Genomic DNA, 144,179 nt, shown 5'->3' with positions numbered 1-144,179 from the left:
AAGCAATGGCTTTTTTCTGGCCACTCTTCCATGTAGCCCAGCTCTGTGGAGTGTACGGCTTAAAGTGGTCCTATGGACAGATACTCCAATCTCCGCTGTGGAGCTTTGCAGCTTCTTCAGGGTTATCTTTGGTCTCTTTGTTGCATCTCTGATTAATGCCCTCCTTGCCTGGTCCATTAGTTTTGGTTGGCAGCCCTCTCTTGGCAGGTTTGCTGTGGTGCCATATCCTTTCAATTTTTTTATTATGGATTTAATAGTGCTAAATATACACGCACCACTTTTCCGAATTTTTTTAAAATTTCACTTCCCAATTTGGACTATTTTGTGTATGTCCATTACATGAAATCCAAATAAAATCAATTTAACCTGTTTAGGATAGGGGGCAGTATTTTCACGTCCGGATAAAAAACGTACCTGATTTAATCTGGTTATTACTCCTGCCCAGAAACTAGAATATTCATATAATTGTTTGATTTGGATAGAAAACACCCTAAAGTTTCTAAAACTGTTTGAATGGTGTCTGTGAGTATAACAGAACTCATATGGCAGGCCAAAACCTGAGAAGATTGCATACAGGAAGTGCCCTCTCTGACCATTTCTTGGCCTTCTATAGCCTTTTATGGAAAATAGAGGATCTCTGCTGTAACGTGACATTTTCTAAGGCTCCCATAGGCTCTCAGAAGGCGCCAGAACGGGGAATGATGACTCTGCAGTCCCTGGGAGAAAAACAGTAGCGCATTTGGATAGTGGTCGATCTGAGAACAATGAAACGGGTGCGCGCGTGCACATGAAGAGTCCATTTTACATTTTCAGTCTTTGAACGAAAACAACGTCTCCTGGTCGGAATATTATCGCTATTTTACGAGAAAAATCGCATAAAAATTGATTTTAAACAGTGTTTGACATGCTTCAAAGTACGGTAATGGCATATTTTGAATTTTTTTGTCACGATACGCGCCGGCGCGCACCCTTCGGATAGTGTCTTGAACGCAAGAACAAAACGCCGCTATTTGGATATAACTATGGATTATTTGGAACCAAAACAACATTGGGTGTAAAGTACAAGTCCTGGGAGTGCATTCTGATGAAGAACAGCTAAGGTAATCCAATTTCTCTTATAGTAAATCTGAGTTTGGTGAGGGCCAAACTTGGTGGGTGTCAAAATAGCTAGCCATGTTGGCCGGGCTATCTACTCAGAATATTGCAAAACGTGCTTTCACCGAAAAGCTATTTTAAAATCGGGCACCGCGATTGCATAAAGGAGTTCTGTATCTATAATTCTTAAAATAATTGTTATGTTTTTTGTGAACGTTTATCGTGAGTAATTTAGTGAATTCACCGGAAGTTTCAGTGGGTATGCTAGTTCTGAACGTCACATGCTAATGTAAAAAGCTGGTTTTTGATATAAATATGAACTTCATTAAACAAAACATGCATGTATTGTATAACATAATGTCCTAGGAGTGTCATCTGATGAAGATCATCAAAGGTTAGTGCTGCATTTAGCTGTGGTTTTGGTTTTTGCGACATTATATGCTAGCTTGAAAAATGGGTGTGTGATTATTTCTGGCTGGGTACTCTCCTGACATAATCTAATGTTTTTCTTTTGTTGTAAAGCCTTTTTGAAATCGGACAATGTGGTTAGATAAAGGAGAGTCTTGTCTTTAAAATAGTGTAAAATAGTCATATGTTTGTAAAATTGAAGTTTTGGGATTTTTGAGGAGTTTGTAATTCGCGCCACGCCCTATCATTGGATATTGGAGCGGTGTTCCGCTAGCAGAGCATCTAGATGTAAGTTAAATTACAGGTTGTAATGCAACAAAATAGGAAAAACGCCAAGGGGGATGAATACTTTTGCACTGTACACAGAGAGCTAACATTAATAATATGCATGTCAGTCTCTCCTGGCTCAAAGTGGAGGAGAGATTGACTTCATCACTACTTGTATTTGTGAGAGGTATTGACATGTTGAATGCACCAAGCTGTCTGAACTACTGGCACACAGCTCGGACACCCATGCATACCCCACAAGACATACCACCAGAGGTCTCTTCACAGTCCCCAAGTCCAGAACAGACTATGGCACAGTACTACATAGAGCCATGACTACATGGAACTCTATTCCACATGAAGTAACACATGCAACCAGTAAAATTACATTAAAAAAAAAGACAAAAATACACCTTATGGAACAGTGGGGACTGTGAACCAACACAAACAGATGATAACATATGCACTTTACACACGGATTTTGTGTTGTAGATATGTGGTGGTAGAGTAGAGGCCTGAGGGCACACACTTAATATGTTGTGAAATCTTTTGTGAATGTATTGTAATGTTTTTAAAATTGTATAACTGCCTTCATTTTGCTGGACCGCAGGAAGAGTAGCTCGGGATGGGGACTCATAATAAGTACAAATAGTGTACTCCCATTACCTAATTGTATCACTTTATTTACTTAGCCAGGAGTAACACTTGTCACTGTTTTCCAGGGAGTATACCTCATCCTCCGATCCATATTATTGAAACCCATTCTGTCAAAAATGTACTGTATGTTAGTGTATTTCAGAGAACATGTCCTCATACTGTCAACAAGTGGAAAGAATATTGCACATCATTACTGTCCCTCTGCCCACCTCATTGCCTCTCTCCCCAGCCTAGCCCAGCCGAGACCATCCCAGCCCAGCACAGAAGAGTTTGGAGCCCCGGGGATATTGCCCTACACTCTGCTTCTTCACAGACATCTGCTGACAACACCACCAAGATTAACTCTGAGAAACCCTGTAAAAAATATGCTCTCGTCGGTAATAGAAAAGGGAATGTCATGCAAAGAATTGTGTATTCACAAATAAATCAGCTGGCATAAAGACATCAAACCAAAATATCCTAAAATGAATAAAAATCAAATCTAAATGTTATTTCATTTATTAATTAACTCAAATGTATAAGAAATCTCTGTCTCTGTTTTAGTAGGTGAGCAACAACAATGCCTTTGTCTTACAATAAAAGTAAATGTTCTATTGAGTTCAGTCCCAAAATCCCCCTCCCCAAAAAATCCAGGTGCAAGAAATGAAATAAGGAGTGATCTTATCAGTTCAGCTGTTCCCCTGTGTAATAATCCAAAGGAAAGTAGTCCACAAAGGTTAATGGGTGGCGCCATTGAGGACTCTCACCATTTTGAAGTATAGTCAACTGGGTGGGACTTCCTATGGGTTAAGGAAGGATCACATAATTCCATTTTGGTCATCAGGAGGGATTAGCCAATGAATTATACTTGTGAGCAAACATTCCATAACTGCTTGGCTTTATACCTGTTCAAACAAAACACTCCAGGTGGCAGTTTGCACCCTTTCAGTTTATTTACCAACTCATAGAAGAAGAAAATTGACTACCTGAAAATGGAGATGGCCTCAATGGCATTGTCCAATCTCACAGACGCCTTAATAGGACAGATATAAAGATGAGTAGTCTATCTAAGTCTATAGAATGTTCTCGTCCTGTATGGCGTGAGGAAACAATGGGTCTATACTGGGTCTATACTGGGTCCTACCTGAGGTTTAGACCTTTGGTTTAAAATGTCTAGCTGCCTACTTTTCTCATTGGCAAACCTGGCACAATTAGCCGTCAAACATGTAGAAGGATTATATGTTTACATTCTTCGCTACATCATTAAAAAAGATGAAGATGATGGTGGTCTTGTTAAATAGCTGTATTTTATTAGGTTTGAAGTTTGTGGGATGTGACAGCTGTGAGTTCAAATCCCATTTTGGCCAAAGTTTTTTTTAAGGAAATTATGCTCCACTGCTGGGCGAAGATTCACAAAACACTTCTTACACAAAAACTTAAGAAGCTTCTTAAGATAAAAAATAAGAAGTTCATAAGATAGTTCGTAAGTGCAATTCCTAAACAATATCTTAAGATTTAATGATTTTCTTACGAACTTCTCAAATATCTTCTTACAAATCTTCATAAGGTGTTTGATGCTAGGCAACCGTTTTAGCTAGCTATTTAGCTAGCAGTGGCAATCATGTTAGCATATTTCTTACTGATATTACTGTTCTGAAACATGTTCTTGGGTTTAAAATAATCAATACTGAAACTTTCAGATTAAGTTTGTGAGTGAATAAAAATGTATATATTGCTTTCATGAGCATTTTCTCTCACTGTCCTGAGTTTAAGGCAAGGGTTTAGCTGTCTTAGAATTAAGAACATTTCCAATAAATGTATTTTTAAAAATCTAATTTTGTTTTTACTTTTTGCGTAAGGAGGAACATAAGAAATACTGCAAAAACATTTCCAAAAACCTTTTTGGAGGAAAAGCAAATTCGCTTTACTTTCTTCTTAAGTCTATAGTTAAGGAAAAATGGCAGTTAAGAAGAAATTTCTTCTTAAGAAGGTTTTGTGAATCTGGGCACTGGTCCTCATGTCAAATAACGCATATGTCACGAAGTAGATCATTATAAAAATACACATAAATCGTTGTAGGACTTTATTTAGGTGTACATATCCATGTAATGTAATATACATTTTAGGCCCTTGTAGTGTGTTCGTCTACAAGGCTGAAGATTTACAGTACCAGTAGAAATTTGACACATCTACTCATTCATGGGTTTTTCTTTATTTTTATTATTTTCTACAATGTAGAATAATAGTGAAGACATCAACACTATGAAATAACACATATGGAATCATGTAGTAACCAAAAAAGTGTTAAGCAAATCAAACTATATTTTATATTCTTCAAAGTAGCCACCCTTTGCCTTGATGACAACTATAAACACTCTTGGCATTCTCTCAACCAGCTTCACCTGGAATGCTTTTCCAACAGTCTTGAAGGAGTTCCCACATATGCTGAGTACTTGTTGGTTGCGTGTCCGCTCTGCGGTCCAACTCATCCCAAACCATCTCAACTGGGTTGAGGTCGGGTGATTGTGGAAGCCAGGTCATCTCATGCAGCACTCCATCACTCTCCTTCTTGGTCAAATAAACCTTTGACAGTATGGAGGTGTGTTGAAAAAAAAATGAGGTGTGTTGAAAAACCAATGATAGTCCCACTAAGTGCAAACCAAATTGGATGGGGTATCGCTGCAGAATGCTGTGGTAGCCATGCTGGTTAAGTGTTCCTTGAATTCTAAATAAATCACTGACAGTGTCACCAGCAAAGCACCCCCACACCAGCACACCTCCTCCTCCATGCTTCACGGTGGGAACCACACATGCAGAGATCGTCCGTTCACTTACTCTGTGTCTCACAAAGACACGGCGGTTGGAACGAAAAATCTCAAATTTGGACTCATCAGACCAAAGCACAGATTTCCACCGGTCTAATGTCCATTGCTCGTGTTTGTTGGCCCAAGCAAGTCTCTTCTTATTGGTGTCCTTTAGTAGTGGTTTCTTTGCATCAATTCGACCATGAAGATCTGATTCACACAGTCTCCTCTGAACTGTTGATGTTGATATGGGTCTGTTACTTGAACTCTGTGAAGCATTTATTTGGGCTGCAATTTCTGAGGCTGGTAACTCTAATGTACTTGTACTCTGCAGCAGAGGCAACTCTGGGTCTTCTTTTCCTGTGGCGGTCCTCATGAGAGCCAGTTTCAATCATAGCGCTTGAGGATTTTTGCGACTGCCTTAGAAGAATCTTTCAAAGTTCTTGAAATGTTCCGGATTGACTGACCTTCATGTCTTAAAGTAATGATGGACTGTCATTTCTCTTTGTTTATTTGATCTGTTCTTGCCATAATATGGACTTGGTCTTTTACCAAATAGGGCTATATTCTGTATATCACCCCTACATTGTCGCAACACAACTGATTGGCTCTAACACATTGAGAAGGAAAGAAATTCCACAAATGAACTTTTACCAAAGGCACACCTGTTAATTGAAATGCATTCCAGGTGACTACCTCATGAATCTGGTTGAGAGAATGCCAAGAGTGTGCAAAGCTGTCATCAAGGCAAAAGGTGGCTACTTTGAAGAATCTCAAATCTAAACTTTTTTGGTTACTACATGATTCCATATGTGTAATTTCATAGTTTTGAAGTCTTCACTATTATTCTACAATGTAGAAAATAGTCAAACTAAAGAAAAACCCTGGAATGAGTAAGTGTGTCTAAACTTTTTACTGGTACAGTAGGTCCTTATTAAATTAATTCTTAATCTTAGATTATATAGTATTTTGTATTTATTAGGGAGCCAAGGCAGCAGCTAGTCTTCCTGGGTTCCAAACACATTAAAGCACTTACATCACACGTCAAGTTGTTGTCTGCACCCTTCTCAACACACTGGCTGTGTCTGAAATCTAGCTTGGCTACTACTCATTGTACTATATACTATTTAGAAAGTTGTAACGATGTGTGCTGAGAGTCGGGAAGCAAGTTCAGGGATAATACAAAATAAGAAACATGAACAACGCACAGACATGACACAAGAACAGAAACAATGACGCCTGGGGAAGGAACCAAAGGGGATGACATATATAGGGCAGGTAATCAAGGAAATTATGGAGTCCAGGTGAGTCTGATGACACACAGGTGCGCGTAATGATGGTGACAGGTGTGCGCCATAACGAGCAGCTTGGTGACCTCGAGGCCGGGGAGGGAGCACACGTGACAAAAGTACTGTTTAGTAAAAAGAAATACAGTAAGCAACAAATATCAGCATACTAGGCTTATCCTACTGAGAATGAGTAATCTAATGTGCAATTTCCTTGATTCCCTACATTAATACATTTTGGTACAGCGTGTCCCCCAGCTGATTATCAGCTGTTGTCAGTTACTCCTGGGTCTCTAAATAGGATTCTCTTCCTCAATAGTGTGCAGCAAATTCTACTACATGACAAGGCAAAATGTGTATGATATCCTGCCATTTAAAGCATACTCAATTTTCGATTTTTTTTCACATACCCAGAATGCCTACTATTTAGAACGCAAGTTTGGCTATTTGGACACGGCCACTAACACAATTAAAGTGCTTCTACATTTCAAAGAAAAGGGGATAAGGGCCTTGGTCAGGGAGGTGACCAAGAACCCGATGTCACTCTAACAGAGCTCCAGAGTTCCTCTGTGGAGATGGGAGAACCTTCCAGAAGCACAACCATCTCTGCAGCATTACACCATTCAGGCCTTTACGGTAGACGGAAGCCACTCCTCAGTAAAAGGCACATGAAAACCCGCTTGGAGTTTGCCAAAAGGCACCTAACAGAATCTCAGGCCATGAGAAAACGATTCTCTGGTCTGATGAAACCAAGATTGAACTATTTGGCCTGAATGCGAAGCACACAGCCAAGACAACGTAGGAGTGGCTTTGGGACAAGTCTCTGAATGTCCTTGAGTGGCCAACTTAGAGCCCTAATTTGAACCCAATCGAACATCTCTGGAGAGACCTGAAAATAGCTGTGCAGCAACGCTCCCCATTCAACCTAATAGAGCTTGAGAGGATCTGCAGAGAAGAATGGGAGAAACTCCCCAAATACAGGTGTGCCAAGCTTGTAGCATCATACCCAAGAAGACTCGAGGCTGTAATCGCTGCCAAAGGTGCTTCAACAAAGTACTGAGTAAAGGGTCTGAATACTCATATAAATGTGATATTTCAGTTTTTTATTTATGTCCTTACCAGGTATTTTGTGTAGATTGATGAGGAAGAAATAAGGCTGTAACGTAACAAAATGTGGAAAAATTCAAGGGGTCTGAATACTTTTCCCAAATGCACTGTAGACCCTGGGCTTTTAAATTATGATCAGTTTTCTAGTTACGAAAGATTTCTATTTTACCAGGAAATGACTGGGTGTGGCTAGCCAGTGACCAGGGTGGAGCCCACAGCCTATACACATGAAAAATACATAGAACTGTAACGGCCATCGTTGAAGAGAGTAGACCAAGGCGCAGCGTGGTTAGTGCTCATCATTAATTTATTAAAGATAGAACACTTTAAACAAAAAAACAAGAAACCGACAGCCAAACAGTTCTGTCAGGTGCAAAACACTAAACCGAAATGAACTACCCACAAAACCCAAAGGAAAACAGGCTGCCTAAGTATGGCTCCCAATCAGCAACAACGATATACAGCTGTCCCTGATTGAGAGCCATACCAAACAAAGAAATACCAAACATAGAAAAAAGGACATAGAATGCCCACCCCAACTCACGCCCTGACCAACCAAAATAGAGACATAAAAGGATCTCTAAGGTCAGGGCGTGACAAGAACCTTGTGGGTCACAAAGTATCTAACTGTGTGAAACATTTGAAATCTTTAGTCTGTTACATCCTATCACCGAATAGAATGAGGGTAAATATTTTTTAACACCATAGTGTTTTTAGGACATATCTACACCAACTGGGAGAAAAAAATTAAACATTCCAAGTAAACGCCTACAAAAACTTTCAGCTGAAAGGAGCCGGGTATAACACAAACCACTGCAAAGAGGATGTAGATAGAACACCCCCTGTATACTTCAATCAATGTGGAAGAGCTGTAACCACCCACAGAGGGGTTTGGCTGGGAGACAGTTTGCCATTAGCGATGGACACATATTTATCAGCTTGGTGATAGATGGAGGGATCAGGATAAAGAAATGGATGGATGTGTTAAAGAGAGAGAGAGAGAAATACGAGATGACGTTAAAAGAGTTTTGACAAGATGCCTCAGCTACTGCTGTGGTAGGTAACACACACACACGCACACGCATGCGCACGCGCACAAACACACTTCAGCTGCCGTAAGTGTTAGGTTTGACACAGTGGAAGTGTTATTGATGTGTTGGAGGGCGGATGCGAGATGCTTTTTGTAGCGCTTCGCTAAACTGTTAGCCTATTTGCCGATTTTAACAGCGTTTGGCTTGACAGTGTGCTATTCAATTAGTCTAATGAAGGTTGGCTAACACACACACGCTTTGTCTCTCCCATTACGCATCATAACGCTGCGTCAAATTAAACACCATTTGATAAGAGCATCTGAGTGTTTAATTATTGTAATGATCTCATAGCACATCAATCAGCTTTTCACCATCCAACGTTGCCGTCAGAGACAGATTATTATTAAAAGCCCTAGCTCTCTGATGGTCTTTTTGCTCTCTCTCTATCTCTTTCTTTTTCTTCTCTGCACATTCTGTTCTCTGCTTCATATCTCTGATTAACAAAACACAAAGACAAAATCAAAGCGTAACATTTTGAAATGTACTTTTAGAAATTTAGAGTTCTAAGAAAAGCATTTTTGAAAAAAAGTCTCTAGAATTCATATCATGTGACAGAAATTCTTACAGGTTTTTCAGAACAAAGTCATCCTCATTTCACCTCATCTTACCTGGCTCAACAAAAAGCCTGATCACAGACAAGTTAAGTGATATAACCTTTCAGACTTTTCAGGGATGGTGCGAGATTTTGGAAGTCTTTCTTTTTCTACTTACCCAAAGTCAGATGAACTCGTGGATATTATTTGTATGTCTCTGCGTCCAGTATGTCTAGGTATTAGCTCTGGCCTCAGACATGTGTCTTCAGGACACAAACACAAAAATGTTCCCTAGAGATCTCAGCAGCTGTTGTGAACAGGTGTTTTGGCCTGTGTTCCAGATGAGGAGTTTGGCTTGTAATTGGAGGCCTGGAGCAGGAAGACCCTACACCAACACACACACACTGAGGGCCAGCACTGGGTGGCCAATCATTTTTACAGCATGTTACAATCAGTAGTGTTGTGTGGGTAAAATCAATGAGGAAGCCAATCCAGTAAAAAGCCATACTACAACGTATGTTATGAAAATTGCAGGGTTTGCTCTATAACCCATTCATTCATACGTCACGTGATATACAACAAGGCCGTGACAACAGAAATACAACAGTCACACAGCGGCGGAGTTAGTTCAACTACACGTACGTTTGTTTCATCACAAAACCGAGAGCAACGTCTGTCTGGTGAAGTCCTCATAGCAAATATTGCATAAAAATAGTTATCACCAACAGCATAGTCAAGCAAGTTAATGTTTTCAACAGTTTACTAAACAACTACTGATTTAGAACCATGGAGTTACTGCAAGTCAGTACAAGGACAACAGGAGCACTACTATCCCAGCACCATTTCAATTTAAACATCATCAAATCAACAAGGCTAAATTTGCTTACTTTAATACACTGAAAACAAACTTAAAGATACCAAAAGCAATTTAGACCAATCGATGTTGTTAAATGTCATGTGATGTCCATGGTATTCATTTCTGTGTATGTATGTATGTAGGTGTGGGCATCCGTGCGTGTGCATGCAAGTAAAACTTTTTTTTTACTCACCCTACTTATAGACTAGTTGAATGCCAATGTCATCCTCTTCTCTTTCATGTCGGCAAAACGGTCTATGGCTCTGTCATACAGTACAGTTCTAGTTTTGGTTTTCATAAGCTGCCTAGCTAAAATGCTTTCTAGCCTGACTTCCTTGCATGGGCAACAATGAACCAACTTAGCTAGCTAGTTAACGTGAGCCTACTAGGCTACATATTGAACTTCAAATTGTCTCAGGCCAGTGGCACAACATATTCCTTTATGGTTAGATCAGAATCACTGTCATAATCATTGGCCTGCAAGAGAATTAAGTCTAAGCTACAAGTCCAAATCCACATCTCCATCCATGGTTTAGGAGAGGGCAGATTTAGCAAGCTAGCAACCACAGCACGTCAACACAAGCAGACCAGAAACAGACACGTTTTTCTGAAAATGATGTTTTTCAAAGGAAGTGATTTGATTGGTTTGCCAAAGCCAAATCCAAACTGGCCTCTCTTGGGGGGCTTTTGATGCACCAGGACAACCCACAGTTGAGCTCAGCTCAACACTGATTCAAGGGAGGCCAAATGCTTGCTGGCATCAATCAATAAAATGCTAAGGCGGCAACATGTTATACTCCTTTGATCAAGACAGCATCAGAGACATCTATCACATACTGAGATAGAGGGGCGCTGTTTCCATTGACGTACAATTATGAAAACACAGAGAGAGACAAAATAAATATTTGGGGAAGCCTGGCTTCCCTTCGCATCCATGAATACACACCACTGGTTATAATATGTAACTTGTTGATGATAGAAGATGTTCTTCTATTAAGGGCCGGGGGGCTATCTGGTCCAATTGTAATAACCCTCCCACTCTGTCTGCCGAATTCTTTCTCTTTGCTCTTGTTTTCCTTAATAGGATGTCTGTGGGCGGAGTCACTGTTGTAATAAAAATAAAAATTATAGAAGATATCCATTTGTTAAACTATCCTTTAGTGAAAGGAGAGGGTCGTCAGCGAATTGGGACACATCTGGGCCCGGGTGTGTTCCGGGATAAATACACCGTTTTCCCATTCATTGAGGAGACTCTCTCCATGCAAACACACTGTTTGATTTTGGCTGTGGCATTTTTGTAGCCGGTTTGTTTGCTTTGGCATGGTTCAACACTCCTCATTATCCCATCTATACACGCAACCACTCACTTACACTACTGATTACTGACTACACACACACCATAGTTAATTTTATATAGGTTACCTCAGTTAATCAATATATTTATGTTATTCCTTATCTCCACATTGTCTCTGTCACGACTTCCACCGAAGGTGGCTCCTCTCCCTGTTCGGTGGTGCTCGGCTATCGTCGTCGCCGGCCTACTAGCTGCCACCGATCCATTTTTCCTTTTTGTTTGTGTCTGTCTGTTTTGTTCACACCTGTGTCCTATTAGTTGATTTCGGTGGGTTTATTTACCTCCGCTGCCTGCTAGTCTTTGTGCGGGATTGTTTGCTGTGGTTACTCTGTTAGGGGTGCGTGTCTGCACCACAGGGTTTTCTTTTCTCACAGTCGTGTTGTACCGTTTTGGTATGTGTTTAGGAGTAGAGGTTTCTCCTCTGTGTGTTGCGTTTACTTCCCTGTGTGTGGCAACTTCGTTTGGGCGTGTTTCCCCCCATGTTGTTGTTGAGTTGGGACTCCTTAATAAACGATTGTGCCACTGGGACTTCCTAGCTCTCCTGCTCCTGATTCCTGCACCTCCCTCCTCTTAGGAGGCAGGTAACAGTCTCCCTCTTTGTTACGGGTTACGAGCCAATTCGTGACACAATGCAGATCTTTCTACATGTTCTAGTCAATAACAGTCTCCGGAGATTCCAGTTATTCCCCAATAATCAGATTTTCTGCTTGCTGATAATAGATACATTTGATTATAAGACTTTAGTTTGAATGGACTTAATAAACCATCTGAAAGATTGGGATGCCCATGACATAGTACTTAATGGCCCTATCTCAATTCATCCTCAATTCCTAACATCCAATTAATTCCCTCCCCTCAGACCTTCTCCACAAATGTGTTTTGAGGAGGCGATGAGAGAGGATGTGGAGGAATCAAGGCTTTCCTGAATTGAGAAAGAGACAAAGTAACAACAGAACATCAATCTCACGCAGCTTTGTAGTTGTGAAAAAATAGGTGGGTAAACTCTGATCACCGGTTGCAGTGAAAATAAGTAATGCTCCCTATATTTTCAATGCTTTTTTTTCTGCAAAAAAACTCTTGCGCAAACCAAAAAAGTGGGTAAACTACACTACTGATCTCACCTTAAACTGCTGTTAATATGATTCACACTGCATTGCTTTTACATTTTACTTTTACATTTACACTTCAAGTGTTGTTCACCGTGCTAAAATTTGAAATAAGAGCGCATGATTCTGAAGTGTATGTAGACCATCTTTATCCATCGCTTGTGTGTGTGTGTGTGCGTGTGTGTTTGTTTGTTTGTTTGATGGCAGGCGCACTCCAAACTCTCCTCGGCAACTAAATGCCAATTTTCTAAGGTAGATAACACCCAGACAAGGCCAAACACACCTTTCAAAATATATCAACAACAGCCTTTCTACATACAGTAATCAGTCAAGTCCAGACTGATTGAAGCTCATGGAAAAACTTGGCTGTAATTTTTGTCTGTTCCCGCCCTTTTGCCTTCTCCAAACACCTATTAATCTTTAGAACTTTAACTCAGAAGACATCAATGGAACGCTCAGGTCTACTTGATTTTATAGCAGTTTAAGCAACAGAAGACCTATCTGATGATAGAGCCTGCACTTTGTTTAAAGTGCTGTTTAGATGTTCAAGAAGGTGTTGGAAGGCCAGAAGAAGAATACATATTAGATGGATAACTTGGGTTTATGTATTCGCATACCCACCTTGAAAAAGTTACAGAACTTTACAATGTCAATGAAGTCTGTAATATGAATATGTGTAAACATACTGAATTGTAATTGGATGCATTTTACCGCTATATCATACTGCGCTATGATTGGTTAAGACCACCCAGGTGGTGAGGTCATCTCCTGTTGATCATGGTAGGAGACATGTGAACATGCCAGTCATAGCTAACTAATAAAGAGCTGCGCTCAGAAATATCCTGTCGTACTGGATTTTATTATTTTGTACAAAGCGTGCAAAACAAGACATGGTGTCAGAGTAAAAGGATTAAAAGATGGAGTTCCTTCACCTCGAATGGACTGGGAGTCTACAGACTTACTCGATGCATGGCGTAAGTTCAAAGAGCATGTGGAGCTAATGTTCACGGGTCCTCTGATGGACAGAGGAGAAGAGGAAAAGCGCAGCTACCTGCTCCTCTGGATCGGTGAAAAAGGGAGAGATATTTACAACACATGGACACTTACCGAGGCTGAATCAAAGTTACTGAAAACATACTACGATCGTTTTGAAGCGTATGTTATGCCGAAGATCAATAGGATTTTCGCTAGGTACAAATTCCATGAGAAAGTACAGGGAGCTAGCGAATTGTTTGAACAGTTTGTGACTGAGATACGTCTGCTTGTGAAAGACTGACTATGCAAACAAGGATGAGTCAGGGACCGTATTGCATTTGGAATACACTCACCGCGAGTGAGAGAGAAACTTCTGAATGTTGGGTCTGAGCTGACGCAGGACAAAGCTATCGACATAGCCAGATCTCACGAGCTAGCACAGGTTCAAATGAAAACCATTTTCCGCTGTAGCATGAGCGCATCACGTGAACAAGCAGTGCACGCAGTCAGGTAGACATCAAAGCACACCTCCGGTGGCTAGAGAGCGCGCTTCAGAACTGTGAGAGACAGACTCAAAACGCCCCAAAACATGTGGATATTGTGGATACAAAGTACATGGCAAACAGGGAAATTGCCCAGCTAAAGGCAAACAATGTACTACATGTGGGAAATGGAATTACTTTGCAAAAGTGTGCAGAGCTTACCATGAAAAAACAATACACGCAATGAGTGAAGATAAAATGTCAATCAAAGAGTAAAATGTTGAGATTGCATTATTCCTCTGAATAAGTACCGCAGCTTGACATCTGAGTGCGAGCTACAGTCCACCACGCGCAGACTGACTGACTGGTTATGGTGGTGAACAGCTCCCATTAAAAGGCACATGCACTTTCAAATGCAAATACAAGGAAGGTGACATGATGTTGGACTTTTACATTGTTGACACTCGAGCACCTGCAGTGCTAGGTCTTAAAGCATGTTTAGACATGGACCTCATCAAGCTAGTTGTATTAGTGACAGCACCAGTAGAGACAGAAAATGTAATGGCGGAGTTTTCTGATGTTTTTACAGGAATAGGACTATTCCCAGGAGAATGTACCATTCACTTTGACCCAGACGCAACCCCTGCGGTCTACCCACAGAGAAAGATTCCCCTTGCTCTCCGTGTCCGTCTGAAGAAAGAGCTGGATAGCATGGAGATATCTGACATAGTCACCAAGGTTAGAGAACCGACAGATTGGGTAAACGCGTTAGTGGTGGTGGAGAGTACCACGCACAGGCAAGCTCAGAGTATGTCTCGACCCAAGAGACTTGAACAAGGCTATCAAACACCCCCATTACCCTTTACCGACGCTAGATGGCATCACACACAAGCTAGCGGGAGCACGCTACTTCAGTGTCATGGACGCCAGATCTAAGCTCACAACGTTCAACACACTATTTGGACGCTACAGGTTTCGTCGCCTGACTTTTGAGATTATCTCAGCCCAAGACGAGTTTCAGGAAAGGATCAACGAAGTGTACGAAGGCCTCTACTGAGTTGTGGCAATTGTGGACGACATCCTTGTCTATGGTCGAACCAAAGAGGAACACGACAAAAACCTTTGCGCAATGCTGCAATGGTCCCGCGAGAGAGGAGTCCGGCTCAACCCCGAGAAGAGCAGTCTGTGCTACAGAGGTCAGCTACATTGGACATCTTCTCACAGCGAATGGAATCAAGCCAGATCCACAGAAGGTCTCAGCCATAAAAGAAATGGAGCCACCAAAGAACCGTTCAGAGCTGGAAACAGTGCTTGGCATGGTCAACTACTTATCCAAGTTCACACCCAGCCTCTTCAATGCTAATGCACCCCTGCGTCAGCTGCTAAAGCAGTCCAGTGAGTTCCTCTGGGACAAGCAACAAGACATTGCTTTCCAGAGAGTGAAAGACTTGATCACAAGAGAACCAGGACCAATCATTTCCTACTACGACCCCAACAAAGAGCTCAGACGCCAAGTGGACGCGTCAAAATATGGTGTAGGTGCAGTGCTACTGCAAGGAGGAAAGCCCATCGGCTAGCACTTCCAAATTTCTCACAGACTGTGAAATCAACTACGCTCAAATCGAAAAGGAGCAGTACGCCCCTCTGTTCGGATGTAAGCGTTTCCATCAGTACGTATATGGACGACAAGTCATTGTGGAATCCGACCACAAGGCCCTCGAGTCAATCATAAGGAAACCACTAGCCGCAAGCCCTGCCAAAGCTACAGAGAATGATCCTTCAACTACAAAAATACGACTTCATAATCCCTCACCGTCCAGGCAAAGACATCCCTGTCGCAGACACACTCTCCAGGAGGTTTCTTACCTACAAGGACAGCAGCCTCGGTGAAGGCATGGACATGCAAGTGCACACTGTGTCCAGCAACTTACCAGTTAGTGACACAAAACTGAAGGAGATCTGAGCAGAAACAGAAAAGGACACACAACTCACACAGCTGAGGAAAGTCATACAGGATGGATGGCCTGAGGAGAGGAGAAAATTCCCTTTGAGTGTCTCAAAGTTATGGAACCATCGTGATGAACTATCACAGATCAACTGAATTATTTTCAATGGAGAGACAATCATCATTCCTACCAGTCTCAGAGAAGAGATTTTGACAAAGATCCATGCTGGACACATGGGCATGGAAAAGTGTAAACAGCAAGCACAGGACATTTTGTTTTCGCCCAGAATGTGAAAACAAATAGAGGAGATTGTTGGTAAATGCCCCACCTGTCTTGAACAACGCCCCTCAAACACCAAAGAGCCAATGTTACCTCACTGTATCCCAGACCGACCCTGGCAGGTTGTGGCAGCCGATCTGTTCACCTGGAACAACGAGGATTACATCGTAACAGTGGACTACTACATCAGATACTTCGAACTTGACAAGCTTCACAGCACCACATCTGCAGCTGTGATACACAATCCTGGAAGCAATCTTTGCTAGGCATGGCATTGTAGATACTTTAATGTCTGACAATGGCCCCTGTTACAAATCAAATGAGTTTGAATCCTTCACAAAAGCATGGGAGTTCACACGTCACCACAAGCCCACATTACCCTCAAAGTAATGGCCTTGCTAAAAAATCTGTGCAGATTGCTAAATCACTCATGGACAAAGCAAAAGCAGACAAGAGAGACCCCTACCTCAGTCTCCTTGAATACCGCAACACTCCAGTTGACAACTTCAAATCACCAGCCCAGCTGTTGATGAGCCGCAGACTTCGCTCCATCCTTCCCAGCACCAACCAGCAGCTGCAGCCGGAGGTTGTCAGCTACAAGGAAATGCATGAAAAACGTGCACAGAGACAACAACAACAAAAACGATACTACAACAGGTCAGCTAGACCACTGAACAACGGAGAGTCAGTTAGAATCTAGGAGCATGGCCACTGGAAGCCAGCAGTCGTCATACAGCCAGCTGACACTGAACGTTCATATCACGTCCGCACCGCAGAAGGAGCGGTGTACCGCCGCAATCGTCGTCACCTACTGAACACAAAAGAACAATACACCGTCGAGATGAACCATTCCCCTGAAAGAGAATGTGATGAACTAAGCACACACACAACATACACCATACTTACCTGCAACACCACAAGAACTGTTGACTGACACAGAAGCATGCTCAGCATCATATCTCACAAGGTCAGGAAGAGAGGTCAAGCCCAGTGCTGTCCTAGACCTGTGAAATGTCAAAGGCTGTAGGCGGATCACTGCCCTAAAAGAGTTCTGGATTGTAAACTTGTTATTGAAAAGCTAACTTGAAATGCTTTGGTATTGTATTTGTTTGAAATGTTAAGATGTCATTGCTAGAGTGAAAGCTGAGTTGCTGAGAATTCTTCGTTCTAAAAGTAACAGTATGCTGAATCATTGTTTCAGAGTCTGTTATGTTGATTTAGTTGGTGCAGTATGCAGTATAAATGGTTACTTACCTTGAGTTCAAACTACAGAGCATGTATTCAAAAGAAACACTTAGAATATGTAAAAAAATATATATTTTTGTTTTAAAAGAAGGGGGGTGTATTATTCATAAGTGTAAACATACTGAATTGTAATTGGATGCATTTTACCGCCACATCATACTGCGCTATGATTGGTTAAGACCAACCAGGTGGTGAGGTCATCTTCGGTTGGTCATGGTATGAGACACGTAAACATGCCCGTTATAGCTAGCTAATAAAGAGCTACGTTAAGAAATATCCTGTCGTACTGCATTTTATTATTTTGTACAAGGCGTGCAAAACAAGACAGAGTCCATAAGCATCAGTGAACTGAAGCTCAGTACAATAAACAAGTCATTGTATCCATAATCAGCTCTAGCTGCAAAAAATCCAATTGGAGAAAAACAATTACAAGGCGCTATAGATCTAGATGCTCTCCTGACCCTTGTTGATGACTGTAAATGCCACCGCCACCCCTCACGGCCTGCGCCATTTGACCGCGGCTCCATATTGATCCACGTAGCCTAGAGGAGAGAAATTGCCTGGGATTACAGGTATCAAGTAACAAACGAAATCCTCCAGAAATACGCTAAACAAATATAATAATATCCTCCAATAGTCCTCCAGTAAACAATTAGTCTGCTCCATAAGAGTATCCCTATAGGGCAGGACAATAAAGACCTTAAAGTATGAAAGGTATATTTTCATTCCCCCGACCGGGAGGCACAATCACAGTAGAGTGGGACACTTTATTGACCAAACGGAGGGGAAAATAAAGAGAGGGAGAGGTTATTGCCATTGATTCAGCGGAGGCAGCGGTGGAAGAGTAGTGTAGAGGGAGGCGGTCGTGGGAGTTCATTTTTATTTGGAGACTCGGAGGTAGGACATCGATCCCACTGCTGACACCAATAATGACACTGGTGCCACCCACTCTGCAGGGTCTATCTCCAGCACTCCTTGGCATCTCGCCTGTCTGGGACTGTCTGCCAGCACTGTGGCACAAAATGACACCGAGAGAGTAATCATACTGTATCAGGGGTTGACAACAGGTGGCCCACGGGAAAAAAAACATCCCGCAAGTGATTGAACCCCCAAAGTGTTTTGTCAAATAATATAAACTCAGCAAAAAAAGAAATGTCCCTTTTTGAAGACCCTGTCTTTCAAAGATAATTTGTAAAAATCCAAATAACTTCACAGATTTTCACTGTAAAGGGTTTAAACACTGTTTCCCATGCTTGTTCAATGAACCATAAACAATTAATGAACATGCACCTGTGGGATGGTCATTAAGACACAAACAGCTTACAGATGGTAGGCAATTAAGGTTACAGTTATGACACTAAAGAGGCCTTTCTACTGACTCTGAAAAACACTAAAAGAAAGATACCCGGGGTCCCTGCTCATCTGCGTGAACGTGCCTTACACATGCTGCAAGGAGGTGGCCAGGGCAATAAATTGCAATGTCTGTACTATGAGATGCCTAAGACAGCACTACAGGGAGACAGGACGGGCAGCTGATCGTCCTCACAGTGGCAGCCCACATGTAACAACACCTGCACAGGATCGGTACATCCGAACATCACACCTGCGGGACAGGTACAGGATGGCAACAACAATTGCCAGAGTTACACTAGGAACGCACAATCCCTCCATCAGTGCTCAGACTGTCCGCAATAGGCTGAGAGAGGCTGGACTGAGGGCTTGTAGGCCTGTTGTAAGGCAGGTCCTCACCAGACATCACCGGTAACAACGTCGCCTATGGGCACAAACCGACCGTCGCTGGACCAGACAGGGCTGGCAAAAAGTGCTCTTCACTGACGAGTTGCGGTTTTGTCTCACCAGGGGTGATGGTCGGATTCGCGTTTATTGTCGAAGGAATGAGCGTTACACCGAGGCCTGTACTCTGGAGTGGAATCGATTTGAAGGTGAAGGGTCCGTCATGGTCTGTGGCGGTGTGTCACAGCATCATCGGACTGAGCTTGTTGTCATTGCAGGCAATCTCAACGCTGTGCGTTACAGGGAAGACATCCTCCTCCCTCATGTGGTACCCTTCCTGCAGGTTCATCCTGACATGACCCTCCAGCATGACAATGCCACCAGCCATACTGCTCGTTCTGTGCGTGATTTCCTGCAAGACAGGAATGTCAGGGTTCTGCCATGGCCAGCGAAGAGCCCGGATTTCAATCCCATTGAGCATGTCTGACACATGTTGGATCGGAGGGTGAGGGCTAGGGACCCCCCCCCCCCCCCAGAAATGTCCGGGAACTTGCAGAAGCCTTGGTGGAAGAGTTGGTTAACATCTCACAGCAAGAACTGGCAAATATGGTGCAGTCCATGAGGAGGAGATGCACTGCAGTACTTAATGCAGCTAGCTGGTGGCTACACCAGATACTGACTGTTATTTTAGATTTTGACCCCCCGCCATTTGTTCAGGGACACATTATTCAATTTCTGTTAGCCACATGTCTGTGGAACTTGTTCAGTTTATGTCTCAGTTGTTGAATCTTGTTATGTTCACACAAATATTTACACATGTTAAGTTTGCTGAAAATAAAAGCAGTTGACAGTGAGAGGACGTTTCTTTTTTTGCTGAGTTTATATACAGTACCAGTCAAAAGATTGTAACCACCTACTCATTGCAGGGTTTTTCTTTATTTTTGCTATTTTCTACATTGTAGAATAATAGTGAAGACATCAAAACTATGAAATAACACATATGGAATCATGTAGTAACCAAAAAATTGTTAAACAATTAAAAATATATTTGATATTTGAGATTCTTCAAAGTAGCCACCCTTGGTCTTGATGACAGCGTTAAACACTCTTGGAATTCTCTTAACCAGCTTCATGAGGTAGTCACCTGGAATGCATTTCAATTAACAGGTGTGCCTTGGTAAAAGTTCATTTGTGGAATTTATTTCCTTCTTAATGTGTTTGTGCCAATTAGTTGTGTTGTGACAAGGTAGGGGTGGTATACAGAAGATATCACTATTTGGGAAAATACCATATTAGTCCATACTGTGGAAAGAACTGCTCAAATATGCAAAGAGAAATGACAGTCCGTCATTACTTTAAGACATGAAGGTCAGTCAATCCGGAACATTTCAAGAACTTTGAAAGTTTCTTCAAGTGCAGTCGCAAAAATCCTCAAGCGCTATGATGAAACTGGCTCTCATGAGGACCGCCACAGAAATGAAGACCCAGAGTTACCTCTGCTGCAGAGGATAAGTTCATTAGAGTTACCAGCCTCCAGCCCAAATAAATGTTTCCCAGAGTTCAAGTAACAGACACATCTCAACATCAACTGTACAGAGGAGACTTTGTGAATCAGCCCTTCATTGTCAAATTGCTGCAAAGAAACCACTACTAAAGGACACCAATAATTAGAGACATACTTGGGCCTATCTATATAGGCAGTTGTTTGTCAAAAAAATACTATAAAATCACCAGGAATACAGCAAAAAATGTAGTTAATTAAGGAAATCTGTTCCCAAGTATTCCCACAAATAAAAAAGAGACTTTTATGATCATGTCTCAATGTAATTAAGGTATGACATTATTATTTTGAAATCTATTTTGGGCTTTTTTTAGATCAATTTGCAGTGTAAAAATTGCCCTCGGCTGAATCTTGTTGCATACCCTCTATATTTTCCAAGTTTACAGTTTGCTAACTTAGTTGTTGACCCCTTTGTTTTTTGGAAACTGGGGGAAAATATATCTAAAACAGAACATCATTGATCACATCATCCAACTCATTTGCGACACTTTGAATCATTTCCTTCTCTTTGTACATTGATAGGCGATCTTAGAAACTGTTGTGTAACTCCGATTGTGCCTGTTTGGAGCACAAAGGTTCAAGTCTTACTAAATATATCTAGCCTAGCACATGGTTTAAGCTTCTAAAAAAGCAAAAGGAATCTAAACAAACATGGGTAAAAATAGCTCTCAAGCTCACCTCTGTGCTTCCACGTCAAGCATTTCGTAACTAGAAACGAACCAATTTTGCCAGTCATTCATGAATCACAAATTGGAAAAGGCTTGAACAACAAAATACAGAGTCAGCATTTTCATAAACATATATCTGAAATTCAATGTAAAGCAAGAGTACATTCCTCTGCTGGATTTTTGAAGCTTTATGTTGCTGCCTCTCCTCTTGAGAAGCTTCCAGTACGCCTCTACGTGGTTGGTCTTATGTGACCTCCTGTTATATTAAGAGCGCTTGTGTCAGGCCCGTCTAATGTGTGCAGTGGATGAGATGATTCATAACGTCATAAAGGACCACATCCAGCAATTACTCCATTATTAGCCAGCAGATAAAAGAGGGGGAGGAAGGAAAGGAGGGACGGATGGAGGGAAGGAGAAAGTGAGGGTGGTGTAAATCTCTCCTACAAAGTGTCATGAGGGTTTACATAAAGTGTTTAATTCAATTTGAAAGAAGCATCGCATCCATTCAAGAAGCCCTAAATCTTTTCCCTCCAACCGGCTTGGAAGAACTTCAGAACAACTTGACCCTGTATATGTTGAGAGGTCAAACAAGTCTTTTGATGGTTATCACTACCAGGGTCATTCAAAGGTCAAGAAATGTCATTGAAGATAATTCATTTTTTAATTGTGCTCATCTTTGAATACCTAATGTATAAATCTAATGGTTTAATAGGACTTGTCTGATGTGGCTCCTTGAAAAGCCCATTAACAATACTGTAGCTCTACGCTAGATCAGCCCAATCTATCCTTATTTGTCTTTCTCGTAAGGAGAATATAGATACTTTATTGCATTATGTCTAGTCTTTTTGTTTGACTATGGCCCGTTACAAAGTTTTTTTACATGTTTAGTATAAGTATATCATTTGTATTTTACTTTTTCCCACTAATCTTTGAATGATCCGTATTCAGCGATTCATGTCATACTTAGATGATTTGCAGATTAGTCGTGCCTTCTGTGAGTGAATGCCCATTAATAGATTATCTCAGTGATCCATTCTACCTTTTGTAATATGAAAATATCTTACTTTTTATTGCTTATGCAGCGGAGTGACACACAACTATTTTCATAGATTACTATAATCATGCCACAGTTGTTTCTGAAGATATTGGAGATGGCAAAGTGGATATGAAGAAATGCTTAACAATTTTTATTCTATTTTTTTGTGAAAGAAAACTGCCTGCCTGGCGGCTGATTATTTCCTTAGGACAAGCAATACATCTATAAGAGACAATTCAATTTTCAGGCTGGTAATAAATGTCACAGAAGATAACAAACAGCTGACGGAGAATTACAATTTGTTTTGTTTTCCCTCCTTGGTGGTGTGTGTGTGTGTGTGTGTGTGTGTGTGTGTGTATTTCCTTTCATGAAGTCAGTGCAGACATTATGTCTTCATATAAAAACATTAATGAGAGGAGAATCCTTGATGTTTTAAAACCAATTAAATCTGAAAATAAATCATGTGTATATAATTCCACACTTATAGTGGTGATACCATATCCTTCAATCTGTTCCACTTATGTTCCAATGGAGACAAACCTCAGACAAACTGGTAGAAAAAGGGCATATTTATTTAAAGCACTTTGTCCCCGACATAGAAAAATATGATTGATTTGAGTTGACAATAATAAATAGAGTGCCTGACTATCCTCAGGCCCCATTGGTAACGTACAGTAGTACAATCAATATCCAGTTTCACAATACAGCAAAGGCACTAGCATTTACTGCAATCAGAACAGTCGACAGGGGTTGTGGGAGGCATGGAAGGTGGCAGGGAGAGGTGATGTCTGGATCCATTCCTTGGTAGCCAATTCAATGGCAGCTGTGTATATACCTAGCCCATAGTAATGATGCAGGGTATGTGCCCATCCCATAGTTATGTTGTATGTGCCGACCCCATAGTGGCATTATATGTAACCATTCAGTCATTACAAAGTCATTACAGTAGCAAATAGGCTTGAACACTTGTGCCGTTTCTCGTAACTTTAGGCGTATACCTAATATTTGGCATTTGGAGTAGTAGGTTCATTGGGGTTGAAAGGTTGATTTGTTACTGCCCGGTTGTCCCATGGATTATGTGTACTATAGAGTGCAAAACAGTAGTAGTAGCATAGAGATTTAGGAAGGGGTTGGGATTAGAGAAAGAAGGGATGGTTTGTGAGAACAGGTGTGGGTTTCAGGATGGTATACAAAAAAAACAAGGAATGGGTCAATAGAAAAAGGAATTAAGTTTTAAAGAAAAGGGGAAAGGTTCACTGTAAAAGGAGAAAGGTTTGTTTGGTAGATGACAAGGTTTGTTACAGTAGATGGCACATAGCATACAGCGTATCACTCATCTAGACATGGCACTGGTAATGCTCCAATCGCTCATGGCATGGAATTTCAGTAGTGATTGTTAACAATTCAACAACAGGCTGTTTATTTGCAGCCATTGCATTTCTAGCGAGATGCTTTGCGGTGTTCCCAATCAGTGTTGACTTGTATTTCTGGCTGAATTTGGGTGCATATTTGGCTTAGAGGGGATAAATATATGCAGAAGGAAAAACAAGAATCTTAATATTAACACCTATATAGTACAAGTCAAAAGATTGGACACACCTACTCATTCAAGGGTTTTTCTTTATTTTACTATTTTCTACATTGTAGAATGATAGTGAAGACATCAAAACTATGAAATAACACATATGAAATGATGAACTAAACAAAAAAGTGTTAAGCAAATCAAAATATATTTTAGATTTTAGATTCTTCAAAGTTGGCACCCTTTGGCTTGATGACAGCTTTGCACACTTGGCATTCTCTCAACCGGCTTCACCTGGAATGCTTTTCCAACAGTCTTGAAGGAGTTCCCACATATGCTGAGCACTTGTTGGCTGCTTTTCACTCTGCGGTCCAACTCATCCCGAACCATCTCAAATGGGTTGAGGTCGGGTGATTGTGGAGGCCAGGTCATCTGATGCAGCACTCCATCACTCTTCTTCTTGGTCAAATAACCCTTACACAGCCTGGAGGTGTGATAGGTCATTGTCCTATTGCAAAAGAAATGAAAGCACAAACCAGATGGGATGGCGTATCGCTATAAAATTCTGTGGTAGCCATGCTGGTTAAGTGTGCCTTGAATTCTAAATAAATCTGAGTGTCACCAGCAAAGCACCCTCACACCATCACACCTCCTCCTCCATGCTTCACGATGGGAACCACATATGCAGAGATCATCCGTTCACCTACTCTGCATCTCAAAGACACAGCTTTGGAACTAAAAAAAACAAAGGACAGATTTCCACTGGTCTAATGTCCATTGCTCGTGTTTCTTGGCCTAAGCAAGTCTCATGTTCTTATTGGTGTCCTTTAGTAATGGTTTCTTTACAGAAATTCGACCACGAAGGTCTGATTCATGCAGTCTCCACTGAACAGTTGATGTTGAAATGTGTCTATTACTTGAACTCTGTGAAGCGTTTATTTGGGCTGCAATTTCTGAGGCTGTTAACTCTAATGAACTTATCCTGTGCAGCAGAGGTAACTCTGAGTTTTCCTTTCCTGTGGCGGTCCTCATGAGAGCCGTTTCATCATAGCGCTTGATGTTTGTTGCGACTGCACTTGAAGAAACGTTCAAATCTCTTGACATATTCCCGATTGACTGACCTTCATATCTTAAAGTAATGATGGACTGTTGTTTCTCTTTGCTTATTTGAGCTGTTCTTGCCATAATATGGACTTTTACCAAATAGGGCTATCTTCTGTATACCACCCCTACCATGTCACAAGACAACTGATTGGCTCAAACGCATTAAGAAAATAAATTCCACAAATTAGGTACACCTAAATTATTTGAAATGCATTCCAAGTGACTACCTCATGAAACTGGTTGAGAGAATGCCAAGAGTGTGCAAAGCTGTCATCAAGGCAAAGGGTGGCTACTTTGAAGAATCTGAAATATCAAATATATTTTGATTTGTTTAACACTTGTTTGGTTACTACATGATTCCATATGTGCTATTTCATAGTTTTAATGTCTTCACTATTATTCTACTACGTAGAACATAGTCAAAATAAAGAAAAACCCTTGAATGAATAGGTGTGGCCAAACGTTTGACTGATACTGTGTGTGTGTATATATATATATTCTTTAGATGCAGGATGATAAATGCAGGTTATTAATATGATGTAGAGGAAAGAGCAAATGATATGACACTATGACATTGAGTGGTAAGAATGTAGTATGACATAGCATGGTGACTTAGTGAGCAGCTCATTTAGTCAGTGAGTGCACACACATACACAATGTCCGGTTTGACCGTGATGCCTGGCTATTCTCTCCGCCCAATCCTTCAGAAGCTTTCAAACAAGGACATACTCTTTCCTTTCAGGGAGCCCAAAAATAGAGAAAGGAAAAATAATGTAATCATTATGCAACATCATAATCAAAACATATATATGCCATATTTGTTTGTTATTAATTGCTAATCATTTACATTGAGAAAAAAACTGATATCATTCAATATCTTATTAAATATAATGGAAAATTATAAGGCTTAAATGTTTCTCCAGTTCGATTGGTCACTCCGAACGTGATTCCGATTCGTCCCCTTGAAGAGACCAGGGAAGATGCAACTTCCTTTTCTTTCAGTTCTGTATTTCCCAAATATCCTGTCCTTGAGTTCCAGGTCCAGGTATCCCATGTAGACATATTGGTTTGAAATGTATTTTCCTCAGAAAAGGCCCTGATTGTCAGAACAAATTATGATAATTGTCACTTACTCCCAGACTTAAAGCAGTCAACCACTCATCCCTCTCAGAGGAATTTCTTCCCAGTGAGCCCAACATCTTGTGACAACTATCATGTCTGTTCTGTTTGTTTCATTGTTTTTATTCCAGTTTGGGCCATAATCCATTATAGCATAGTTGGGTGGGTCATCCCAGCCTAAACCACCCCAGAAAGTTTAACACAACTCCAGAAATTTCTACAAGACTTTAAAGCTCCATCTTGATATCCAAGATTAGTAGTGATATTGGCTGATAGTAGCCAATATTCCCAAACCCCTTCAGACTTGCTAGGGAGCAGCATGGGGGCCAGTGGGGCCCTAGATATGGAGCCCAGTGGCCCTTGGGAGTCCTGGTTTAGATGTTCCTCTGAGCAGTGAGGTACTTGAGGGCGGCTGCGCCGTACTTCCGGGACAGGTCTTGGTGGAACTCTTCTTTTAGGGTCTGCAGGCAGTAGCGGTAGCCCGGGCTGGAGCGAAACTTGGAGATGTCGAAGCTGGGTGCGTGTGGCATGTGGATCATGAACGCATTGGGCAGAACCATCAGGTCGTACTCCTGGGGGGTGGGAAAGGGGTGAAAATGTGTTTTATTTTATTTGTTTATTGGACACGGTCCGTGTACAACAGGCACCACATTTTAGCTACGTAGCTAATACTCATCTGCAGTCCCGGCTGTGACTGAATAGTTTAAGACTCGAGAAACAAAGTCACGTTCGTTGCTCTGAGGTGCTGAACACTGAAATGTCACGGCTTGACTTTGATTTATGGGCCATTACAATAGCTATTATTCCTGACTTAGCGAAAGCATTAAACCTAATAACAGAGGTCTACTGCGAATCAAATCTGTTCTAATCATTAGCATAACCTTAACTGAATTCCAAAGATGAGTTGAGGTTTTGAATAAAATGTAAATTATAAGGAGTTATTATGTGCAGATTATTTGGGAGTAGAGTCTGAGGATAAAATGTGAACAATAACTTTAACAACCATTTTTCTTCTCAACAAGCCATAAACAGATGAGGATATGCAGACTTTAACTTCATCTCTTTGTCTGCCCGTCTCGTTTGCTATGGTTGTTTGGTCTACCCAATGTGTGCAAATGTACTGTGGTGTGATAATGTGTCCTGGAGGAAAATAAATATATTATATTTTAACTCCCCACCATTATCCTCCATACTGTACCTGTGCATCCAGCTCCATGATATGGGAGACCTTGTTCCAGCCAAAGCCCACAAAGCGCTGGTCATACTCAGGGCAGTCCCGCTTCACCACCACATAGGGCTCAAAGTCTGCCTCCCACTCCACCTTATAGGGCGTGGTGGCTGTCCGCCACTTGGCGTAGTTGGTAGGAGCATGGCCCTTGGTCCAAACGTGATACCTGGGGAAGGCAAGGAGAAAGAGAAGTGTACAGGTGTGTTAATAATAGTTTTGAACAAGATTGCATTAAGTGCATTCGTGAAAGTATTCAGACCGCTTGACTTGTTCCACATTTTGTTACGTTACAGTCTTATTCTAAAATGGATTAAATCTTTAGTTTTTTTTTTCATCAATCTACACACAATACCTCATAATGACAAAGCAAAAACATGTTTGCTTTGGCATTTACACAAGTAATCAGACCCTTTAAAAACAGTACTTTGTTGAAGCACCTTTGGCAGTGATTACAGCATCGAGTCTTCTTGGGTATGACGCTACAAGCTTGGAACACCTGTATTTGGGGAGTTTCTCCCATTATTCTCCGCAGATCCTCTCAAGCTCTGTCAGGTTGGATGGGGAGCAACGCTGCACAGCAATTTTCAGATCTCTCCAGAGATGTTAGATCGGGTTCAAGTCTGGGCACTTGCTGGGACATTCAGAGACTTGTCCCGAAGCCACTCCTGAGTTGTCTTGGCTGTGTGCTTAGAGTCGTTGTCCTGTTGGAAGGTGAACCTTTGCCCCAATCTAAGGTCCTGAGTGCTCTGGAGCAAGTTTTTATCAAGGATCTCTCTGTACTTTGCTCTGTTAATGTCTCCTAGTCCCTGCCACTGAAAAACATCCCCACAGCATGATGCTGCCACCACCATGCTTCACCGTAGGGATAGTGCCAGGTTTCCTCCAGACGTGACGCTTGATATTCAGGCCAAAGAGTTCAATTTTGGTTTCATCAGACAAGAGAATCTTCTTCCTCATGGTCTGAGAGTCCTTTAGCTGCCTTTTGGCAAACTCCAAGTGGGCTGTCAAGTGGCTTTTACTGAGGAGTGGCTTCTGTCTGGCCACTCTAAAATAAAGGCCTGAATGGTGGAGTGCTGCAGAGATGGTTGTCCTTCTGGAAGGTTCTCCAATCTCCACAGAGATTGTACTTGGTCACCTCCCTGACCAAGGCCCTTCTCACCCGATTGCTCAGTTTGGCCAGCTCTAGGAAGAGTGTTAGGGGTTCCAATCTTCTTCCATTTAAGAATGATGGAGGCCACTGTGTTCTTGGGGACCTTCAATGCTGCAGAAATGTTTTGGTACCCTTCCCCAGGTCTGTGCCTTGACACAATTCTATCTTGGAGCTCTACGGACACTTCCTTCGACCTCATGGCTTGCTTTTTGCTCTGACATGCACTGTCAACTGTGGGACTTTATATAGACAGACTATTTTACACCATTTTAAAGACAAGACTCTCGTTAATCTAACCACATTGTCCGATTTCAAAAAGGCTTTACAGCGAAAGCAAAACATTAGATTATGTCAGGAGAGTACCCTGCCAAAAAGAATCACACAGTCATTTTCAAAGCAAGCATATATGTCACAAAAACCAAAACCACAGCTAAATGCAGCACTAACCTTTGATGATCTTCATCAGATGACACTCCTAGGACATTATGTTATACAATACATGCATGTTTTGTTCAATCAAGTTCATATTTATATCAAAAAACAGCTTTTTACATTAGCATGTGATGTTCAGAACTAGCATACCCACCGCAAACTTCCGGTGAATTTACTAAATTACTCATGATTAATGTTCACATAAAACATAACAATTATTTAAAGAATTATAGATACAGAACTCCTTTATGCAATCGCGGTGTCAGATTTTAAAATAGCTTTTCGGCGAAAGCACATTTTGCAATATTCTGAGTACATAGCTTGGCCATCACGGCTAGCTAATTTGACACCCACCAAGTTTGGCCCTCACCAAACTCAGATTTACTATAAGAAAAATTGGATTACCTTTGCTGTTCTTTGTCAGAATGCAATCCCAGGGCTTCTACTTCAACAACAAATGTTGTTTTGGTTCCAAATAATCCATAGTTATATTCAAATACCTCGTGACAAAAAATGTCAAAATATTCCATTACCGTACTTCGAAGCATGTCAAACGCTGTTTAAAATTAATTTTTATGCTATTTTTCTTGTAAAATAGCGATAATATTCCAACCGGGCGAAGTTGTATTCATTCAAAGGCTGAAAGAAAAAAATTGAGAATTCTCATGAACGCGCTTCTCAGTCTCACTGTTCCCAGGCTGACCACTCACAAACAGAGCTGCTGTACTTTGCCCAGAGACTGCAGACACCCCATTACACTTTCTGGCGCCTTCTGAGAGCCAATGGAAGCCTTAGAAAATGTCACGTTACAGCAGAGATGCTGTATTTTCGATAGAGATGCAACTGTAGGACAACAAATAGTCAGACAGGGCACTTCCTGTATGGAATCTTCTCAGGTTTTGGCCTGCCATATGAGTTCTGTTATACTCACAGACACCATTCAAACAGTTTTAGAAACTTTAGAGTGTTTTCTATCCAAATCTACTAATTGTATGCATATTCTCGTTTCTGGGCAAGAGTAGTAACCAGTTTAAATCGGGGAAGTTTTTTATCCGGCCGTGCAAATACTGCCCCCTAGACCCAATAGGTTTTAAGAAGGAAATACATTCCACAAATTAACTTTTTAAAAGCCACACCTGTTAATTGAAATGCATTCCAAGTGACTACCCCATGAAGCTGGTTGAGAGAATGGCAAGAGTGTGCAAATCTGTCATCAAGGCAAAGGGTGGCTACTTTGAAGAATCTCAAATATAAAATATATTTTGATTTGTTTAACAAATCCAAAGTTTTTTGGTTACTACATGATTCCATATGTGTTATTTCATAGTTTTGATGTCTTCACTATTATTCTACAATGCAGAAAATATTACAAATAAAGAAAAACCCTTGAATGAGTAGGTGTGTCCAAACTTTTGACTGGTACCGTATATATTATCAAATGACTTCAATGTATCAATGTAATCAATGTAATAAACATAGTATCAACATGAGGATGGCTGTTCCAAGTTATGTCACCTGGGTCTATTTCAGAAGGGCCATTCAAACCTCCTGATCTACAAGCCAGATTGACCAATGGGGCGAGCTGTTAGTGCAGGGGTACCTGAAGGTGTAGAGGGTCCCCATGTCCAGCATGGAGAGCAGCTCAGCTTTGGATTTGGGAAAGGAGAGGCGGTAGCGCAGCGTCTCAAAGGCCGGTACCACCAGAGCCTTCTTAGTGTTGGCCATGTCTAACTGGACCACTGACTTTCTGCGGGGATAAGATAGAGAAACAATTCATTTACAATGAATACTGTTGATCAGCTAGAGCCACAGCTCCCACTAGTTGGTTGGAATGCATTGCTGGCAACACCTTAGCTGTGGGTTCGACTCCCATATGGGCCATATATGAACATCATACATATGTTGTCTGTAAATTTCTTTGGATTAAAATGGCTGCTAAATGACAAAACAGAAATCTCAGCCAGTGTTCTGTCTATGTTTATGATGGAACATCTTTGGGAAGAACTACAACTCACCTGAGGTAATCATAGAGGCCGTACATGGGCAGGAAGTCCACGTCTGCCAGGAACACATAGGGTGTGTTGGCATTCCTCAGGGCCACATTTCTCACCAGGTTGACAGGGTAGAACTGTCCCTCCTTGTATACGATATGGTAGCCCACGTTCTTACGGTTCTTCAGCACCTCGGAGGCCTGGGCGTAACGCAGGAACTGTTGGGCCTCAGCGTCAGACATGTACAAGGCCAGGCTGACAGGGCCTTCCCAGTGCTTACATATGGCCTCCAGCATCTGTAACCTGAGAGAAATAGAGATTACATAAAATACATACAGAGTCGTATAGTATCACACACATGTATAATGATAATAAAAGCAGTGGTGGAAGTAGAGAAGAAAAGATGAAGGAGGGGAAGAGGAAGAAGTAGAGAAATAAGCAAAATACAATCATATTTGTGGAGAGGTGCACTCCTGATTAGCCATAACGTGATAATGAATTCAAGCTCACATCTCCAACAACTAGTAAACCAAAGGTCAGTAGGGTCAGAGCTATAAGGTGAGTGTTTACCTGTCCATGGAGAGCTGTGCGACCAGCGTGACGTCCGTGTCGTCCCCGGTGGGCGTGTACTCGTACTGCAGAAAGTAGAGGTGCACGCGGTGCACTGTGATTCGCTCCCGCCTGAAGTCATAACACTGGTCGTCTTCATCCAGCTCCTCCAGAGCTCCTTGTAACTGGAGAGGAATGGACAGAGGGAGGTCAAAACCAATGTTTTTATTGTAAGTATTCCCTCTAATAGGCTAACATGGTTTCATGAGAGCATGTGGCACACCTGTACACTCTGTTGTATTCTGTCTGGATGTCCATGCATATGATAGTATAGTGAATAAAGGTATGGTGAATGTTAAAACCTACTTGAGGTGTTAGGGAGTGGTTTGTTAAATGTTATACAACGGGTGGTGCAAATCCTGAATGCTGATTGGTTAAAGCCGCATTCCAGCCGGTGTCTATTCCACAAGTTACCACCGGCTAAATCTATGACGTTAAGGTAACTTATAAACTTGATCTCCACTATAAAAGCATCTAGACATTATCTCACATTGCTTTTAGACTAACATTTAGTTTTCAACAGCGGAGATTTGTATAGACCTTGCAACATTGTTTCAATTTTCAAATTCTATCTCCAGCTGTCCCATAGTAATGAACGTCCGGGAGTCGGGACTGCGACAGACAGGCAGGCAGCGTTTCTCAGCCAGTCGAAATCATGAATCAGTTGGCATACTTTTTATGGGTATATACAAAGAAATGTCAATAGAAAGAAGGTAAAACAAAGTGCAGCTAGTTTGCAGTCTTTCCAGCTTCAGTTTGAAGTGATTGTGTTAGCTAGCTCCTCTGAACAATAGTGTCCTGACGAGAGAGTACATGTTCTATGCCATGTGAAATCGCACCTCATTATAAACTTAATCTACAAAAAAGTTAATTGGTGCCTATTAATCCTTCTGCCATGCAAACCTATTTTAGTTATGTGCCCTTCAGAGTGACTACACAGAAATATTTGGGAATTTGGGTCACACACAATTTAAAAGATGTCTATCAAGCCAATTTCCCTCCCTTGATACTCCGCCTGAAACAGGACCTTGAATGGTGGGATTTACTTTCTCTTTCTGTCACGGCCGTCGTAGTGAGTAGACCAAATTGCAGCGGGTATGTGAATGCTCATATTAGCTTTTATTGAACACTACACAAAAACAAGAAAACGAATGAACGACAGCTAAACAGTTTTGCAGGCTTTACACAGCAGTGCAAAAACAACTTCCCACAAAAGACAGGTGGAAAAAGGGCTACCTAAGTATGGCTCCCAATCAGCAACAACGATGTACAGCTGTTCCTGATTGAGAGCCATACCAGGCCAACACAAAGAAATACACAACATAGAAAGAACATAGAAATACAAAACATAGAACAATACCCCAAAAAAAACGACAACACAAAACAAACACACCCCTGCCACGCCCTGACCAAACTACAATAACAAATAACCCCTTATACTGGTCAGGACGTGACACTTTCTTTGGATGGAAGAATTAACATTGTTAAAATGAATGTATTACTTAAGCTTTTATACTTACTTCAATGTATTCCTATCTTTCTAACAAAATATTTTTTTATCTCCATAGATAAACTGATATATGCTTTTATCTGGAACAAGAAAAACCCTCGGATACGTAAGAGCATATTGCAGAGATCTCGTCCCCAGTGGTGATCTAGCACTTCCGAACTTTCAATACTATTACTGGTCAGCTAATATAAGAATCCTTCTATATTGGATGACAGAAATCCCTGATATTACAGGCCCGAAATGGTTGACCTTGGAGATCTCATCCTGTGGCCCCACCTCCTTAGCAGCCTTACTTTTCTCAAGACTTGCATTAGCTGAGCCTGTTTCCAAATACACTAAAAACACTATTGTGAAACATTCTCTAAAAATCTGGAAACAGTTCAGGCGATCATTTGATCTCAGTGAATTTTCAACTTCTGCCCCATTATTAAAGAACCATACATTCTCTCCGTCATTATTAGACAGTGCGCTTCATATCTGGTCTGGAAAAGGGATCTCCTCACTGAACAACTTGTACATTGATAAGGATTTTTCATCTTTGGAACAGTTAGTACAAAAGTTTAATACCTAGATCCCATTTCGTTAGATACCTGCAATTGCGTAGTTTTGTATCTTCATACTCTAGTAACTTCCCATCACGCGCACCTGCCTCCCCTCTATATTCTCTTTCTAAAGTGAACTCTTATATCAAAGGGGGCATAATCTTGATCTATACGTTATTAAACTCGCACAATCTGCATTCCCTGTACTCTCTTAAGAAACAATGGGAAGAGGATTTAGGTTAACAATTTACAGACGAAACTTGGCAGAGTATGCTTCAGAGAATACATTCTTCATCTATATGTCTAAGACATGTCGTAATTCAATTTAAAATTGTTCATCGGCTGCATTGGTCAAAGGCTAAATTATTCAAGATTAGGCCAGAAATAGATCCCACTTGTGACCGATGTAAGCAGGCTCACGCTACTATATTTGTTGTTTCATTGTTATGGATGTACCCATATAAATGTCACTAGAAAACAGCTTAAACACACGCAAATGAAGCTACTTTGTTGTTATTCTGGCTGTACTGGTTGACCGGACTATAAATTAGCCTTAGTTGTCTTGCTAGCAAGCAAAGAATAAGAACGTTGCCAGCCAGTACGGCAATAGAACATTTAAAACGAAAGACTGGGTCGCGTCCATAGATACAAAACAAAAAGACTGAACGACTGGGTCGCGTCTCTGGCAACCGAACCGATAGAACGAACAACCAGGTAGCAACCCTAGATTTGTGTCGGGACTATATCCTGTGGAAGGATGAAATAGTATTACTAATTTCATAAAAATAATGTTTTTAATGAAAATATGAGACTCGTTTCAGGAAACTAGGCGAATGTTGCGGGTCACTATTTCACAGGAGAGCCAATTGAATGTAAACTCTCTTAATCAAAATGCGTTGGAACGTGAACTTTCATGTGTCTTAATAACAGACTTGTATGCCATCTGTAAATATGAATACAATTGTTAAATTACGAGCCCAGTTGGTTTAGTCACAGAAAAAGAGAGCAACCTTCCCGCTAGCCTTGATTGGCTGAGATAATGAGTGGGCTGGACATGCCGAGAGATGAGTTTGGATTGGTCTGCCATATAGCACGCTTCTGTCTATTTGAGCTGGTCAGTATGTGTAGGTAATCCTGTCAAACACATCTTTTTTTATGTCTCGCATAGTAGAACTGCATAAGTGTTGCTCTCCACTTTCTGGACGACTGAGATTTTGAAATCAGTGTAATTACAGTATGATAGCTAAGGAGATGGCGAAAACACCTGTCGTTGGATTACATCTTCAAATGAAAGGCAACCATGGCATCCGTGACAGGGAGAGGCATCCATCCATGATAAGATAGTCTAGCTAGCTACATTTTCAGATATTACACTTTCTAATTTTGACAGAAAGTCATTTTCATTTCAAATTAAATTGTACTAGCTAGCTAGCTAACGTTCGCTGGCTGGCTCACTAGCTACTGTTACGTGTATGATCTTATTATCCGTATCTCAGAGGCATTTACTTTGCTAGTTATAGCCTAATGTTAGCCACAGTAGCTAGCGTTGGACCTGGTTGATTAGCTACCTGCAGATTCATGCAGGGTAGTAATGTCATTATGGTTATACATTGATTATGGTTCATTGTTTAGCTAGCTACATGTCTTAATAATAACAAAAGACTCCACTATGCAAGTAACCATTTCAATAGAATGTCACTGCGACAACGGTTGATAGACTGAGCTGGTAAATTCGCTCTGGCTATCTACTCCAATTTCAGAGCACTCTAGTCTGAGTATGCCAGAGTGCAGAATAACTGACGAATTTACGAATGCTCAACACCCGTTGAATATGGCCGGTGTCAGTAAACGTTGTCAAAAAAGTGTAAATTGTTGCCAGCAGCACAGTTGCAGTCACCAACATAAAAACAGCCTAACCAGCTCTGCTAGGGCGAGTAAAATGGTCAATGAGCTGTTCTCTCATTTGTGTCTGGAAGCAGCTGTTAGCTTGGGTGCTTGACTGTTGTTGTTAGGACAGAACGCTCGGATCAACTCTTAAAGAGATGGGTGGGGCTAAAGCTTAAGAGGGTGTGATCGATGCTGAATGGTTGTAGACAGAAAAGAGCTCGCCAGTAGGTACCAAAACATTGGCCATTTTCTCAAAAGTGAGGTTACAAGTTTATCAACTTAAAAATGCAGTGTATAATATACCATTTTGTAGCTCTGTGTTTCAGCTTTTATCCAATGTAAAAAAATAAAACATTTCAAATTTTGCTACATAAGACCGAATCAAGGCAGTTGGTCACATATGTCAATCATTATTTGAATATGTTGGTAACCTGTTGTATAAAAGTGCTAATGCCCTCGAAGCCGGTGTTTGGAGGATATATTGACACGGTTTGCCGCAACACCCATGCCAATATACCCTCCAAACACCGGCTTCAAGGGCATTTTACACACACAGAGATGAATACAAAGCCCTCCCTCGCCCTCCATTTGGAAAATCTGAAAATAATTCTATCCTCCTGATTCCTGCTTACAAGCAAATATTAAAGCAGGAAGCACCAGTGACTCGGTCAATAAAAAAGTGGTCAGATGAAGCAGACACTAAATTACAGGACTGTTTTCCTAGCACACAATGGAAAATGTTCAGAGATTTTTCCGATGGCATTGAGGAGTACACCACATTAGTCACTGGCTTTATCAATAAGTGCATTGAGGACGTCGTCCCCACAGTGACTGTACGTACACACCCCAACCAGAAGACATGGATTACAGGTAACATTCGCACTGAGCTAAAGGGTAGAGTTGCCGCTTTCAAGTAGCGGGACTCTAACCCGGAAGCTTATAAGAAATCCCACTATGCCCTCCGAAAAAAACATTAAACAGGCAAAGCATCAATACAGGACTAAGATCGAATCATACTACACTTGCTCCAACGTTCGTCGGATGTGGCAGGGCTTGCAAACTATTACAGACTACAAAGGGAAGCATAGCCGCGAGCTGCCCAGTGACACGAGCATACCAGATGAGCTAAATAACTTCTGGGCTCGCTTCGAGGCAAGCAACACTGAAACATTCATGAGAGCATCAGCTGTTCCGGACGACTGTGTGATCACACTCTCCGCAGCCGACGTGAGTAAGACCTTAAAACAGGTCAACATTCACAAGGCCGCAGGGCCAGACGGATTACCAGGACGTGTACTCCGAGCATGTCCTGACCAAGTGGCAAGTGTCTTCACTGACATTTTCAACCTCTCCCTGTCAGAGTCTGTAATACCAACATGTTTCAAGTAGACCACCATAGTCCCTGTGCCCAAGAACACTAAGGTAACCTGCCTAAATAACTACCGACCCGTAGCACTCACGTCTGTAGATAATGCTTTGAAAGACTGGTCATGGCTCACATCAACACCATTATCCCACTTCTATTTGCATACTGCCCCAACAGATCCACAGATGATGCAATCTATATTGCACTCCACACTGCCCTTTCCCACCTGGACAAAAGGAACACCTATGTGAGAATGCAATTAATTGACTACAGCTCAGCGTTCAACACCATAGTGCCCTCAAAGCTCATCACTAAACTAAGGACACTGGGACTAAACACCTCCCTCTGCAACTGGATCCTGGACTGCACGGCAAGTGGTACCGGAGAGCCAACTCTAGGTCCAAGAGGCTTCTAAACAGCTTCTACCCCCAAGCCATAAGACTCCTGAACAGCTAATCAAATGGCTACGAAGACTATTTGCATTGCCCCCCCCCCCCCTACGCTGCTGCTACTCTCTGTTATTATCTATGCATAGTCACTTTAATAACTCTACATACATGCACATATTACCTCAATTACCTCGACGCCGGTGCCCCCGCACATTGACCCTGTACCGGTACCCCCTGTATATAGCCCCGCTATTGTTATTTACTGCTGCTCTTACTTTTATTTATTTTTACGGTATTTTCTTAAAACTGCATTGTTGGTTAAGGGCTTGTAAGCAAGCACTTCAATGTAAGGTCTACAGCTGTTGTATTCGGCGCATGTGACAAATAAAATGTGATTTGATTTCTTTTGATTTATCACTTAATTATGGTTAACGTTAAGATAATGTTTTACTCACCTGTACACTCTCTGAGGTGGCATGGCTGGGGCAGCCAAACAGCTCTCGTCTCAGTAGGTTCCCATCGTACTCTAGGAAGGTTAGGTAAAGGTTCCTGAAGAACTCCACATGCTTGTTCTTCACACGAAGTTTCTTAGGAGAGTTCCAGTGGATCACCTGACACAGGACATAAACATGTTACCATGGTGACCTGTAGCCAGATGACTAGACGCAGTACATTCATAAGGAAATAAGTCAGGGATTTTAGTATATTGTGTGTGTGTGTGTGTGTGTGTGTGTGTGTGTGTGTGTGTGTGTGTGTGTGTGTGTGTGTGTGTGTGTGTGTGTGTGTGTGTATTTCCCTGCATAACCCTACCTTGAGGTCAGACACCTCTGTGTAGCACTGTTCGGAGCGTGTGTGGTCAGACAGCTGAACGTTCCAGAAGCAGGGCAGCTGATGCACTAGGACTGGGTTCTGCTTAATGAAAGCATTAAAGATGTCCTGCACACAAGATTACCCACTCACATTAAACACCTGTGTAATACCCTCCTTGAAAAAAGGTTTCCAAAAGGGTTCTTCGGTGTCCCCCTCTGTGTAAAGGGTTCTACATGGAACTCTACATGGAACTCAAAATAGTTCTACCAAGAACCAAAAAGGGTTATTCAAAGGGTTCTCCTATGAGGACAGCCGAAGAATATTTTTAGGTTCAAGATTGGACCATTTTTTTTCTAAGAGTATTATACACACTCGTTTTGACATTAAGATCATATAGAACTCTGGCACACAATAGTAAACATTCACATTTACACATGCGCCAAATGTTCAATAGAGATGTCCTACACACTTACATTACCATTTGCCTCATACACAGTATGCTTTGAGGCATAAGATTACCCTATATCAGGGTTCCCAACTGGCGGCCCGTGGGTCGAATTTTGGCCGAGGGTGGTTTTATTTGTACCCCAACATTTTTAGATATATACAGTTGAAGTTGGAAGTTTACATACACTTAGGTTGGAGTCATTAAAACTCATTTTTCAACCACTCCAAAAATGTCTTGTTAACAAACTATAGTTTTGGCAAGTCGGTTAGGACATCTACTTTGTGCATGACACAAGTAATTTTTCCAACAATTGTTTACAGACAGATTATTTGACGTATAATTCACTGTATCACAATTCCAATGGGTCAGACGTTTACATACACTAAGTTGTCTGTGCTTTTAAACAGCGTGGAAAATTCCAGAAAATTATGTCATGGCTTTAGAAGCTTCTGATAGGCTAATTGACATCATTTGAGTCAATTGGAGGTGTACCTGTGGATGTATTTCAAGGCCTACCTTCAAACTCGGTGCCTCTTTGCTTGACATCATGGGAAAATCAAAAGAAATCAGCCAACACCTCAGAAAATTGTAGACCTCCACAAGTCTGGTTCATCCTTGGGAGCAATTTACAAACGCCTGAAGGTACCACGTTCATCTGTTCAAACAATAGTACGCAAGTATAAACACCATGGGACCACGCAGCTGTCATACTGCTCAGGAAAGAGATGCGTTCTGTCTCCTAGAAACGAATGTACTTTGGTGCGAAAAGTGCAAATCAATCCCAGAACAACAGCAAAGGACCTTGTGAAGATGCTGGAGGAAACAGGTACAAAAGTATCTATATCCAAAGTAAAACAAGCTCTATATCGACATAACCTGAAATGCCACTCAGCAAGGAAGAAGCCATTGCTCCAAAACCGGCAAAAAAAAGCCAGACTACGGTTTGCAACTGCACATGGGGACAAAGATCGTACTTTTTGGAGAAATGTCCGCTGGTCTGATGAAACAAACATAGAACTGTTTGGCCATAATGACCATCATTATGTTTGGAGGAAAAAGGGGGAGGCTTGCAAGCCGAAGAACACCATCCCAACCGTGAAGCACGGGGGTGGCAGCATCATGTTGTAGGGGTGCTTTGCTGCAGGAGGGACTGGTGCACTTCACTAAATAGATGGCATCATGAGGGATGAAAATTATGTGGATATATTGAAGCAACATCTCAAGACATCAGTCAGGAAGTTAAAGCTTGGTCGCATAAAGCTTGGTCGCAAATGGGTCTTCCAAATGGACAATGACCCCAAGCATACTTCTAAAGTTGCGGCAAAATGACTTAAGGACAACAAAGTCAAGGCATTGGAGTGGCCAACACAAAGCACTGACCACAATCCCATAGAAAATGTGTGGGCAGAACTGAAAAAGCATGTGCGAGCAAGGAGGCCTACAAACCTGACTCAGTTACACCAGCTCTGTCAGGAGGAATGGGCCAAAATTCACACAACTTATTGTGGGAAGCTTGTGGAAAGCTACCCGAAACGTTTGACCCAAGTTAAACAATTTCAAGACAATGCTACCAAATACTAATTGAGGGTATGTAAACTTCTGACCCACTGGGAATATGATGAAAGAAATAAAAGCTGAAAGAAATAATTCTCTCTACAATTATTCTGACATTTCACATTCTTAAAATAAAGTTGTGATCCTAACTGAACTAAAACAGGGATTTTTTTACTAGGATTAAATGTCAGGAATTGTGAAAAACTGATTTTAAATGTATTTGGCTAAGGTGTATGTAAACTTCCGACTTCAACTGTATATATATTTTTATTTTTTATTGTTGGACATAGAAGACTGTAAAAACACCAGGAAATCAGCTTCAAGTGATTTTTATTCAAGACATCTGTTCCCAAGTATTTCCACGCATAATAGAGAGTCACTTGATCGTATACAAATGTGAGCAAGGTTTGAAATGATTAGGTTTTAGTCTAACATTTTATCTGTTTGGGCTTCTTGCAGTCAATTTGCAGTCTACAAATTATTTGTAATTATGTTACGGCCCTCTGACCATCCATTCAAGAAAAGAATTGGCTCAATCTAGTTAGGGGGAGTGATGAGCTCTACAGCAGAGTCTCACAACTCAATCGCTGGTTGAAAACTGTTTTCTGCCCCTCCCAAAAGACAGAATTTGTAGATAATTGGCCCTCTTTCTGGGACTCACCCACAAACAAGACCAAGCTCTCATCTTATCTATGAACATAGACAGGGCTCTAACTCCCCTAGCCCCACAATGAAATAGGGTGCAGGCCAGGCAGCAGGCTGTTAGCCAGCCTGCCAGCTTAGTGGAGTCTGCCACTAGCACAGTCAATGTAGTCAGCTCAGCGATCCCCATTGAGACCGTGTCTGTGCCTCGACCTAGGTTGGGCAAAACTAAACATGGCGGTGTTCGCCTTAGCAATCTTACTAGAATAAAGACCTCCTCCATTCCTGCCATTATTGAAAGAGATCGTGATACCTCCCATCTCAAAATAGGGCTTCTTAATGTTAGATCCCTCACTTCAAAGGCAGTTATAGTCAATGAACTAATTACTGATCATAATCTTGATGTGATTGGCCTGACTGAAACATGGCTTAAGCCTGATGAATTTACTGTGTTAAATGAGGCCTCACCTCCTGGTTACACTAGTGACCGTATCCCCCGTGCATCCCGCAAAGGCGGAGGTGTTGCTAACATTTACGATAGCTAATTTCAATTTACAAAAAAACCCACCAACGACGTTTTCGTCTTTTGAGCTTCTAGTCATGAAATCTATGCAGCCTACTCAATCACTTTTTATAGCTACTGTTTACAGGCCTCCTGGGCCATACACAGTATTCCTCACTGAGTTCCCTGAATTCCTATCGGACATTGTAGTCATAGCAGATAATATTCAAATTTTTGGTGACTTTAATATTCACATGGAAAAGTCCACAGACCCTTCCAGACTCCCTCTGCCTACCCAAGGACGTCAGAGGACAAAAATCAGTTAACCACCGAGCTGAGGAACTGAATTTAACCTTGTGCAATACCCTAGATGCAGTTGCACCCCTAAAAACTAAAAACAATTGTCATAAGAAACTAGCTCCCTGGAATACAGAAAATACACGAGCTCTGAAGCAAGCTTCCAGAAAATTGGAACGGAAATGGCATCACACCAAACTGGAAGTCTTCCGACTAGCTTGGAAAGACAGTACCGTGCAGTATCAAAGAGACCTCACTGCTGCTCGATCATCCTATTTTTCCAACTGAATTGAGGAAAATAAGAACAATCCGAAATTTATTTTTGATACTGTAGCAAAGGTATCTAAAAAGCAGCATTCCCCAAGAGAGGATGGCTTTCACTTCAGCAGTAATAAATTAATGAACTTCTTTGAGGAAAAGATCATGATCATTAGAAAGCAAATTACAGACTCCTCTTTAAATCTGCGTATTCCTCCAAAGCTCAGTTGTCCTGAGTCTGCACAACTCTGCCAGGACCTAGGATCAAAGGAGACACTAAAGTGTTTTAGTACTATATCTCTTGACACAATGATGAAAATAATCATGGCCTCTAAACCTTCAAGCTGCATACTGGACCCTATTCTAACTAAACTACTGAAAGAGGTGCTTCCTGTGCTTGGCCCTGCTATGTTGAACATAATAAACGGCTCTCTATCCACCGGATGTGTACCAAACTCACTAAAAGTGGCAGTAATAAAGCCTCTCTTGAAAAAGCCAAATCTTGACCCAGAAAATATAAAAAACTATCGGCCTATATCGAACCTTCCATTCCTCTCAAAAAAAATTGAAAAAGCTGTTGCGCAGCAACTCACTGCCTTCCTGAAGACAAACAATGTATACAAAACGCTTCAGTCTGGTTTTAGACCCCATCATAGCACTGAGACTGCACTTGTGAAAGTGGTAAATGACCTTTTAATGGCGTCAGACCGAGACGCTGCATCTATCCTCGTGCTCCTAGATCTTAGTGCTGCTTTTGATACCATCGATCAGCACATTCTTTTGGAGAGATTGGAAACCCAAATTGGTCTACACGGACAAGTTCTGGCCTGGTTTAGATCTTATCTGTCGGAAAGATATCAGTTTGTCTCTGTGAATGGTTTGTCCTCTGACAAATCAACTGTAAATTTCGGTGTTCCTCAAGGTTCCGTTTTAGGACCACTATTGTTTTCACGATATATTTTACCTCTTGGGGATGTCATTCGAAAACATAATGTTAAATTTCACTGCTATGCGGATGACACACAGCTGTACATTTCAATGAAACATGGTGAAGCCCCAAAATTGCCCTCGCTAGAAGCCTGTGTTTCAAACATAAGGAAGTGGATGGCTGCAAACTTTCTACTTTTAAACTCGGACAAAACAGAGATGCTTGTTCTAGGTCCCAAGAAACAAAGAGATCTTCTGTTTAATCTGACAATTAATCTTGATGGTTGTACAGTCATCTCAAATAAAACTGTGAAGGACCTCGGCGTTACTCTGGACCCTGATCTCTCTTTTGAAGAACATATCAAGACTGTTTCAAGGACAGCTTTTTTCCATCTACATAACATTGCAAAAATCAGAAACTTTCTGTCCAAAAATGATGCAGAAATATTAATCCATGCTTTTGTTACTTCTAGGTTGGACTACTGCAATGCTCTACTTTCCGGCTACCCGGATAAAGCACTAAATAAACTTCAGTTAGTGCTAAATATGGCTGCTAGAATCCTGACTAGAACCCAAAGATTTGATCATATTACTCCAGTGCTAGCCTCCCTACACTGGCTTCCTGTTAAGGCAAGGGCTGATTTCAAAGTTTTGCTGCTGACCTACAAAGCATTACATGGGCTTGCTCCTACCTATCTTTCCGATTTGGTCCTGCCGTATTTACGTACACATACGCTCCGGTCACAAGACGCAGGCCTCCTATTTGTCCCTATAATTTCTAAGCAAACAGCTGGAGGCAGGGCTTTCTCCTATAGAACTCCATTTTTATGGAATGGTCTGCCTACCCATGTGAGAGACGCAGACTCGGTCTCAACCTTTAAGTCTTTACTGAAGACTCATCTCTTCAGTAGGTCCTATGATTGAGTGTAGTCTGGCCCAGGAGTGTGAAGGTGAACAGAAAGGCTCTGGAACAACGAACCGCCCTTGCTGTCTCTGCCTGGCCGGTACCCCTCTCTCCACTGGGATTCTCTGCCTCTAACCCTATTACAGGGGCTGAGTCACTGGCTTATTGGTGTTCTTCCATGCCGTCCCTAGGAGGGGTGCGTCACTTGAGTGGGTTGAGTCACTGAAGTGGTCTTCCTGTCTGGGTTGGCGCCCCCCCTGGGTTGTGCCGTGGCGGAGATCTTTGTGGGCTATCCTCGGCCTTGTCTCAGGATGGTAAGTTGGTGGTTGAAGATATCCCTCTAGTGGTGTGGGGCTGTGCTTTGGCAAAGTGGGAGGGGTTATATCCTGCCTGTTTGGCCCTGTCCGGGGGTATCATTGGATGGGGCCACAGTGTCTCCTGACCCCTCGTGTCTCAGCCTCCAGTATTTATGCTGCAGTAGTTTATGTGTCGGGGGGCTAGGGTCAGTCTGTTATATCTGGAGTATTTCTCCTGTCTTATCTGGTGTCCTGTGTGAATTTAAGTATGCTCTCTCTAATTCTCTCTTTCTTTCTCTCTTCTTTCTTTCTTTCTTTCTTTCTTTCTTTCTTTCTTTCTTTCTTTCTCTTCTTTCTTTCTTTCTTTCTTTCTTTCTTTCTTTCGGAAGACCTGAGCCCTAGGACCATGCCTCAGGACTACCTGGCATGATGACTCCTTGCCGTCCCCAGTCCACCTGGCCGTGCTGCTGCTCCAGTTTCAACTGTTCTGCCTGTGGCTATGGAACCCTGACCTGTTCACCGGACGTGCTACCTGTCCCAGACCTGCTGTTTTCAACTCTCTAGAGACAGCAGGAGCGGTAGAGATACTCTCAATGATCAGCTATGAAAAGCCAACTGACATTTACTCTTGAAGTGCTGACCTGTTGCACCCTCGACAACTACTGTTATTATTATTATTTGACCATGCTGGTCATTTATGAACATTTGAACATCTTGGCCATGTCCTGTTATAATCTCAACCTGGCAGAGCCAGAAGAGGACTGGCCACCCCTCATAGCCTGGTTCCTCTCTAGGTTTCTTCCTAGGTTTTGGCCTTTCTATAGAGTTTTTCCTAGCCACCGTGCTTCTACACCTGCATTGCTTGCTGTTTGGGGTTTTAGGCTGGGTTTCTGTACAGCACTTTAAGATATCAGCTGATGTAAGAAGGGCTATATAAATACATTTGATTTGATTTGATGATCCCTGCCCGATATTAACATATGTTAAGAAAAGTAATGATCTAAAGAGTATTTAATAATATTCTGAATAAAGATAATAGACTAGAATAGAATAAAAGTAAATAAACAGACCTGGTCAGCCAGCGAGGTACTGAGCATGCTCATTAGCTCTCTCTCGGCGGTCAGCCTCCACATCTGCTCCCAGCCAATCCGTCGCAGCCTCTCCAGGTAGAGCAGGATGACCCCAGTGTTGAAGCCTCGTCCCAGGGCGGGCCAGGGTTTGTGGTTCTTCCACAGGTTCCCCAGGTACCAGTCACTCTGGTTCTCCACCAGACCTATCACCTGCTTGTCTGCAATCACAGCATCACCAATCATCATTCATCCGGATTTTAAAATGCTGATTATCATTGGTAATGAGGTGTAGTCTTCAGCATATAGACAGCTTTTGAACTACTAGTTTATCAAATATAATTTTTGTCCTCTAGGCATTTTTGCCCTCAAGGGATTGTTGCTTTATAGCATTAAAAAAAATGTACAATTCAGTAATTTGCTTTATCACTCAACCAATTAATTCATTATTCAATCAATCAACCAGAAATCTTTATCAAGGTCAAAGGTCGTACCAGTGAACTTCCTGAAAATGGCCCAGAGCTCAGCGATGTCAGTGGCAAAGGTGATGTCCGTATCCAGGACTATGACCTTTGTGAGGTCAGAGGGCAGCGCTTTGGTTAGGGTCAGCTTCATCAGGCCGTAGATACCTGAGTAGTGCTTGTTAGGTATCCATGACACCTCAGACTGGAAGAGAAGAGAAGGTAGAGGGATGGAAAGAGAAAGCAAGAGCGAGGTTGAACAACTTTAGACCTCACAAATATTGATTTAAAAAAGAAAGGGAACATAAAGTTGCAAGGTATGAAAAATAATGTAATTAAAAGCAACACCACTGTGGATCTTTGTCAGGTGTGTAAGGGTATTCTCCTTCCTTTAAATAGCTAACTTGCTCAGACATCCGTTTCCTAAGATCCCTTTAGTATAAAAGACCCTTTAAACCAGAGGTGAATTGGAACATTACTACTGTTTACTCAATAGCATCAACCTTTAAAAAATATCACCTCTTTTTATGCCCAGGATATACCCAAATGAATACGGAAACCTGCATAACTCTTGGCATGCATCTGGGAAACCATGTCTGATCATGTATTCCTCTTGATTCTACAGAACGGGATCTGCATAAGTGAATCATTTGCAAATTTAATCAGCTCAGAAGATGCAGTGTTTCCTTCTCTGTTTGAACTGAGTTAATGAAAACTGTGAGTAGGTTGAGACATTTGAGAGCACAAGGGGCTTTTGTTCCTGCTAAGCTTGTGGAGGCTGAGAGAGAATTTGATGATGGGGACAGAGACGGAACCAAGTCATATTACAGGTCGAGGCAGGTTATAATGTGAGTTGAGCAACAACATGTTACTTTATGAACCCTTTATCAATAGCAAAGAGCCAAAGCTAGACGCACAGATCCACCCACCAACAGTACATGCACGCAACACACACATACTACACACAAAGACACAGTACATGCATACATACACCCCCCCTCTTACACATCACTGTTGTAAGAGTAGGGAAAGGGAAGAGAAGGAGGGAGTAAAGAGCACGTAGAACAAGGAAAATTGAATGAGAGCAAGTATGGTCTCCAGTCCTTGTGAAGTGTCTACTTGATTTCCCTTTCTCCTGCCAACTGATTGATTGGAAAGGGGTGGAATTCCCCTTTAATGTCAATGGTTGCTCACAGAGTGCACACCATTGTTTTCCTAAACACTGATTTAAAAGGTAGAGCAGACACTCAGGCTCCTGAGGACCATAGTTGGCATTTACCTTGAGTTCATCTGCGTCGTAGAAGCTAACTTGTACAGACGGAACCATCCAGGACTGGAACAGAGAACTCAGGATCTGATTGGCTACTGCGTCTGTGATGAAGTGGAAATGGAGAGGGTTTTTCCTGAGAGAGCGAGAGAGAGAAAGTGAGAGAGCGAGAGAGAGAAAGAGAAACATATGCCAAGAGCTACTCAAGTGCTTAATCTCTCTGATTATGAAGAGTCTAGCATTTCCTAAACTTCCAATAATGAATTAATAAATCATTCTCATTTTTACAAGTGGCCTTCGAATTGACTTCATCCTTATTGGCTCAGGATTCATCAAGTCGAACAAACAACTACTGTTGCTATATTAGGTGTAGCTGAAGCTATAGCAACGGGTGTAGTTGTATGTGAAGCTCTGTTGTGTTACCTGTGGAACAGGATGGACTTGACCAGGGTGACCACATCTCTGCTGGCGTTGTGACCGGCACACACGCACGCTACATGGATCAGCTGCACAGAAAAGAGAGAAGCTATGCCATCAACACTGCGGCGAATATCAACTCCCTACATTTTAGCACTATAGCCATGTTATTTAACTATGTCTATGTTCTTTTATCCAAAACACACAAACACCAATGACAGTAGATTTGACATATCAACTTAACACCAATGACCAAACAGCGAAGCTAAACTAAACACAGCTAAAACACAGAGCTGCGCTAAAATAAGTACTTGATCCTGGCTCACCTCACACTTCAGTACGGTGGGCGAACGGGGACACTCTGTGTGATTGGCTCTCTCCTCCGCCGTGTTCTCCACATCCTCGGGCCCAGTGTCAGCTGACGCCCCCCACGCCGCGTTGCCGTAGTTACCACCGTCGGCGGGCTGGCCGGCCGTGCCCTGCAATTGGCTGAGCTGCAGGCGGATCTGCCGGTTCTCCTCCTCCATCTCCCGCACCCGCGACTCTAGAACCGCCCGCTCTAGAACCCGTGCCTCGGGCGTCTCTGACAAACAGGGGGACAGGAGGAGAGAACGCCCATCTGGAGAGGGGGGAGGGGGAGGCGAGGAGGGGATAGAGGGGAATTAGGATTAGGGTTGAATAAAATCTTTCATTTCTAGAGTTGTATAACACACAAAGCTGACACAGCTGAAATGCACTCTGGGAATGTTCACACCCTGTTCCTGGTCGCTCAGAGGAAAGTGGGTGAGAGAGAGAAATACTGATATGTAGACAGTCAGACCTAATACTGACACAGATACTGTACGAGGACAGCCTTGTCCTCTCGTGTGTACACAGTAATTCACTGCTTCCTATGGCTATTCCATAGAGCTGAAGTGAACCTTACTGCACTATAACACCCCATCAGTCATCTCAGGTACAGTATGTGTGAGAGAGGATTTGCATGCACATGTGTGCACTTGTGAATTTTGGCGCGCTTCATAAATTGGTCTATCGTTTTTGTTTACAACAGGATACTTAACCACATTCTCGGACAAAGATATCTCGGAATGTCGAACAGCCCTCAGGATTGTTAGTACAGATGCCGTATCTTAATTTGAGCCAGTTTCACACAGAAAGATTATAATCCTGCAGCAAGAGGAAAGGTGAATTGTTAGGGACAGATCAAAATTGGGAAGGGTTGTTTTTTTGTGTTTTTTTGGGGCACAGGGGAGCGTAGTGTGTTTTGTCCCTGGTTTACATTCGCTCTTTTGCAGGATTTATTATATAATTGATTCTATCCTAGCCACATTTCCACATCTGTTTGCATGCGCCTCCCCTACAGTGCCTTCGGAAAGTATTCAGACCGCTTGACTTTTTCCACATTTTGTTAAGTTACAGCCTTTTTCTAAAAGGTATTACATCGTTGTTTTTCCCTTCGTCAATCTACACACAATACCCCATAATGACAAAGCAAAAACTGTTTTTTAGAACTGTTAGCTCATTTATAAAAAAAGAAAAACTGAAATATCACATTTACATAAGTATTCAGACCCTTTACTCTGTACTTTGTTGAAACACCTTTGGCAGCCATTACAGCCTCGAGTCTTCTTGGGTATGACGCTACAAGCTTGGAACACCTGTATTTGGGGAGTTTCTCCCATTCTTCTCTGCAGATCCTCTCAAGCTCTGTCAGGTTGGGTGGGGAGTGTTGATGCACAGATATTTTCAGGTCTCTCATGACAGGTTTGATCGGGTTCAAGTCCGAGCTATGGCTGGGCCACTCAAGGACATTCAGAGACTTGTCCCGAAGCCACTCCTGCATTGTCTTGGCTGTGTGCTTAGGGTCGTTGTCCTGTTGTAAGGTGAAACTTCGCCCCAGTCTGAGATCTCTCTGTACTTTGCTCCGTTCATCTTTGCCTCGATCCTGACTAGTCTCCCAGTCCCTGCCGTTGAAAAACATCCCCACAGCATGATGCTGCCACCACCATGCTTCACCATTGGGATGGTGCCAGGTTTCCTCAAGGACGTGACGAGAGTTCAATGTTGGTTTCATCAGACAAAATAATCTTGTTTTTCATGGTCTGAGAGTCTTTAGGTGCCTTTTGGCAAACTCCAAGCGGGCTGTCATGTGCTTTTTACTGAGGAGTGGCCTCTGTCTGGCCACTCTACCATAAAGGCCTAATTGGTGGAATGCTGAAGAGGTGGTTGTCCTTCTGGAAGGTTCTCCCATCTCCACAGAGGAACCCTAGAGCTCAGTCAGAGTGACCATATGGTTCGTGGTCACCTCCCTGTCCAAGGACCTTCTCCCCCGATTGCTTAGTTTGGCTGGGCGGCCAGCTCTAGGAAGAGTCTTGGTGGTTCCAAACTCCTTCCATTTAAGAATGATGGAGGCCGCTGTGTTCTTGGGGACCTTAAATGCTGCAGAAATGTTTTGGTACCCTTCCCCAGATCTGTGCCTCGACCCAATCATGTCTCGGAGCTCTACAGACAATTCCTTCAACCTCATGGCTAGGTTCTTGCTCTGACATGCACTGTCAACAGTGGGACCTTATATAGACAGGTGTGTGCCTTTCCAAATCATGTATAGTCAATTTAATTTACCACAGGTGGACTCCAATCAAGTTGTAAAAACATCTACATTTCGAGTCTCATAGCAAAGGGTCTGAATACTTATGTAAATAAGGTATTTCCGTTTTTCTATATCAAGTTGTTTTGGTACTTCCCTTATGCACTACGCTTTTCTGCATGCTAACTTTTACTATACCACGCACATTATACAAAACATTAACACGTACTCTTTCCATGACATCGACTGACCAGGTGAATCCAGGTGAAATCTATGATCCCTTCTTGATGTCACTTGTTAAATCCACTTCAATCAGTATAAATGAAGGGCAGGAGACAGATTAAAGTATTTTTAAACCTTGAGACTATTAAGACGTGTGTCATTCAGAGGGTGAATGGGCAAAACAAAACATTTCAGTGCCTTTGAACAGGTGCCAGGCGCACCGTTTTGGGTCAAGAACTGCGACGCTGCTTGGTTTTTCACAGTCAACAGTTTCCCGAGTGTATCAAGTATGGTCCACCACCCAAAGGACATCCAGCCATCTTGACACAACTGTGGGAAGCATTGGAGTCAGCATGGGCCAGCATCCCTGTTGAATACTTTCAACACCTTGTAAAGTCCATGCCCTGACGAAATGAGGCTGTTCTGAGGGCAAAAAGGGGGGGGCCTCGGTTCGATCGATAATGGTTCACGGAGATTACAGTTTCTATGTGAAGAGAGACGTAGGCCACGTCTCAAACAACTATTATTTATTTTTTTTACCACTTTTTCTCCACAATTTTGTGGTATCCAGTTGGTAGTTACAGTTTTGTCTCATCGCTGGGAGAGGCGAAATTCGAGAGCCGCGCGTCCTTCAAAACATAACCCAACCAAGCCGCACTACTTCTTGACACAATGCCCACTTAACCGGGAAGCCAGCCGCACCAACGTGTCGGAGGAAACACCGAACACCTGGCGACTGTGTCACCGTTCACTGCTCCCGGCCCGCCACAGGAGTCACTAGTGCGCGATGGGACAAGGACATTCCTGCCGGCCAAACCCTCCCCTAACCCGGACGACGCTGGGCCAATTGTGCGCCGCCCCATGAGTCTCCCGATCGCAGCCGGCTGCGACAGAGCCTGGACAGCAGGTAGCTCAATATTAGTAAAGTATTCCTAATGTTCGGTGTACTCAATGTAGTCTACCGGTCTATCCTGCCCTCTATCCACCATTCATAGTGACAGCAGTGGTAGGTGCACCGTTTGTCAAGATCATCCACCTCTGGCCTGCTGGCCCCCCTACCTCTGAGGAAGCACAGTTCCCGCTCAGCCCAGTCAAAACTGTTCGCTGCTCTGGCACCCCTATAGTGGAACAAGCTCCCTCACGACGCCAAGACAGCAGAGTCAATCACCACCTTCCGGAGACACCTGAAACCCCACCTCTTTAAGGAATACCTAGGATAGGATAAAGTAATCCTTCTAACCCCCCTCCCCCCAAAAAAGATATAGATGTACTATTGTAAAGTGGTTGTTCCACTGGATATCATAAGGTGAATGCACCAATTTGTAAGTCGCTCTGGATAAGAGCGTCTGCTAAATGACTTAAATGTAAATGTAAATGTAAATGCAAGAGGCAAACTGTCAATCATGCCACATATAAAAGCATTCAAAGCTGCATACATTTTCAATATAAATCCACAAGAACAAATAGGAATAGCTGATAGGCAGTCGAGAAGCCAGGTGCATCATTGTGCATAAAATAACATTGAAGACATGATCTTGTATAGGGGCAATACAAAATTCTACTCTAGGCTGCAGTGAAAATGTCCTTTGAATAATGACATAAAAGCCCTATGATTTTTAATGTTTCATTCCATTTGGATCAGTTGTGGGTCTACTCTCGACCATTTTTAAGGTCTAGAAAAGCGCAGTAGCAGACCATTCCGGCTGTATTTTTACTTCTGATACGGAGAAGTGCTGTCTGTTGCAGATAATCATTCTCCCAAGTCATCCTTTAATAATGTGGCCATATACAACTGTATGCTCTCGGTAGGCCCAGCTATTCAGGAAAGCTTATCGCACGATCTGCTTCCTCTCCAATCCGAGCGGCCATTCCTTGTACACCTAGAACCTGACGCTTCAATATAGCCTAAATATAAACTTTTAAAATGTATTACCTTTTATATGTGCTACTTCAAAAGTCTACTGTAGGCATGCACACGTTTGTCCAAAATATAATTCCAACCTCCTCAAAATGGCTTGATATTAACCAGGTTTCCATTCAACATTTTTATGTGAGTAAAGTACGTCGGATAAAAATTGTCAAGACATCATGGGAAAGCATGCAGTTATTAGGCTACAGATGACATAAATTATGATGAACTTCACCGTGTGGTGAAAGTGCTTGATGTTCCTTTCAATAAATATCAAGGGTCTTATTCTGGTTACATGAATGATGCTTGTCTGCCGTTAAACCAATAAAAATAATCTCGCACTTGTGTCCATAATAATCTCATCATGTAGGCTATTGTTGGCTAGAGCTCACGTGCCAAAACCAGAGTGGGCATATTCACCATACCTACACATTGTTTTGAGACAAAACCATCAGTAGGACTAAATGCGATGGAAACTCATTTATCTTGTATTTTTTTTCCGCTACATGGGAATTTAAAGCAAAAGTTATTTTTATGTGGACTACGTATTTACGCAACAAGTCAATTTAATGGAAACACAACTCTGATGGGAAAATATTGTTTGTATGCTGATTTTTTTCATATTCACATGAAAATCTGTCACCAATTGGATGGAGAGCTCGCTATAGGGACACCCTAAAGACTCTGGCAAGTGTGGTAGTCCAGTGATTCACAGGCAGCCCCAAACATCTAAAGAATAAGCTGCAGACCAGCAAAAACAAGCTTGTAAGAATTGTACTTAAACTCCCCCCTCATACTCATCTAGAGGTCGAGCATTTTTTTGTCTGTGTCTCTGTAATGTCTCTCTATGACATTTCATTATGTATCTATGCAAGAAAATAGGGACCACAATGGAAATAAGTGTCACGTCCTGACCAGTAAAGGGGTCTTTTTGTTATTGTAGTTGGTCAGGACGTGGCAGGGGTGTGTTTGTTTTGTGTTGTTGGGTTTTTTGGGTACTGTTCTATGTCATCTATTTCTATGTGGTTATCTAGTTGTTCTATTTCTATGTTCAGGGTTTTGGTTTTGGTTTGGCTGTTCTTCGTTGCCTCTAATTGGAGGCCATATTTAAGTAGGGGTTTTCAGCTTGTGTTTTGTGGGTGGTTTTCTCTGTGTATAGTCAGTGTACCTTACAGGACTGTTTTCGTCGTTCGTTTGTTCAGTGTTCATTTTCTTTCAATAAAACAAGAAGATGATTCACATACCCGCTGCAGTTTGGTCCCATCCTTATGACAAGTATGACAATAAGTCTGACTTTATTGTGCAATCCCGGTCACTTTGAAAAATTGTTGTACTGTGTGTATATGTATTTGTTTTTACTGAATCATTCAAATCAATCCAAACTGTGCAGCGAAACATTTGATTAACGGAAAGAGACATCTGTTAAAAAACACCAAAAAGTTGAATGACATTCGGTGATTGTCAAGCCAATCCTTTGATACTAGGTCGGTATGGAGGGATGCATTTTCTGTTTGTCGAGATTGACATCTATTTATTGTGGTGTTGAAAATGCAAACCATGATATTAAGTGCCCGAAGTCGGTATGCTTTGTTTATTGGTTGTGGGGTGCATTGGCACAGAAACCTGTTTCGTTATCTTTTTTTTGTTGCAAATATTTTCTATAATTATATGAAAATCTGATTGCCCCTAGCTGATCATTTTCTGCAGCCGGCTCTGATTGTAGTGTTACTCTTCAGCTCCACTATATGCATTGTACTCACACAGGAAGCGGCGCAGGTCCTAATCCAGGCACTTGTCATCTCCCGTCTGGATTACTGCAACTCGCTGTTGGCTGGGCTCCCTGCCTGTGCCATTAAACCCCTACAACTCATCCAGAACGCCGCAGCCCGTCTGGTGTTCAACCTTCCCAAGTTCTCTCACGTCACCCCACTCCTCCGCTCTCTCCACTGGCTTCCAGTTGAAGCTCGCATCCGCTACAAGACCATGGTGATTGCCTACGGAGCTGTGAAGGGAACGGCACCTCCATACCTTCAGGCTCTGATCAGGCCCTACACCCAAACAAGGGCACTGCGTTCATCCACCTCTGGCCTGCTGGCCCCCCTACCTCTGAGGAAGCACAGTTCCCGCTCAGCCCAGTCAAAACTGTTCGCTGCTCTGGCACCCCAATGGTGGAACAAGCTCCCTCACGACGCCAGGACAGCGGAGTCAATCACCACCTTCCGGAGACACCTGAAACCCCACCTCTTTAAGGAATACCTAGGATAGGATAAAGTAATCCTTCTAACCCCCCCCCCCCCCCCCCCCCCCTTAAAAGATTTAGATGCACTATTGTAAAGTGGTTGTTCCACTAGATATCATAAGGTGAATGCACCAATTTGTAAGTCGCTCTGGATAAGAGCGTCTGCTAAATGACTTAAATGTAATGTAAATGTAATTGTGCTGCTTTGCCATCAGCATCACATCAATGTGAAGTTGTACCTGCTACACAGAGTTTGTTGTTTTGAGAGAGGAGCAGAATCTTTATTCAGTTTTGCCTACTGTACCATATTCATCGATTATGGGTAAGTATAATAGCTTTGGTCCAGTTTTTCACAAGTGCTCACTAAATTGTCGCTAGTGGTTATACTAAATGATCCCCTAATTTGACACGCTGCTTTTAAACCTACAGTAGCTAGTCAATGTAACTAGCTAGCTAGTAGTAGTAGCTTCTTGACTAAAATAACCAGTGATGTATAGTCGTGGCCATATGCAACCAAAATCGTCTTTATTTGTCATCATTTCAATTCACAAGATAGAATGAACGTTCGCGTCAGCCATCGAGATTTTAACCTCTGTGGTTCTTGAGCTTGGACGCTGACATTGGACGTGACGCATCGCGAGCGCAACACGGGCTGTGAAGCCGCTTTCATTGATTTCAAGGAAGCATTTCCTCAATGGCTGATGGCAATGCCGGACGCCCGATGGCTAAAGTGTAGCAGGGCCGTAATGAAACAGGCGATGAGAGTTCGTCTGTGGTGGTCGGTGAACACTCAACTTTCTGGCCCGTAGGCCTGCGTGACATCAACCGTGCCACATAAGCATGCTGAAGTGGCAAAGGCGATATACAAGTTTGTAAACAAAGGGTCGTTACAGTTATTGTTATTTGGGGTTTAAAACATTATTTTGAGCCTGACATTTCAAAACGGAAATGACAAACTTTAGAAGCCTTTTTAAAACCTTGAATGCGCTACACGTTTGCGTCTCCAAATTCCTGCAACAACAGGATGCTCAAATTAAGATGCGGCATCTGTATACCGTACTGCAGTTCAGTGGAAAAGTTGTTCCGGTCAGTCATGTAACCATGGCGACAGGCAGGTACTACTCACTCTCCAGGTTCCCAGCCAGCAGGTAGAGCCAGGTGAGCAGGATGACGGCGGTCAGAGATGCCACCAGCAGCTTCAGACGGCCTCGAAACGGCATGTGCATGATGGGACGGCCCGGCGGGGGGCGGGGAGGGGGGGTGGGAGGTGAGGGCTCAGGTGGGGCTCAGTCTCACATCTGCTTCCTGCTGCATCCTCTCATCTGGAGGGAGAGATGAGGGGAAAGAGAGGAGGAGAGGGGAGAAGGTTAGCGTGATGCTATCACAAAATGCTTTAGTGGCATAACAGTGCAGTTCGTATTCAAGCAAAGCGGAAGTTAGGACACGGAAATGTCAGGGGCACAATTAAAATATGATGTCATCTCACTCTCATAACCCAAATACAAGCACAGGCATGAATGCACACACGCGCACGCATGCGCGCACACACACACATGTGCACGCACGTACGCACATACACCCACAGTTTATTCACAGCCAGGCTCAATTGGCAATAAGTGCAGGCAGACTCTCGCTCTCTCTCTCTCCCTCTCTCTCTACCTCCCTCTATCTGTGAAGGCTATAAGAGTTCCAGGTCCTCTCTTTGTTTTATGATGAGCTTAATTAATCACGTTTCACTTTAATTAGATGCAGGCCTGAAGGAAACAAGATTGGATGCAGCTGCCAATTAAAGAAGAGAAGTAAAAAAATATCTGGGAGTCTATGAAAAGGAGAGTGTGTCTGGCCTTTGATTTGCTGTTGTGAAAACTCTGGTGAGAGAGTGGAAGAAAGGGAGGAGAGGGAGGAGAAATTGGAATGGGTGGACGGTATAGGGGTGAGATTAAACTGAACTCGCTCCTTGACCCAGGTTTTTATGCAGGTTGACGTTTATTGGGATGAGTCTTGTCCTGGAGGCAGAACTGAGCGATTCCTGCTAAATGGGCCAGCTGCAAAGTCAAAATTGGCTATATTGTAAAAGTTCATGAAAACAAAAATGTGCTTTTTGGTCTTAATTTAAGGTTAGGGTTAGGCATTAATGTTAGCGGTGTGGTTAAGGTTTAAAATCTGATTTTATGACTGTACCATACATGACGAAAAACGCTAACCTGTGGTATTTATCTACTTGACACACACACACACACACACACACACACACACACACACACACCCTCAAGACTGTCAAATGAACATCCTGCCCTTCAGTGTGCGACTTCACTTAAAACCGATGCTTAACTTGGTTGCTCGAGGTGTGTGTGTGTGTTTGCTCAAGGTCTCTCATTCCAATGGATTCTCGTCACCCCGTTCAACTCTGATCTCGTCACAGCGCCTATAGCTAGCAGACTCTAAAACGACGAGGACAAAGAGCACTGCTGATAATGCCAGAGAGAGAGAGAGAGAGAGAGAGAGAGAGAGAGAGAGAGAGAGAGAGAGAGAGAGAGAGAGAGAGAGAGAGAGAGAGAGGAGAGAGAGAGAGAGAGAGAGAGGCAACAATACCACAACATGCTGGAGAGCAACTCCGACATGTGCAGTATATTAACCAAAAGTATAATTCTATAGAAAATGCTATTAGTAACATGAATAACACAACAACCAAAGCCATAGCTGGCTCACAGTCCCTGATTTAGATGGCCATCCTAGATTATGGAGACGTAATTTATAGATCGGCAGGTAAGGGTGCTCTCGAGCGGCTAGATGTTATTTACCATTCGGCCATCAGATTTGCCACCAATGCTCCCTATAGGACACATCACTGCAGTCTATACTCCTCTGTAAATGGGTCATCTCTGTACACCCATCGCAAGTTCCACTGGTTGATGCATATTTATAAAACCCTCTTAGGCCTCACTCCCCCCTATCTGAGATATCTACTGCAGCCCTCATCCTCCACATACAACACCCGTTCTGCCAGTCCCATTCTGTTAAGGGTCCCCAAAGCACACACATCCCTGGGTCGCTCGTCTTTTCAGTTCGCTGCAGCTAGCGACTGGAATGAGCTGCAAAAAACACTCAAACTGGACCGTTTTATCTCCATCTCTTCATTCAAAGACTCAATCATGGACACTCTTACTGACAGTTGTGGCTGCTTTGCGTGATGTATTATTGTCTCTACCTTCTTGCCTTTTGTGCTGTTGTCTCTGCCCAATAATGCTTGTACAAAGTTTTGTGTTGCTACCATGTTGTGTTGCTACCATGTTGTGGTCATGTTGTGTTGCTACAATGCTGTGCTTTCATGTGTTGCTGCCATGCTATGTTGTTGTCTTAGGTCTCTCTTTATGTAGTGTTGTGGTGTCTCTCGTGTGATGTGTGTTTTGTCCTATATTTTATTTTTTAAGCCCCAGCCCCTGTCCCCGCATGAGGCCTTTTGCCTTCAGGTAGGCCGTCATTGTAAATAAGAATTCGTCCTTAACTGACTTGCCTAGTTAAATAAATACAATTTAAAAAACAGTCGGAGTAAGTGAGGGCTGTTGAGAGACTTTGTATGTTGGATAGGGAAAGAGAGCCAAGGCCTGCAGATACAGAAGAGAAAGGCGAGAGGTGTTCAACCGATTTACCAACCTCAACGAGCCCCTCTTCAGGAGGAGGGTTGGCCACCTCTGCCTTAAAAGGATAGTTCAACAATCCCCTCAAATCCACAGTTGATTCAACTATAACATCAAAATACATTCACGTCAAATACCTCATACATTTCCTTGCTGTGTTTTTATAAGCACAGTTACTGCTCTTTGCCTGACAAAGTACAGTAATAGTACATGTGATCCACATAGTATTGAGGTTACGCCCTGGAGCTACAACACCTGGTCAAGGTGAGATCAGGAAGGGCATTTTTCCCAGAAACCCTTGGCTGCATCAAGTGATAAATTCTGCAAGACATCTGCTTTTTAATCTTTCATATTTTTTTCGGTGTGTGTGTGTGTGTGTGCTGAAGATATTTCAGAATGGATTTGATTTTTACCACAGGTGTAAGCATAGCCTCAACATTGAGTTCATGTTTCGATCGCTTTCTCTTTCCCTCCCTCCTCCCTCTCTCCCTCCCTCTCTCTTCCCTCCCTCCCTCTTGCCCAGAACGTAAAATAACATTTACATTACATTTACATTTAAGTCATTTAGCAGACGCTCTTATCCAGAGCGACTTACAAATTGGATCATGTCTCGTCCTTTACCCTCACAATGTACGTTACCTCCTAGACGGAGAAGAGCAGGATGAGCGTGCCCTAGTGCCACACAGAACACTGCACCCTATCACGCTCCAATCCTCATTGGCTAGTACAGCTTCAATTCATTCCAACAGGGTCAGAGGAATAGTAAGGGCTTAGAGGAAGAGGAAGCTGCCAATTCTAGGTTGTGTGTCGAATGGCACCCTACTCCCTATATAGTCCACTACCTTTGACCAGAGCCCTATGGGAATAGGGTGCCATTTGGGACCTAAGCCTAGTAGTTCAGTTACAGAGTTTTCTATGCATGGTTCCTTTGTATACATAATCCATACAGTAGGCCTACTATACATACCCCCATAGTACAGTACGTTATATTCATATCACCTACAAAGTATTGGACAAATGGTTCAAGAGAGTAAACAGGCGGATAGCAAGCAGGAGAGGAAGAGGGGAAAAGGTGGAGAAAGGGAGAGGGTGGAGGGCTACAGAGAGTTCTACAGAGGGAGGAAGAGAGTTGGTGTTACTGGGAAAGAGGGGAGGAGGATAGGGGGATGGATGAAGAGGGGTGATCAGAGGGTCGTTGATCAGCAGCATGGGAATTTACGAGGTAAGTCTTGGCAGAACCGGACACCTATCGAGCTGGGTCGTTATTAACCAGTTCCAATGCTTTTTAAAAAAGTTTGTTATTTTCCAGTTTTTGGCTCTGTTCCCTGAATCGGTTCCAAACCCTGATTTAAATCCTACCCCAGACTTTAACCCTTATCTTAACCATTTGGAATTAATGCCTAAACTTAACCGTCAAAATATCTATGTTTATGGTCAAAAGTCGAATACTGTAGTCAGACCGTGAGATTTGTTGGAAAAAGAATGGAAACTAAACAGAATACAACACTTCATTCATTGTCCTCCAAAGCAGAAATTCTTCATTTGTTAGGTACAAAACAGCCAAAGTTTTCCATTTCACATTATTGTAGAGCATAGTGAATGGTGCCAAGGGAAACCTGCCTGTTCCTGTATTTCTAAGCATGGCTGTCAATGAAACATGGCTCCTGAGAAACATATAATGCAAGTAATAGTGCAATTAAGAGCTGAAGCCATTGTGTAAATGCCTTTAACGGTAGCTTCCCCATTCAAAGTGAAGGGCCTTTTAGCACTGCGCTAATCAGGAAGGGAGATTTCTCTGATTAGGGCATAATCAGTTTGGTGCTTCCTGCATCAGAGAACCATGATAACAGAGACGGTTAATCATCTACTCTCTTTCTCTATTTTGACCTCAGCCAAGGGTTCACACAAACGCACACACACACTCTTGAGATTAGGTTCTCGATTGAAAACCAAACCATCCATTCAGAGTGGATACGTTTACCCCTGTCTGTGAGTGTATCTGTGCACAGACGGATTGGGTCCCTCTGCATTTGTTTGACCAGTCTTGTCCTGTGTGTGTGTGTGTGTGTGTGTGTGTGTGTGTGTGTGTGCGTGCGTGCGTGCGTGCGTGTGTGTGTGTGTGTGATGCGTGGGTTGACTCATAACCTGCAGTCCCCGCAGTTATATCTGCGGGTCGGGCGGGTGGCTGTCGGGTTGAATAAAGAGAAAATAGTACAGAAAAAAAATCCATAAATGTATAATTCTTGTGCAATTTACATCTAGGCCTATAAGCTACATTGAGGTCTGGCATTAGTGCATAAACCTAAGCTTTAGGACCTAACTTTACAACTGCTAAATAGCCTACACGCCAATCCCCTAAAGCTTTGGGAACGGCTAGAATAAGTTAATGTCGTTCCACTGAGGCAAAAAGTACAATGTCAGAGTTTAATTCAATAACAGAAATGCTGCAAAATGGAGAATTAAAAATAAAGAGTAGTGAGGGGCCAGAAAATGTATTTTTGGGAAATATTTGGTGAAGTGGTAAAAGAGGATGATAGCAGTGCCGGCTATGTTAAGTGTGATTTTTGTAAGGCACTATATGAATTCGACAGTCACTAGACGGAAACTTCAAATAGGCCTATGACACGTCAAGGGAATTGTAGCCTACTGTTCAGATGGGTTAAATGAAAACTGAAATCTGGACAATGACTGTAGGTCTATAACCTCTCACATAGTCTTAACATTAACTCCTGCAGAAATAAGCAATTCTTGCAGTAAATTGATACCATTTACATTTTAGTCATTTAGCAGACGCTCTTATCCAGAGCGACTTACATTTCATTTCATAAAATTGTTTTCCCCGTACTGGCCCCCCATGGGAATCGAACCCACAACCCTGGCGTTGCAAACACCATGCGTGCAAACACCATGCTCTACCAGCTGAGCTACAGGGAAGGCCTTTTATACCAACAAGCTCAAGTCAGAATTAGATGTTCATCCATGTTTCTCAAACATCAAATTTCGAAGTGTTTAAAGTGTTAACTCAGACTTTTTAAGGTAAGGCATTAACTCCGAATGGTTAAGGTTTGGGATAGGCTAAAAACAAAAATCGCAAAAACAACGTTCTATTGCTCGATTCAAACATGCAACCTTTGGCATCAGAGGCAGATGCTTATGCCCATCCCACACCCTAGCAAAACCGAAACCATCTTGAAGGTAACAGCGCTCACTGTTGCCCCTAGTGGACGGTTTACACGTCATCGCCAGACATCCTCAGACAAGGATGGATGTCAAATACTGACTTGTATCACGGGTGACCTGGCTGATTGATACACCAAATGTATATAAAAAATAAAAAAATAAAAAAATCATTATTGCATTTTCTCCCCAGTCCCTAAACGTCTTTGCTCCATGAAAGAAGCAGAGATGACAGAGAAAAATGTTGTGATGTCAAATACAGTGTAAAAGTAGAAAGTCTCAAAACACCATGATTGTGTAATGAAACCATGAAAACTAAGCTGAGATCTGGTGTTCGAAGGGTGTTTGAATGTAAACCCAATGCAAGTGTTTTAATGCACAGAATGTTTGAGGAATATACGGTAATGGAGTCTGTTCAGGCGTGTGTCGGGGAGATGACAGAGAGACGCAGCACACACATCTTTCTATCTTCTGCATTTTTCTCAGAGCAGGGTAAGAAACCCAATTATCACCCCGGTCAATAATCTGTGCTCACATGATGGTTCACACACTTCACAGTAACAGCAGGGATTTCACATGAAACATGAAACTGCAATTTAGACAGACTCTGCTGCTCATATCACATCTGCTGCAGCTCTGACTGCTATCATAAGACTTTGTGTGTGTGTGTGTGTGTGTGTGTGTGTGTGTGTGTGTGTGTGTGTGTGTGTGTGTGTGTGATTTGCAGATAATGTTATAATGCAGGTTCAGCGAAATGCTTGTGTTTCTAGCTCCAACAGTGCAGTAAAACCTAGCAATAATAATACAACATTTATAAAATACACGCATAATCCAGAAAAATAAAGAAATTAAGAATTATCAGAACGAGCAATGTCAGAGACAGGAATATAAATATATATGCATATAATACATACAGTGCATTCGGAAAGTATTCACACCACTTGACTTTTTCCACATTTTGTTACGTTACAGCCTTATTCTAAAATTGATTAAATAAAACATTTTCCTCATCAACCTACACACAATACCCCATAATGACAAAGCGAAAACAGGTTTTTAGAAATGTTTGCAAAGTTAATAATAATACAAAATAGAAATACCTTATTTACATAAGTATTCAGACCCTTTGCTTCGAGACTCAAAATTGAGCTCAGGTGCATACTGTTTTCAGTGATCATCATTCTACAACCTGAGCGATGTCCACCTGTGGTAAATTCGATTGACTGGACAGGATTTTGGAAGGCACACACCATCCTATATAAGGTCCGATAGTTTACAGTGCATGTCAGAGCAAAAACCAAGCCATGAGGTCGAAGGAATTGTCCGCAGAGCTTTGAGATAGTATTGTGTCAAGGCACAGATCTGGGGAAAGGTACCAACAAATGTCTACAGCATTGAAGGTCCCCAAGAGCACAGTTGCCTCCATCATTCTTAAACAGAAGAAGTTTTGCAATGTCAACTACACTGTAAAAGTAGAAAGTCTCTGGTGTTTGGAGGGTGTTTGAATGTAAACCTAATGTAAGTGTTTTAATGCACAGAATGTGTTTTTAAACAGAAATGAAGTACTCTGAAACACCCAAAGTGGTTCTTCAACCTTAATATTGTTGTTTTGAAGAGAGCATTGTGAACACTTTGAGGGTTTTAGTGCACATAAAAGGCAGCATCGAAACACTTCTCAGACAAATGATGCTGTAGTAATGATAATAATAATAATAATAATAATAATAACCACAACAACATACAATCAATGGTTTATAGCCTAAATATTGATTGATGACAAGGGCCTATGGAGAATATTTGTTGTGGAATTCCACCTTTCTACTTTCAATGCTTTATTAAGACAGATTAGAAACATGAGGGCAGTCAAATGGTACATTTGGTGGGAATTTGACACACTCAACCACACAGCCACACTGTAAGAAATTATTCTGGGGTTAATTGAAATTAACTCAAATAAACATAAAAATGAATGCAAGTCGTGTGGTGCCTGTGGTCTAGCAATAACGCACACAGCTTAGACATGTCACCCCTCTATCCACCGAAGACCGGGCTTAAATTCCCCGCTCCAACCCTTCAATCTGTTTCTCCCACCTATCTGTGTCCCCTCTGTCATTTCAAAACTGTTTCAATAGTGTCAAAATGCCACCAAAATATATTTCAAAAATATGTACGCAAGTCATTTCAATGATTTATTCATTTCATTCTACCAAAACAATCTAAGAATAAATCCAACTAAATATATTCCTCAAAATGTAAGTAGCTTTCACGAGGATAACCAAAGAGAGACAATGTAGTGATTGAACTCATTGGAAGTCTTTGGTTTTAATCACTTTGCATTTCATACCCTGCCATGTGACTCTGATTTTAAAGGGTTTTGGATAATTGAACGTTTTTAGACTTCATAATTCTTTCACACAATGTTGTATACATGTTTGATGAAAGAAAAGTCTACTTTCATATTAGTAATACGCTTGTTGTGCCATGAGGTGTAATGGATATCAAAACCGTCAGGCAAATTGGTGTTCAATGAGGACAGCACCCATTCAAGCCTTCATGATTGTCAACGGAAGAGGGCAAGTGCAGAGTCCCACAGTTTTGCTGTTCAACCTCCAGTTAGTGTTGATGGTTTGAACACTGAACTTGACTGAGCTTGACAATACCTGCGAAAACGTTATACAATGGCAAATGATCAAATACATAAAACAATGTTGAACATTAAGACACTTCAGAAAAAGGGATCTAATTATGCATTAGAAAGGATTCAAATCATAATGGTTTTTAGAAGCTTTAGAGTGAGGAAACGACACAGAAAGAGAAGGTATCTAATTCGGCACTAAACAGGACTCGAAACACCAAAATAGTGTTTTCAATCGTTTCTTTTTAGTGCTCCCAGTCTCTGGCAAGCTGTTGCACAACACTTAAGTGGCGTTACAACACACCGTGTTATGTTTCAAAACATGTCAGGATAATGTGTTTCAATACTCCAGCAAAGTTAAGGTTTCGTCTCCTTCAAGTTGGTGGCAGCTGAGTTGCCACTAGTTTTGGTGTTACAAAGCACTTCATTTTAACAGTGCAGACTCCTGAGTGGTGCAGAGGTCTAAGGCACTGCATCGCAGTGGTAGAGGTGTCATTAAGGACCAGGGTTCGATCCCGGGCTGTATCATAACTGGCCGTGATCGAGAGTCTCATAGGGCGGTGCACAATTGACCTAGCGTCGTCCGGTTTTGGGGAGGGTTTGGCCAGGGGGGCTTTACAAGTAGACTGTCATTGTAAATAAGAATTTGTTCTTAACTGACTTGCCTAGTTAAATATATATATATATATATTTTAAAATAAACATTCTGGTGAGCAAGAGTTTATTTAGTCTTCAAGGGCAACATATACTGACAGAAGGGAAGCTGCATGTATCTAATTACAGACAAGTTGACTAACAAATAGCCTACCAAAATGTCAGAAATTATAAGCAGAAACATATTTAAATTAGGCCAAAAACTATTCTGCACCCCCTGTCAAAAAATCATTCCGCCTTCTCTGACTGTAGCCTACAGCGCATTTTCTATATTTATTAGCAATTTCAGGCGGGTGAACAACCACTAGTATGTGTGTGAATGTGTGTGTTAGTGTTTGGTTGGCTGACTGTGTGTCATCATGTATTGTTGTTGCAGCCTCCCTAGATCACTTCTGTTCATTTCAAATCAGGTCAAATCAGGCTTTATGTCACTTGGGGCAATACACGGTAATGGAGTCTGTTCAGGCGTGTGTCGGGGAGATGACAGAGAGACGCAGCACACACACACACACCTTTCTATCTTCTGCATTTTTCTCAGAGCAGGGTAAGAAACCCAATTATCACCCTGGTCAATAATCTGTGCTCACATGATGGTTCACACACTTCACAGTAACAGCAGGGATTTCACATGAAACATGAAACTGCAATTTAGACAGACTCTGCTGCTCATATCACATCTGCTGCAGCTCTGACTGCTATCATAAGACGTTGTGTTTCTTCGTTTATGTGGGTGTGTGAGTGTGAGTAGTGGCGGATTTAGGTATAGGCGACGTGGGCAGCCGCCCAGGGCAGCATCTTGCTGGGGGTGGCACGGGGCCGCCGGCACCATAAAATTCGTAAAGGTGACATTTGCGCGGTCAAATTTCTATCGCTCATTTACACGTCACGTCAATGATATCATGTCACCGTGTGGGACTGTGGGTCAATTAACCTTGTCGGAGTGGGCGTCCTGATTGTAGTTTGTGAGCTAGGCAGGCTACTGCCTGGGAAGGTCTCCCACTCTGAAGTGCGAGATGGGGAGGGGGGCTGAGGTAGGTTGACCTCAGGTCTCCCCACTGGAAGCCCGAGGTAGGGGGAGCGGGGGAATCTATCAAATAGAGGTGCTTTAACTTTGTACAGTACTAATGTAATTAGTAAAATCAGTCACACTACGAAATACTACCAAATGGACCACAATTCATTCATAATACTGTGAATATACAGTTTCACAGACAAATTGTTGTATTTTTTTCTGGTTTGTGTGAAATCGTTAAGAATAATATTAATAAACCAGTCTGCACACCACCAAGGTGAATTGGTTTAGTCTTGACTCTTTGTTGACAGTGTCGGGGGATGGGTAATGAACTGATGCTTGAGTGCCAAATCAACACAAATGTGTTTCTATTTGTCTTTGTTACTTCTTTTTGATATTTATGAGTCTTATTTCTTATAGAAACTAGAAGACTAGTCAGGGTCGAGGGACAGATGAACGGAGGAAAGTACAGAGACATCCTTGTTGAAAGCCTGCTCCAGAGTGCTCAGGACCTCAGACTGGGGCAAAGGTTCACCTTTCATCAGTACAATGACCCTAAGCACACAGCCAAGACAATGCAGAAGTGGCTTCGGGACAAGTCTCTGAATGTCCTTGAGTGGTCCAGCCAGAGCTCGGACTTGAACCCGATCAAACATCTCTGGAGAGACCTGAAAATAGCTTTGCAACGACGCTCCTCATATACCCTGACAAAGCTTGAGAGGATCTGCAGAGAAGAATGGGAGAAACTCCCCAAATACAGGTGTGCCAAGTAGAGGTCGACCGATTATGATTTTTCAACGCCGATACCGATGCCGATTATTGGAGGGCCAAAAAACCGATACCGATTAATCTGCCAATTTTTTTCTTTATTTATTTGTAATAACGACAATTACAACAATGCTGAATTAACACTTATTTTAACTTAATATAAAAATACTATCAATTTAGCCTCAAATAAATAATGAAACATGTTCAATTTAGTTTAAATAATGCAAAACAAAGTGTTGGAGAAGAAAGTAAAAGTGCAATATGTGCCATGTAAAAAAGCTAACGTTTAATTTCCTTGCTCAGAACATGAGAACATATGAAAGCTGGGGGTTCCATGAGTCTTCAATATTCCCAGGTAAGAGGTTTTAGGTTGTAGTTATTATAGGAATTATAGGACTATTTCTCTCTATACGATTTGTATTTCATATACCTTTGACTACTGGATGTTCTTATAGGCACTTTAGTATTGCCAGTGTAACAGTATAGCTTCCGTCCCTCTCTTCGCTCCAACCTGGGCTCGAACCAGGAACACATAGACAACAGCCACCCTCGAAGCAGCGTTACCCATGTAGAGCAAGGGGAACAACCACTCCCAAGTCTCAGAGCGAGTGACGTTTGAAACGCTATTAGCGCGCACCCGCTAACTAGCTAGCCATTTCACATGGGTTACACCAGCCTAATCTCAGGGGTTGATAGGCTTGAAGTCATAAACAGCGCAATGCTTGAAGAATTGCAAAGAGCTGCTGGCAAAATGAACAAAGGTGCTGTTTGAATGAATGCTTACGAGCCTGCTGCTGTCTACCATCCCTCAGTCAGACTGCTCTATCAAATATCAAATCATAGACTTAATTATAACACAATAACACACAGAAATACGAGCCTTTGGTCATTAATATGGTCAAATCCGGAAACTATCATTTAAAAAACGAAATGTTTATTATTTCAGTGAAATACGGAACCGTTCCGTAGTTTATCTAACGAGTGGCATCCCTAAGTCTAAACATTCCTTTTACATTGCACAACCTTCAATGTTATGTCATAATTATGTACAATTCTGGCAAATTAATTACAGTCTTTGTTAGGAACAAATGGACTTCACACAGTTTGCAATCAGCCAGGCGGCCCAAACTGCTGTATATACCCTGACTCCTTGCACGGAACGCAAGAGAAGTGACACAAATTCATGTTAGTAGGCAATATTAACTAAATATGCAGGTTTAAAAATATACACTTGTGTAATGATTTTAAAGAAAGGCATTGATGTTTATGGTTAGCTACATTGGTGCAACGACAGTGCTTTTTTCGCAAATGCGCTTGTTAAATCATCACCCATTTGTCGAAGTAGGCTGTGATTCGATGAGAAATTAACAGGCAACGCATCGATTATATGCAACACAGGACACGTTAGATAAACTAGTAATATCATCAACCATGTGTAGTTAACTAGTGATTATGTTAAGATTGATAGTTTTTTATAAGATAAGTTTAATGCTAGCTAGTAACTTACCTTGGCTTCTTGCTGCCCTCGTGTAACAGGTAGTCAGCCTGCCATGCAGGCTCCTCGTGGAGTGCAGTGTAAGGCAGGTGGTTAGAGCGTTGGACTAGTAACCGGAAGGTTGAAAAAACCAATCCCCGAATCCCCCCTGAACAAGGCAGTTAACCCCCGTTCCTAGGCCGTCATTGAAAATAAGAATGTGTTCTTAATCTGACTTGCCTAGTTAAATAAAGGTGTAAAAATAAAAAATTATAATAAAAAATAAAAAATTCTAAAACATTAAAATAAAAAAAATCTGCAAATCCGTGGCCAAAAATACCGATTACCGATTTTTATGAAAACTCGAAATCGGCCCTAATTAATCGACCATTCCGATTAATCGGTCGACCTCTAGTGCCAAGCTTGTAGCGTCATACCCAAGACGACTCTATGCTATAATTGCCGCCAAAGTTGCTTCAACAAAGTACTGAGTAAAGGGTCTGAAAACTTATGTAAATGTGATATTTCAGTTATAGATTTTTAATACATTTGCAAAAATTTCTAAAAACCTGTTTTGCTTTGTCATTCTGGGGTATTTTGTGTAGATTGATGAGGAAAAAAACGAATTAATCAATTTTAGAATTAGGCTGTAACGTAGCAAAATGTGGAAAAAGTCAAGCGTTCTGAATACTTTCTGAATGCACTGTATAAGGAAGATTGACATAGAGAAAGAGAGTGAGAAAGAATAGCAGAAAGACAGAGAGAGCTCTAAAGTTAACTGCAGTAGCTTTGCCATAAGGATCGTGGAATAGTTCTAGGGGGACTGTGAAGTTGTTAACTCTACTCGGCTCTGTTTTCAACAGCCACACACACAAGCACGCACACACATACTCAGCGTTACATGGTCCGTTGGTCATTTGAACCCGAGCTAATATGTGTCCTCTCGTCTGGCCACCCTCTAAAATCAGCCTTTATCAGTCTGTGTTTCAAAGTCCCTTCTTTTCCTAATTTTCCCCTCTATTCTCATCTCGCCCTCGGTCCTATATCAGAGCACTTCTACTGTTCTGGTAATGGAAAGATTAACACTTCTCCAGTGCCAATCCAAGTTGATTGTTCACAGCCTCAACAATTCACAAACAATGGGTTTGATTATCAGGGGGGGATATTAAACTGCAAAACCCAGCATCACATGATGCAAAATGCATTATACAGGCCAGATTTCCGTATTTTGAAAGTTACAAATCTTGAAAAGTTGATGGCTGACATGCAAAACATTTTTGGGACTATATCAATAACAGACTAATGAAACAAATACCAAAAGACAGTGTTTGGGTGTAGTTTTCCTTTAAAGTCGAAACCACTTTACAGTCTTTACACACTTGTCTTGTGATAGTTAAAGCACACACGCACGCACGCACCCACACACGCACACATGCACTACCATTCAAAAGTTTGGGGTCACTTAGAAATGTCCTTGTTTTTGAAACAAAAGCAATTTTTTTGGTCCATTAAAATAACATAAAATTGTACCCGCAAAAAAACTGTTTCAATGTTAAGAGTAAAGAGGCGACTCCGGGTTGCTGGCCTCCTAGGCAAAGTTGCAAAGAAAAATCTCAGACTGGCCAATAAAAATAAAAGATTAAGATGGGAAAAAGAACACAGACACCGGACAGAGGAACTCAGCCTAGAAGGCCAGCATCGCGGAGCCACCTCTTCACTGTTGACATTGAGACTGGTGTTTTGCGCGTACTATTTAATGAAGCTGCTAGTTGAGGATTTGTGAGGTGTCTGTTTCTCAAACTAGACACTCTAATGTACTTGTCCTCTTGCTCAGTTGTGCACTGGGGCCTCCCGCTCCTCTTTCTATTCTGGTTAGAGCCAGTTTGCGTTGTTCTGTGAAGGAGTAGTACACAGCGTTGTATGAGATCTTCAGTGTCTTGGCAATTTCTCGCATGGAATAGCCTTCATTTCTCAGAACAAGAATAGACTGACAAGTTTCTGTCACGTCCTGGCCAGTATAAGGGTTAATTGTTATTGTAGTTTGGTCAGGACGTGGCAGAGGGTATTTGTTTTATGTGGTTCGGGGTGGTGTGTTTGTTGAAGGGCGTTTGATTTATTATTTCCGGGTTTTGGTTTATGTTCTATGTTTAGGTATTTCTATGTTTAGTCGAGTGAGTGTATTTCTATGTTAGGTTAATGGGGGGGTTGAGACTCTCAATTGGAGGCAGGTGCTTCCTCGTTGCCTCTGATTGAGAGTCCTATATATGGGTAATTGTTTGGTGTAGGTTTTGTGGGAGATTGTTTCTTGTCTAGCGTGTGTGAGCCTGAGAAGACTGTTCGCGAGTTCGTTTTGTTGTTCTGGTGTTCATTTGGAGTCTAATAAAAGTTCAAGATGAGCAACCACATACCTGCTGCATTTTGGTCCTCCTTTCCCAACGACAACCGTGACAGTTTCAGAAGAAATGTATTTGTTTCTGGCCATTTTGAGCCTGTAATCGAACCCACAAATGCTGATGCTCCAGATACTCAACTAGTCTAAAGAAGGCCAGTTGTATTGCTTTTTTAATCAACACAACAGCTTTCAGCTGTGCTAACATAATGGCAAAAGGGTTTTCTAATTATCAATTAGCCTTTTAAAATTATAAACTTTGATTAGCTAACACAACGTGCCATTGGAACACAGGAGTGATGGTTACTGATAATGTGCCTCTGTACGCCTGTGTAGATACTCCATTAAAAATCAGCCATTTCCAGCTACAATAGTCATTTACAACATTAACAATATCGACACTCTATTTCTGATCAATTTGATGTTATTTTAATGGACAGAAATGTGCTTTTCTTTAAAAAACAAGGACATTTCTAAGTGACCCCAAACTTTTGAACGGTAGTGTACATACAGAGGAATAGAAAGCACATGTAGTACTAGAAATACATGACATGAGGCAATTACATGCTTGAGGGCAGACTAGGGTAGCATTCCTCGGAGAAAGAGATGTAGCTATAGAGGACATGGTTTTCAGGTTACTGAGGGCCAAAAGGAGAGAGAGACAGTGTGTTTAAATTTAACTAAAGCTCTGCAGCAGCCTGCAGAAACATGAGAGAGGAGAGAGAGAGAGAAAGAAGCAAAATAAAGGATTCTGGACACATATCTATGATCTATGACTCATTACCTATCTGTTAGCTATCCCTTATCTATCATAGATCATCGGCATCGATCACAGAGGCCCAGAAAAACAGACTTTCAGAATATGGTTTGAAAAATTTAAAGAAACTCTTCTCCTAATGGAAAAAAAGGTGATTCAGCAGTGTGTAAGGTGTATTTGGCTTTCGCTGAACTGTGTGAAAATCTGTTCATCTTCACGCATGAACGCAAGGACTCTCACACACACACACACACACACACACACACACACACACACACACACACACACACACCACACACCACACACCACACAGCGAGAGAGCGTGTGTGCGCAATCAGAGCCATAGTAAAACGAAAGGCAAATCCTGGTTAAGATCATTAAATTCTAGTTTGAATAAAAGGTCAATGTCATAATCATATGTTTGTTTACAATATGGAGGATTGTTTGCTGAGCTAAACCCCAGCTGTCACAGCGACACAGGGGAAGGAAAACGCTTCCAGACAAACTACACACCTTCTTTGCCCGCTTTGAGGATAATTCAGTGCCACCGTCGCGGCTCGCTAACAACGACTGCGCCCTTTCCTTCTCAGTGGCTGACGTGAGTAAAACATTTAAACATGTTAACCCTCGCAAGGCTGCTGGCCCAGGCGGCATCCCTAGCCATGTCCTCAGAGCATGCACAGACCAGCTGACTGGTGTGTTTACGTACATATTCAATCGCTCCCTATCCCAGTCTGTTGTTCTCATATGCTTCAAGATGGCTACCATTGTTCCTGTACCCAAGAAGGCAAAGATAACTGAACTAAATGACTACGGCCCCGTAGCACTCACTTCTGTCATCATGAAGTGCTTTGAGAGGCTTGTCAAGGATCATATCGCCCCCACCTTACTGGCCACTCTAGACCCACTTCAGTTTGCATACCACCCCAACAGGTCCACAGATGACGCAATCGCCATCGCACTGCACACTGCCCTATCCCATCTGGACAAAAATAATATTTATGTAAGAATGCTGTTCATTGACTACAGCTCAGCATTCAACACCATAGTACCCTCCAAGCTCATCATCAAGCTGGAGGCCCTGAGTCTCAACCCCTCCCTGTGAAACTGGGTCCTGGACTTTCTGACACGCCGCCACCAGATGGTGAAGGTAGGAAACAACATCTCCACTTCGCTGACCCTCAACACTGGGGCCCCACAAGGATGTGTGCTCAGCCCTCTCCTGTACTCCCTGTTCACCCACAACTGTGTGGCCATGCACGCCTCCATTTAAATCACTACCACAGTATTAGGCTTGAACAACGACGAGACAGCCTACAGGGAGTCGGTGAGGGCACTCGGAGTGTGGTGTCAGGAAAACAAGCTCTCACTCAATGTCAAAAAACCAAAAGGAGATGATCGTGGACTTCAGGAAACAGCAGAGGGAGCACCCCCTATCCACATCAAAGGGACAGCAGTGGAGAAGGTGGAAAGTGTTGTTCCTGGACGTACACATCATTGACAAACTGAAATGGTCCACCCACACAGAGAGTGTGGTGAAGAAGGCACAACAGTGCCTCTTCAACCTCAGGAGGCTGAAGAAATTTGGCTTGTCACCCAAAACCCTGACAAACCTTTACAGATGCACAGTCGAGAGCATCCTGTCAGGCTGTATCACTGCCTGGTACGGCAACTGCTCTACCCTCAACCGCAAGGCTCTCCAGAGGGTTGTGCGGTCTGCACAACACATCACCGGGGGCAAACTACCTTCCCTCCATGACACCTACAGCACCCGATGTCACAGGAAGGCCAAAAATATCATCAAGGGCAACAACCACCCGAGCCACTGCCTGTTCACACCACTATCATCCAGAAGGCGAGGTCAGTACAGGTGCATCAAAGCTGGGACCAAGAGATTGAGAAACAGCTTCTATCTCAAGGCCATCAGACTGCTAAACAGCAATCACTAACTCAGAGAGGCTGCTGCGTACATTGAGACCCAATCACTGGACACTTTAATAAATGGATCACTAGTCACTTTAAACAATGCCACTTTAAATAAGGCCACTTTAATAATGTCTACATATCTTACATTACTCATATCACATGTATATACCATTTACTGCATCTTGCCTATGCCGCTCGGCCATCGCTCATCCATATACTTATATGTACATATTCTCATTCACCCCTTTAGATTTGTGTGTATTAGGTAGTTATTGGGAATTTTTAGTTTACTTGTTAGATATTACTGCACTGTTGGAACTAGAAGCACAAGCATTTCGCTACACTCGCATTAACATCTGCTAACCATGTGTATGTGACCAATAACATTTTATCTGATTTGATTTGAGAAACAATAAAGCTGAAGGTTACGCTAGATCACAGACTAACTAATCTCACCTCAGTTATGCATAAACACGCACGGATGCCGACACACTAATACTCACGAACATGCTCAGGCGTACACACCGGCACATACACGTCCTCCTCAGCCCCCTGTACAGAGTGACGCTACAACAGATTAAGTTGAGTATCCTTCAATGGCCTGCAGAAATAACAACGGCAGAGATAGTTACCTTGTCCAATCTGCCCTACTTTGTTGTTCTAACACACTGTCGCCTCCGACGGCTCACTCACTGAAACAACAACACACTGGATGACTCAATAACAACATAAAACAAAGACAGAACACATAACAGAGGACACACACACACACACAGCCTAGAGAAGGACATCCGAGATAGTAAACACAGCACACCAAGGTCAAATTCCTGGGGAAAACTTTTAGGAGATAGTACCTTAAGGAAAATAATTATGAGAAAAGATATCAGAAAATGTAGAGATGCAGGACACAAACATTCTGTAGGTAGACTACAACAGAGAGAGATACTGTAGGAAGAGAGGGACAGAAGAAAATAATGGTACAGAAGGGCTACAATGACAGCACCAACACTATTCACTCAAGGGGGAACAGAAGGAGAGAACAGAGGATTGCTGCTCACCTCTCACTCCTGTTCACACAGGAACACACACACCTCTCTCTTTCTGTCCCTCTCTCACACACACACTCTTGTTCTGTCTCTCTCTCACCTTTCCACCTGTAAGACGTGCTTGTAGGTCTGACAAGGACTTTGACAGCTGACAGTGAAAACAAAGCCGACATACACACCAAGTGGACAAACACAGACCCACACAGTCGATAATAAAAAGCTGCAATGACCTTTGCACATTCTTTCGACCGGCGTGTTTGTGTAAGCTCCAATCGTTTCCTCTCTGTGTGTTAAGTGTCTGCCAAGTGTGTAGCCGCAAGTCCACGTTGTTGTGCACAGCCACGCTTTCAATAAGTCTCTCTCTCAGAAAAAGGGGCGAGAGAAGCTGAAAGGAGAACAAGAGAAAGGGGGAGTGGTGTCACCGTGCACACGGTTAACCCTCTGTGACAAAAGACAGGAGTTGGTTGGAACTCAGGAATGCAAGAATCTCTCTCATTGTCTCTTGCTCTCTTTTTCTGTCTCTTTTAACGCAGAGACTGGGTTAACTCTGCATTACTGAGTAACCTGATCCAAAGAGTGGATGACTAACAGTGTGTGTGTGTGTGTGTGTGTGTGTGTGTGTGTGTGTGTGTGTGTGTATTCCTTCAATTCACATTTCATTCTGCTTCCTGTAGGGTGTGGATAATTCAAATTAAAATGTATTGTTTGAATTAAATTACATTCAGAAATTCCAAATTTGATTGGTTAAATCCTCATTTCAGCCAGTGTCTATTCCACAAGTTACCACCAGCTAAAGCTATGAAGTTGAAATGCCTATTTACTTTTTTCCATCTCACTGAGCAATCCACTATCTCATCAGCCCAGCCACGCAATTTATAAACTTGATCTCTGCTATAAAAAATATCTAGACATTATGTATAAACCTTGCTGTCTGTCTCTCTGACATTTGCAACATTGTTTCAATATTCAAATTCGATCTCCAGCTGTCCCATAGTATTGAACATGTTGGGAAGAGACAGACAGGCAGACAGCTTTTCTCAGATGGCATAATTTTTATGGATATATACTAAGTTTCCTGCATTATTAACTCGACTTCATCTCGGGCCTAACAACACCTGTGCCAATATATTCCAAACACCGGCTTCATCACTTAACCTCTTACATCTAGATGTTCCGCTAGCAGAACACCGCTCCAATATCCAATGATAGGGCGTGGCGCGAATTACAAACTCCTCGAAAATCCGAAAACTTCCATTTTTCAAACATATGACTATTTTACACCATTTTAAAGACAAGACTCTCCTTTATCTAACCACACTGTCCGATTTCAAAAAGGCTTTACAACGAAAGCAAAACATTAGATTATGTCAGGAGAGTACCCAGCCAAAAATAATCAGACACCCATTTTTCAAGCTAGCATATAATGTCACAAAAACCAAAACCACAGCTAAATGCAGCACTAACCTTTGATGATCTTCATCAGATGACACTCCTAGGACATTATGTTATACAATACATGCATGTTTTGTTCAATCAAGTTCATATTTATATCAAAAACCAGCTTTTTACATTAGCATGTGACGTTCAGAACTAGCATTCCCACCGAACACTTCCGGTGAATTTACTAAATTACTCACGATAAACGTTCACAAAAAACATAACAATTATTTTAAGAATTATAGATACAGAACTCCTTTATGCAATCGCGGTGTCCGATTTTAAAATAGCTTTTCGGTGAAAGCACATTTTGCAATATTCTGAGTAGATAGCCCGGCCATCACAGGCTAGCTATTTTGACACCCACCAAGTTTGGTACTCACCAAACTCAGATTTACTATAAGAAAAATTGGATTACCTTTGCTGTTCTTCATCAGAATGCACTCCCAGGACTTCTACTTCAACAACAAATGTTGGTTTGGTTCCAAATAATCCATAGTTATATCCAAATAGCGGCGTTTTGTTCGTGCGTTCAAGACACTATCCGAAGGGTAACGAAGGGTGACGCGCCGGCGCGTATCGTGACAAACAATTTCAAAATATTCCATTACCGTACTTCAAAGCATGTCAAACGCTGTTTAAAATCAATTTTTATGCGATTTTTCTCGTAAAATAGCGATAATATTCCGACCGGGAGACGTCGTTTTCGTTCAAAGACTGAAAATGTAAAATGGACTCTTCACGTGCACGCGCGCACCCGTCTCATTGTTCTCAGATCGACCACTATCCAAATGCGCTACTGTTTTTCAGCCAGGGACTGCAGAGTCATCATTCAACGTTCTGGCGCCTTCTGAGAGCCTATGGGAGCCTTAGAAAGTGTCACATTACAGCAGAGATCCTCTGTTTTCAATAAAGAGGCTAAAGAAGGCCAAGAAATGGTCAGAGAGGGCACTTCCTGTTTGGAATCTTCTCAGGTTTTGGCCTGCCATATGAGTTCTGTTATACTCACAGACACCATTCAAACAGTTTTAGAAACTTTAGGGTGTTTTCTATCCAAATCAAACAATTATATGCATATTCTAGTTTCTGGGCAGGAGTAATAAACAGATTAAATCGGGTACGTTTTTTATCCGGCTGTGAAAATACTGCCCCCTATCCATAACAGGTTAAGTAGGGAATGTGTGTGCATCTAGGCTTGTGTACTTACGTATGTGCGAGCTCATGCGACGGGGGAGTACAGTGCTCTAATTAAAGTAGAGACAATGCTGTTTTTGCTAAACAGAGAGCTAGTTGGAGCCTGCGTCTGGCCAGCTATCTAAATTAAGCTGTGATGATCGATCCCCTATTAGAGGCAGTAATAACTGGAGAAAGTCTGAAGGGAGATTCAACTGAGCTGAAAGAGCAGAGAGAGGAGCAGAGAGTACAGTCTCAGCACTACTTATCTCTTACACAGGAGCACAACAATACTGTATATACCCATGCAAGGCCAGTCACAGGCATATGTATGTGTGGGGAGGTACTGTGTGTGTGTGTGGGGGGAGGTACTGTGTGTGTGTGTGTGTGTGTGTGTGTGTGTGTGTGTGTGTGTGTGTGTGTGTGTGTGTGTGTGTGTGTGTGTGTGTGTACACGTGTGTGTGTGTACACGTGTGTGTGTGTGTGTGTGTGTACACGTGTGTGTGTGTGTGTGTGTGTGTGTGTGAGAGAGAGAAAAAAAGTTCTATCCTGAAATTCAATCTCAGTCCCTAGAGCAACAGTTTCCCTTTGAGCCTCAAGCTAAACCAAGACAGTCAGATTCCAGTAGAAACAACACTAACAACTGGTAGCAGCGCTAGCCGTTCTATACCAATACCAAAAAGAAAACACCCTGATGAAACGGACAGTGATTCATACAGTACTTCTACAGCCACCAGTTTTAAGGTTTCACATTGCCAATGGACCTTTAGTGCAGTTGAACTGGTTTCACTGCTTTCTTCTAGTCTCCAGTGCTCATTCTCCTCTGGTTGCTTTGGGTAGAAGTTACCCATAGGCACAGTTATAAATCTAGGATCAGCTTACCTTCTGCCATTCCTGCCCTTAACCATTAGAGGAGAGGCAGCAAAGAACTGACCTTAGATCAGTGTCCAGGGATGTTGGCTCAGGATCCGGTGGCTGTCAAACCAGATGACTAATGCAGGTTAACACCTCCACTTATCTCCTAATTATGGGGTTAAAGGTCTGGCTGGGCCTTGGCCAGTAAACCTAAAGTCCCCCCACCACAACACCCATACAGGGGGTCCGACATAAACGGGGGGGGGGGGGGGGGGCAGGGTTGGGTTTCCCCACCACCATAAAATATGTGGAAAGGGGAAGAGAGAGGAGGGAGATGACATGGTTTAGGTTTCCCTGGCTCCCAAAGTGTGTTCCACATAAATAGGTGGGTAGGAAATAGTGAGGAGGGAGCTGGGTGGGGGCTGTATTTGCCCTCCAAGAACATTCTGGAACGCCTCCATGCATCCTATGAGAAACACAGTAGCCCCAGTGCAACTTGTCTGCTCTACCTTTAAAAGGAGGCGTGGCAGGGAAGGCTGCTACTGTGTTAAAAACACAGGATAAACAAGCTGCCAGACAGCTAATCTCTTCTCCATAGGAGTTGCAGACACTGGGCTGATCTGATCCCTGCCTTTCTCCCCCGCAGAGACAACTAATGGGTTGGCTTTCAGCACCACCGAGCAAGACAGATAACTGCTACAAACACACACGCAATAGACATGCATATAGGCAGACACTCAATTGCGGATGCGCGCACACACACACACACACACACACACACACACACACACACACACACACACACACACACACACAACAATTTGCCCTGCCATTTTAGCCACACCTGCCCACATCACTGTGCACGCCCCCCCCCCCCCTCAAGTTACTTACACATAACATAGACAGCACACTAGTACAGCATTTTGCAACATGTACTGTACCAGTGACCGATGAAACATAGTCCTCCTCCTATTTTAACCAGCTCTTTTTAACCAGGTCATGTTTAAGACAAATACAACACTTAGAAACCACTGGAGGCACAACTCACCACTACAACTGTGCCTCTGTTGCCTCCCTTCTGTGCAGTCTGTCTCTGTATCTACTCTGCTGTCACTGTCAGTCTGTCATGATTTCATATAGAGCCAACATATTAAGGAACTGGCACTACATCTGTCTCTCTCTGGTTACTTCCTACCTCCACTTCACTCACCTCTGAGCTGTCTCCGCTAAGCATCCTTTCCCACAGCACTGGTACCAGAAGACCAGGGATCACGCTGCCTGTGCTTGGCCCAGCAACATCCTAGTTGTGAATGAATAGACTCATATACTAGATAAAGAAGAATAATGACTGAATAAATGCTTAACAGATGACCATTGGCTCATAATAACTTATAAAAGCCTAACTACTATCCCAAGGGTTAATTACTATTACACTATAATTTAGAGCCAAAACATAAAACTGGCAGTACATCTGTCAGTGTCTGTGTGTGTCTCTCTGTTTTTTTTCATGCCTCCACTGCACTTGACTGCTGCAGCAGCAGCTGAGCTGTCTGTGCTTCTAGGTCTAGCATGCTCTTTCCAAGGCATAGACTGACCAGGTGAATCAAGGTGAAAGCTATGATCCCTTATTGATGTCACTTGTTAAATCTACTTCAAAACAGTAAATATGAAGGGGATGAGAGAGGATTTTTAAGCCTGGAGACAATTGAGATGGATTGTGTGCCATTCAGAGGGTGAACATATCGTAGTAACCTCAAAGCTCATCACTATGCTTAGGACCCTTGGACTAAACACCTGCCTCTACAACTGGATCCTGGACATCGTGACGGGCTGCCCACAGGTGGAAAGGATAGGTAACAACACATTACCACGCTGATCCTCAATACAGGGGCCCCTCAGGGGTGCGTCCTCAGTCCCCTCCTGTACTCCCTGTTCACCCATGACTACATGGCCAGACACGACACCAACACCATCATTAAGCTTGCCAACAACACAAAAGTGGTAGGCCTGATCACGACAACGATGAGACAGCCTATAGGGAGGAGGTCAGAGACCTGGCCGTGTGGTGCAGGATAACAACCTCTCCCTCAACACGACCAAAACAAAGGAGATGATTGTGGCCTGCAGCAAAAGGAGGACTGAGCACGCCCCCCATTCTCATCGACGGGGCTGTAGTGGAACAGGTTGAGAGAACAGGTTAAACACATGTCCAAAAAAAACAAATGTTTCCTGATCTTTCTTATTTATCTCAGATATAAGACAGACACCTCAGAACAAACTTCCTTTTCATGTTTTTTGGGACTATCTGTTGGTCCATGTAGTGAATATGTTATTCAATCCGATAGTATGGGCTAATAGTAGTAAGGCCCCCAAAAATGTTACATCAAATGATTTCATCATTTTTGGGCTTAGACTCTTATGGGTTAGTTATTAAGTGATAACGCCCGAGAAGCCGGTGTATAGAGGATATATTGGCACGGGTGTCGTCTCAGGCCGGCAAACCGTGCCAATATATCCTCCAAACACCTGCTTCAAGGGCATTATCACTTTTGTACGACGGGTTACCAACATATTCAAATAATGATTGACATATTTTCATTAAATATATTATTTTGATGAATTTATTCATTCTATTTCATCCTTCCACAAGATATAGTCCCAAAACAAATCTAGAGTTGCTACCTAAGCCGGCTGGTCTGTTACGGGCGTCGTATAGAGGAGACCAAGGCGCAGCGTGTAGAGTGCTCATTGTTATATATTTTAATGAAAACGAACACTAGACAAAATAACAAAATGACAGCCAACAGTTCCGTCAGGTTCACAAACTAAACAGAAAGCAACTACCCACGAAAACAAAGGGAAAAACAGGCTGCCTAAGTATGGCTTCCAATCAGAGACAACGAATGACAGCTGATTGGAAACCATACCCGGCCAAAACATAGAACACAAAACATAGAATGCCCACCCACCTATCACACCCTGACCTAACTAAACAGAGAAAACACAGCTCTCCTAGGTCAGAGCGTGACATGGTCGTTCGTTCTATTGGTTCTGTTGCGAGAGACGCGACCCAGTCGTTCAGTCTTTTTGTTCTGTAACTATGGCGCGACCAAGTCGTTCATTCTAAATGTTCCATTGCCATATTGGCTGGCAACGTTCTTATCCCTAGCTCGTCTGCACTGTCAAACAGCGCAGACAGAATAACAACAGTAGCTGGATTTGTTTAAGCTGTTTTCTAGTGGCATTTATTTGAATACATTCATAACAATGAGCAAATGAGGCACGATTTCGCCCGGCATAGAAAATGTGCTCTCTCGTTAGGACAGTGTTGTTTAGAGGAGCTAGCCAACAACACAGCTAACACAAGAACTTCAAATGTATGCTGGAAAGACTTCATACTAGCTGCACTTAGTTTTGTTTTACCTTTTTTCCATTGACATTTCTTTGTACATATCCATAATCTTGCTACCAGCTGATTCATGATTCGACTGGCTGAGAAACGCTACCTGCCTCTCTCTCTCGTCCCGACTCCCAACCCCAAACGTTCATTACTATGCGACAGTTGGAGATCGAATTTGAATATTGAACCAATGTTGCAAATGTCAGAGAGAGACAGCAAGGTTTATACAAATCTCCACTGTTGAAAACTAAATGCTAGTCTAAAAGAACTGTGAGATTATCTCTCCTATAAAAAGCATCTAGACATTAAGTTCAGAACTTCCCTGCCTGGGTTGATGAGACAGTGGATTGCGCAGTCAGATGGAACATGGTAAATAGATATTTTAAAGTCAAATATTTACCCGGTGGTAACTTGTGGAATAGGTTGAGTGCGCTGGAGTGCGCTTTTAACCAATCAGCATTCAGGATTAGACCCAAACGTTGCATAATTAAGCAATAATGCATGAGAGGGTTGGGTATATGGCCGATATGTGGTATATGGCCAATATACCACGGCTAAGGACTGTTCTTAAGCACGACGCATAGTGGAGAATGCCAAGAGTTTGCAAAGCTGTCATCATGGCAGGGTGGCTACTTTGAAGAAAATAAAATACAAAATATATTTTGATTTGTGCAACACTTTTTTGCTTACTATATGATTCCATATGTGTAATTTCATAGTTTAAGTCTTCACTATTATTCTACAATGTAGAAAGTAGTAAAAATAAAGGAACACCCCTGAATGAGTAGGTGTGTCCAAACTTTTGACTGGTACTGTATATATACACACTACAGTTCTAAAGTTTGGGGTCACTTAGAAATGTCCTTGTTTTTGAAAGAAAAGCAAATTTTTGTCCATTACAATAACATCAACTTGATCAGAAATAGAGTGTAGACATTCTTAATGTTCTAAATGGCTATTGTAACTGGAAACTGCAGATTTTTTATGAAATACCTACATAGGCATACAGAGGCCCTGTCACAGCTTTCTTCGTCGGAGGACGATATAGCGAAATCGTCCTCCGAAAAGGTGGACCAATATGCAGCAGAGTTGGTGTTCATTTCCTTAATTTATTAACAAACGTTGAACACGAAAAAACAAGAAAACAATAAGCACGACAAATGACAGTTTTGCAGGCTCACAAAAACACGCAATGCAAAAACAATCTCCCACAAATACAAGACAAACACACCCAACTAATATAGGACTTCCAATCAAAGGCAACACCAAACAGCTGCCTTCAATTGGAAGTCCACCCCAATTAACTCAACATAGAAACACACTCACTAGACTACACATAGAAATACATAAACATAGACCATAACTCAAAACCCGGAAATAATAAATCAAACGCCCTCCTAACTAACACACCACCCTGAACCACATAAAACAAATACCCTCTGCCACGTCCTGACCAAACTACAATAACAATTAACCCTTATACTGGCCAGGACGTGACAGGCCCATTATCAGCAACCATCACTCCTGAGTTCCAATGGCACGTTGTGTTAGCTAATCCAAGTGTATAATTTTATAAGGCTGATTGATAATTAGAAAACCCTTTTGCAATTATGTTAGCACAGCTGAAAACTGTCCTGATTAAAGAAGCAATAAAACTAGCCTTCTTTAGACTAGTTGAGTATTTGGAGCATCAGCATTGGTGGGTTTGATTACAAGCTCAAAATGGCCAGAAACAAAGGCCTTTCTAGTGAAACTTGTCAGTCTATTCTTGTTCTGAGAAATTAAGGCTATTCCATGCGAGAAATTGCCAAGAAACTGAAGATCTCGTACAACGCTGTGTACTACTCCCTTCACAGAACAGTGCAAACTGGCTCTAACCAGAATAGAAAGATGAGTGGGAGGCCCCAGTACACAACTGAGCAAGAGGACAAGTACATTAGAATGTCTAGTTTGAGAAACAGACGCCTCACAAGTCCTCAACTGGTAGCTCATGAAATAGTACCCGCAAAACTCCAGTCTCAACGTTAACAGTGAAGAGGCGTCTCAGGGATGCTGGCCTTTTCCAACTACAATAGTCATTTACTACATTAACAATATCTACACTGTATTTCTGATCAATTTGATTTTAAAATTGTAGCTCAGTTGGTAGAGCATGGTGTTTGCAACGCCAGGGTTGTGGGTTCGATTCCCACGGGGGGCCAGCACAGAAAAAAAGATGAAAAAAAATGTATGAAATGAAATGTATGCATTCACTACTGTAAGTCGCTCTGGATAAGAGCGTCTGCTAAATAACTAAAATGTAAAATGTAAAATGGGCAAAAAAAAATAGCTTTTCTTTCAAAAACAAGGACATTTCTAAGTGACCCCAAACTTTTGAACGGCAGTGTACATATACACTACCAGTCAAAAGTTTAAGAACACCTACTTATTCAAGGGTTTTTCTTTATTTTTACTGTTTTAAATAATAGTGAAGACACCAACACTATGAAATAACACATATGGAATCATGTAGTAAGCAAAAAAGTGTTAAACAAATCAAAATGTATTTCATACTTGAGATTCTTCAAAATGCCAGCCTTTGCCTTGAGGACAGCTTTGCAAACTCTTGGCATTCTCTTAACCTGTTGGGTCTAGGGGGCAGCATTTGCACGTCTGGATAAAAAAAATGTACCCGATTTAATCTGGTTACTAATCCTACCCAGTAACTAGAATATGCATATACTTATTATATATGGATAGAAAACACTCTAAAGTTTCTAAAACTGTTTGAATGGTGTCTGTGAGTATAACAGAACTCATTTGGCAGGCAAAACCCTGAGACATTTTCTGACAGGAAGTGGATACCTGATGTGTTGTATTGACTTTAAACCTATCCCATTGAAAAACACAGGGGCTTAGGAATATTTTGGCACTTCCTATTGCTTCCACTAGATGTCACCAGCCTTTACAAAGTGTTTTGAGTCTTCTGGAGGGAGATCTGACCGAACAAGAGCCATGGAACGATGATGTCCCATTAGACACCTGGCGCGCGAGTTCATGTTGGGTACCCTCGTTCCAATACGTTATAAAAGAGTATGCATTCGTCCACCTTGAATATTATTCATGTTCTGGTTAAAAAAGGCCCTAATGATTTATGCTATACAACGTTTGACATGTTTGAACGAACGGAAATATATTTTTTCCCCTCGTTCATGACGAGAAGTCCGGCTGGCTTACATCATGTGCTAACGAGACGGAGATTTTTGGACATAAATGATGAGCTTTTTTGAACAAAACTACATTCGTTATGGACCTGTGATACCTGGAAGTGACATCTGATGAAGAGAATCAAAGGTAATGGATTATTTACATAGTATTTTCGATTTTAGATCTCCCCAACATGACGTCTAGTCTGTATCGCAACGCGTATTTTTCTGGGCGCAGTGCTCAGATTATTGCAAAGTGTGATTTCCCAGTAAGGTTATTTTTAAATCTGGCAAGTTGATTGAGTTCAAGAGATGTAAATCTATAATTCTTTAAATGACAATATAATATTTTACCAATGTTTTCTAATTTTAATTATTTAATTTGTGACGCTGACTTGACTGCCGGTTATTGGAGGGAAACGATTTCCTCAACATCAATGCCATAGTAAAACGCTGTTTTTGGATATAAATATGAACTTGATAGAACTAAAAATGCATGCATTGTCTAACATAATGTCCTAGGAGTGTCATCTGATGGAGATTGTAAAAGGTTAGTGCATCATTTTAGCTGGTTTTATGGTTTTGGTGACCCTGTCTTTGACTTGACAAAACATTACACACAACTCTTGTAAATGTACTGTCCTAACATACTCTAAATTTATGCTTTCGCCGTAAAACCTTTTTGAAATCGTAAAACGTGGTTAGATTAAGGAGATGTTTATCTTTCAAATGGTGTAAAATAGTTGTATTTTTGAAAAATTTGAATTTTGACATTTATTTGGATTCAAATTTGCCGCTCTTGAAATGCACCTGCTGTTGATGGATTGCACCACGGGTGGCACGCTAGCGTCCCACCTAGCCCCAAGAGGTTAACTAGCTTCATGAGGTAGTCACCTGTGACTCAGTGCCTTCAAAAAACAACAACATCATTAACTTAACTTAGTAGTTAATCATCCAAAGCTGGCCGGCACTCAAAGAAAATAAATGAATCGCTAAAAACAGAGATCATGAACATAAAGAACATGTAATATCAGAGAACATCTCCATGTATGAGAGAGTAAACTGTGAGGGTTTCTCATCTGAGAGAGAACAATAGAGGAATAGAGAGGGAGAGAGCGAGAGTGAAAGAGAGAAGGAAGTGTGACAGTAGGCCTTATGGGAAAAGGGAGAAGAAAGAGGGACTGTTTATGGGGGGGAGAAGAGGAGATGAGAGGAGTGGAGTGCAGTGGAGAGAGGGATGATAAAGGATTGGGTATAGTTTATTTCCCCAGTGGAGTAGAAGCTCCATTTCTTACCTTCCAAAGCAGAAGATGAGAGGCATTTATCTCTCTGAAAGAGTAGTGGATGAGAGGTGGAAGAGAGGAGGAGTGGATAAGATGGAGTAAGGGCAATTAGAAGGGGAGAAGAGGAGAGAGGAGAATGGGTGGAAGTAGGTTTAGAGATGGAGAGAGGGGAGGGAGAAGTGTAACAGATGGAGAGAGGGCACGAGAGACAATGAGGACAGTAGAAGTGTAGAGAGGGGTGATGAGGAAGGGATGAGGATGCTTACTTTAGGGATAGGAGAGACTTCCATTATGAGCCTGTATGAATCACATCTCTCTTTTAATCTCTTCCCTATTTTTTCCTCTTTCAATATGAAGAGTTTATTTCCAAAACGCAATGTCAATCAATTTTTCACATTTGTGTTTTTTCATCCGAAAGTATTGCTTATGGGTATGTTCATGTGTGTGTAAAATATGACTGTTCCCAAATGTTTGATTCATAGATTTTAGATGTGTATCAAAATCGTTTATTTTCTTTTACGGTATATATCCATTGTTAAGCTGGAATGGAATGTTCGTATCCTGTATGTTTGACTGTGACATGTGGTTGTCTCACCTAGCTATCTTAAGATGAATGCAAGTTAAGTTAAGACGAATGCAACTGTAAGTTACTCTGGCTAAAAACATCTGCTAAATGTATCAGGAATCAAGGTAAGACCCAGACGCAAACACGTCAAATTGACAATGGTTTAATATTCCAACGGGCAGGCAATAGACAGGTCAAGGCAGGCAGGGGTCAGTAAACCAGAGGTGGGGCAACGGTACCGGACGGCAGGCAGGCTCATGGTTAGGGTAGGCAGTGTTCAACAATCCAGAGGTGGGACAAAGGTACAGGTCGGCAGGCAAGCTCAGTGTCAGGGACAGGCAGAGTTCAGTAATCCAGAGGTGGGGCAAAGGTACAGGTCGGCAGGCAGGCTCAGTGTCAGGGGCAGGCGGGCTCAGAGTTAGGACAGGCAAAGGTCAAAACCAGGAGGGTGAGAAAAAGGAGAGACTGGGAAAAGCAGGAGCCGAGAACAAAAACGCTGTTTGACTTGACAAACAAGATGAACTGGCAACGAACAAACAGAGAAGAAAGGTATAAATACACAGGGGATACTGGGGAAGATGGGAGACACCTGGAGGTGGGTGGAGACAATCACAAGGACAAGTGAAACAGATCAGCGTGTGACAAAATGACTGCAAAGTCAAATGTAAATGTTTTACATACAGATCTCAAATTACTGTATTGAACAATTTTTTCTTTATTCTTTATTAAAAATGTAGTTATTTGTTACATTTCACTCTGTAAAACCTAGCAGTACTACTTATTTCTTGAGAGTGAGGTGGATATATAGCATTTTTTTTAAAACATGATTATTTGTCTCTCTGAAATGAAACCATAAAATATGATAGATTTTAAACAAATAAATGTCTGTCATTGAACAACCCAATTCCGTGATTATATAGTGAAAAAAACACACCGATCTCTTTCCTAAGTTCTTTAAACAATAAAGGTTAGTGGCCTCCCGAGTGGCACAGTGGTCTAAGGCACTGCATTACAGTGCCACTAAAGATCCTGGTTCGAGACCAGGCTCTGCCGTGACCGAGAGACCCATGGGGTGGCGCACAATTGGCCCAGTGTTGTCCAGGTTAGGGGAGGGTTTGGTCGGTCGGGATTTCCTTGTCCCATCGCGACTCCTGTGGCGGGCCGGGAGCATGCATGCTGACATGGTTGCCAGGTGTATGGTGTTTCCTCTGACACATTGGTGTGACTGAGTTCTGGGTTATGTGGGCATTGTGTCAAGGAGCAGTGTGGCTAGGCTGGGTAGTTTTTCGGAGGACGCACAGCTCTCAACCTTTGCAGTTGAGAGCAGGAGTTGCAGCAATAACTGTAACTACCAATTGGTTACCATGAAAAAGGGGTGAAAACAAACTTAAAGTGTATATAAACTCTTCATATACTCCCTCCCTCAATCTAAACAAACAGTTAGTATTTATCCCTGTCAATAACTACTGGTGGACTCATAAACAGGGCAATTTAAAACTTCCACCCCACTGCCTCCCATCTCCACCCCTGCCCCCACCATCCCTAAAACATATACACTGAGTGCAGAAGACATTAGGAACACCTGCTCTTTCCATGCTATAGACTGACCAGGTGAATGGTAGAAGGTGCCAGGCCCACTGGTTTGAGAGTGTCAAGCACTGCAACGCTGTTGGGTTTTTCACGCTCAACAGTTTCCCATGTGCATCAAGAATGGTCCACACTACCCAAAAGACATACAGCCAACTTGACACAACTGTGGGAAGAATTGAAGTCAAACATGGGACAGAATCCCTCTAGGACGCTTTTGACTTCCTTGTGGAGACTTCCTTGTGTGCCCCAATGAATTAAGGATGTTCTGACGGCAAAAGGGCGTGCAACTCAATATTAGGAAGGTGTCCCTAATGTTTTGTACACTTAGTGTACCTATACACAACCCCCACTGCATGGCACTGACCATAAACACACAGCACAGCAGGCTCTGACATATTCTGAGATACTCTATCCTCCCCTGTGTGCAAAGTGTATAGTCAGAACATCACCTGACCCTCTAAGCCCTGTGGGAGAGCCAATCAGGCAGTGGTAAAGACAATAAGCGCCTTCCACTTTCACTGGTCAGGGGTCAGAGGTCAGAGGTAGGGGTCAGGGCGAGAGAGGTATTGTGCCTAACCGGTCAGCTCTGCAATGATGTGTCTGGCTCCTGTGAGGAGAGGACCAGTGGGATGTTGTGTGTGTGTGTGTGTGTGTGTGTGTGTGTGTGTTTTAGTAGAGTTAAGGACCTATGAGAGCCTGTGAATCACATCAAATCCCCACCACCCACATATCAGTGTGAACATTTATACCTAGAGCTCAATTTGATTATGATCCAATGCCCTGACAGAGACCTTATATGAGTCTCACAGGATACAGCCTGTCACACAGCACGCCCCGGAGAGAGTGTGTTGTGTGTTTAACAAAGGATAAACACATGCACCCACCCACAGATGCATGCTCACTAGGGCTGTCCCTGACTAAAATATATCTTAGTCGACCAAGAGTCGTCTGTTCTTTCGACCAATTAATTAGTCAACATTTTTAAAACGTGACTTTTCCATATATTGACACATCCTATGTGTTTTAATCGAATCAACTATATTCACTGAGCTTGTCTGATGCTTTAAGCACACTCTTTGATTAAATAATTAAGATAGACAAATTACTTGGGGGAGTCCGACCAGCAATTGATTTGATTGTGCCGGGTCAGGCTCAGACTTGCTGCACTGTGTTTAAAAAAAAGACAGCGAGTAACTGTGTGACTAGCACCCGTTGTCTCCCTCTCCTCCCTGCTTCAGCGACCACCACAGAACATCAGTCTTTATTGCGCTGTCGTGTTGCTGAAACTGCAACATAAGCACAGACATTTCTGACTGAAAAGTTCTGTAACCGAAATCCCTAATTTATTTAGGAAAAACATTCCCTATTCCCTCAATATTTGCTCCCTTTATTTGCCGCATCTATGCATCGCATGCACGTGACCAAAGTATTAGAAGAGAATGTTGACTATGTAATTATTACTCCAGAATGTCCATTATTCCAGATGACGATTCGGACGGGATAAGTTTATTCTAAACTGCCCCCTGAATTTGTATAATTTTTTTTTTTATCAATTGTGACGGAAGCCTGGAGGTTTTTATTCTAGGCATGAAGATACAGTATTTCAACATGTTCAGGTGATAGGGCCACACTGATGACTCAAACTTGGTTCCCAAGTTTCTAAACAATAGCAATCATTTTTGGTATAGTGTCGCCATAATATTTAATTGAGGAAGTGTGATAATAATCATTAGGATATTTTAGTGAATCTCAGTAGGTCCTAAATGCCCCCAGCCTTCAGATGTGAGCTAAACACTGTTTAAAGGCTATGGTCGAGAAAGTTAAATGATCATTTCCAAACGTTTAGGTCAGTTGAATGCTGCTTTGTGATCTATTAACAGCAAGGGTTGCATTAAATAGCCTAAATATCTTTTTTACTGATGCATTTGGCAATATTCAATTAATACGCACAAAACATATTAACAAAAGCTTTCATTGTGAAAGTTGGTAGGCCATTCATATATACTGTAGCTTATGAGCAGCAAACCGCAATCAACACCTGTCAAACTCAGACATTTCCCTCAAAACGCAGGGAAGTCGATTCGCACGGGACTAGTAGTTAGCCAAAAGCAGTCTTATGGCTTGGGGGTAGAAGCTGTTAAGGAGGCCCTAAAGCTTACCCACTAATGCCAGATAGCCCAAAATAATGAAAGAAAAACCTTCATATAGCCTATAAATATAAATTGCACATGAATGATACATTTATTATTTTCTCTTTATTCAACCCGCCCTTCATCCACACAATATTTCATGACCCTAAATGCACCTGCCCCCTGGATATAACCGCGGGGACTGCATGACTCACACACCACAAACAAAGTTACCCACACATCACCACATCTGGCTGTGAATATAGATTGTGTTTTAAATGTTTAATGAGGACAAATATAAAGCCAAGCCATTTGCAGCAATGTTAAGTGTGCTTGGATCAAAGCAATCGAGGCCAGGCAGACAGCAGGCTGACAGATAGGGGATCTGGAGGGGGAAAAAACGCACACCTGTTTACATGAGGTGCTGGCTAGCAGAGTAGAACACTTAAAAAAGAAAAGGAGAGCCTCATACTCTAGGAGCTCAGATGTAATAATTGAATAACCTAATATCCAACTTTTCGACAGACAAGTTGTCTTCATCACGGTATAATGGTAAACACGTTCGATGCCGATATAACGTAGGGACGAAATCAAGTGGTTCGCTTCCAAAAAGTGGGCCGCAACTAGGTAAGTCGAGTTCCTGCACCTAATGTTGCTACGATGCTCCGGGATTTGCACTTTCAATTCGCGCTTCTTTTTACCCACATCATTTTTACCACAAGGAGAAGTTATAAGATAAATAACTGCCTTAGTGGAGCACATCAAAATAAACATTTGATTGGGATCTGTTTCCCTATTTGGGAGTGTTTGAAGGATCTACATTTGTAAGTGCCATTGCATTGAACGCAGCCATTACACTTGTAGTTTCCATCCTGTAGAGGCGCAAATAAAAGTTTTGCAGGGATATTTTGGAGTGGTAAATCAGAGTTTAACAATTGATCTCTGAGATTTCTGCCCCGCGACAATACAACCAAGGAACCTGTCCGTAAACACATTACCGATACTGTCATCAGATCTTAGAATGGGCCAATGTTTGTGAACAATTCCCTTAATTTGTTCAGAGCACTTTGAATAGCGGGTAGTTAGAACGCAATAATGCTTCTTTTTGCGACAATGTCCTTGAAAGATCATGTCTCGATTTGTTTAGAATTTTCTCAATGGCAGTATTAATCGGACCATTTTTGTACCACCCTCCTTGAATTTTATTTGCGTCTCAGGCATATTTCTGTCGGAATCTGATTGTTTTTGCAAATTCTTTTGATTTGACAGAATTGGCTGTAGGGAAAACTGTTTTTCAAGGGAAGCCCTCAACAAAGTGTTACGATCAATAGGTTTCCTGTAAAGATCAGTGTATAAAACATTATCCTAACACAACATCAGAAGATCAAGGAAAATGATGTGACTGCATAGTAAATCTCAGGTGACAGATAGGGGATAACACAGATATCAGCAGAAAGAACCAGTCTGCTGCACAGAGGCTGATTGAACCACAATATACGACGATTCGCAGGCTACAGTTTGAAAAGTACATTCACACGCTTACACACAGGCATGCAGGCACACGCCATTCCAGAATTTCCATTGGTTACTCACCAGGTTCGCTCTCTGAAATTCCGTTTAATGGGAAAAGCAACTCCTCAATACTAAGAGACCTCACTGGTCAGCCTGGTAATACAAGAGGGAACTCCTCCCTCTCTCAACCTGGAAAGAAACAGGGAAACAGTGAGCATTACAGCTAAAGATAAATAACATAAAATCATGCTCAGGGATTCGGATGACAAGTAACACACAAGTTGATCAAAAGTACCAATAACAACAGGAGTTTGTTTAATCAATCAATCCTAGTATATGTTATATATTTTTTTTTTTTTTTTACAGCGCTTTCAAGTGTGTGCAAGCGTGCCAGAGAGCGCCTATCTTTTCTCAAAAGCTTCACTTTCTGTAGCCTCTCAATTACATGGGCTCCTGAGTGGCGCAGCGGTCTAAGACGCTGCATCTCAGTGCTAGAGGTGTCACTACAGACCCTGGTTCAATTCCAGGCTCTATCACAACCGGTCATGATTGGGAGTCCCATAGGGCGGTACACAATTGGCCCAGCGTCGTCCGGGTTAGGTTTGGCCGGAGTAGGCCGTCATTGTAAATAAGAATTTGTTCTTAACTAACTTGCCTAATTAAATAAATCAAAATAAATATGTTGCCCAGACATATGGTGAATAAAGACAATCGATGAGAGTTCATTACAGACTTTGAGAGTGTCTAAGTCACATGGTACTACATTATAAGAGACTGAGAGGGAGGCTGAAAAGATTGGGGTATTTTAAGATGGAAGCGAGAGCAAAGAGAGTAAGTAACAGAATAAATGTATTATGTCCTTCGCCCATCCTTCTCTCCTCCTTGCTGTGTTTCCAGATGGCCATCTCCTTCTTAGAGAGAACAGAGGACGTGACCTCTGTCAAAAGCTACAGAAATGGCTGCCTTTGGGCCCCGGGCCCTGCTGTACTCGGAGTAAACACATACTCACCTACACAACAGTCTCCATACTAGACACTGACAGCAGGGGCCTGAAGCATTAAAGTTACACCCAGAGCCACACACACACACTCACACACGCATGCAATCAAACACACACACACACTCTCAGATCCACATGAGGTCTCCGTCTATTCTTCTCCTCCTGTTGATTGTTAATAGCTGGAGTGTTGCCATTGTTTGCCTGTTAACAGCAGCCCGGTGTGGTAACAGCCCACTGATGGTGACATGAATGGGACAGATTGGCCCATAATGGAATGGCTGCCGTAAAGCTCTATACGACCAGGGGGAATGGGACCTACTATGTCCCAAACAGAGCCACACTGTCTGGGGGAGAGGAGGGGTGAAGTGAGATGAAAGAAGAGGAGAGGAGGGAGGGGTGAAGGGAGAGATGGGCATAGGTAGGGAGGGAAGACCAGTGTCTCTTGACATATTACACAGATAACACACTCAGGGAGATAGTAGAGACAGCACTGCCCTCTAATCAAGCAGTCCAGTCATTCAAGTCTGATACTCTGACTCATCATCAATCAAGCAGGGTCTTGGCTGTACATATGGACACAAGTTAATTAGAGGCAAGAATCAGAGAAAAAGAAAGAAAGAAAGAAAGAAAGAAAGAGAGCGAGAGGGGGAGAAAAGGAGAAAAAGAGAACAAGGGGAAGACAGGGGCAGAGCGATAAAGAAGGGGAAGAGGGAAAGAAAGAAGATAGAATGGGAGAGGGAGAGCGATGGCTCCAACAAGGCGATTTAAAAAGATGACTTCTTACTGCTTGCAGAAACACTGAAAAAATGACATTGCCGTTTCAAATTACATTACTTCAAGAGAGCTTCGATGTAGTCACGATAAGTTAACAGGCCAAAGATAAGGATACATTTTCTTTTAAGTTTCCAATAATCAAATCCAGAGTAAAACCTCTCAAATTGAGGTTTATAGTTTGGCCAAGTTTGAGAGCAGTGAGTGAGTTTGGTGTGTAGGCCAATTGTGTGTGTTAAGAGTGCGACCTGTGTGAGATGAGTATTTTCTATGAGAAAGATATGCGTGCGTGCGTGTGTGTCTGTATCCCTCGAAAAATCCCATGCATGACTAGCCAGAACACACACACACACACACACACACACACACACACACACACACACACACACACACACACACACACACACACACACACACACACACACACACACACACACACACACACACACACACACACACACACACACACACTGCCTTTAAGAACAATCCCATTTAAAGCTAAAGAGATATTGTTGTCTCTTCAGGAACGACCACAGAGATAATGAAGATAATGTAGAACAGTAATCTCTCTCTGCTCCATTACACCCATGTCCCCCAAAGTAGCACATTGCTACATTAGCTTAGCATTCAGCACAGCAGTAGCCGTAGCTCCCAAAGCAGCACAACACTAAATTAGCTTAGCATACAGCGCAACAGTAGCAATTTCCCACCGCCACTTCTTTAGCTTAGCACACACCACAGCACATCTCCCACTGTCAATGCAGTTACGACGCAACAACGGCCACACCAGTGTGCTAGCAATCTATGGTTGCTACATTGGGCTTCCCAGAATAGGGCTCTACCACCTGGTGAGCACTAAAGCTATTCTGGGAGATTGTTGAATACCTGGATGAAGTTGAAGAGGATTTTCAGAATGAGCTCGGTCCAACTTAGCAACCCTATAAAACTACAGCTGCATTCAACACATTGTCACCGATCCACCCCACTCTCTGGATGCAGCTGGATATTGTGTCAAGTGTGAATCAATGCTAGCCTCTGAACGCACCCCTAAGGGAACAACAGCAGACAAAAGGCTAGGACACACACACAAGCGCAAGAACACATGCACAGACAGACACACACATATACAAACACACACACTGGAGTGTGATGTCTATGGCGATAACAGGTGTGAGTCTCACCAAACAGTCAAGGCATCAGAGTGTGTTAAAAGGGGAGGGTTCACACACACACACGCACTCTTCCCACATTCATACACAACCTGACTGAATCCCAGCACCTTGTGTTTCGTGTGTGTGTGTGTGTGTGTGTGTGTGTGTGTGTGTGTGTGTGTGTGTGTGTGTGTGTGTGTGTGTGTGTGTGTGTGTGTGTGTGTGTGTGTGTGTGTGTGTGTGTGTTAATCCTATCCCCAAACCTTAGCCCTAACCCGCTGGAATGAATGCCTAAACTTAACAGTTACAAAAGTATGTTTGTCCATTAAACATTGAATTTCAAAAGGGAGACTGAGTTCCTGTTGGTCACACAGCAATGTTAACCACACGTGTACACACGCAAACACTCTATGATGTAAACATGTATTCAAAGAACCTGGGTTTGACATTTACCAGAGAATTAGCTTGAAGTCACCCCCTCCCTCCACTGAGATGGAATTGCATTAGGCTAAAATGTCTTCAAAGACAGCAATCTCACGCACTCACACACAAACACTCAAAGAAGCAAACACACAGGCATGCATAGAATATACAGAGATAACACAGACACAAAGAAACAAACACATAGCCTGACGGGCTCTGACTCGTCCACACACAGTCCGCTCAGGGCGCCGAATTTAGGAGCGTCGGCAAAATACAGTTTGCATTATTTATGGATAACATTAATAGTGCCGTGTGTGGGTGCTTATATTTGTCCTATTTCAAGTGTACAAGTGTGTGTATTATACGCATGTGTCATTTGGACATTTTTTGCATATCCCAACTCCCCCGGAGACCCTCGGACAGTGGGTTCACAGGGTCTGCCATTATCAATGGCGACCCTGGAGCAATTAGGGTTCTAGTGCATAGAGTGTTGGGCCAGTAACTGAAAGGTTGCTGGATCAAATCCCCAAGCTGACAAGGTAAAAATCTGTCGTTCTGAACAAGGCAGTTCCACAGTAGGCTATCATTGGACATTATTTTATCAAATCAATTCTCTATGTGTAATTATTATTACGTGATTAAACTAATCATGTAAACTTTAATTAACTAGGAAGTCGGGCACCACAGGAAAATGTTTATAGAGTCTCTTTTTCCCGAATCGACTCTTCAGATATTTTCATATCCTATCGAGTACAGTCTTGTATTAATGTACTATTATTACCTCATCAGTTCTCATTACTGAACATTACAAACCCATGGATATCTGCACGAACCCTAGTTTCCATAATGAATCAGCGATATACAAATTGGCTTAATTATTACCAACTAACTAATCAAATCACAGAAATACATAAACAAACAATATAGTTATTGGTTACTAACACAATGCATTGATAAGTCCCTAGTGGGCTAAACCAGTATGATGGCTTGGTAGACAATGGAAAGGGATGGGACAGATAAAAAGCGGGAAAGACAAAATTGATTCACTACACACAGTTGATAAATATATTCATTGAAATGCTAATCGTTTGCACATGAACGGCCGCTTATTTGAAAATAATAACAATGTATATATTTACGCCCGGTCTGTCTGCTGGAGAGTCAGTTCATCAGAGAGTCAATGTCTTTCGTAATTGTCGCTTTCTCAGCAATTCTGGATAGTGTCTGTTGTTATGGATATATCAGGCGTACAGATGGTCGTTGCATAGAATAGATGCTTCGCGGTTGTCGGTATTCTCATACTAGACTTACTTAATTTCCAGCTGCAGACTAGTAATTATACGTCTAGGATTTGCTCTTATTCTGTAGTGATCAATAGTCTCAGAGTTTAACCATTTCCAGCCGTGTAGCCAACACTACACACTGTCTGGTCTCCTGGGCCTATAGAGTTGTAGTTATTAACCATTTCAACATGTAGCATCAGCTCCATATTTTGTGGTCTAATGGCCTATATAATTGTATCCATTCCAATGTGGGGACCCTGTCCCGGCATTCTCTGACCTAATGTAAATTTTGTAGGAAGTGGTTTTATACTCTGTGGAAAAATGGCCGATTCCTTGGCCTCACAGGGGCGTGGCCACTGACTAGTTAAACTTTATATAAAAATACATACTCATTTAGAAGGCTAACATCACATTACATCTTTTCACAAATAGTTTCATATTTACTCATTCATTTTATCCAACATCTAGATGTAAATCTGATAATTGAAAAGTGTACACAAACAAACAGAGATACAGTAATATGGGTCTCCTGCCTTTCACGAGGTCACCAAATGAAACAACTTTGACAGGATTGTTCCTTAAGTGTCCACAGACCACTCCCATTCTCAAAAATATAAATATTGTTTAATTATTACAACCTTTGATGTCCAAGGGTATCTCTGTGTTCCACAGTTTACATTCCAATCTCAAACACTACAGAGCATAGAGGCAGCGTATTTTATGACCGTCATAAAACAGCAGACTTCCTGCTCTCCCCCTCTACGAGAGAGAGCACGCTGTAGAGAGGACCCACTGTAACCTGATCCTTCAGATCATCACAGGAGAGTTATGACATAACTAACTTGCCTAGTTAAATAAAGGTTAAATACATTTTTCTTTTAAATAAACATTGATGAGCAAATGTGCAGAATGTTGGACAAAATCCCCCTCTTTCCATCTTCTCTCACTACCATCTGGTGAAATATCTGTCTCGTTGTTCTAATGTAATAGCCATGAACACAGGTAACTTAGTCTGGTTAGAAGTGGGTGAGAAGCCGTATCTGTTCACTGCAATACCAGACACCCACAACATACCCCAGTCACGCATGGGCTTATCCTGCTACAGCCATATAAATATAGACCACATACACAGTGGGTATAGAAGGAACAGAGGCAGAGAAGTGTAGAAGTGGAGGAGTGTACCTACCACACACTATCGCTATGACTCAGACCCCTTTATACCCACACATGCATGCAAGTCTTTTAGACCAGGTTAAAAGTGCTTATGAAACCAATCACGTCATCAATATTAACATATTAACACTGCCCAGAGAGAGCTGGTTATGGGGCTCTGTTCATAAACACGAACAGACCCCACAGAGCCCCAGGACAGCAACACAATTAGACCCAACCAAATCATGAGAAAACAAAAAGATCATTATTTGACATTGGAAAGAATTATTTAAAAAACAGAGCAAACTAGAATGCTATTTGACCCTAAACAGAGAGTACAGAGTGGCAGAATACCTGACCACTGTGACTGACCAAAAATTAAGGAAAGCTTTGACTATGTAAAGACTCAACGAGCATAGCCTTGCTATTGAGAGAGGCTGCCATAGGCAGACCTGGCTCTTAAGAGAAGACAGGCTACAGTATGTGCACACTGCCCACAAAATGAGGTGGAAACTGAGCTGCACTTCCTAACCTCCTGTCAAATGTATGATCATTTTAGAGAGACATAATTTATTTCAGATTACACACATAATTTGAAAACAAATCCAATTCTGATAAACTCCCATATACACTGCTCAAAAAAATAAAGGGAACACTTAAACAACACAATGTAACTCCAAGTCAATCACACTTCTGTGAAATCAAACTGTCCACTTAGGAAGCAACACTGATTGACAATACATTTCACATGCTGTTGTGCAAATGGAATAGACAACAGGTGGAAATTATAGGCAATTAGCAAGACACCCCCAATAAAGGAGTGGTTCTGCAGGTGGTGGCCACAGACCACTTCTCAGTTCCTATGCTTCCTGGCTGATGTTTTGGTCACTTTTGAATGCTGGCGGTGCTTTCACTCTAGTGGTAACATGAGGCGGAGTCTTCAACCCACACAAGTCGCTCAGGTAGTGCAGCTCATCCAGGATGGCACATCAATGCGAGCTGTGGCAAGAAGGTTTGCTGTGTCTGCCAGCGTAGTGTCCAGAGCATGGAGGCGCTACCAGGAGACAGGCCAGTACATCAGGAGGAGCAGGAGGAGCACTGCCAGAGCCCTGCAAAATGACCCCCAGCAGGCCACAAATGTGCATGTGTCTGCTCAAACGGTCAGAAACAGACTCCATGAGGGTGGTATGAGGGCCCGATGTCCACAAGTGGGGGTTGTGCTTACAGCCCAACACCGTGCAGGACGTTTGGCATTTGCCAGAGAACACCAAGATTGGCAAATTCGCTACTGGCGCCCTGTGCTCTTCACAGATGAAAGCAGGTTCACACTGAGCACATGTGACAGACGTGACAGAGTCTGGAGACGGCGCGGAGAACATTCTGCTGCCTGCAACATCCTCCAGCATGACCGGTTTGGCGGTGGGTCAGTCATTGTGTGGGGTGGCATTTCTTTGGGGGGCCGCACAGCCCTCCATGTGCTCGCCAGAGGTAGCCTGACTGCCATTAGGTACCGAGATGAGATCCTCAGACCCCTTGTGAGACCATATGCTGGTGCGGTTGGCCCTGGGTTCCTCCTAATGCAAGACAATGCTAGACCTCATGTGGCTGGAGTGTGTCAGCAGTAATGCCATGGATTGGCCCGCCCGTTCCCCAGACCTGAATCCAATTGAGCACATCTGGGACATCGTGTCTCGCTCCATCCACCAACGCCACGTTGCACCACAGACTGTCCAGGAGTTGGCGGATGCTTTAGTCCAGGTCTGGGAGGGGATCCCTCAGGAGACCATCCGCCACCTCATCAGGAGCATGCCCAGGCGTTGTAGGGAGGTCATACAGGCACGTGGAGGCCCCACACACTACTGAGCCTCATTTTGACTTGTTTTAAGGACATTACATCAAAGTTGGATCAGCCTGTAGTGTAGTTTTCCACTTTAATTTTGAGTTTGACTCCAAAACCAGACCTCCATGGGTTGATAAATTGTATTTCCATTGATTATTTTTCGTGTGATTTTGTTGTCAGCACATTCAACTATGTAAAGAAAAAAGTATTTAATAAGATTATTTCATTCATTCAGATCTAGGATGTGTTATTTTAGTGTTCCCTTTATTTTTTTGAGTAGTATATATTGGGTGACATACCACATTGTGCCATCACAAAAGCAGGATTTGTGACCTGTTGCCACAAGAAAAGGGCAACCAGTGAAGAACAAACACCATCATAAATACAACCCATATTTATGTTTATTTATTTTCCCTTTTGTACTTTAACTATTTGCACATCGTTACAACACTGCATTTAGCTATAATATGACATTTGAAAAGTATTCCTTTAAACTAGGCAAGTCAGTTAAGAACAAATTCTTATTAACAATGATGGCCTCGGAGGTTAACTGCCTTGTTCAGGGGCAGAACAATAGATTTTTATCTGGTCAGCTTGAGGATTCGAACTAGCAACCTTTCAGTTACTGGCACAACGCTCTAACCACTAGGCTACCTGGACATTGAAATGAATTGAATTTAATAGAGAAAGAGAGAGGCAAAGAGAGGAGAGAGAGGGAAGTTCAGGTCTTTAAGTCTTCAGCCTTACCTTGCCTCTCCATTCCATCCTCCGTTTCTCCTCCTCTTCCCCCCTTTCTTCCTGCCTCTCTCTCACTTTGCCTCTCTCTCACTCTGCCTCTCTCTCTCAATCTTACCCTCCCTCCCTCTGCATCCCTTCATGTGTCACCCTGCCGTTGTTCTCCTCTGTGTTGCTCTCTGCACAGAATGTCAGTCCGAATGGAACTATAGGAACAACCAAACATAAAACCTCAGTCATCACATCCACACACACACGCGCAGAAAGCAGCTGCTTCCCCTGACCTTCCTGAAATATTTCATTATTTCTCGTTCCTCAATTTAGCTTGTCACTTTGTCCTTACTCGGCATCCCCCGTTTGGACTCTGTAGTCAGAAAAGCATTTAGCTGTGGCTGCTCTCTTCAGCCACGCTGCCATCCTTTATGCCACTTTAGGAGAAATGGCATTCAAATCATATTTGGGGTTACAGGAGAGAGAGAGAGAGAGAGAGAGAGAGAGAGAGAGAAGAGAAAGAGAGGAAGAGAAAGTAGGGACAAAAAAGAGAATCACAGGGAGGGAGAGATAGAGATTAGGGCGGAAGGGAGGGAATCACAAGTAGCCTGGTTGTGAACAGACTTTTCCACACTTATGGGAAAGAGGGGCAGACAAATATCTTGGGGTGTGGGTGGGATGGGGTGAGGTTGGGCGATGCTGCACCAGTGGCGGTCATTGCTGTTTAAGACAAGGGAGGATGATCATTTCTTCATGAGCATGGCCTTATTTCTATTACCGCATGTTGGATGAACGTCATTCATATTCCATTCACCCAGCTCAATGTAACATTTATAGGTTGAGACTACTACACGATACTCCCTGTATCCATCATGAGGTGGCTACAACCTAGCTATGAATTAAGGTTGACAATGTAGGTGCACAGGTACCTCCATTCAATACCGCCTTGCACACTCTTGCTTGCATCTAGCTGAAAGCAGTTACACCGGCGGGCCTCGTGGCAATAAATTAATAAAACCAAAAGCTTACCTTGACTTGGAAGTTCTAATGTTGGATAGTCATAGCCAGTTAGCTAACATAGCATCCCTCTCCATTTGAGTAGTCTAAACTAGCTAGCTGCATTTGCTAGCTAAGTAATTCATTTGTTCAAAACCGTTCAACTATTGTCTTTCTCTCGCTGAGTCAACGACTCACCACATTTTATGCACTGCAGTGCTAGCTAGCTGTAGCCTATGCTTTCAGTGCTAGAATCATTCTCTGATCCTTTGATTAGGTGGACAACATGTCAGTTCATGCTGCAAGAGCTCTGATAGGTTGGAGGACGTTCTACAGAAATTGTCATAATTACTGTGTAAGTCTACGGAAGGGAGTGAGAACCATGAGTCTACTAGGTTTTTGTATTGAAGTCAATGTACCTAGAGGAAGACAGAAGCCAGCTGTCTTCTGGCTACACCATGGTGCAGAGCGCTGCAGAGGCACAGCGTGAGTAGAGTTCCACATTTTAATGATAGTGAAACTTCCAAAACAACAAAGATATAACGATCGTGAAAAATGTAGCGCACATAGGCACTCACACAAAACAATATCCCACATCGCAGGTGAATTTTTATGAAATTCAATGAGGAGGAAGCTTTTTGCCTTTGGGGGTTTTCTGTGTGAGGTGCTGGAATATAAACCTACAGTGCATTCGGAAAGTATTCATACCCCTTTCCTTTTTCCACATTTTGTTACGTTACAGCCTTATTCTAAAATGGATTAAAAAAAAACATTTGAAACATAACTCTACACACACACACACACACACACACACACACACACACACACACACACACACACACACACACACACACACACACACACACACACAATACCCCATAATGACATTAGTGTCTGTGTTATCTCTGTATATTCTATGCATGCCCGTGTGTGTGCTTCTTTGAGTGTTTGTGTGTGAGTGCGTGAGATTGCTGTCTTTGAAGACATTTTAGCCTAATGCAATTCCATCTCAGTGGAGGGAGGGGGTGACTTCAAGCTAATTCTCTGGTAAATGTCAAACCCAGGTTCTTTGAATACATGTTTACATCATAGAGTGTTTGCGTGTGTACACGTGTGGTTAACATTGCTTTGTGACCAACAGGAACTCAGTCTCCCTTTTGAAATTCAATGTTTAATGGACAAACATACTTTTGTAACTGTTAAGTTTAGGCATTCATTCCAGCGGGTTAGGGCTAAGGTTTTGGGATAGGATTAACACACACACACACACACACACACACACACACACACACACACACACACACACACACACACACACACACACACACACACACACACACACACACACACACACACACACACACACACACAATACCCCATAATGACTAAATGAAAACAGGTTTTTAGACATTTTTGCAAATGTATTAAAAATAATAAGTATTCAGACCCTTTGCTATGAGACTCGAAATTGAGCTCAAGTGCATCTTGAGATGTTTCTACAACTTGATTGGAGTCCACCTGTGGTAAATTCAATTGATTGGACATGATTTGGAAAGGCACACACACCTGTCTATGTAAACCAAGCCATGAAGTCGAAGGAATTGTTCGTAGAGCTCCGACACAGGATTGTGTCGAGGCACAGATCTGTGGAAGGGTACCAAAACATTTCTGCAGCATTGAAGGTCCCCAAGAACACAGTGGCCTCCATTATTCTTAAATGGAAGACAGTTTGGAACCATCAAGAAGGTTCCTAGAGCTGGCCGCCCAGCCAAACTGAGCAATCGGGGGAGAAGGGCCTTGGTCATGGGTGTGACCAAGAACCCGAAGGTCACTCTGACAGAGCTCCAGAGTTTCTCTGTGGAGATGGCAGAACCTTCAAGAAGAACAACCATCTCTGCAGCACTCCACCAATCAGGCCTTTATGGTAGGGTGGCCAGACTGAAGCCACTCCTCAGTTAAACATCCCACTTGGAGAGATCATTGATTAAATCCTGCCCCAGAGAGCTCAGGACCTGATTGGACAACGACCCGAAGCACACAGCCGATACAACACAGGAGTGGCTCGGGACAAGTCTCTGAATATCTTTGAGTGGGTCAGCCAGAGCCCGGACTTGAACCCGATCGAACATCTCTGGATAGACCTGAAAATAGCTGTGCAGCGACTCTCCCCATCCAACCTGACAGAGTTTGAGCGGTAGTGCAGAGAAGAATGGGAGAAACTCCCCAAATACAGGTGTGCCAAGCTTGTAGCTTCATACCCAAGAAGACTCGAGGCTGTAATCACTGCCAAAGGTGCTTCATTTAAGTACTGAGTAAAGGGTCTGAATACTTACGTAAATCTGATATTTCAGTTTCATATTTTCTTATACATTTGCAAAAATGTAAAATATAGGCCTTCAGTATGACAGGTTAGTACAGTGGTGAACCTATAGGCCTTCAGTGTGTGACAGGTCAGTATAATGGTGAACCTATAGGCCTTCAGTGTGTGACAGGTCAGTACAGTGGTGAACCTATAGGTCTTCAGTGTGACAGGTTAGTACAGTGGTGAACCTATAGGTCTTCAGTGTGTGACAGGTTAGTACAGTGGTGAACCTATAGGCCTTCAGTGTGTGACAGGTTAGTACAGTGGTGAACCTATAGGCCTTCAGTGTGTCACAGGTTAGTACAGTGGTGAACCTATAGGTCTTCAGTGTGTGACAGGTTAGTACAGTGGTGAACCTATAGGTCTTCAGTGAGACAGGTTAGTACAGTGGTGAACCTATAGGTCTTCAGTGTGTGACAGGTTAGTACAGTGGTGAACCTATAAGCCTTCAGTGTGTGACAGGTCAGTACAGTGGTGAAGCTATAGGCCTTCAGTGTGACAGGTTAGTACAGTGGTGAACCTATAGGTCTTCAGTGTGTGACAGGTTAGTACAGTGGTGAACCTATAGGCCTTCAGTGTGTGACAGGTTAGTACAGTGGTGAACCTATAGGTCTTCAGTGTGTGACAGGTTAGTACAGTGGTGAACCTATAGGTCTTCAGTGTGTGACAGGGTAGTACAGTGGTGAACCTATAGGCCTTCAGTGTGTGACAGGTTAGTACAGTGGTGAACCTATAGGCCTTCAGTGTGTGACAGGTTAGTACAGTGGTGAACCTATAGGCCTTCAGTGTGTGACAGGTTAGTACAGTGGTGAAGCTATAGGCCTTCAGTGTGACAGGTTAGTACAGTGGTGAACCTATAGGTCTTCAGTGTGTGACAGGTTAGTACAGTGGTGAACCTATAGGCCTTCAGTGTGTGACAGGTTAGTACAGTGGTGAAGCTATAGGCCTTCAGTGTGACAGGTTAGTACAGTGGTGAACCTATAGGTCTTCAGTGTGTGACAGGTTAGTACAGTGGTGAACCTATAGGCCTTCAGTGTGTGACAGGTTAGTACAGTGGTGAACCTGTAGGCCTTCAGTGTGTGACAGGCTCATTATTCTGAAAGCACAGCAACCATAATACCAGCGCACTCATGTAGAGGTGCACTTTTTGTAAAACACAAAGGCCAGTGGTATAGTGGAGGGTCTACACATTTTATTTTTAGTGGGCATTGTGTATACTCACTACTGATGTGTATCAAAGTAGTGTAGTGGAGGTATACGACTTATCAATTATGTAGTACAATAGAGCAATCATGAACAAAGTAGCCTACACAATGGCAAAGCATATGAAATATATTCAAATGTGCACCGCGCACGTAGCCTAGTTTCAGCAGAATATAATCTGCAGGGAGCAAGACCGTGCAGCTCTGAACTGGTTTTGGCAAGGAGCAGCTCACAGAAGAAAGACATCGGTAGCCGGTAGGGTAGGAAAGACGTTTCAATTGAAGATATCTATCAGCAGGGGCACAACTTTCACTGGGACATGACCATCTCCCCCCCCCCACACACACACACACACACATTCTTGAATAGCATTTTTGTCATTGGAAGGTGATACAAAACCAGGCAACGGTGTGCTTTAGGACCATACAGACGCCTCTGAGTGGTCGGGTAGGCTGTTTGGAGTGTTTATCTGACTGGATAAAAAAATCCCACTCATAAAACCAAAGTTGTGCTCCTGTCTACCAGTAAATGCTAACTACGGCAACAATGGGTATGCAAACCAGATATTGAAAAATGGAGTCTGGAGTGTTGGTTACTAGTCTATTTGTTTTGCGCAATTGTCATCATGCACTGTTTGCATCAGGGGCGTACACATGGATGGGGCCTGGGTGGACAAGGCCCAGCCACTGGGGAACCAGGCCCTGACAGGCCCACCCAATCAGATTGATGTGGTTTAAGCATTGTTGTGGCCTAATACCATCAAATTAGAGTGAAAATCTGAAAAATCTATTGGAAAACATAGGATTTTCCACACAGGGTGCCTTTGCTTCGCTGGGCAGGCCATTTGGGAACTTCCAGCCACCACTACACCATTGCATAGGGCCGATGGAAAGACAGCAGTCGCACACAGTATGATGTTAAACAATAAGCGGTACATAAACTTGGACATAATAAGCCAGTCGGTCCCGATCATAAGAATACAAAAACACAACCATTAAGCATTTCCCAATTGAAATGTACAACTATTACTTCCTATTGCAAAAAAAAACATTTCACATTTGGCACACAAATTAACCGGTGACCTAACTTTAAAGTGGAAGTGACAGTGTTTTAACTACTTTGCAGATACGAAAAAAAAGACAATCATAATATCAGTAAAAAATATCAAATACCCATTTTATGCTACAAAACCAACTTCATAATAGGTTTTAAAAAAAGGTTATATTTAACTCAACATTCCATGACGTACACTAATTCCCTGGATACATTAGTAAGTGGTAAATTGCTGTGTGCCGCTCCGGCAGCACAGAGTGGCTTGCTTGTGGGTGAGCTGGCAGCATTTAGCAGCACTTTCGATTGTGCGTCAAGAATCCAGCATAGTAAGTTTGTATGGTCTGGTTATTAAATGGGTAAATAGTTTAATCCATTCTCCATTTAATGAATTTACTCACAGGTAAAAATAGCACAGTGGCTTGCGAAAGTATTCACCCCCTTGGCATTTTTCCTATTTTGTTGCCTTACAACCTGGAATTAAAATTGATTTTTGGAGGGTTTGAATCATTTGATTTACACATGCCTACCACTTTTAATATGCAAAATATTTTTTATTGCGAAACAAACAAGAAATAAGACAAAAAAATGGAAAACTTGAGCATGCATAACTATTTCCCCCCCAAAGTCAATACTTTGTAGATGCACCTTTTGCAGCAATTATAGCTGCAAGTCTCTTGGGGGTATGTCTCTATAAGCTTGGCACATCTAGCCACTGGGATTTTTGCCCATTCTTCAAGGCATAACTGCTCCAGCTCCTTCAAGTTGGATGGGTTCCACTGGTGTACAGCAATCTAAGTCATACCACAGATTCTCAATTGGATTGAGGTCTGGGCTTTGACTAGGCCATTCCAAGACAATTAAATGTTTACCCTTAAACCACGCGAGTGTTGCTTTAGCAGTATGCTTAGGGTCATTGTCCCCCTGGAAGGTGAACCTCCGTCACAGTCTCAAATCTCTTGAAGACTGAAACGGGTTTCCCTCAAGAATTTCCCTGTATTTAAAGCCATCCATCATTCCTTCAATTCTGACCAGTTTCCCAGTCCCTGCCGAATGAAAACATCCCCACAGCATGATGCTGCCACCATCATGCTTCACTGTGGGGATGGTATTCTCGGGGTGATGAGAGGTGTTGGGTTTAAGGCAGACATAGCATTTTCCTTGATGGCCAAAAAGCTACATTTTGGTCTAATCTGACCAGAGTACCTTCTTCCATATGTTTGGGGAGACTCCCACATGCCTTTTGGTGAACACCAAATGTGTTGCTTATTTTTTACTTTAAGCAATGGCTTTTTTTCTGGCCACTCTTCCGTAAAGCCCAGCTCTGTGGAATGTACGGCTTAAAGTGGTCCTATGGACAGATACTCCAATCTCCGCTGTGGAGCTTTGCAGCTCCTTCTGGGTTATCTTTGGTCTCTTTGTTACCTCTCTGATTAATGCCCTCCTTGCCTGGTCCGTGAGTTTTGGTAGGCAGCCCTCTCTTGGCAGGTTTGTTGTGGTGCCATATTCTTTCCATTTTTTAATAATGAATTTAATGATGCTATGTGGGATGTTCAAAGTTTCTGATAATCTTTTATAATCCAACCCTGATCTATACTTCTCCACAACTTTGTCCCTGACCTGTTTGGAGAGCTCCTTGGTCTTCATGGTGTCACTTGCTTGGTGGTGTCCCTTGTTTAGTGATGTTGACTCTGAGGCCTTTCAGAACAGGTGTATATATACTGAGATCATGTGACAGATCATGTGACACAGATTGCACACAGGTGGACTTTATTTAAGTACTTTTTTTCATTTCACTTCACCAATCACTTCGACTATTTTGTGTATGTCTGTTACATGAAATCCAAATAAAAATCCATTTAAATTCCAGGTTGCATTATTATCCTATTTTGCATTACAAAATAGGAAAAAATGCCAAGGGGGATGAATACTTTTGCAAAGCACTGTAATATGCTCTAAACTGCTCTGGTGACAAACAAACTTTGCTTTGTTGTTTCCAATCATAAAAATGGCTGGGAGAACCTATTCAAGTAAGTAAATACATTTCGAAAATGTAAAAAAATATAACATTAATTATTAGCTCACCAGCTACAGTGCAGGCTAACTCAAATCAGCTGCTAATGTAGCTAGCTAGCTAGCTATCTAACAAACTCTACATACTGTATAGCTAGCTAGCTAAGTTAATTCAATATCACCAGCTACCTAACTTCATATTAGCTATCTATATGTGCATTTGTAGGTAGCTAGCTACCAGCCATGGAGAAGGGTGAAAGTATAGCAGTCCCAACTGTCAAAGTGAGAGAGTAGGCTGTTCTGGATAGGGCAGGTACTTTTGTGTAGTTCCAGTCCCTAGAAGTGAGGACAGAGATAATAGTAACATAATATTCAGTGCTGTCTAATTTGAGTATAATGAAGTCTGTTTCTTGTGATGTCTTCTGTCCTCGGATACAGAGAGCTATGAAAGTCTGTCTGTAGATGAAGAGCTCACAATGAAGAGCAGTGGTTCTCAGTCCTGGGGACTCAAAGGGGTGCACATTTTTGTTTTTTGTTTAGAACTACACAGCTGATTCAAATGATCAACTCATCATCAAGCTTCAAGTGGTATTTATGTATTACTTTGTGATGCTATTCTTGATATGATCATGCTGTTGTCACATACTACATGTGCACATGTGTGTGCATGCATCTATCTATCTATCCAATGTTATCATGATTTGTTATGAGATATTATACTTCAGTAATCCACAATGACCTGATGTAAAAGTCTAATAATAACATTATCTTCCATATTCCTACAGATAACTGGAGATAACTGGAGATTCCTTCAATTCGATAGCCTATAGTCACTGTGTAGGGCACTGCAAGGTTGGGTGACCAGGGCCTTCTGGGACTGCCTCCTATGGGAATTCAGGCATGTGAAAGCTTACTGTGTCCTGAATAAATTAATGAGGATGGAGGGGATCTGCAGCTCGCCACCATGTGCCAGAGAGGTCTGCTGCTCTGCAGGATGTTTCAAGGATGGGGGCCAACATCGCAGCATGGGAGGCAATCCGTGTGTAGGAGATCTTCACCTCCTACTTTATCGAAGAGGGTGCTATACCCTGGCAACACCATAGACTATACTATACACAACCAAAGGCTCTTTTAAGAGCCACCCACATTGCAAAAATAGTGTTTTTCCATTTACTTAGCTATGTCAACTGCAGTTATTCAATTCCCAGTTTCTCTCCCTTTGACTTCTACTTCTCAGGTGAGGGTGCTGTTTAGGTAAGAGTGTTGATGTCTGTACAAAAACAAAACAGCCTCTTAAAGAGTCACCCATATTGGAAAATATAGAACAATTAGACACCCTATAACCCACACACTCGTGTATCAATCTGATTGATGGATTGTGTTGTGCAGTAAGCAGGCTCAGGTGTATTTGTAACGGTATGAAGTGGACCAAAGCGCAGCGGGTTGAGTGCTCATTTTAACTTTTATTAGAACACTGAAAAAACAAAACAAGAAAACGAACAGTAATGCAGGCTGCACACAGCTATGCAAAAATGACTTCCCACAAATGACATGTGAAAACAGGGCTACCTAAGTATGACTCCCAATCAGCAACAACGAACAGCTGTTCCTGATTGAGAGCCATACCAGGCCAACACAAAGAAATACACAACATAGACAGAGCATAGAAATACAAAATATAGAACATAACCAAAAACCCCGGAATACTCTAAACAAACACCCCTCTACATAAACACATATCCCAACAAACCCCGAACCACATAAAACAAACACCCCCCTGCCACGTCCTGACCAAACTACAATAACAAATAACCCCTTTACTGGTCAGGACGTGACAGTATTACTGTGGCTCCTTCCACCTTCAAAGAATAGGCAAGAGGGCCAACCATGGAGAATAGTAAGACACTTCATTATTTCTATAACTACGCTATATTGTTTGTCCATGTGTATCTGTGCATGTTTATCAGTATAATGTACTCTGCAGCCACTTAGTGTGGACACCGGGTGAGGCCACACACACAGATGCCTGTTGAACACTGTCTCTTTAACTGCCTGATTTTCTCAATAACAGTCTCTCTCCTTCACTTTACACCTGTCCCCCCATTCTCCCTAAATCCTCTAGGTTATATCAGCAGTGTCGTTGAACCCTCCCGCATCTGAACTGGCTACATAGAGGGCACAGCATGATCAGAGGTTTGGGGTCACTTGGTCGGGTCAACAGGAAGTATTATTCAAGAGATGCTTTACATTGAAATACAGATAGAGATGTAGTAGTCGCAGAGTTAATGATCCAAGGTCAGTTTTGCTTTTCACCTCCTGATGATTAAGATGACTGACAGTGTTAGAATAAAAAAAACACAAGGCTTAACCATGCTCTCTCTCCCTCCATCTGTCTCTCGTCTGCAGGTATGTTTAGATGTGAGAGAGGATGCCAACCCCCAGTCCCGTCATCGCCACCTCATCCGCTCTTAAGATAACCTTCATGCCAACTGGGAGCCCAAGGCTGGTTAGGAGACACAGATAGAAACACTATAACTATAATGTATAATGTAATTGTGAGGAACTGAGAGAATATTACGTTTAGTAGCACTGAAATTCATTAATCATATGCTGTTTTCCCTGCTCTTCTGTTCTTACCTCTTTCCCTTTCTGTCTTTTACACTCTCTCACACATCTCTTGCCACCTCCTCTTTCTTCCTCTGTTTTTATAATGGACACCAGATGTGCATTGAAGTTCAGTTTGAACTTGTATTTATAATATAATATTACAAATAGAATATTTATAATGCATGCATTATGTATTTATAACACTTGGATAAGAAATTTCTTTCAATTAAGCATTTCACATTCTCTACTGGTTGAAAATAAGTCTCTAATTTTATGAAATACTACACCTATCCTGTGTCCTCAGATCAGTGCAGATGAAGGAAATTAGATATTGAGAAGAACCGGTTTTAGAGTATTTACATGATGTATTAGAAGTGTAGTGTACAGTTTTTTAAATTCTGTTTCTGTATATATGGATTAGAAATCAGCCTTGAATTAGTTGAATCATGTTTCTAGTCTATTGCATAGTTACAATGTGTAACCATTGATGTCCCAGGACCAGGATTGATAAACACTGTTGAAGTGTATAATTGTAATACATACATGCAGACACAGAGTCAATCAAAGACTGGAGTTTGATACTCCTGGTATTGGATATGACTGAAAAAGAATGTCTCACAGACGTTCATACCTAAACTGCACCTTTATTTGCCTAGGTAGAGTACATGATCAGTGAATATATTCAATGTCCATGCTACAATGTGGGGATCTCATGCTTGGTAATAACTACATGTATTTACGACATACATCCTTGGCACAAAGTTGTATTATATTCTACTCAATCCATTATATTCTACTTAATGTCATTCAGACTATTTTGAAGTTCATACAACCAGCTAGGAGGTTCACAGCTAGGTTCACAACTAATACTTATACCAAACATTTTAGGGTATAGCGTCAAATTCGTCATGGAAACCACTCGATACATTGGTCATCGCCCAGCGGTCACCGCTGGTGATTTGCATAAAGTTGGAAAAAGTTAAAACTTTTTCACAATCGCCTTTAAAAGGTTCCCCGCCCTCTCCGCTTTCCTTCCATTGAAAATGAATGGGAAGCGGTGTTTCACCGTGTGGCACCGCGTGCTAGTGTACATGTAGGGTAAGGCATTGTTGTCGATTCAGGTGTATTTTGTGGCTTTTGGCGAATGCGTTCTAATGATCTAAAATCACGCTGTTGCAACTGCCTGTAAATGCATAGTCCAGTTCAAAGTGAATGATGACAGGCCTGTGTGGCAAATGGCTTGTTTGTATACAGTGCATTAGGAAAGTATTCAGACCCCTCAACGCCTTTGACAAAGGATCTTTTAAACGAACAAAAAGAGACCTACAAGCAGTTATTACAACAACAAGAAAATAGCTTCAAGTGTTTTGTCCAAATACTTGTGGATTCTACTAATAAAATAATCGACAATCTGACCAGAGAGGTCCAGGACCAAAATAACAGTTTGCAGTTCTCCCAGGGTCAGCTTGATGAGTAGAAACAGGAGAACGGCAAGATGACAACAATCTGTAAGTCATTGAGAGAGGACATCAGTTCAGTATGTGAATCCATGATAACAATGACGGATAAATCAGATCTTGACGGACAATCAAGGCGGAACAACATGGTTGTGGACAGAATTGCAGAATCTCCACATGAGACCTGGACGGAGTCTGAGGACAAAGTGGGTGAAATTTTCTCTGAGAAATTGAAGATGGCCCACAGGAAGATTGAGGTGTAGTGCGCCCACAGGACTGGAAAACTCACCACCGGCCCAGGTGATATGCCCAGGCCGATAGTGTTCAAGTTCCTGAGGTTCAAGGACAAGGTAGCTGTTCTGGAAAGAGCCAAGAACTTGAGAGAAACATACATCTTCATTAAAAAGGACTATCCCTGAAGCTGTGCACCAGAAGAGGAAAGAACTGATCCCATCCATGAAAGCTGCATAAGGACAATGCTTACATCCACTATGACAGGCTCATTGTACACCCTCCCTCCCAGAAGCCTGGACGGGATGAGAGAGCCAAGCCTATGGGTTCGTAGCTTCAACCCCGCAGCACACACACACACACACACAGAGACACCAATTGATTAATGGACTGCTGAATGTATATTTTTTTCTCTTGCTTTGTTTGCTCTTTTAAGTATTATGTCTATCTCTGATAACTTCTTTGGGCTAGGGGGCAGTATTTTGAAGTTTGGATGACAAACGTGCCCGAAGTAAGCTGCCTGTTACTCAGGCCAAATAAACAGACATTTTTGGGATATAAAGAAGGACTTTATCAAACAAAACGACCATTCATTGTGTAACTGGGACCCTTTGAATTGCAAAAAGATGAAGATCTTCAAAGGTAAGTGATTTATTTTATCGCTATTTTTGAGTTTTGTGACACCTGTGCAGGTTAGGAATTCATGTTAAGGCGCTGTCCTCAGACGATCAAATTCTATGCTTTCGCCGTAAAGCACAGAAAAAAAATGTATGAAATGTATGCATTCACTACTGTAAGTCGCTCTGGATAAGAGCGTCTGCTAAATGACTAAAATGTAAATGTAAATGTAAATCGGACAAAGCGGTTTGATTACCAAGATTCGAAGCTAAAGAATGGTGTATAACACTTGTATTTTTATGAATGTTAAATATTACTACTTTTGTATTTTGAATTTTGCGCTCTGCAATTTCACCAGATGTTGTCGAGGTGGGACGCCAGCTTCCCAATGATCCGAAAGAAGTGATAAGCTACCCAGGAAAGGGCTGAATATAGCCATATTGTGGATTCAGAGCTCAAAGGGTTTTCTTTAATGAAAGCTTCTCTAATGTCAAACATGTAAAGTGTGGTGTACCACAGGGCAGCTCTCTAGGCCCTCTACGCTTTGCTATTTTTACCAATGACCTGCCACTGGCATTAAACAAAGCATGTGTGTCCATGTATGCTGATGATTCACCCATATACACATCAGCAACCACAGCTAATGAAGTCACTGAAACCCTTAGCAAAGAGTTGCAGTCTGTTTGGAAGGGGTGGCCAGTAATAAACTGGTCCTGAATGACTCTAAAACTAAGAGTATTGTATTTGGTACAAATCATTCCTTAACCTCTCTGGGCTAGGTGGCACCAAATCGTCCCACCTACGTAACAGCCAGTTGAATCCTGTGGCGCGATTTTCAAATACCTTAGAAATGCTATTACTTCAATTTCTCAAACATATAACTATTTTACAGCTAATTAAAGACAAGACTCTCGTTAATCTAACCACACTGTCCGATTTCAAAAAGGCTTTACAACGAAAGCAAAACATTAGATTATGTCAGCAGAGTACCCAGCCAGAAATAATCAGACACCCATTTTTCAAGCTAGCATATAATGTCACATAAAACCAAACCACAGCTAAATGCAGCACTAAACTTTGATGATCTTCATCAGATGACAACCCTAGGACATTATGTTATCCTGTTAGGGCTAGGGGGCAGTATTTGCACGGCTGGATAAAAAAATTTACCCGATTTAATCTGGTTACTAATCCTACCCAGTAACTAGAATATGCATATACTTATTATATATGGATAGAAAACACTCTAAAGTTTCTAAAACTGTTTGAATGGTGTCTGTGAGTATAACAGAACTCATTTGGCAGGCAAAACCCTGAGACATTTTCTGACAGGAAGTGGACCCCTGATGTGTTGTATTACCTTTAAACCTATGCCATTGAAAAACACAGGGGCTGAGGAATATTTTGGCACTTCCTATTGCTTCCACTAGATGTCACCAGCCTTTACAAAGTGTTTTGAGTCTTCTGGAGGGAGATCTGACCGAACAAGAGCCATGGAACGATGATGGCCCATTAGACACCTGGCGCACGAGTTCATGTTGGGTACCCTCGTTCCAATACGTTATAAAAGAGAATGCATTCGTCCACCTTGAATATTATTCATGTTCTGGTTAAAAAAGGCCCTAATGATTTATGCTATACAACGTTTGACATGTTTGAACGAACGTAAATATATTTTTTCCCCTCGTTCATGACGAGAAGTCCGGCTGGTTTAGATCATGTGCTAACAAGACAGAGATTTTTGGACATAAATGATGACTAGTCTGTATCGCAACGCGTATTTTTCGGGGCGCAGTGCTCAGATTATTGCAAGTGTGATTTCCCAGTAAGGTTATTTTTAAATCTGGCAAGTTGATTGCGTTCAAGAGATGTAAATCTATAATTCTTTAAATGACAATATAATATTTTACCAATGTTTTCTAATTTTAATTATTTAATTTGTGGTGCTGACTTGACTGCCGGTTATTGGAGGGAAACGATTTCCTCAACATCAATGCCATAGTAAAACGCTGTTTTTGGATATAAATATGAACTTGATAGAACTAAAAATGCATGCATTGTCTAACATAATGTCCTAGGAGTGTCATCTGATGGAGATTGTAAAAGGTTAGTGCATCATTTTAGCTGGTTTTATGGTTTTGGTGACCCTGTCTATGAATTGACAAAACATTACACACAACTCTTGTAAATGTACTGTCCTAACATACTCTAAATTTATGCTTTCGCCGTAAAACCTTTTTGAAATCGTAAAACGTGGTTAGATTAAGGAGATGTTTATCTTTCAAAGGGTGTAAAATAGTTGTATGTTTGAAAAATTTGAATTTTGACATTTATTTGGATTCAAATTTGCCGCTCTTGAAATGCACCTGCTGTTGATGGAGTGCACCACGGGTGGGACGCTTGCGTCCCACCTAGCCCATAGAGGTTATACAATACATGCATGTTTTGTTCAATCAAGTTCATATTTATATCAAAAAACAGCTTTTTACATTAGCATGTGACGTTCAGAACTAGCATACTTCCGGGGAATTTACTAACAATTTACTAAATTACTCACGATAAACATTCACAAAAAGCATAACAATTATTTTAAGAATTATAGATAAAGAACTCCTCTATGCACTCGATATGTCCGATTTTAAAATAGCTTTTTGGTGAAAGCACATTTTGCAATATTCTAAGTACATAGCCCAGCCATCACGGGCTAGCTATTTAGACACCCAGCAAGTTTAGCCTTCACCAAAATCAGATTTACTATAACAAAAATGTTATTACCTTTGCTGTTCTTCATCAGAATGCACTCCCAGGACTTCTACTTCAATAACAAATGTTGGTTTGGTCCCAAATAATCCATCGTTATATCCAAACAGCGGCGTTTTGTTCGTGCGTTCTAGACACTATCCGAAATGGTAAATCAGGGTTACGAGCATGGCGCTTTTCGTGACAAAAAAATTCTAAATATTCCAGTACCGTACTTCGAAGCATGTCAACCGCTGTTTAAAATCAATTTTTATGCAATTTATCTCGTAAAAAAGCGATAATATTCCGATCGGGAATCTGCGTTTCGGTAAATAGAGGGAAAAAAAGAAAGACGGGGGCGACCAGTGCACGCGCCTAAGCCCACTGTCCCCTGATCGGCCACTTGACAAAGGCGATAATGTGTTTCAGCCTGGGGCTGGAATGACGACATTCAGCTTTTTCCCGGGCTCTGAGAGCCTATGGGAGCCGTGGGAAGTGTCTCGTTACCGCAGAGATCCTTTGGTTTGGAAAGAGATGTCAAAGAGGCCAGGCGCAGGCCCTTCCTGTAAAGGAATCTCTCAGGTTTTTGCCTGCCATATGAGTTCTGTTATACTCACAGACACCATTCAAACAGTTTTAGAAACTTTAGGGTGTTTTCTATCCATATCTAATAAGTATATGCATATTCTAGTTACTGGGTAGGAGTAGTAACCAGATTAAATCGGGTACGTTTTTTATCCGGCGGTGTAAATACTGCCCCCTAGCCCTAAGAGGTTAAGGTCTTGACCTCAGCTGAATCTAGCAATGAATGGTGTGGCTGTTGATCAAGACTAAATTACTTGCCATTACCTTAGATTGTAAACTGTCATGGTCAAAACATATAGATTCAATGGTTGTAAAGATGGGGAGAGGTCTGGCCGTAATAAAGAGATGCTCTGCTTTTTTGACACCACACTCCAAAAAGTATGTTCTGCAGGCTCTAGTTTAGTCTAATCTTGATTATTGTGCAGTCATGTGGTCCAGTGCTGCAAGGAACGACCAAGTTAAGCTGCAGCTGGCCCAGAACAGAGCGGCACGTTTTGCTCTTCATTGTAATCAGAGGGCTGATATAAATATTATGCATGCCAGTCTCTCTTGGCTAAGAGTTTAAGAGAGACTGACTGCATCACTTCTTTATTTTATACTGAAACATTCATGTGTTGAAAATCACAAATTGTTTGCATAGTCAACTTAAACACAGCTCTGCAACACACACTTATCCCACCAGACATGCCACCAAGGGTCTTTTCACAGTCCCCAAATTCAGAACAAATTCAAGAAAGCATACATTATTATATAGAGCCCTTATCGCATGGAACTTCCTTCCACCTCAAATTGATCAAATAAAGAGCAAACCTGGTTTAAAAAAACAGATAAAGCAAGACCTCACGGCACAACGCCTCTCCCCTAATTAACCAAAATAGTTTGTGTGTAGGCATTGATATGTAGGCTACGTGTGCCTTTTTTCTAAATGTATGTACTTCTGTCCTTGAGCTGTTCTTGTCAAGTGATGTTCTGTATTATGTAATTCTGTATTATGTCATTCTGTATTATGTTTCATGTTCTGTGTGGACCCCAGGAAGAGTAGCTGCTGCTTTTGCAACAGCTAATGGGGACCCTAATATAATACCAAATACCCTTGACTTTTTCCACAGTTATTTTTACTTTACAGCCTTATTCTAAAATTGATTAAATAGTTGTTTTCCCACTCATCAATCTACACATAATACCCCATAATGACAAAGAAAAAACAGTTTTTTTTTTAAATGTTGGGACAAAAATAAAATAAATACATTCAAATATCACATTTACATAAATATTCAGACACTTTCCTCAGTACTTTGTTGAAGCACCTTTGGCAGCAATTACAGCCTCGAGTCTTTGGTATGACGCTAAAAGCTTGGTACACCTGTATTTGGAGAGTTTCTCCCATTCTTCTCTGCAGATCATCTCAAGCTCTGTCAGGTTGGATGGGGACTGTCGCTGCACAGCTATTTTCAGGTGTCTCCAGAAATTATCGATTGGGTTCAAGTCTGGGCTCTGGCAGGCTACTCAAGGACATTCAGAAACTTGTCTCAAAGCCATTCCTGAGTTGTCTTGGCTGTGTGCTTAGCTGTGTTGTTGTCTTGTTGGAAGGGGAGCCTGAGTGCTCAAAGATATCTTTGCACTTTGCTCTATTCATCTTTCCCTCGATCCTGAATAGTCTCCCAGTCCCTGCTGCTGAAAAACATCTCCACGGCATGATGCTTCCACCACAATGCTTCACCATAGGGATGGTGCCAGGTTTCCTCCAGACGTGACACTTGGCATTCAGGCCAAAGAGTTCAATCTTGGTTTCATCAGACCTGAGGATCTTGTTCCTCATGGTCTGAGAGTCCTTTAGATGCCTTTTGGCAAACTCCAAGTGGGCTGTCATGTGCCTTTTACTGAGGAGTGGCTTCTGTCTTTCCACTCTACCATAAAGGCCTGATTGGTGGAGTGCTGCAGAGATTGCTGTCCTTCTGGAAGGTTCCCCCAACTCCACAGAGGAACTCTGGAGCTCTGTCAGAGTGACCATCGGGTTCTTGTTCACCTCCCTGACCAAGGCCCTTCTCCCCCGATTGCTCAGTTTGGCCGGGCGACCATCTCTAGGAAGAGCTGATGGAGGCCACTGTGTTCTTGGGGACGTTCAATGCTGCAGACAGTTTTTGGTACCCTTCCCCAGATCTGTGCCTTGACATAATCGTGGGTCTGAATACTTATGTAAATAAGGTTTTTTTATTTGAAATAAATCTGCAAAAATTTCTAAAAACCTGCTTTTCGCTTTATCATTATGGGGTATTGTGTGTAGAATGATGAGGATTATTTTGGTTTTATCCATTTTAGAATAAATCTGTAATGTAACAAAATGTTGAAAAAGTCAAGGGGTCTGAATAATTTCCGAATGCACTGTAAAAGCCTGCTGTAGCTCTGATCGGCTATAGAGCACCGGCCTGTGTATAGACTCTGGTCCTGGACAAGTCAGATATTTTTATTTGGGTTTTATTTACTGCAGTGTCTATAAATTATCCAAACACACGGCCGCTTTCCCACTCTATATTGCTATAGAAATTTCACAAATGCCTAAGTATACGTAATTCCCAAACATTCTAAGAATTTATGAAAAAGTTAAAAAAGTGGTAGCTTGTCAGATAAGTGGTACCTTGTCAGATTTTTTTTTAAGTGTCATATTCTTCCTGGGGGTGTATTTGAACAGATTTTAATAAGATTTCATGGTGCTACAATGCAAAAAATGTTTCACACAGATAAGTTATTTTCAAAGAGATGGCTAACAGCAGCAAGCGCTCTGTAATAAAAAACAGTTCCACTCACCAGATGATGATAATCATTTGAAACATATCTTCTTGTTGAAAGTCATTCTTGAAAAGGGAGAAGCTAATACATTAGCAACAACATCCTCTTTGATAACACCTGTGCAGCCGTTGCAAACTAGCCAAAAACAAAAGCCAGCTAGCTAGCCCAAGGGAAAACTATTGCTCGCTATTGCGCAGTGACCTGTTGGCCTTCAAGAAGGCAGACGTTTCCATACATTTTTGTAAAAACGGTCCCATCCAGACAAAATGTGATTGGTTGATTCCACTGTCACTCCAACATTTTTCCCTGATATAGTTGAATGGCAGAAGCCTTTATCTAGCTTCTGATGGCCTAGCCAATGGCTGACTTAGCTAGCTAGATTAGTCTCCCTAGAGACAAGCAAAGAAAAACACTGACTGTATATTTTTTTCTCATCAGTGTTAACTCTTTCTTTTCCCCAAAAAAGTGAAGAGATTAAATTAGAACATCATTGAAAACAATAATATAATTATAATTAAATGCTGCAGCTAGATTAGCCCTTCTCTGAAGGCGTAGAAGGCCCATTGTTCCCCACTGTGTTTGGGTTAGTAATAATTTGTAGAGTGGCTTTATTTTCCCTCAGTATCCATTTTTTCACTATTCTGAATATCTAAAGAATCCATAAGTTGTTCTGAAATATGAACACAGAAATACTGGACATTTTTAACTCTTATTATTGTGGGGATTTGACAAAATTACAATCATGGTCTTGAATTGGTCTCGGTCTTGACTCGGTCTTGGACCCCTTCCGGTCTCCCGGAATGTTCTGACTAAAACTGAGATAGATCTCCAGAGACAATTGAGAGGATGTCTCCATTCTAAGGTTCTTAGGTTCCTTGTTAAACATAGGGGATTAATAAGTGAATGAGAATCTCTAGAGATATAGCGAGGGAGAGAGAGAGAGCAGATTTATACATATGAACAGGTGGACAACTTTGAGAGCATAACACTTATTCCTGTGTGTCAAGAAACTGAGGGCATACTTTTCACGCACGCAAGCACACACATGGGCATGCACACACATACACACACACACCCTCTCAAACAACTACATCACAAACTGCCACACACACACACAACACCGTGGCACAGAATAGACATGACAATTAAAAAAACTATAAAAACAAGATGAGAGCATACAATGGTTCCTCCTTTAAAAGTTGCGAGTTTAAACCGCGGGACTTAGAGGTACCCAACGTCACGGCTTCATTGCTCCAAACCACCACAAGGGGGAGTTAGAGCACTCATTATGCATTTGGGTACCAAGGTTTTTATATGACCAATCATATCGAGTGGTTCCAATGACGAATTTGATGCAAGCCACCCCTCCCTGGTGACTTTCTTCAGTAAAGATGGCTGACAAAACATTACGGAGGAAGCAAATGTAAGTAGTTATAACGTCATAACGAGTCAAGCAAAACACTTAAAATTGAGAGGAATATGTTAGTTAATGTAGAGACAAACGATTGTGCATATTTTTTTGTCATAAAGTTAATTTACGAAAATCGCTCTTTAGCAAGTTTTTTTCTCTCTGTCATATCCAATACCAAGTGTATCAAACTCCATTCTGTGACTTATGCTGTTTCTGCATGTACAGTGGGGGAAAAAAGTATTTGATCCCCTGCTGATTTTGTACGTTTGCCCACTTATAAAGAGATGATCATTCTATAATTTTAATAGTAGGTTTATTTGAACAGTGAGAGACAGAATAACAACAACAAAAATCCTGAAAAACGCATGTCAAAAATGTTATAAAATGATTTGCATTTTAATGAGGGAAATAAGTATTTGACCCCTCTGCAAAACATGACTTAGTACTTGGTGGCAAAACCCTTGTTGGCAATCACAGAGGTCTGATGTTTCTTGTAGTTGGCCACCAGGTTTGCACACATCTCAGGAGGGATTTTGTCCCACTCCTCTTTGCAGATCTTCTCCAAGTCATTAAGGTTTCGAGGCTGACGTTTGGCAACTCGAACCTTCAGCTCTCTCCCCAGATTTTCTATGGGATTAAGGTCTGGAGACTGGCTAGGCCACTCCAGGACCGTAATGTGCTTCTTCTTGAGCCACTCCTTTGTTGCCTTGGCCGTGTGTTTTGGGTCATTGTCATGCTGGAATACCCATCGACGACCCATTTTCAATACCCTGGCTGAGGGAAGGAGGTTCTCACCCAAGATTTGACGGTACATGGCCCTGTCCATCGTCCCTTTGATGCGGTGAAGTTGTCCTGTCCCTTTATCAGAAAAACATCCCCAAAGCATAATGTTTCCTCCTCCATGTTTGACGGTGGAGATAGTGTTCTTGGGGTCATAGGCTGCATTCCTCCTCCTCCAAACACGGCGAGTGGAGTTGATGTCAAAGAGCTCCATTTTGGTCTCATCTGACCTCAACACTTTCACCAGTTGTCCTCTGAATCATTCAGATGTTCATTGGCAGACTTCAGACAGGCCTGTATATGTATTCTTGAGCAGGGGGACCTTGCGGTGCTGCAGGATTTCAGTTCTTCACGGCGTAGTGTGTTACCAATTGTTTTCTTGGTGACTATGGTCCCAGCTGCCTTGCGATCATTGACAAGATCCTCCTGTGTAGTTCTGGGCTGATTCCTCACCGTTCTCATGATCATTGCAACTCAACAAGGTGAGATCTTGCATGGAGCCCCAGGCCGAGGGAGATGACAGTTCTTTTGTGTTTCTTCCATTTGCGAATAATCGTGCCAACTGTTGTCACCTTCTCATCAAGCTGCTTGGCGATGGTCTTGTAGCCCATTCCAGCCTTGTGCAGGTCTACAATCTTGTCCCTGACATCCTTGGAGAGCTCTTTGGTCTTGGCCATGGTGGAGAGTTTGGAATCTGATTGATTGATTGCTTCTGTGGACAGGTGTCTTTTTACAGGTAACAAGCTGCGGTTAGGAGCACTCCCTTTAAGAGTATGCTCCTAATCTCAGCTCGTTACCTATATAAAAGACACCTGGGAGCCAGAAATCTGTCTGATTGAGAGGGGGTCAAATACTTATTTCCCTCATTAACCTCTATGTGCTAGGTGGGACGCTAGCGTGCCACCCGTGGTGCACTCCATCAACAGCAGGTGCATTTCAAGAGCGGCAAATTTGAATCCAAATAAATGTCAAAATTCAAATTTTTCAAACATACAACTATTTTACACCCTTTGAAAGATAAACATCTCCTTAATCTAACCACGTTTTACGATTTCAAAAAGGTTTTACGGCGAAAGCATAAATTTAGAGTATGTTAGGACAGTACATTTACAAGAGTTGTGTGTAATGTTTTGTCAAGTCAAAGACAGGGTCACCAAAACCATAAAACCAGCTAAAATGATGCACTAACCTTTTACAATCTCCATCAGATGACACTCCTAGGACATTATGTTAGACAATGCATGCATTTTTAGTTCTATCAAGTTCATATTTATATCCAAAAACAGCGTTTTACTATGGCATTGATGTTGAGGAAATCGTTTCCCTCCAATAACCAGCAGTCAAGTCAGCGTCACAAATTAAATAATTAAAAGTAGAAAACATTGGTAAAATATTATATTGTCATTTAAAGAATTATAGATTTACATCTCTTGAACGCAATCAACTTGCCAGATTTAAAAATAACCTTACTGGGAAATCACACTTTACAATAATCTGAGCACTGCGCCCAGAAAAATACGCGTTGCGATACAGACTAGACGTCATGTTGGGGAGATCTAAAATCGAAAATACTATGTAAATAATCCATTACCTTTGATTCTCTTCATCAGATGTCACTTCCAGGTATCACAGGTCCATAACGAATGTAGTTTTGTTCAAAAAAGCTCATCATTTATGTCCAAAAATCTCCGTCTTGTTAGCACATGATCTAAGCCAGCCGGACTTCTCGTCATGAACGAGGGGAAAAAATATATTTCCGTTCGTTCAAACATGTCAAACGTTGTATAGCATAAATCATTAGGGCCTTTTTTAACCAGAACATGAATAATATTCAAGGTGGACGAATGCATACTCTTTTATAACGTATTGGAACGAGGGTACCCAACATGAACTCGCGCGCCAGGTGTCTAATGGGACATCATCGTTCCATGGCTCTTGTTCGGTCAGATCTCCCTCCAGAAGACTCAAAACACTTTGTAAAGGCTGGTGACATCTAGTGGAAGCAATAGGAAGTGCCAAAATATTCCTCAGCCCCTGTGTTTTTCAATGGGATAGGTTTAAAGGTAATACAACACATCAGGTATCCACTTCCTGTCAGAAAATGTCTCAGGGTTTTGCCTGCCAAATGAGTTCTGTTATACTCACAGACACCATTCAAACAGTTTTAGAAACTTTAGAGTGTTTTCTATCCATATATAATAAGTATATAATAAGAGATTCCTTTACAGGAAGTGGCCTGTCTGACCATTTCTTGAACTTCTTTGCCATCTCTATCTTTTACAAAGGATCTCTGCTCTAACGTGACACTTCCTACGTCTTCCATGGGCGCTCAGAGCCCGGGAAAAACCTGAATGTCGTCATTCCAGCCCCAGGCTGAAACACATTATCGCCTTTCTCAAGTGGCCGATCAAGGGACTGTGGGCTTAGGCGCGTGCACTGGTCACCCCCGTCTTTGTGATTTTTCCTCTGTTTGCCGAAAAGGAGATTCCCGGTCGGAATATTATCGCTTTTTTACGAGATAAATTGCATAAAAATTGATTTTAAACAGCGGTTGACATGCTTCGAAGTACGGTAATGGAATATTTAGAATTTTTTTGTCACGAAATGCGCCATGCGCACGACCCTGATTTACCATTTCGGATAGTTTCTGGAACGCACGAACAAAACGGCGCTATTCGGATATAACGATGGATTATTTGGGACCAAACCAACATTTGTTATTGAAGTAGCAGTCCTGGGAGTGCATTCTGACGAAGACAACAAAGGTAATAACATTTTTGTTATAGTAAATCTGATTTTGGTGAAGGCTAAACTTGCCGAGTGTCTAAATAGCTAGCCCGTGATGGCTGGGCTATGTACTTAGAATATTGCAAAATGTGCTTTCACCAAAAAGCTATTTTAAAATCGGACATATCGAGTGCATAGAGGAGTTCTGTATCTATAATTCTTAAAATAATTGTTATGCTTTTTGTGAACGTTTATCGTGAGTAATTTAGTAAATTGTTAGTAAATTCCCCGGAAGTTTGCAGGGGGTATGGTAGTTCTGAACATCACATGCTAATGTAAAAAGCTGTTTTTTGATATAAATATGAACTTGATTGAACAAAACATGCATGTATTGTATAACCTGTTGGGGCTACAGGTTAGCAATGAAACCCGAGACGGGATTGCTAACAAGGCTGGAAATTCAAAACATCAAAAATCTAATAATTTCAATTTCTCAAACAATCAACTATTTTACACAATTTAAAAGATAAACATCTCCTTAATCTAACCACATTGTTCGATTTTCAAAGAGGCTTTACGGCAAAAGCATAAAGTTAGATTATGTTAGGACAGTACATAGCCACAAAAGTACAAACATCCATTTTCAATTCAAGGTCAGGCGTCACCAAAAGCAGAAACCAGCTAAAATTATGCACTAACCTTTGGCAATCTCCATCAGATGACACTCCTAGGACATTATGTTAAACAATACATGCATTTTTTGTTCCATCAAGTTCATATTTATATCCAAAAACAGCATTTTACAGTAGCGGTGAAATTCAGATTTTTTTCTTCTCTGAAATGCTTCCGGTGAACAACGTTACAATTTACAAAATTACTATTCGAAAACATTGGTAAATTATAATATTGTCATTCAAATAATTATATTTTAACATTTCGTAAATGCTACTGTATTGCCCGATTTCAAAATAACTTTACTGGGAAATCACAAGTTGCAATAAACCGGGTGCTGTGCTAAGAACAATAGGCTAGGCTATATAGGTTAGCATCATCTTGTAACCATCTAATTTCAATAATACTATCGTCAATAATCCCTTACAAATCAAATCAAATCAAATCAAATTTATTTTTATATAGCCCTTCGTAAATCAGCTGATATTCTCAAAGTGCTGTACAGAAACCCAGCCTAAAACCCCAAACAGCAAGCAAAGCATGTGAAAGAAGCACGGTCGCTAGGAAAAACTCCCTAGGAAAAACTCCCTAGAAAGGCCAAAAACCTAGGAAGAAACCTAGAGAGGAACCAGGCTATGAGGGGTGGCCAGTCCTCTTCTGGCTGTGCAGGGTGGATATTATTGATTATTGATTATCTTCATCCATTGGCACTTCCAGGAATCCCAGGTCCACTACAAATGTGGTTTATTTTGACAAAGTTCATCATTGATGTCCAAATAACTCCAAGTTGTTCCATGTTGTTAGCGCTTCGGTGGCTACTCAAAAGTAGTGCGGGCGGGGGGAGGGAAGTCACGGCGAAAAGTTTAAAAAGTTTAAAAAATAATCTATTTACGTTCGTTCAAACGTTGTTTAGCATCAATCTTTAGAGCCATTTTTAACGTGAAACATCAGTAATGTTTCAACCCGACCTCTCCTGTGTCTTGAAAAACGTATTTGAAAATTGTCTCGCGTCACATGATTGAGCAGGTGCAGGCAATAATGGAAGTGACGACATCCCAGGGAGGTGAACTTCCCTTCCTTGTCATCCGGTCTCTGTTGATCATAGACGCTTCAAACAACTTTATAAAGATCGCTGACATCTAGTGGAAGCCGTAGGAGTTGCGAAATTAATCCTTTCTCACTGTGGTATCTATTAAACAATGATTAAAAAAAATAGTACAGCCACAAAATTATTTTTTTCTCTCAGGTTTTCTCAGGTTTTTGCATGCCATATGAGTTTTGTTACACTTACAGACACCATTCAAACAGTTTTAGAAAATTCAGAGTGTTTTCTATCCAAATCTGGTAATAATATGCATATCCTAGCTTCTGAGTTGGTGTAGGTGGCAGTTAAAAATGGGCACATATTTTTTTCAAAATTCTCAATACTGCCCCCTAGCCCCAACAGGATAACATAATGTCCTAGGTGTGTCATCTGATGAAGATCATCAAAATTTAGTGCTGCATTTAGCTGTCTTCTGGGTTTTTGTGACATTATATGCTAGCTTGAAAAATGGGTGTCTGACTATTTCTGGCTGGGTACTCTGCTGACATAATCTAATGTTTTGCTTTCGCTGTAAAGCCTTTTTGAAATCAGACAGTGTGGTTAGATAAAGGAGAGTCTTGTCTTTAAAATGCTGTGAAATAGTCATATGTTTGAAAAATTGAAGTTTTTGTATTTTTGAGGAATTTGTAATTCGCGCCACGCCTATCATTGGATATTGGAGCAGGTGTTCCGCTAGCGGAACATCTAGATGTAAGAGGTTAAGCCATTTTGTCACAACTTTGGAAGTATGCTTGGAGTATTTGTCCATTTGGAAGACCCATTTGCGACCAAGCATTAACTTCCTGACTGATGTCTTGCGATGTTGCTTCAATAAATCCACATAATTTTCCTCCCTCATGATGCCATCTATTTTGTGAAGTGCACCAGTCCCTCCTGCAGCAAAGCACCCCCACAACATGATACTGCCACCCCCGTGCTTCACGGTTGGGATGGTGTTCTTCGGCTTGCAAGCCTCCCCCTTTTTCCTCCAAACATAACGATGGTCATTATGGCCAAACAGTTCTATTTTTGTTTCATCAGACCAGCGGACATTTCTCCAAAAAGTACAATCTTTGTCCCCATGTGCAGTTGCAAACCGTAGTCTGGCTTTTTTATGGTGGGTTTGGAGAAGTGGCTTCTTCCTTGCTGAGCGGCCTTTCAGGTTATGTCGATATAGGACTCGTTTTACCGTGGCTGCAGATAGTTTTGTCCCTGTTTCCTCCAGCATCTTCACAAGGTCCTTTGCTGTTGTTCTGGGATTGATTTGCACTTTTCGCACCAAAGTACGTTCATCTCTAGGAAACAGAATGCGTCTCTTTCCTGAGCGGTATGATGGCTGCATGGTCCCATGGTGTTTATACTTGCGTACTATTGTTTGTACAGATGAACGTGGTACCTTCACAGGCGTTTTCAAATTGCTTCCAAGGATGAACCAGACTTGTGGAGGTCTACAATTTTTTTCTGGAGTCTTGGCTGATTTCCTTTGATTTTCCCATGATGTCAAGCAAAGAGGCACTGAGTTTGAAGGTAGGCCTTGAAATACATCCACAGATACACCTCCAATTGACTCAAATGATGCCAATTAGCCTATAAGAACCTTCTAAAGCCATAACGTCATTTTCTGGAATTTTCCAAGCTGTTAAAAGGCACAGTCAACTTAGTATATGTAAACTTCTGACCCACTGGAATTGTGATACAGTGAATTATAAGTGAAATAATTTGTCTGTAAAAAATTGTTGGAAAAAGGACTTGTGTCATGCACAAAGTAGATGTCCTAACCGACTTGCCAAAACTATGGTTTGTTAACAAGACATTTGTGAAGTGGTTGAAAAACGAGTTTGAATGACTCCAACCTAAATGTATGTAAACTTCCGACTTCAACTGTAAATGTATGTAAACATCCGACTTCAACTTTATATATAAAACATTTCTTTCCGAGCATTTCCATAAGTCCACGCAAGTTTCTTCAACTGTCTTCTGACTGTGTCGTGCCGTGATGCCAGCAGATTACAGATCGGCCTTTGCCGATCGCTCATCATCTTCATGAATATAAGCAAGTGATATCTGCTAAATAATCAAGTTAGGTTTCTCCAGAAATAAATAATTCTAAATAACAAACTGGCTTCTTACAAATTAGTGAGAATGTCTCACACCATGTTCAAGAATTGCTTTTTTCTCATTCACTCTAGGTTAAATGAAAATGAAATCTCCAAAATATTATACTTTTTAAACAAGCGATTATTACTATTATTAATTCATTTAGAATTATATAAAAGCCCCTTAGATATTCCCAGATATTCTTACAGATCCTAATGGAAAATGCCCCTTAGATATTAATTTAGTCTTCCAATCCTCTAAATGAAATTATTGGCGGAGAGTCACGTCATTGAAAAAAATATTTTTCGATATACTGTAGGCCTACCATAGGCAAAATGAGTCTCACTATTGTTGAGTAATGTGCTGTTAAAAATGGTGTAGGTTTTATTTATTTAAATAGCATATAAAACTTAGAAGCACAAGCCTACAAATATTTTAGCACTGTTTCGCACTGCTCTGAGACAAGCATGGGGACTGGTCTTGATAAATCAATGAGATTTTTATTTTCAGTTAATTTCCAGTTGGGTATTGGTTAGACAATAATTAGAAAATTAGGGTGAGGAAATGTTATGCTCTTAGTGTAACCTTTATTTAACTAGGCAAGTCAGTTAAGAACAAATTCTTATTTACAAGGACAGCCTACTCCTTCCTCGTGCCCTGCGGGGATTCTTTAGCTAAATAGCCCAGTACTGTACTGCCAACCGTCATGTTGTACAGCGCCATATTTTCCTTTCCATTAAGTACCAGTCAAAAGTTTGGACACACCTACTGTACTCATTCCATGATTTTTCTATATTATTACTATTTTCTACATTGTAGAATAATAGTGAAGACATCACAACTATGAAATAGCACATATGGAATCAGTTAAGAACAAATTATTATTTACAAGGACAGCCTACTCCTTCCTCCCTAATGGGGATTTGAACCCCGGTCTCCCGCGTGCCCCGCATTCTGTAGTACAGACATGGCCTGCTCTCCCTTGTGTAAGGAATTAGGCACTTACCCATGTTTACTACAGTATGCATTGTAGACTGCACAGTAGCCTAATAAACAAATAAACACATTTTGTTAATAAAATAATGATTAAAAAAATACTCTTTCAAATTGCAGATGTTGATTTAGTTATGGATCCATAACGAATTACTATGGGAATAAATATCACTGATTTACAGAAATATTGGAACAAAGTTGTCTAATGAAGGCAAACAATTTAGAATCCTCCAATCCTGTAGCCTACTCCCGAGCGTCACGTTGTACAGCCCCATATTTTCCATTCCATCCTAACGGAAACCCTGAGGGTTTAGTTTTTCTCTGAATCGAAACCCCATAATATTAATCAAATTAATTAAGCCAAATTTCTTAAAATCAATCCCATATTTTATGTTATTACAAAAGAGGTTTAAAATTCTCTGGTAATGCCAATATGGAATACTATCAAATGCTTCTCAAAGATGCCCTCTGGTGGTCAAACTAGCAATAACTTGCAGTAACAGAAAAAATTACTGATAATTAAATGACGTGCAACAGAATGCTGCAGCAGCACGCAAGGTGTGCCGCAGTATAACGCAACTTTTAAAGGAGGAACCACTGTAGATCAACGATTCTTGATAAAAGGAAAAATCTATCCAGAACCACAAATGAATTTATTCATTCATTCATTTACAGTGTTAAACAACACTAATATGTGAGAACAATATTTTTTGTAAACAAATGTTTCATTTTGTCATTATAATAAGGTTGGTAGCAACATGTGAAAATATGTTGCAGCTCAAGTCAACTACAAAACCCACAATGCTATGCTCTCTCTATGAGCTGGCTGGCTGGCTGGCTAGCTAGGTAGCTAACTAGCAAACGTAGCTACACACAATAATACCAAAGTCAGTATCAACATGTGAAGTAGCTAGTTAACTGTAAAATCGCCTAAACAAACTGCACTTTCAATTTTGGGTCAACAATCTCACCATGTTCAACCTGCAGATCAATATGTCTCACAGAATGGAGTCTGACATTCACAACAGCCATGCGACAGCACCATGCAATGCACCCTGCCTGAAGAGGCAGACAAATAGGAGAAATGTGCTAGACCCTCTGTTAAATTACACATTTCTCGAAGTAGGAAAATCGCAAAAATATGATCAATGGCTCATTCAAGAGAAGACAACGCTCTGCTTTATGACATCGGCCAGTATTGAAATCTGACATATATCAGACGTTTTCGTGATCTAAAAGTCATATTCCTCTTAATCTCCAGCGTAGTGAGAGTGGCTTTATCGCAATGCTACGTCATACTTTCTGCATGCTTGAGCGGCAACAGCTCAGATACACATGAAAACATGACACTGGGAATCAATAGAGCATCCCTCAGAGATGCACAAAAACAATAACATTCAAAATGGGTGAACCTTTCCTTTAAACACACAGGTATAGGGAGGTCGGGAACACAGCCAGCTGACAAAGCATCTCCCTCTGAATTTACGGATCTACAAACTGGGTCACAGATACACAGAGCAGCAATAGAAAGTCATGCCATTAGGACCTCCAACCCAATCTATATTGTACTACACAGATCACACCACTTCAAAACAATACATAGCAGTTTGGGGAATAGAGGTAGCAGTGTTATTTCTCTACTATGTAACTGTAAGGACGTAAGAGTGCATTGTACAAAAAAATGTAATTTTGTGTCACATTATACTGTAATTACCTTCAAAAAATATGTACTTAGCCATATTGAGAAGAATTTACTGGTCTATCGGGGCAGCTGCTACAGACACAATCGCTCACAAAACAGTACAGGGGTATTTCTATGTAAAGCACCTATCAGCCTATTCAGTCATGTAGGCATCGGGCATGTAGAGCTATTAGTGGCTAATTAGCAATTAAACAGCTATGCATATGTTATATAGACCGGGGGAAGAGAGGATAAAGCAGGTGCCAGTTACCGATTCAGAACAGAATTATCCCCTATTCTAAAGGACTAGCTAACATTAGTGTCATGGATTAAATTAACTGAATGAACCTGAATAATCAGCCACATTTTCAGGCTCATGCATGTCTCTGCACCTCTGTGACCCTGACTCACACTCACCTATAGTGTTCAACATAATAGGTGCTGAGTAAGTGCTGCCCATCTCTTCGGAGCACAATAGTGGGCATGAGGAGGGGCAACACCTCTACAGGTCTCACACACACACATGCACGCACGTGCACAAACATGCACATACGCACACCCTGACTCCTCTCTGTCTGCCAGGCGGAACCCTTCCCTTCACCCATCTCAATATGAAAAGAGCAGGATGAGTGGGAAAATGTTGGACAGGGCCATTACATCAACCATCCTCCCCAGTCTCTCTTTATACTCTGCTCCCACTCTCATCCCTCCTTGTCTTCCATTTCTCTCTGTTTATCCATGTGGAAGAGAGGGATGTTACAAGGCTATCTCGTCAGACACTGCTTTGGATGTCTACAGGAAAACGGGCGCACACGCACGCACGCACGCACACACACACACACACACACACACACACACACACACACACACACACACACACACACACACACACACACACACACACACACACACACACACACACACACACACACACACACACACACACAGAGAACTAGAAAGTATTGAGAGCATATCCTGGCTGATAGTGATTACACACGCCCATAAGAATCTGAACCAGTACGGAGGAACAGTTATATCAAACAACTTATTATTTATTTTTATATAATCTCTTTATGTGTCTGTGTTCTGCTTGTTCCCACTCCTTTTGAAAGTAGTTTGTTGGAGGAGTGTAGGCCTGCTCTCGAGTATTCTGTGTCAGACACACACACACATACACCACACTGTGGCATGAATGTTGGATGAACGTTAGATGTGAACACGTTGTTTCAACATGCCTCCTGCATGCTTTCGTGTACCGGGAGGGAACAAAGTAGTAGTACTTCAATATTTCATATTAAACTTCTACCAACCCCATTATCTCTCTGCCTCCTTCCCACTCCTTCTCTATAACTTGGAGAGGGTCTTAAACTCCAAGCACAGTGAAGTGAAATAGCACTTCATACACAGGGTGCCTAATTAAATTATTGAGCATACAACGGCATTGGACGACATTTTCACAACGTGGCATAAATCAAAAAGGGGGCCTTTGATAAATGAGTTGTAAAAACGTTGATTTACCATCTTAGTTACAGCATAGTTTGACTTACACTAGTTAATGGTTATTGCCAAACCCTAAGCCATGAGTCTGACAAGCGTTCTCGGCATACTGCGGAAGTAAACATCCAAGTGAGTAAACAAACAACAACGACCTCGAATCAATCAAGCAATCAGAAGTCTTCACGCTCGACTCTCTACCACAGTAAATCATCCTGGCGCCTAGGCTTGCCTAATGTCTCACATAACACCACACAGTGGCGATTTAGTGACTAACAACCAACTATAAATCGTACCAGTGTAAGTAATGTGGCATGACTCCAAAGTGAATGAAATATGAGTTATAACAACTTGAAATCGCCTGAAATAACTTAACAGCATCAGCTGGTTCAGAGGAGCAGGGGTTGACGTTATGTAGGACGCTATGACCCCTAACCTCTGGAAAAGATGACTATGAAACGAAAACAATATTATCAATGTTTGCATCTCAAAATCAAGTGGCTTCTTCTCCTCTACTTTTTCGTGCACTGATCTAAAAGCAAGTGATAAGTCAAAGTGATAAGTGTGACGCCAACCAAATGTATGCTTTCACCAGTACAGAAGGAAGGAAGGAAAGGAGTCAAGTGTGAAGGAAGGAAAGGAGTCACATACATATGCCTATTTAGATTTACCAACAGAGCGGTAAAGCTTGACATATACTATAGGAAGACGGCCCATGTGGGAAAAAAGGCTGGATAATATGGCCATGGCTCCACTCTAAAATGATACGGCTATAGGTCATACATACAATTTTCCACATACGTCAGAGAAGAATACAGATGGACTCAACAACCTATCACATCATTCACCAGTTCTATTTGTGAACACAGCATACATATAATAATGGCGGTGGGGGAGTGGAGTGAAAGTGGAGTGGACGAGGAGTGGAACACACACAGTATGTGGATAAAGGACACAGCCTTGCTGTTGAAGGGAAGATAATAGAGCAAGGCTCTCCTTGAGTCAGAACTCATACAATAGCCAATAAGAGAGATGTAAGGCACAATGCAGTTCTGTGGAAAAATCAAAGCCTATAGCTTCTTGAGTTGTGTGAGAGTGTAAGGGCTGTCGTGAGAGAGAGACCAATGTGCAGCGGAGTTAGTGTTCATCATAAAAGGTTTTAATGATCAACGAACACCATACAAAAGAAACCAAAAAAAACGACTAGCAACAGTTCTGTTAGGAACACACTAAACAGAAAACAATTACCCACCAAACCCAAAGGAAAAACATGCTCCTTATGTGTGACTCCCAATCAGCAACAACGAGCTTCAGCTGTGCCTGATTGGGAGCCACACACGGCCCAAAACAAAGAAATACAAAAACATAGAAAAAGGAACATAGAATGCCCACCCAATGTAACACCCTGGCCTAACCAAAATAAAGAACAAAAAACCCCTCTCTATGGCCAGGGCGTTACAGAGAGAGACAGAGAGAGAGACAGAGAGAGAGAGAGAGAGAGAGAGAGAGAGAGAGAGAGAGAGAGAGAGAGAGAGAGGTGGGAGCAGGGAGGGAGAGAGCTAACTAATATGTTTCTGCTTGGGCGAACACGTTATTTATTTCTCATTGTGTGTGGCCACAGGGTCGTCAATAGACTTATAATTACTTGCATAGCCATCAGGTGGGGTTAATGGAGAAAGCATTACCATTAGAGGAACAGGGGAGCGTCTAGAGGAGGGGAGAGAGGGATGGGGGAAAAGAGAGGAGAGGGGGGTGGGGCGTGGTCTTTCATAATCAGCCATGGGTGTAATAAAGAGATTTTGGCTTAATTCGGAAATGTCTGCCATCCCTGCCAATTTACTGCTGAGGAAAAGAGCGAAGGACAAAAGAAAACAGGATAAAATGAAGGGAGAGACAGAACATATGGTGAGGAAATTTCAGAGGGAAAGAATGAACCACAGAGAAAAAGTGTACGAGGTAGAGAGCGAGAATGTTAATGAGAGAATGTGGGCATATGAGAAAGAGAGAGTGAGGTACAGACCTAGTAATCTTCGTTAGTCAATAACTAATTAAAACATCATTGTTTTGTCATCCACGCCAGAGAGCACGCCACCAGTTCATCAGTCAGTAATAAGAGGCCCTGGGGGGGGTTCTTACAAGCTTGAACTTACAAGGTTTACTGTGGAGTCCCATGGGACAAAGAGGGGTCACTCTGAAGTCATACATCATGCATGGGTCATGGAGGGCAGAGGGGAAAGTTTAGTCTTATCCAGAGTGACTTTAGCAGACAGTCTTATCCAGAGTGACTTACAGGAGCAATTAGGGGGTTAAGTTCTTTGCTCAGGGATTCGAACCAGCGACCATTCGGTTACTGGCCCACCGCTCTAAAACGTTAGAGAGGCTGGAAGCCTATCTCCCCCTCTCTCTGTATGATTAATGTCCATCTGTCGCTACGGTAACAGGTCACAATGTCAAAGAGCACATCTGACCACCACTGGCTGAGCAGCGTGTGTGCGTGTGCACACGTGCGTGCGTGTCTGTGCTAATAACACATAATTACACTTAAATTGCATAAACACATTTATTTACATCACAGTGTTTAATCTCTCTACAGAGTTTAATCTCTGTTCCACATTCATACGAGAAGAGAAGGGTCCAGTTTTAACTTCTCTTAAAACTGATACTGCCATAAAAAGTCATATCTTGTGGCACTGACACATAGTCTAATGGGAATCACAAACATACATGCATACATACGTCTCAGCTGCTGAGGGCAAGGCCTTTGAGAAGGATGGGCTGAAAAAAACACACGCATGCATGCACACAGACACACACACGGATAAACACACCTCACCAATAGGCTGCACCAGTTAACATGGGCTGATAAGCTCCTCCATGGTGGCAGCGATGCTACGCAACACATCAGTGGCTCTTATCAGAGCGTCACATTTAACATATTGCATTAGGCACTAGAGGTTACCTGGGAAATGGACTGGGAGAACCCATGGATGTACAGTCGTGTAGGTAAAGGAAAAGACTGAAGCTGGAATTCAAGCAGTGCAGACTGGGAGCAGGGAATAGAAATACATTATGTAGAACAAACATGCCTCTCTGACATGTAGAGTTAGGAATCGTGCCAAAATCGGAATCACTTTTATTCACCAAGTACATTTACGCATACTCTGAATTCTACTTGGTAATATGGTGCTGCTAGTGATTAACAAGATTTAGAGAGAGAAGACATACAGAGGAGTTTACACAAAGTTTACATACATTATATACAACTAGGTAGAGTGAACATAATATACAGTGGAAACAGATCTATTCATGACATCTGCAACGTTCCACAACGTCTGCCTCCTGATCGTGTCCCAGGTGTTAACGCCATCCATCCAGGACACACAGCTAGCAGTTGGGCTAACCAAACACACTTCTGAAGTGCAATGACTGAATTCATGCCAAACTTTTATAAGCATTACAAGCATCAGCACACAGAGAGAGAGGGAGAGAGGGGGAGCGAGTGAGAGAGAGAGAAAATACTTTGAATTTAAATTTGAATCCAAATAATGCACACAGAGCGGAATTAGGACTATACCCGCTAATGATCAAAATCCAGAAAAGACCTGTTCAATTCTTCAACCACCTAAAAGGAAGCGATGCTCACATATTCCACCACAAAGCCTTCACCTACAGAGAGATGAACCTTGAGAAGAGTCTCCTCAGCCAGCTGGTTCTGGGGCTCTGTTCACAAACAGACAACAAAGAGCCCCAGAACAGGAACACATTAAGACCCAACCAAACTATGAGAAAGCAAAAATATAAATATTTGACCAACTGGAAAGAATCAAACCAAAAAAACGGAGCAAATTGGAGTACTATCTGGCCCTAAACAGAGTACACAGTGGCAGAATACCTTACCACTGTGACTGACCCCAAATTAAGAAAATCCTTGACTATGTACAGACTCAGTGAGCATAGCCTTGCTATTCACAGAGGCTGCCATAGGCAGACCTGGCTCTCGAGAGAAGACAGGCTATGTGCCCACTGCCCACAAAATGAGGTGGAAACAGATCTATACTTCCTAACCTGCTGCCAAATGTACGACCACATTAGTGACATATATTTCCGACAGATCACAAATCAAACATTGATAAACTCCCATATGTGTAAGGGAAAATACCGCAGGGTGCAATCACAGCAGCAAGATTTTTGGCCCATTGCCATGAGAAAAGGGAAACCACTGGAGCACGAACATTGTAAATACAATCTATATTTATCTGTTTTTTTTATTTACCCTTTCATACTTCGACTACAGTGACTCCGGAAAGTATTCAGACCCCTTGACTTTTTTAAAGATTTTGATATGTTTCAGATTTAATATAAAATGGATTAACATTAAAAAAAAATACTCATCAAATCCTCACACAATAACCCATAATGACAAAAACATCAAAAACAGGTGAAGATGTTTTTGCTAATTTATTACAAATAAAAACCTGAAATATAACATTTACTTAAGCATTCAGACCCTTTACTCAGTACTTTGTTGAAGCACCTTTGGCAGTGATTACAGCATCGAGTCTTCTTGGGTATGACGCTACAAGCTTGGCACACTTGTATTTGGGGAGTTTCTCCCATTCTTCTCTGCAGATCCTCTCAAGCTCTGTCAGGTTGGATGGGGAGCATTGCTGCACAGCTATTTTCAGGTCTCTCCAGAGAGGTTCGATCGGGTTCAAGTCCGGGCTCTGGCTGGGCCACTCAAGGACATTCAGAGACTTGACCCGAAGCCACTCCTGTATTGTCTTGGCTGTGTGCTTAGGGTTGTTGTCTTGTTGGAAGGTAAATCTTCGCCCCAGTCTGAAGTCCTGAGCACTCTGGAGCAGGTTTTCATCAAGGATCTCTCTGTATGTTGCTCCGTTCATCTTTGCCTCGATCCTGACTAGTCTCCCAGTCACTGCTGCTGAAAAACATCTCCACAGCATGATGCTGCCACCACCATGCTTCACCGTAGGGATGGTGGCAGGTTTCCTCCAGACGTGACGCTTGACATTCAGGCCAAAGGGTCCAATGTTGGTTTCATCAGACCAGAGAATCTTGTTTCTCATGGTCTGAGAGTCTTTAGGTGCCTTTTGGCAAACTCCAAGCGGGCTGTTATGTAACTTTTACTGGGGAGTGGCATCCGTCTGTCTACTCTACCATAAAGGCCGGCAGGTAGCCTAGTGGTTAGAGCGTTGGGCCAGTAACGAAAAGGTTGCTGGACTGAATCCCTGAGCTAACAAAGTAAAAATCTGTTCTGCCCCTGAACAAGGCAGTTGCCCCACTGTTTCCTGGTAGGCCGTCATGGTAAATAAGAATTTGTTCTTAACTGACTTGCCTAGTTAAATAAAGGTAAAATAAAAAAAGGCCTGAGTGCTGCGGAGATGTTTGTCCTTCTGGAAGTTTCTCCCATCTCCACAGAGGAACTCTGGGGCTCTGTCAGAGTGACCATTGGGTTCTTGATCACCTCCCTGACCAAGGCCCTTCTCCCCTGATTGCTCAGTTTGGACAGGTGGCCAGCTCTAGGAAGAGTCTTGCTGGTTCCAAACTTCTTCCATTTAAGAACGATGGAGGCCACTGTGTTCTTGGGGGACCTTCAATTCTGCAGAATTGTTTTGGTACCATTTCCCAGATCTGTGCCTCGACACAATCCTGTCTCTGAGCTCTACGGACAATTCCTTTGACCTCATGGCTTGTTTTTTGCTCAGACATGCACTGTCAACTGTGGGACCTTATACACACACACACACACACACACACACACACACACACACACACACACACACACACACACACACACACACACACACACACACACACACACACACACACACACACACACACCACATACAGACACCTTTGTGCCTTTCCAAATCATGTCCAATCAATTGAATTTAACACAAGTGGACTCAATCAAGTTGCAGAAACATCTCAAGAATTATCAATAGAAACAGGATGCACCTGAGCTCAATATCAAGTCTCATAGCAAAGGGTCTGAATGCTTATGTAAATAAGGTATCTTTTAATTTTTTATACATTTGCAAAAAGAAAAAAATGAAAAAAACATTTTCGCTTTGTCATTATGGGGTATTGAGTGCAGAGTGCTGAGGATTTTTATTAATTTAATATACACTGCTCAAAAAAATAAAGGGAACACTTAAACAACACAATGTAACTCCAAGTCAATCACACTTCTGTGAAATCAAACTGTCCACTTAGGAAGCAACACTGATTGACAATACATTTCACATGCTGTTGTGCAAATGGAATATACAACAGGTGGAAATTATAGGCAATTAGCAAGACACCCCCAATAAAGGAGTGGCTCTGCAGGTGGGGACCACAGGCCACTTCTCAGTTCCTATGCTTCCTGGCTGATGTTTTGCTCACTTTTGAATGCTGGCGGTGCTTTCACTCTAGTGGTAGCATGAGACGGAGTCTACAACCCACACAAGTGGCTCAGGTAGTGCAGCTCATCCAGGATGGCACATCAATGCGAGCTGTGGCAAGAAGGTTTGCTGTGTCTGTCAGCGTAGTGTCCAGAGCATGGAGGCACTACCAGGAGACAGGCCAGTACATCAGGAGATGTGGAGGAGGCCGTAGGAGGGCAACAACCCAGCAGCAGGACCGCTACCTCCGCCTTTGTGCAAGGAGGAGCAGGAGGAGCACTGCCAGAGCCCTGCAAAATTACCTCCAGCAGGCCACAAATGTGCATGTGTCTGCTCAAACGGTCAGAAACAGACTCCATGAGGGTGGTATGAGGGCCCGACGTCCACAGGTGGGGGTTGTGCTTACAGCCCAACACCATGCAGGACGTTTGGCATTTGCCAGAGAACACCAAGATTGGCAAATTCGCCACTGGCGCCCTGTGCTCTTCACAGATGAAAGCAGGTTCACACTGAGCACATGTGACAGATGTGACAGAGTCTGGAGACGCCGTGGAGAACGTTCTGCTGCCTGCAACATCCTCCAGCATGACCGGTTTGGCGGTGGGTCAGTCATGGTGTGGGGTGGCATTTCTTTGGGGGGCCGCACAGCCCTCCATGTGCTCGCCAGAGGTAGCCTGACTGCCATTAGGTACCGAGATGAGATCCTCAGACCCCTTGTGAGACCATATGCTGGTGCGGTTGGCCCTGGGTTCCTCCTAATGCAAGACAATGCTAGACCTCATGTGGCTGGAGTGTGTCAGCAGTTCCTGCAAGAGGAAGGCATTGATGCTATGGACTGAGGAAGGCATTGATGCTTGAGTGTGACTCCAAATCCAGACCTCCATGGGTTGATAAATTGGATTTCCATTGATTATTTTTGTGTGATTTTGTTGTCAGCACATTCAACTATGCAAAGAAAAAAGTATTTAATACGATTATTTCTTTCATTCAGATCTAGGATGTGTTGTTTAAGTGTTCCCTTTATTTTTTTGAGCAGTATATTTTCGAGTAATGCTGTGTAAAAAGTGTGTGAAAGTGAAGGGGTCTGAATACTTTCCGAATGCACTGTACTTGCACATTATAACACCGCTGTACATAGCCAATAACATGATATTTCACATTTTAATATTTTTGTAAATTTTTTGTGAATGTAATGTTCACTAATGTTTCCCTTGTTTATTCAATTTTGAGAGTGAGAGAGAGGCCACTGTGAACGAGCTGAAAGACAAGTCAAGAAGGGCCTTCTATGCCATCAAAGGGAATATAAAATTTGACATTAGGATCTGGCTAAGAATACTTGAATCAGTTATAGAACCTATTGCCCTTAATGGTTGTGAGGTCTTGTCACGTCCTGACCAGTAAGGGGTCATTTTGTTATTGTAGTATGGTCAGGACGTGGCAGGGGTGTGTTTGATTTATGTGTCTTGGGTTTTTGGGTAATGTTCTATGTTGTCTATTTGTTTGAATGTCTATTTAGTCTATTTCTATGTTCAGGTTTTGGTTTGGCCTTCAATTGGAAGCAGCTGTTCTTCGTTGCTTCTAATTGGAGGTCATATTTAAGTAGGGGGTTTTTGTCACTGTTTTTGTGGGTAGTTGTTCCATGTACAGCTGTGTAGCCTTACAGGACTGTTTTTCGTCGTTGTTTGTTATTTTTGTTAAGTGTTCACGTTTATCCAAATAAAAAAGGAAGATGAGCACGATACCCGTTGTGCCTTGGTCCACTTTTTACGACGCGCCTGACAGAACTACCCACCAAACGAAGACCAAGCAGCGGGGTTTGGAGCACCAGGGAGAAGGATGGACTTGGAGTGATGAATGACAATTCTGGGAGGACAAACTAAGGAAGCTAGAGGAGACCAGGAGGCATCCCCCCAAAAAAATGTTGGGGGGCACACGGGGAGTTGGGCAGAGTCAGGATGCAGATCTGAGCCAACTCCCCGTGCTTATTACAGGGAGCGACGGATCAAGAAAGCACCGAGCTATGCGGAAATGCGCACTATATTGCCCAGAAGCATTCAAAGGCCGGTGCGATTGGTTAAAGCTCCTCAGTATGGCCAGGCGATGTTGAGCACTCAGCCAGGAAGGGTTGTGCAGGCTGTATGCTCCAGACCTCCAGTGCGTCTCCAGGGTCAGTTTACCCTGTTCCTGCTCCTCGCACTAGCCTTGAGGTGCGTGTCACCAGTCTGGCGCCTCCAAAGCCAGCCCCACGCACCAGGCCTTTAGTGCGCCTGCCCAGTCCAGTACGTCCTGTCCCTGCTCCTCGCACTAGCCTTGAGGTGCGTGTCACCAGTCTGGCGCCTCCGAAGCCAACCCCACGCAGCAGGCCTCTAGTGCGCCTGCCCAGTCCAGTACATCCTGTTCCTGCTCCTCGCACTAGCCTTGAGGTGCGTGTCACTAGTCTGGCACCTCCAAAGCCAGCCCCACGCATCAGGCCTCTAGTGCACCAGCCCAGTCCAGTACGTCCTGTTCCTGTTCCCCGCACTCACCCTCCAGTGTGCCTCCATAACCCGGTACAGCCAGTGCCTGCAGTGAGCACTTGGCCTCCAGCGTCGCCCGCCAGTCCGGAGCTGCCAGAGTCGCCCTCCAGTCCGGAGCTGCCAGAGTCGCCCGCCAGTCCGGCGCAGCCAGAGTCGCTCCTCAGCCCAGAGCCTTCAGCGGTGTTGGACAAGTTAGGTTGTGGACTAGGGCCGGAACCAGAGCCACCTCCATAGGGGGGAGTTTGGGGAAGGGGGGGTGTTTGCACAGGAACCGTCGGTGACGGTGGCCACCCTCCCTTCCCTTCCCTCCCCTCCCTTTATTATAATTTTTTTTGTGGGTTATTGTTGGGGTCTTTTGGTTAAGGTGCATTCGGGATATGCACCTTTTTTTTGGGGGGGGGGGGGGGGTACTGTCATGTCCTGACCAGTAAGGAGTCATTTTGTTATTGTAGTATGGTCAGGACGTGGCAGGGGTGTGTTTGATTTATGTGTCTTGGGTTTTTGGGTAATGTTCTATGTGTCTCGGAATGTCTATTTAGTGTATGTCTATGTTCAGGTTTTGGTTTGGCCTTCAATTGGAAGCAGCTATCTTTCGTTGCTTCTAATTGGAGGTCATATCTAAGTAGAGGGTTTTTGTCACTGTTTTTGTGGGTAGTTGTTCCATGTATAGCTGTGTAGCCTTACAGGACTGTTTTTCGTTGTTGTTTGTTATTTTTGTTAAGTGTTCACGTTTATCCAAATAAAAAAGGAAGATGAGCACAATACCCGCTGCGCCTTGGTCCCCTTTTTACAACGCGCCTGACAGGTCTGGGGTCCACTCACCAACCAAGAATTCACAAAATGGGACAAACACCAAATTGAGACTCTGCATGCAGAATTCTGCAAAAATATCCTCTGTGTACAACGTAAAACACCAAATAATGCATGCAGGGCAGAATTAGGCCGATACCCGCTAATTATCAAAATCCAGAAAAGAGCAATTCAATTCTACAACCACCTAAAAGGAATTGATTCCGAAACCTTACATAACAAAGCCATCACCTACAGAGAGATGAACCTGGAGAAGAGTCCCTTAAGCAAACTGGTCCTGGGGCTCTGTTCACAAACACAAACAGACCCCACAGAGCCCCAGGACAGCCCCACAATTAGACCCAACCAAATCATGAGAAAACAAAAAGAGAATTACTTGACACATTGGAAAGAATAAACAAAAAAAACAGAGCAAACAAGAATTCTATTTGGCCCTAAACAGAGTACAAAGTGGCAGAATACCTGACCGCTGTGACTGACCCAAACTTACGGAAAGCTTTGACTATTTACAGACTCAGTGAAAATAGCCTTACTATTGAGAAAGGCCGCCGTAGGCAGACCTGTCTCTCAAGAGAAGACAAACTGTGCGCATTGCCCACAAAATGAGGTGGAAACTGACCTGCACTTTCTAACCTCCTGCTAAATGTATGACCATATTAGAGACACATATTTCAGATTACACAGAAAGACAGAGAATTCGAAAACAAACCTAATTTTGATAAACTCCCATATCTATTGGGTGAAATACCACAGTGTGGCATCACAGCAGCAAGATGTGTGACCTGTTGCCACAAGAAAAGGGCAACAAGAGAAGAAGAAACACCATTGTAAATGCAACCCATATTTCTGTTAATTTATTTTCCCTTTCGTACTTTAACTATTACCTTTTGCACATAATATGACATTTGTAATGTCTTTATTCTTTTGGAACTTTTGTGAGTGTAATGTTTACTGTTAATTTGTATTGTTAACTTCAATTTTGTTTATTATCTACATCACTTGCTTTGGCAATGTTAACATATGTTTCCCATGCCAATAAAGCCCTTAAATTGAATTGAAATTGAGTGATTGAGTGAGTGAGTGAGTGAGTGAGTGAGTGAGTGAGTGAGTGAGTGAGTGAGTGAGTGAGTGAGTGAGTGAGTGAGTGAGTGAGTGAGTGAGTGAGTGAGTGAGTGAGTGAGTGAGTGAGTGAGTGAGTGAGTGAGTGAGTGAGTGAGTGAGAGAGAGAGGAGGTAAAGGACCCAGGGAGAGAAGTAATACAGCATTCCTCCAGAGGATACAAGGTCTAAGGCATAAAACATATCCTGACACACACACACACCACACACACACTGGTTACTGTTTTACAGGAGCTCGTTGCAGCGGTAGCCCATAGAGTGGTAGATGGTAAATGGCAGCAGGGGAGATGAGGAATGAAAGAAGGGAGGAGAGGAGCAAGGGAGAGAAGAAGTGGAGTAGGAGAGTGAGGGAGGGAGGGAGGGAGAGAAGCAAGGAAGGGTAGAGGAGAAGTAGAGGGAGGAGAGAGGAGCAGAAAAGCAGCAACCAATAGTTTTTTGTATTTTTTTGTTTTCCTTAGATTTTTTCTATTATTTTTTTGGTTTATTATTATTAACCTTCGGAGGACACATCTTTTTTTTCTTCTTTTTTTTTTTACAGCTTTTCTGCTACATATACATACATTTTACATATACATATTACATACACATTTAGCATCCATATTTTACATACATGGTACTTGTATATAAAGCAATCACATACCAATAATACATTACCAACCATAAACTCTTCAATCCCACCCCTCAGCCACTCTCAGCCCATCCTACCTATCACCATAGACTACTCTCGTTTGCTTCCCATGTGCCATATATTTTTTAATTGTGCTGTGATGTTTTCCATTTTGAACCTTTCTAATCAAAGAGTATGCCCAGATTGTGAGCTAAAGATGAAAACCTTTCTTACCAGTATTATTAAATTATTACTTATTGACTGACTATGGCTTTCCAAATCGCCCGACACTGCGATTTGTAAGGTTCATTTTAGGTGAATGTTGTGATTTTTTTTAACCATTCCTCAACCTGTGACCAGCGAAGTGTTTAAAGTGTCGAGGAAGTAACAGCTGTTTGAGCAAGACCCCAGGGGTAGACAGTGATGTGTGTGTGTGTGTGTGTGTGTGTGTGTGTGTGTGTGTAGGGGAGTGAGCTACGATGGGGAAGCAATAAAGGTTGTGTGTGTGTGTGTGTGTGTGGGGGGGGGGTTACAGGAGTGGGATAGGGGTTATGGTGGGGGAATGGGGAATGGGGCCTTAATGGGGGGTGCAAGCAGGGGGCCTGAGGGGAGGGTGCAGATGTGATAGGGGGTGAGGGGGCAGGGTGAGGGGTGTACACACACACACACACACACACACACACACACGAAAACTACCAAAAATAGCACACTGACCTACACAAATGCACCAAAACATGGAATCTGCCCACAAACCACACAGACAAACATCCATGCGGATAATACTAGTCATCATATTCAGTTCAGTTTATGGTTTACTGCAGAAAGCTGCACATAAGCTCTGCTCCCTCTTAACCAGACTGTAGTTTATGCAACTCGCCATGGATTCCCCTACACACAAGGTGAACAGATTTAAAAGCTGGCACACGTAAGCACACACCTCAGTCCATGTGGATAACCAGTGAAAGCAGTGGTACGTCTCTCTCACCTGCTCAGACGATGTTACTTCTCAGGGAAGTTGTAATGTGTAGTCCTCTCTGTATCCACCATTCAGGGAAGGCTAAACCTTTATACAAATATCCCAAATCCTTGGGAATAGTGGGTGCTTGTTCCGTTAGATCCGACGAGTGTATGCTCAAGTGCGGCTCACAGAGCGAGAGGCAACAACGCACACTTACGAGCGAAACGCCCTCCACCGTACCAGCTTGTACCAGAGTGCATACTGACTGCCTAATCCTGCCGAGTAAAACACACTCTCACACACTCCAAATTAAGAAAATCAGCCAGTCGATGGAGAGCAAACACAGATGGTGAGAGAGGGAGCTCCAGAGTTCCCAAAAGGAGGGAGGCTGAGCTGGTCTAGTGTTACACCAACAGCAAGCACCCTGCCGGGGTAGAGAGAGCCAGAGGAGTCCTGGGTGTCTGGAGGAGACAAACGGATAGACAGAATGAAAACCAGAATAGAACAGCTCTCTCTTTCTATCGACTGTTCTCTCTGTTGTGTACACACTCACTCACTCCGCTCTAGACTGAGCAAGAGAAAGACTGAACGCACGGCCCCTCCCCCACAAGCCCTGGCCCAGCCCCGAAATACACCCCCTCGGGTTTCAGCCAATAGGAGAGCACTGAAATACCCACACTCCCAGGCCCTCCCTCTCCCTGGCGACACAGACATTGGCACAGGTTAACACTTAGGAGTAATCACACTAAACACTCACTAACTCAGACACACACACGTGCTTCAACACTCACACACGCAAACAGACACATGCACACACACACACACCAGCTGGCAGGTGTTTTAATTAACATTTTCAACCTCTCCTTGTCCCAGTCGGTAATCCTCACATTTCAAGGTGACTACCATCATTCCTGTTCCCAAAATCTCAAATTGCATACCGCCCCAACAGATCCACAGACAACACAATCTCAATTGCACTCCACACTGCCCACTCCCACCTAGAAAGGGGAACACCTATGTGAGGATGCTGTTCATCGACTACAACTCAGCTTTCAACACCATAGTGCCCTTCAAGCCCGTCACCAAGCTCAGGACCCCAGGAT

The 144,179-nt window shown here is 42.2% G+C and overlaps 1 protein-coding gene across 4 annotated transcripts; it reads right to left on the bottom strand.

The window, feature by feature from the left end:
- Positions 1-23,020: 23,020 nt before the first annotated feature.
- Positions 23,021-143,656, bottom strand: LOC106561911 (xylosyl- and glucuronyltransferase LARGE2s). Of its 4 annotated transcripts, XM_014126255.3 has the most exons (15): positions 143,104-143,656; positions 90,812-90,919; positions 55,252-55,447; positions 47,495-47,787; positions 47,175-47,257; positions 46,764-46,887; positions 45,518-45,689; positions 45,027-45,244; positions 38,129-38,254; positions 37,774-37,929; positions 31,586-31,749; positions 31,040-31,318; positions 30,625-30,771; positions 27,413-27,608; positions 23,021-26,786 (listed from the first exon to the last, which is right to left on the bottom strand). In XM_014126255.3, exons 3-15 carry the CDS (start codon positions 55,349-55,351, stop codon positions 26,589-26,591), a joined length of 2,256 nt encoding a protein of 751 aa, XP_013981730.1. In that variant the 5' UTR covers positions 55,352-55,447; positions 90,812-90,919; positions 143,104-143,656; the 3' UTR covers positions 23,021-26,588. The 4 variants fall into 4 exon arrangements, with proteins under 4 accessions (XP_013981730.1, XP_013981734.1, XP_045544905.1 ...); XM_014126259.3 differs by lacking the exons at positions 90,812-90,919; positions 143,104-143,656 and adding an exon at positions 73,832-73,968; XM_045688949.2 differs by lacking the exons at positions 90,812-90,919; positions 143,104-143,656 and adding an exon at positions 73,702-73,820.
- Between the last annotated feature and the right edge of the window lie 523 nt (positions 143,657-144,179).

The sequence above is a fragment of the Salmo salar genome, chromosome 11, assembly GCF_965601325.2.
Source record: "Salmo salar chromosome 11, fSalSal1, whole genome shotgun sequence".
NCBI lineage: Eukaryota > Metazoa > Chordata > Actinopteri > Salmoniformes > Salmonidae > Salmo > Salmo salar.
This window is presented reverse-complemented; position numbering and strand designations above follow the sequence as displayed.

Excerpts from the sequence above, each read along its gene's own strand:
- LOC106561911 (XM_014126255.3), bottom strand. The coding sequence starts at position 55,351 with ATGCACATGCCGTTTCGAGGCCGTCTGAAGCTGCTGGTGGCATCTCTG. Across the intron at positions 47,788-55,251 it reads GCTGGCTGGGAACCTGGAGA|ATGGGCGTTCTCTCCTCCTG; the intron begins GTGAGTAGTACC and ends CCCCCTCTCCAG. Across the intron at positions 45,245-45,517 it reads CATTTTCAGGAAGTTCACTG|ACAAGCAGGTGATAGGTCTG; the intron begins GTACGACCTTTG and ends CTGTGATTGCAG.